Source organism: Diplotaxodon limnothrissa, linkage group LG2, assembly GCF_057381915.1.
Source record: "Diplotaxodon limnothrissa isolate DT_005_m linkage group LG2, D_limnothrissa_male_GT1.1, whole genome shotgun sequence".
Lineage (NCBI taxonomy): Eukaryota > Metazoa > Chordata > Actinopteri > Cichliformes > Cichlidae > Diplotaxodon > Diplotaxodon limnothrissa.
In genome coordinates this window covers 28,453,018-28,574,032 of record NC_140597.1, presented here as the reverse complement: position 1 = coordinate 28,574,032, position 121,015 = coordinate 28,453,018, and the positions used below count along the sequence as shown (strand labels likewise).

The following is a 121,015-nucleotide window of genomic DNA, read 5'->3' as shown; positions in this document are numbered from 1 at the left end:
TAGACATATATAACTTTAAAAATAACAAAAGTGCTATTTTGCAAAGACAGACACCCAGAGACGCAGCAGAAACACTACTGGTGGATGAACCGAAATCAACAACATGGGAAGGTACTCAGCCCCCAACACCCCGTCCCCCCACCCATAACCACACAATATAACCTACAAACAAAAAAAAAGGTGCACGGACCCACACACACACACTCACTCGCTCGCACACTTTCGTTCTCACACGCGCACACACCCGTTCTCGCTCTCTCGCAACTCTTGAGCTTGCAAGTTCCGACAATGTGTCTCTTCCTTTATCTCACGCTCCTGACCGCGCTTGCACGCAAAGGAATGAGAAATCATGTTCACATGCACACAAACACACAAGTGCTCTAAGCAGCATGTGCACGTGCACACCTCGTGGAGATAATATCGGATAGCTTGAACAGATAAATTGGCTGTAAAAGATGCACTTTTCTCTTAACGAAACAATCACAGTAACATAGTGTTTATCTCTGCCTTCTCATCTCTCGGCAAGAGCTGTCCCAGACAAATCATTTCTATATGAGCTTGAAAAAAAAAGAAAAGGAAAAAACACCATTTGGGTGGCTGTTGTGTTGATACGCAACAGAAAAAAAAAAAAAGAATGAGTTGCCCAAAATGGATTTTAAAAATCTCTACATCTGCATATCCTCTAGATTCCCATCCTGGATTCAGTCTCTCATCTTTGAGTCTCAACTGTTTGCAACACACCCCACATGGAATAGTCTCGGGGAATAGAAATAATGACAAAAAAACCCAACAACAACAAGCTTTTTGTAAGGCATTGAAACGTAAAACAAAACAAAGAAGCAATTAAAAACATTTCGTGAATATCGACGTAGAGGCCATTGTTCTAGACGTGTCTCCCGCAGGAGGAAAAGGGATGGGAAATAAAAAGCACTACTCTTTGTTTTTTGTTTTTTTTTGTTATGAATTCAAGAAAAAAAAACTGTTGATATCTCCTCAGTCTGCTTAAAAAGGCTTTTAAAATGATTATTTTAGAAAAAAACACTGCAGAAAGACCCCGCAACCCCCCTTCTCTCCTGGTCGGGAGAAGGGAAGCAGTTTGATTTTGGCAGCTCTGCACAACTTGACATCCACGGAGAGCTCTCAGCAACTCTCCTCGTAGTAAAAGTCGTGTTAAATCTCCTCATGTTTTAATCTGACTGATGCCCTTCCCCTCCTCTCCCACCCCCCCTCATGGCCCTCCCCCTCCCTGTGATATTTATAAAACACAATCCTCTCCTCCATTCGTTCATCCGGACTGCTCCTCCTCTTCCACCCCTGCACCGCCGCCTCTTCCTCCCCTCCCCGTTTTTCGCCGGCTGCCCCATGCCTCCTTAAAGCTATACGCGGGTGGTTGAGTGAGAGTGAGGCAGGCCGGTGGAGTTGAAGCCAGTTGTGAAGGTGTTGTAGGGGTGCAGGTTGGGCATGCCTACCAAGGAATTGGGGATCATGGTGATGGTGTTGGGGGTCATCAGGGGGATGTCGTCCGGAGAGCGCCGGAGTGTGAGCGTGTAGTCGGGCAGCGAGGCCAGGCGCAGTGCCCCCTCATTGCTGTTCCCAGCCTCACACTCATGGTGCGTCTGGTTCATCTGCAATGACATGATCTCCTCCTCCGGCGCGTGGTGGCCAATGTCGTTGGATGTGGTCTGCCGCTGCGGGCTGGGCTGCCCGTGGCCGGAGTCCTGCCGCCGCTTGTCCTTGCGGTAGTAGAGGGCTGCGAAGGCCAGGACGTTGAGGAACAGCAGCGAGGCCCCAACAGCGATAGTGACGCTGAGCTCTGTAGAATAATCCCGAGGGTTCTCTACAACCAGCGGCCCTGTCTCCTCATCATCGCCCCAGGAGTCTTTGTCCTCACTGTTGTAGGCCGGGGACATAGGTGGCCTCTTGGTGTTGAATGGCCAGTTTTTCCCATTGGGCTTTTTGGTGGACAGTGTGTTCTGCGTGGTCTCTGGGGGCGGCACTTTGGTGGTGGTGGAGGTGTAGTGGAACATATCGTGGAGGTTGTACAAATGGGGCACTAGGTGTTTCCAGAAGGCCACTTTGGTGGCACGGTAGTGATCGCGCACACGTGGCTTCAGGCCAATATGCAGGTAAAGCTGATCCTGGGGGTTGTATTTGGACCAGGCCACCTCTTCGAAGCGATTGGCCTTGGTGTGGATGAACTTGGTATCTTGGGGAACTGGTTTGTTGGGATCCCTGGAGACAAGAAAGAGAGACTGTTAAATGTGATTCTAAGAGTACATTAAATTATTCAAGCTCTGACATTCATGTGGGATAGGAAACGTCCAAAAAAACTAAAAATACAAGCATGTGATTCACAGCTCATATTTTGGCGTGAAAGGGGTTCAGCTAGTGGAGAATTCATTGATTTTGCTCAGTGAAATCCACAACAGCAAAAGCACAAACTCGCATCGACCAGCCAAATCCTCCTGGTTATATAGGATTTGCGTGTGCATGCTGTTGTGTATATATATATGCTTTCTTCTTAATGAATGAGTTGAGAACGATTTCATATTATATTTTCCCAAATGTCTTTCTGCTTTTGGACACCTCTTTGAGCATAACCCCCCTCCCCTTCTCTTCTCTCTCCAGATGTTGTTCTTATTTCATTTCTAAGGCAGCCCACCTACAAAAAACAGGGCAAAGCCTTTTAAAGTAAACACATATGAATAAGTCAGCAGGCTTTAGGGCTCGCGTCAGGAGGCATCTTGTTGTTGATAATCCAACGCTGGTGGAGCCGTTTCGCTAATTGCTTAGGGAAGGCGGCACAGTGTGCATTGGCATCCAATGTGCTGATGTAAAGTGGACCATATTAATCAAGATACTAAAGGAACTGCTTAGCCCTGTGTGTCCATATATATGTGTGCATGCATGGATATCAGGATGTTTGCATGCATGAGAGCAAATGGATGTTTATGAGACTGAGCATGACAGACAAAAAGGAAAGAGCTTCTTCTGGATGCAGTACCTCCTGTGATCTACAGAGTTCACTGTTCCACTTTTCGGTTTTCAACATGCTGCCTCAAATGACCAGCCATTTCAATTACAGTGAAGCTATTGATTTATTGAACAAATTAACATATAGCAATCTCCGACAATCACACAACTCTTTGTTGCCGTACAATGTCAGAAGTGGGAGTTCTGCGACCCAGAATATTGCTTCTGGTAGTGATGAAAGAATTGTCCTGTAGCCACGAAAACCCAATAATTGATGTTGGAGCGGTGATGTTAAAACTTGCGCTGTTGCAAGGAGGCAAGGAGCAGTGTGACATTTCTCTAAATATCATGAAATATCCCTTTGTGGATCTGACTGCAATGTCAGTGGCAAGCAAAGTTAAAATTTAGCCGGGGATTTAGGGATATAGTGGCTACAGTGTTGTGTTTTTTTCCTGTTCTTTCTTTTTTTTTTGGCACTGGCTGAAAAACCACCAAACATGGCTAAGAGAATTAACAGCCATGCCAGAAGAATTCAACCTCCATCCTCTCTCCTGTTCGTTTTTCTGCTGTCAATTTTTCTTTTTCAGGTCAGTGCTTCTGGGAGAAGTGAGAGAGAGAGATAGAGAAGGAGAACGAGAAAAAAAGACCGAGAGAGGTAGAGCAAATTGAGACGGCTGGAGCTGAATTCCTTCGACCACGGCTGGTGTCAGCAGAGCGGCCCGTAAATAACCTCTTTTATTAGGCCCGTAATGATCCCCGATGAATATTGACAGGCAGACTATGATGACTTTGTAGCTGAATATCAGTAATTTCAAAGGAGTAGGTGGTGGAGGTAAGGTCATATTGATCTCCCCGTGCGCAACATGCCAGAGAACAGGATGTCAATGGAGCCGCCTCAGACGTAGCTGTCTGCAGCCTGCGTGCTGCATGAATTCTTGCAAGAGTGCACCAGTGTGCACACACCCATGCAAGCACAGGCTCTCGCCCTCTATCTTACACACGTGCATGCGCATCGACAAGAACGATGGATATCGACACTGCTGCATTTAATGGGAATTCTTTATTTCCATAACACCATAAATACTCTCTTTTCTGGAAGGTCAATTTGCTGAATGGTGATGGCACAAATATTGCAACTGTCCTCTGACAGATCTCACAAAACAATCAGCATGTGCATGTGGGGAGTGCAAGGGAGTGGTGGTGCAGAGGAGTTAGAAAAGCTCTTTGGTGGCTGGCTGGCTGGTTCAGTGCAAGTGTAGATGAATAATTTAGGGAACACAAAGAAATCAATGTGGCATCTTTAGTTAATTTGATTTGCCGCATTAGAGAACAACTGGCTGCCTTATCTAATTACACACACATATGCTTGGGTAATTGTTGCAAAGTCAATAGTAAACAGGCTACATTCCTTTGAACAATTTCTACCACTGCTGCTCAACTTTGGGCTCCTGTGTGGCTTTGAAGTGCTGCCCTGAGCTGCAGAGTCACAGGGAGTGATCTGAACTCAAGCTTTACTAGTCAGTGTAGCGAGGGCAACTAGGTTACCCTGTTCGATTTGTATCAGTGGGTGCTGCTGTGCGCCGTTGTCAGATTGACTGTTTCTTGAGTGCTGTGCTGCTGTGCTCTCCATCTGTGGTAAAATAGTGCTGTAATCATTTGTTAAAGTCTCTACAGGTGCCAACCTGTCTGAACTGCATGCTCATCTTATAACAGGTCTACTGTAAAATCCAACACAATAGGCTTTAATATATTCAGCAAGAATGAAGGTGCCAGGTTTTGTTGGGAAGTGTTTTTTTAATCTTTGTTTAGCATGTATGCATGGAAAAAATAGTATGATGCTTCAGCAGATACTGTGCTTAACATGTAAAGATAATAAAGACACTTTGGGGTTTTTTTTTGCCTGTCCTGTTTGGATCTTTAGCCATCAGAATTGTTGTCTCAAGGCCAAGAAAGATGCCAAGCGGATTTACTTTACCAATTGGATCATCATGGCCTTGCCATATTGGTCCATTTGATTGACCTTTATTATAATTATGTATTTATTTTATTTTATTTCGGTTGTTACAGATGGGACAGACATGATTGGGGGATAGGACAGGGAGAAAGAATGAAAGAAAGAGGGAGAGAAAGAAAAATAGAGGGGAGAAGAGATGGTAAGAAAGGGGGAGAGAAAAAAAAAGAAAAAAAAAACAAAACACCTTGATCACGTATGGAGATAAGAAAAAACAGAAGAGAAAACAAACAAAAAAGAGCAACATAATAAATACAACACCATCACAATAAACTAGCTAACAGTAGATAACAGTAGATACTAAATATTACATGTTATTGAGCAGTACGCAAGATCAACAGCGCACAATGTGCTTTGAGGTAGCAGCCAAGAAAGGTGTAGTTTGTGTCTGTGAACACCCGTGTGTACACCTGTGTGCATCAGCACGCTTGTATTCAAAAGGTTTCTCCATGTAACAATCTGCTAGGGAGTGTGGGGAGCCATAGCCCCATCCCCCAGGGCATGAAGCAGGTATGGAGGAGATCCAGGCCCCAGACATCCAGAGGCCCCAGAATACGAGGACCCAAGGAGGACCACCAGGGGGGCAACCGTGCCACCCTCCTGGGAAGAGCTGAGGAGAGCCCCAAACAAGAGGTCACCCAGCAGCCATGGAGCAGAGGCCAGAGGGGGTTGCAGTAACGTGCCAACGGGTTCTGCCGGCAGCCAGCTGTGCCAGAGAGGACCGGGCCTCAGGCCCAGAGGCCAATTAATAAAAATAAATAAAAAAGACACTTTAAAGGAGTTCCAGTGTCTAATTCGGATGCTAATTAGAAGTTACGCCAGTGAATTTTCACTGTCGTTAAAAAAATTAAAACATATATTAAAAAACAATTTTAACCTGTTCAAACACTTCTGGCAAGCTGATATTAAATGGGAGGGTGTGTAGCTATTCATTTGAAGTGTCTGGATAAACTCAGATTAAAGCCAAATCTTGTGATCACCAGCTCTTTTCACTTTTAAACATAACATCAGTCTGGGTACAAAACTCTGCAAAGTGCACTGTTGTCCCGTCTCACCGCATGCGTTCAGCTCTGTGGCGAATGCCTAGTGTGACTTGCATGAAGAGCCCTGGCATAATGTGATGTTTGTGGTCCTGTTGGTGCTGTCAGAGCTCCCCTGCATTAGCTGATAGCCTGCTTCCTGTCAAACCTCCCACCTAATCTGGGGATGGCCACTGAAGCTGTGGCTGGACTCCCAGGCAGAGGAGAGGGATTATTACACCCATAAAAGCAGGCGTTTTAATGGCCTTTCAGATTTCCTCTGATGTGTTCATATGGCCGTGGTAGTATAAACTATCGCCTTCATCTCCTCGTCACAACCTCCCGCCACCACCAATCTCAGTGACCTGCTGACCCCTGCTAACCTTGGCCTGTCAAGCGTATTTAAGTGTTCCCATGTGCTCTTATTTATGATTGATGGAGAATTTGGATTTCATCTCGCGACTGTCAGCCTGCGTGCCTGCATGTGCACATCTGTGTGTGTGTGATTGTACTGGATTTGGGCCACATTATGGTACAATAACCTCTTGGACTGAACAAGTGAAGCACTTAAACACAAGACATGTCACATTTCACAAAGCTGTTCACGCTCTGTGGTGAGGACAATGGGCCTCTCCCGGCTGATATAAAAAGTGTTAAGCAGTTCTGCTATAAGAAGCCGTGCCACCTGGATGACAGACACGACTCTCGGCTCTGCCTACACATGTGGCAGAATGGGACCGGAGCTCATTACTTATTCCGAGCTCTATCTGCAAGCGCTGATGTAAAAGGTAGATAAGGGGGGAGAATGAATATCATTTTCTTTCTTTTTTCATTCCCGGTGTACCTCCTTCCCCTTTTCATCCTGATGTAATTTGAAGCGCTTGAATGATCATAGACCTAGCCATCACCAAATCTGAAAAGACACGTTTACGTGCCCTAAGGCGGAAGACAAGAATCCATTTTCACTGCACTCAAGGTCTCTGAATCCTGAGCTGAGTATAGCTTCTCAATTTATATATATATATATATATATATATATATATATATATATATATATATATATATATATATATATATATATATATATATATATATACCAAGAAGCATGCATTAATTTAACGGCACTGATGCTCATTTTGCTAGGCTGCAGAAAAAAAAGCTTTCTTTGGTATTGTTGTCATTGTTGCGTAACAAATTCATCCCCTGCAGTTGTTTATCTCCTTACCAGGTGACGCAAAGTAAGGAACTAATTGTAATTTTCACTCCATGAGAAGGTTACCAGATCTTTTCCCCCGACACTGTGCTTGAAATTTTGAAGAAATACACTCAGTCTCATTCTGTTTGTAGACTTCGTCTTGGTTCAGTGTATGGGATGGGCTGGAGGGGGGCATCCTCAGCGCTGAACAGGCAAATTATCAGCCTGTGCTCTTTTGCCCTTCATGTGGTTGCACGGTGGGACATGGGGCTGAGTGATGCGAGGTTCATATTTAATGGCAGCCTTCGGTTCAGCAGGCTAAGTGATGCGGGGCGAGGCGCTGTGACTTTGGGGTGTGCAGAAGTGTTGGAGGACACAGCTCTGGGGCCGCTCCCTGTTATAGATGCCATTGATTTGTTTGATTAGATGAGTGGCAGCGAAGAAAAAAAAAAAAAACGCTTCTCCTGGCTCTCACGAAACTTTCCCTACTTTCACTTTGTCCTTTTTTTTTTTGAACAATCGGGAGCTTTAAGCTACGTCTGAAGATCATTTTACATGAATACGTTTAAGAATATTATTCATGTTTTAACCTGACAACCACTTATTCGCAGACGCATACATGCAGATCTACTTCCTCTTCTCCTCCCCTGCGGCCCTCCTCTCATTACATTCACTGCACAGCATGGACACCGATCAATGGCATCCCGGCCCCTTAACAAGCCACACCACTTCCTTACCTTCTCTAATGCAAATCAGGATATTGGCTACAAATCTCCTATCAAGTGAGTGCCTATTTAATGGAGTAGGTAGGTTGCTGTTGGGGGCTGAGCTTTTCGACAATGCCAAGCATTCAGTACTCCCGGTGCAGGTTTAGTCGGTTGGGCCTAACGAAGGAAACTGAAGAGAACCAGGGATAATCCAGACGAAGGACAAAGAGGGAGATCAGAGTTGAATGATGTAACTACTAGATAGCTGGGGTAAAAAAAAGGAAAAAAAGGCTGAAGCTTTGCGTGAATGAGGTCAGACAGGAGAAACAGCTGATGTATGTGTGTTGTTAATCCTACAGAAGAGGAGTGTTCGATTGACAAGTAGGAGGAAAACAAAAGAAAAATCAACCAGCAGTGTTGTAAATCAGAGTGCTGGCTGTAACACTGTACCACAGACACACAGTGTAGTTACTTCTGTCTACATTTGTTTAGTTGGCAGCCTTTGTCACCAAACCAATCAATGGTGCATATTTTAGCTCACACTGTGATCGTAATACATGACTGTATAGAATAATGAGAGAGAGAGTGAGAGAGGAATGGGGGATCTGTGGAGGAGAATTAAAAAAAAAAAAAACAACACGTGACAGCGCTCTGCTCTCTAACTACCTAGCTATACCCAGCACTGCATGTGGCAGAGCTCAGACACAGAACTGGGGAAATGAGCACAAGCCAGCAGGATAAAAACAAGTATAAAGATGGACCAACAAATTTCTAGCACTAATGATATATAATGATTGATCTTTTCCAGGCCTTTCATCATCCTGTCTTTTTCTGAAGACTTCTGCCAAAGTTTCTTTCTTTCTTTCTTTCTTTCTTTTTTGTGTAAAGTTGTGTCGCTGCTGTGCTCGCATCAGTCGCAGTAGACTTGTGCGCGAAAAAAAAAGAAAACCAAAGTTTTGACAATACAGTTCAGATGAAGTTGTTGTGGCAAGCCCAGGCCAATTTTTGCTAGTCAATAGTAAAACAAATGTTGCAGCCAGAAAAAAAACCCTCAGAGCTGAGCAAATCCCTGCGCTTCGGAAACATCTCTGACTCTTGGGAAAGAATGGCCCCGTAGTGTAAACGCACACTCTCGCTCTCACAATCACACCCGCACACATGTGCGCACACACACTAAGAAGATTTGACAGTGTGCACTCTGTATGCTTTTATGCTTCACTGATGCTGATGGAGGAAAAAAAAAAAGGGCATGGGAAGGGATTTGCCCTGTAAAGATGACACAAGAGAGCCAGGGACAGGAAGAGCTTTGGGGGGAATGCTGCTATGATACCCACTGTTGACATGCAGCCCAAGTGTTTCGACATCGTGTCACACATGTTCTTACAGCCGATTTAGAGACAGGGGCAGGAAGTGCAATCTGGGTCAGTTCATTATGAACATCTGGAAGGGGAGCGAGAGCTACTCTGCAGATACAGGCGAGATGGCTGTTGGACGAGCCATGAAGGCGAAGCCAATTCAGTTGGGTCTTAATTAAAAATACGTCCTCCTGAGCCAGATTGCGTTGGGTGGTGTTAGAAGAGAGTGATATCCCCTCACGTTGTCTAAATGAGAGGCACGAACTTCAGAGTCTGTGGGAAATATCTTAAATCCTCAATTCCCCCCCTCCTTTAAGAGTTTATGGTAGATTCCTTTACATAGGCCTGGGTAAAATTACCCTTTAAAGCAGCACGGTGAGTTTTTATTCTGCTGGCATCTAATCCTGGGCTCTTTACCATCTGAGTGCCTAATTGTGGTTTGCCTGTAATCTTTCTATCTGGAGACAGGCCAAGGCGACACACCACAGGACAGATACCCATAACATGGTGAACACAGATCTAGAACCGGTTTATCCTCTCGCTGCTCTGCCCCTAATCTCAATCAATCAGTGACATGGAAATCTACAAAACTGACATGGGGTCAGTTGTAAAGTGCAGTTTGCTTTTTCTACTCTTGGCGCATGCCAGGGTGAAGGCTAGGTTAGGGTTACAGCAGGCTCACTGCCCACGGCGCTGTGTTGAGTCTGACTGGATATAGGCATGGCAGACATGCTGTCATCCTTCATCAGAATTAATTTTGGTGACATCACAAGATCCAAGATCAGAGACATAAGCACCATGCATTGTTAACTCGAGACCTCAAACTTCTGTTTGTCATTTAGATTAAACACATTGTCTCCTCTCATGAGACCAGATCACTTTCTTGAAATGACAAGTTAAAAAAAAAAGAAAAAGAAAAACGAAAATCAATCTGCGCGCATCTACAAATGCAGCTTTGTGTGTGTTGACACAAAATGGCTGCCAGGCAGAGGAGACAGCTGTCCGGGCATCACTGATGGACTTCAGTGCTTTCCGACATCAGTCCATCTGCACTAGTCAGCCATTAGCAGCTCAAGGTCCTATCAGCCAGACGATTGGATGTAAATGCCACCTGATTGGACGGCAGATGATGTAGAGACAGATAAAAAAACAGAACAAGATTTCTGATGGCATCCCATTCAGGATGGGATCAATACCCCTCTAGGAACAGGGATTGTCAAATTAAATTTAAGTTGTTAGAAATGATTACTAGTAGTCATACAAAATGGTCCGGTTTTGTGATGGGTGGTGGGGAAATTGAGCATAGTGGGGAGCAAGAGACACCCAGGGCACGAGTGATTGACTGGGCCCAGGCTTAGGGAATCAATACCGCTGAGGGCAAGAGTTTGATATGCCTCCCTGATAAGTCTTTGTGTCTTTTGGTCCCCGGTATAATAGAGCATAGATAGTATTTCCAGCCAAACACGCACACACGCAGCCACAGTACACACACATATGGACGCAAGTATACAGAAGGGCAGGCAGCCATGCACCCAAACAGGCAGCCAAGCACGAATAGCACAGCACACATTCTGCAGGAACATTTAATCTTCCTCACATTCAATATGTCTCAGGTTTTCAGACTGAGACCCAGGAAGTCGGGGCAAAAAATACCTCAGAAAAAATGTCTCTCTTGAAAAATGCCTTTTCTGCCCTATACAATCTATTGTAGAGCTTCCTTTCTCCTGCAGCTCATTTTTTGCGGCACAGAAGTGCTATTAATAGAACTGAAATAGGATTTTTTTTTAAAAATCTGTAACCTTCTATTAATAACTTAGCAAGTTCATAATTGCATGCGCACTAGTTTAACAAATGTAAAAGTACAGTTGTTAGAAAACACAAACCAGGGGGAATGTGGAGAAGCACTGTGTTTCTGCAGGAGGAAACACAACACAAACACCTGCCTGATCTGAGATCAGAGATTAATATATCCAGTCTACCCACTGTTAAATGAGCTTCTGCATTTGTAGCTATCTGTTCATGTTCCTTATGGTTTCTTACCACTGCACAACTACTACAGATTGTGCTGGTGAGTTTATGCTCTTAAGACGGTCTATGGAGTGGTAGAAATAAGCTACCGGAGGAAGAGCGAGCACAAGAAAACCCACACATAAACTATCAACATGCATCCATGCATGCATCCATCGCTCCATCGGTTCGCCCAGAACATCTTACTGAGCTGGCCTTAAGTTAAGATAACACTCTGTAACCCTCGGGGTAAAACCTCAGTCATCAATTTTAGAGAGTAAAGCTTCAAGTAAAAATGTAAGTTACTGTATACTAGGACTGCAACATATTTTTGATCAATTACTAATATATTTGTACGATTTAAATGTCCTGCTTTATCCAGCAAACAGTCACAGCAATACAAAAGAAAACATATTCACGTCTTGATCCAACAAGTGTTTTGCATTGTTTTCTTACAAAAAAAGGCTTAACAATTAAAATAACTGAAAATAACTTAAATAACAGCTAATTGATTAAATGACTGATCCTTTTATCTTTACAGTGTGCTTTTGCTGAGTAGAAAATGAGCAAACAGGAAATTGACTACTTGAGCACATAGGCATACATCAATATCAAGCTGCTACCATTATGAATACGTTTGTAATTTAAATGGCAATGGTAGCTTCCCTCTGATGGAAAACTAAAAAGTGCTCACCCAGTCTTGGCAAAGTTGGTCCAGTAGGTCATGACCACAGCACTCAGCATGACATCGTTCTTGGAGAAGTTGCAGGGAAAAAGGTCAGTGGGACCAATCATAGGAATTCCAAAAACATAGGGCACCTCATCGCCATGGGCGGCATCAGACCAGGCGGGCTTCATCAAGCTCTGGCAGTGATGGTAAAAGGCGTAGAAGTAGGTGGGCGAGCCATAGCGAGCGTGGAGATCAGCCGTAACCACCGACGGCTCGACCCACTGGTGGTCAGTAAATAAAGCCACCAGCGTTTTTCGTCTGGTCTCAGGATTGTCCCTGTCTGCCCAGTCTGTATACATGAACTTAATGGTTTCCCTAAGTGTGTCCTTGCCTTCCGGGTACCCGTAAAGACTGTCCACAAAATCGGACACAGAAAAATCAAAGTCATTTCCAGATACGCCGTCCTCTGAATCCACCACGTTCTCCACAAACCGGAGCCCTTCACCCTGGTTGACCCCCAGCATAATATCATAGTTGAGAAACTCTCCTTGCTCCATTAGGATCTCAGGGTCGTCGGGAATAACATCACCATCAATTACAGGTCCAAAGGCCACGTGGTACCTTGCAGGCTGTATGTCCTGCTCCACCAGCTCCCTGGAGCTCTTCTTCCTCAGACAGTCCACCATGTCTGATGTGTCCAGCACATTACAGCCCACCTTCTCTGCCAGGAGACGCGTATACTTGACCGGCTGATAGTTCACTGCCCAGCTGGAGAGGGCTGAGCCGCTCTGAATGATGGCTCTGTGGAACAGACCTGCACAAGGACACAAGAAGAGACAAGATGATGTTTACTGTTGTTATTCTGAAGGATAATTCAGTTATGCACTATACTACATGATAGCAGTTAATTTCGTTGCTGCCATGATCAAAAGGGGGCTGTCTGCTACACAGTTGATAAGAATAACAAAGGCCAGACAGAAAAAGTCCTTGTTGCCATGCAGAACAATAATGGAATCACTGCCGTGATAATGAATGTGCAGATGGCCTGGTCTCGCCGACAGCTCGCAGACATGGGAAAGAATCAGCGCTCTGTCTGTCATCCTCTCTTCCCCTATCCATCTCTACGTGCCCTCTCGGAAAATGAATCAAAGCTGCCAAACAAGTCTATACCGTAAAATATATTAACGCCTTCCCTCATGCACATGCACCACAGTTTGATTTAAGAATATATGAACCCTGTTTCCCATCCCCTCCTGGTGATAACGTTCTTTTCAAGGTAGCTTAAACTGGGTGAAGCAATTACACACAGACTTTTTGCGCTCATTATATATGCATAGCACCCCTGCATCAGTTATATGTCAGTTTTTTTCACATAGCAAAATTGAAGTCTTTCACATTTTTTCCATGTGGAAGACCACTAAATTCAACATAGTGGGTGGGTGGATTTCTATAAATAATAATAATAAAAAAAAAACCTGACTCCTGCTCACTGCATTTGCAGAAGTAGCTGCAAATTTTTAAACTGGCACTAGAACACACTGCGGTGGCAAGCAATGAAAGAAGACCAGACTGCACAGAAAAGGTCTCACCTGCTTGTGCGCTGCAGAAATAGACACATGTTGAAACAAGAGTCAACAGATCACGCATTATACGAATCTACATGGAAGTTTGTTTCTTGTGTGTGGGTTTTGAAAAGGGGGTGGAGGTGGTTCAGAAATCAAGGCGAACGCATTTACAGTCTCACGGGGAGCTCTTGCAAATTAAATTACATTTTAGCTGCACTGATGTATGAAGGAAATCTGAAATGACTGTTCATCAAGGAACAAATCCAAAACAACAAACATAATTTCCTTAGAAATAATTGGAAAATTTGAGAAGAGTGAAGTTAAAACGACATGCACCCCCCTCCACACACCTAGTGTCAGTTAGGCCTCCCTCATATCACCGGCAGCGCCCTGTCCTCGACAGCACCACTCATCTGCACTCCAGATATGGTTTTCGAAAATCACAAGTGCTATTTTACTGATCTCAGAGAAAATCAGAGGCAAAGCTCCTACCACTTGACCATGCCGCTTTATTGCTCACGGCGCTATCATTGCCGGAGTCAAGGAATTCCAGTGAACTCATGATATTGAAAGCCACAGCGGAAGAAATACTCCTGAAATGGCATGCATTAAAAAAAATGTCATTAGACATCCCACACTGAAGCCAAAAAGACTAGCAGAGAAACATACAGGCACGCAGACTCGGTTTGTGATTTTTCAGCATCAGTGTGGGTGGCTGTGCTGAAATCTTTGTGTTTATGAGGTAAACAGCAGACTTAAGTGCCAGATATATTACTTTGGTAGTCTTAATCAGAGGCGGCAGGGGGTTTATTTCTTCTTGGCGAAGACGGAGTGTTTATTTACAGAGCTATTTACATTTATTTGTTCTCAAGTAGTAAGTAGAATTAATGTGTCTGGGTGAGTGAACTGTAAAGCGTTTCTGTTGTGAGTCTGTTCACTAGTATATGATGCATTTTAATGTTTATTTCAAGAGCTGATCTATTCTATTTTTCTACTTGTCTGAATATAAGTTTTTGACTTAATCCCCCGTGCCACACTGTCATTTTTGATGTCTTTGTTTTTCTGTCTATGTGGATAAGACCTTCCGCCTTCAGTGGCGCTGGCCTCACAGTGCCCCTTGAACTGAGCTGTGGTTGTGCATCTCCGCAGGACGGTGGCCTGTGCTGTGTCCCACGGAGCGGAAGCAGATGTCGAGGGCTTCGCCCACTTGAAAGCATTAGAGGGGCAGTCGCAAGATGAAAGATGGCCGCTTGGAGGCTGAGAGAGGGTAGGGGGTGGGCTGGGGCTTAATCCTGCCATCCCTCCCTCCTCTTCTTCCTCCTCCTCTCCTCTCCACTCGCCTTCCCCTCCCCTCACTCTTTAGTGGTATTGCCTCTCTTCACATCTCAACTCTGATTGCGCTGTTCAAATAGAGCCAGTCATGGTGCAGGAAGTCTGTCCTGAATCCCAATGCCGCCAGCCATACCACAGCCACTTTTTGAATGTCTTTGATCAGAAGTTGCTGTAGGAAAACGTTTGCCAGTGCACAGGTTCCTGTGATTGCCAAGGCAATTTGACAGACATACGTATATCAAATCCGTTTGCAGTAATTGGAGAGAGCTGCTTGAGTGTACCTTGGCTGGGTCCCATGTCCAGATACACCCCAACCAACCAACAGATGGCCAGCTGCTGAGGAAGCTACAGCCAGGTTGACACTCCTGGATTTATCTCCTGCTTTGGTTGATGAAAAGAAGGACGAATGAATAAGGTTTTACTATTGTTTTGTCAGGAAACATATAAATCCAGCACTCAAGAGCTGTCACTGGGCCGATAAATATGTATTAGAGCTGTGTGTGATGAGCCCCACTGTGGTCGGAAGCTCACTGGGGAAGGTCAAAGAGAGAGGAGAGAAGTGCACAGGCTTTATCACCCACTGAGGGAATCCACTAATTAGCCACACTGGGACGAGGATGTCTGCATATGTGAGAGCACACTTGTGCGTTTGCATGTGTGTGTACGTGCATCCACGCATGTTTTTGCTGACTTTGATTGATAAAGCAAAGAGATGGGCCTGTCGATGGATAGAGCAACCGTTGACAGGCATCATCATGATGGGAATTAACCATTTGTGACACCGTTTTGTCTCTAGTATCTACTCTGACACCTGCGGAGGCAGTGATTCCTTACGCGCCATCCGGGTGAATTAAACAGAAAGTGCACGAACGCACGCGCAGCATTAATATCCACCAAGTTTTATTTTGTAAAAGCAACAGATAGCCTGATTATTATCTGCCTGTGTTTGACATGCGAGGACCCGACACCCAAACTGTGAGCAGATCCATCAAACTATAGCATTGCTGGCAGATTGAGGTCACGCTGAATTATGACTGGAGCTGCAAGGTAATCACTCATTGGGCCCCTGCTAAAATGCTGTTGTGTCGCCCCGCAGCCGCCTCTGTGCTGTGGTTTTCTGACCTCGACCGCGTTGCCCCCCCCCCCCCCCTACACTTCATCCTCGCTAGACTCCCGTTAAACAGGCGTGTAGTTCAGGCCCCGTATTGGTGGAGTGCCTTGTGGAGATAATTCACTGATGATAAGAAAGAAAGAGCTTGACCTTGGGGCCAATGATGACCATCGCATCGGTTGGAGAGCCACACACACTAAAACACACCCACAGGCTCAGACAAGTTTAAACATTGTTTTGACAATAACAATATGGATAACGTGCTGATACTAATGAGCAAATCCTGCATCAGTGGAGAGAGTAGCATGACGTGGTTGTACTTTGGATCACTGTGATGTATTATGCGGCAGCTACGGGCATGTGTGAGAGTTCAGTCTGTGTTAATGGACAAGGATGCTATGCTGGTGCCAGTTAGTGCGATAAATGACTGTACTCTGTAATCTGGAACAGCTGGCAAAATGCACTCAAGCGTCAGTGGTGAGTTTCATCAGTCTGCAGTGCCGTGATGTTTTTAACGGCAAAATCCATCCCACAGAACCGCTCCAAATGCCATCCGCACAAACAACAAGGAAAAGAAAAAAAACAAAGAACACCTTCGTAAGTTTGGACCGGCTAGGTCTCATTTCATAGGTCAGCGATTCATTTTTCCTTCCAATATTCCTACACGACTTTCAAAGCTATTATGGACAAAAATATGCAAGGCAGCAAAATGTTATCAAAACTCTTCTCCAACACATAAAAGCCATCGCAGGGGAGAAATAACGTAGCCATGGGGACATGTATTTCTCGCTCCTTTTTCTCCTCGCTAACAACTTGTTTTTTTTTGCTTGCTTCAATCCATCCCCTGCTCTGGTTTTCCTCCCTCTCTGTTGCATTCACGCAGTCTCCTTTTCTGAGGGACCACGCTGAGTCCTTCCCTGCTGATTATTAGACATAAGCTTGCGTTCAGCGGAGCTTGAATCCTCTGAGCCATCTTACCTCCACCATCTCATCACTGTAAGCAAATCTCCACAGACCCGTGGACTTTGCAGAGCCCCCCCTCTGTTGAAAGCATTTCTCTCCGTCTACAGCCAAACTAGGCTAGCACAGTAGTTGGACACAGTAAGTGTTGTTCTGCCTCTCTTGCTGCATTTCACTCAGTCGGTAGTGTTGTTATCTTCTTCCAGGAATCCACAGTGTTAGTGTCTTTTTTTTTCCTTTTTTTTTTTTTTTTAAATTAACTACGGGAATAAATGAAGTGAACTTAATGCAAATAATCGCATGTGAAATATTTAAAGCCAGGTGGGAGACCATAAAATCTGTCAAATTATCTATCCTTGGCCGGTTGCAGTTAAAGCTGTTGTCTCCATGGCTACAGCTTACAGGCAGCATCCACTTAAACACAAGTGCCTCTGGTCTGATCATGCATTAGTCCATGGGTAATTTCACATCGGTATGGCAGCCCCGAAACAACACCTACATTGTTTTTTCTGTTCCATTAAAATTTCCACCCAACACTAAACTTGTCAACTTCAAAATGACACTGACAGAATCAACATCCGAGCAAAATGACTTTTAGGACAGCAGCGTCTTTGAAAATACTTTCTGCATTCCCTTAGGCTGCAAGGACATTTTTTAAAGGGACAGTTCAGCCCAAACTGAATGTCCATATTTTTTCTCTGGCATGTAGTGCTGCTTTAGATTGTTTGGCGTGACAAAAAAAGCAGGGAACAACTTTGAAAGTTTGGACTGGCTAACTTGCATTTTACAGTATAGGTCAGTGATTCATTTTTTCTTCCAGTGCTCTACTTTGGGTGGCTGAGTCTCAGGAGGTACGGTAGGGCTTTGGGAGGTTGGTGGTTCAATCCCTAGCTGCTCCAGTCTGCATGCCAAAGTATCTCTGAAGATATTGAACTGTTGCTCTAAGTGCAACAGGAGTGAATTTAAAGCACTCAGACTTGGAAAAACGTGTTTGTGAATGAGGCACGTTGAGTGCTAGAGTAGAAAAGTGGCATATACGAAACATTTACATGACTTTAAAAGCTGTTACGGACAAGGTGGATTTATCCATCTAGATTGTTTGGGGTGAGGTGGCCTTAGTCTTAGACCACCAACAAATTCATTTGAAAGCTTCTCTTTCCAGATGTCATGATGAGGTCAGTCAAAAAATTCCACAAGCCTTATGTGAGCATGTATCCATGAATCATTCCTTTCCTATTTCCTACCAAGACACAGCTCCTCACCCATTTACTGTGGAAAGGGAGGCAAGGAACTACCATCAATGAGAGACTTGTGCTCATGACAGTGAGACATGATGTAAACGTTAATGGCTTCACCTCCAGGCTGAGCTGCAGTAGGTGCACACATCCTTTGACTCTTGGATGGAGACCGGTGTAAAGAACATACCTCTTGCATAAACAAAAAATGCACCAAGATTTTTGGAATTTAAAACAAATAATTGTGTCATCATTTATGTAAAGGAATCTTCAAAAAACATGTGTTTGGTGCTGTGTTTTTCCACTAACATAATAAGGCGATAAGGAGTTTGCATGCTCTCCCGGTGTTTGCGTGGGTCCTCTCCGTGTATTCTGGCTTCCTCCCACAATCCAAAGACATGCAGTTAGTAGCGTTAGGTGAATTGGTGATTCTAATTTGCTTATAGGTGTGGATGTGAGAGCGAATGGTTTTCTGTCTCTCTGTGTTAGCCCTGCGACAGACTGGAGATCTGTTTAGGGAGTACTCCACCTCTCACACTATGGTAGCTGGCTACAGCCCCCTTGTGACCTGGGTAAGGGTAAGCAGAAGAGAATGGATGGACAACAAGGCAAGTTCTATCTAGCTACTTTATTTTTAAGAGAAATCTATAGACCCAAAACTGGGCAACTAACACCAAAGACAATCTAGATATGTAAATACTATTACAGATCAGAAAGAAACATGCATTTTTTTTATTATTATTATTATTATTTTTTATCTAGGTGATTTGTTATTTGTAGTACCTGCTTGCTTAAACATTAAAAATGAAAAAAGACATAAAATAGCCCACTTATGATTGATTGCATGCACAATTTATTTAGCGTCAGAGCTACAACTGTTACTAGTACCTACAGTAGCTTCAATTCTTTTTCCCTCTAAACTAGATTTACTCTGGACCTGTTTCATAACAGATGATCCAACAGGATAGCTGCCAAAGAAAATGTATCGTCCTCCCAGAAACTGACAGTTTTTTTCTTTTTTGTTACCGATCATAATACAGACGTACACTGTTTCCTAATTTGTAGCAAACTTTAGCCTGGCTTAAATCCCAGGTGGCCTTGTAGCAACACTTAAGTGAAGAGCAGGCTTTAACACAGGAGGACTGCCCTATGTCCATGTTTCATCATGCCCATAAAGAGACAGTGGCTGAGGGGCCAGCGTTTTCATCTATCAGTGTGAGACATGCTTCATGCCAGCTCTATATAATGTTGTTTGAAGCTGTTGGTCTTCTCCTCCAGCCTCTGTAGAGACTGCCTGCTTGCCTCCAGGCTGTGGCTTAGGCCAGATAAAGAGTTTGATCCATGAGGGTGGATGGATGGAAGAGGGAGGGAATGGGGAAGCAGAACAGAGGAGGGGGAGGGGGGGGGGGGGGCAGAGAGAAGAGGAAGGCTGGGCAAAGATGAAGGTATTAGTGAAGGAGAGGCGAGAAAATGTGAAACAGCGTGAGGCAAAGGGGGAGGAGGCGAAAGGAGGAGAGGAAAGGAGGGTAAAAATGACCCCGCTGACAGGCTGTACCTAGGTTTAAGGATCGATGTGTATCTGAGCCCAGTGAGTGTGATATCTCCTACTAATCACGACACGACATCCACTGGTCAATACCTCACACTCCAGGCCTCATCATCACACACGCTGACCTCCCCCCTGTCTGCACGGACAGCACAACAGGGCCACGACTCCTCCTTGAACTCATCAATCTGGCTGCTAATCACATGGCGTGCACGCCACACCTGAGTCAAACAGTATTTGTGGACTAATTCTCAGAATTTAATTTAGCCGAGGATCGGTGTGGGCGGAGTTTACTACACCAGGACATTCCAGATTAGTGTGCGTTGTCATTCAGAATAAAGCAGATTACTCTGCATACATCTTTGTGATTGTCTGAACTTTTTGTTGCTTCTGCGCTGCACTGCCCGATGTGACAAATTGGATCTGACATTTTCAGCAGGATGACGCTGCCATTTATTCGAGCATCATACGTGATCCAGTTATGACGTCCACTCACAGAGAGAGAAATACAAATATAAAGGTACCCGCAACACTTACTACACTTACTACACTTACTACTGGATGATAATAGCATTTGTAACACTTAAACGAAGGTTAGAAGAGCTTTAAAGCTCTCTACCGTGGTGGCTAGAAGCCAGAAAAGCACGTGGAAACGTGTTTGATGGATGAAAAAAAAAAAATCAAAGGGTGCATGCAGGCTTGTTTTTTTTTCGTTTTGGGATTCACTATGCAAGAAATAGAATATGTATAAAACATGAATGGAGATCTTTCTATGCGACACAGAGAGTTTCAGTTTAGAAAGGAGGCAATCATTCCACAGTTTTTATTATTGACTTTATGCATACTTAAACAATCTGCCCTTTTCATGCACTTGCTCGTTCAGCTGCTTCCTGTTTGGATGCTACCAGTGCATTCCCAGCACTGCTCACCTACAGTATGCATGCACACACATCGAACTGATTTCATTACTTCTTTCCCCTCTCAGACACTCTGCTACACCAAGAGAGACAGAGAGCCGGCGCTGTGATTTTTTTTCTCCATTTGCACTCATGCATGTGTCACTAATGCTGCAGCCTCTGAAAAGCAGAGAAAGCTATCTCTCTGTCCTTCTAATGCTAGCTCGCTTTGTGCAGTTGCTTTTTTTAGGCGATTTTTCGCCACGCTCACTCCTCACTGCTGCAGTGCTAAGATTGGCCTGATAGCTGTGTACACACAACAACGTGCACTGTCAGCGAGCCTTGACAAGGCGTCGATGTGGAAATGTGAAGAATAATGAGTTATTACAGGGTTATCTGTGTGTATCTCCATGTCATGACTGTGTAAGCGGCTCTGCTAATCTCATTAGATGAGACAAGTTGTTAAAGATGTTTTCTGATTTCCTCTCTCTTCTCTCTTACTGCTTCCACAAATAGATTTCAGATCAGTGTGCTGAGAGGAAATGATTAGTGCTTTTAGCTCCCACGGAAACCGGTTTTTCACGAGAGAATTGTGCAAGTGGCTGCTGCGTAGCGCCAGTAAAAAACATCTGACTCCTGTTGTTTCTAAATATATGCACCATATTTTACACCCCATCTGCATTGTATAGCAGCCCCAAAGCTTGGTTCATTTTTATATATGCAGCCAGCAGTGACAGCTGGAAACAAAGAGAGCACTGACTTCAAGGAAGCTAGTACAAATCAGATGTAAAATATGTCTAGCATGGGTGGGTCAAAGATATAAGTCACACACAAATACGACAATTCAGCCATGAAATGTGAAAGGATGGGAAGCTTCTATTCTTGGCGACATCTTGCCAATGACAGCCAGATGGGATGGCAGAAACTCATTTTTGGGCCAAGGAAAGCCACGGAGAGGGCGCAGTTGCATTTGTGACAGACAAATTAACACAAGGGGCGTACAACCCCCCTGGGGGAGGCAGAGAAGTAAAGGAAGAGTGACAGGGAGAGAGAAAGAGAGCCCCGGTCAAAGTCTTATGGAAAAAAAAAAAAATTAGCTGTGAGCTGTAGGGGTATGGGAGGTGAAACTGAGATGGATACGCACAACCCAGCTAAAAGCAGTTGGTGGGTGGAAGCTTACTGTGCCTTTTCACAGACTTCCAAAACAGCAGATTGCTTGCTTGCAAGCCTTTGAGTCTTGTTTCGAATAGACGACGTCCCTGATCTGATTGTAGCTTACAAACAAAGGCAAACAATGTTCATGCGCACAGAGCTGATGGCCAAGCATGCACATGTGCGTCCTCAAAGCATCATTTGTCTCTCCAGGGAAGTCCAATCCTACTCCGGCTTACGTAGAAAATACCTAAAGGCGATGTTTATTATATATACACTATGCAAAACACCCACATAAATACTAATGCACACACACACACACACACACACACACACACACATACACGGGCACATTCAACAATTCAGGAAACTCATTAAAAACTGCACGCGGACCACCTCGTAGGCAGCAACCTTTTTTCTCTGACCAAGAACATCAACAACTCTTTTAATCTAAAACAGCATAAATGAACCAGAACCAGAGGACACACTGGAAAAAAACCTCCCCTGGACGTGTTGTAATTCCTGCTCCACTCTCGAAATTACAGTGCTCTTCCTATTAGAAAGACTCCCTCCATTACAGATGCCTTTAAGGGTCAGTGCTCACACCAGCAGCAGAATCTGAGCTGATTAACTATTGTACCGTGCATGAACGTGCCAGGGCGGGCACGGGTTCCAACAGGGTAAACATATTCTTCTAGCTGTGCCTGTGTCACTCTGTGTTCCTCTCTCGCAACGTCTGACACCACTGTTCCCTGCTCTGCCCGTCGTGCCAGCAGCCCTGCAGCCAGAAGCCACAAAAGCTTTGTTTAATTCAAGGCGGCACTCCATGCAAACAGCGGCCAAATATGGGAGGGATATGCGTCTCCTTCTCCTCAACCTCATTCTTGTGCACACATTAAAGATAGAGAGCGACGCTGAGTCTGGGATGGGACCTGATCTCAGCACCTGAATGTGGAATTACCTGCTCTGAAGAGGGCAGCTGGGTTTGTTCACACACACACATAAACACACACTACCATGTGTGCCCATCAGTAGCCTGCCTACTGTGTGCAGTGAAGAGATAGCAACAGTGTGACAACAGCCTATCCCTGGAGAGCACTATGCCTGCCTTCCCTGCCTCATGCTTCATACTGTAAATTCCCATTGAGTCAATTACCGTGGCAGACTCTTTAGCCACCACGGCCACTTACTGTAAGTGGACGTTGAGACAATTGGGTTATGACATGTTCTGCTGTAAAAATGGTTTGGAAAAGTTCCATCGGCAGCAGGGGCTCCCAGAAAAATCTACTCAAACAAATCAAGTCAACTGGAAATCCGAACAATTAAGAGCTATTTGAGCATCGATCCTCCTCAAAACTAATCTCGATCAATCCATTCAAATGTTTTTATTTTGATTAGAAAAATACACAGAGTTGCTGAGATGTTGACTTTAGTAATAGAGATTAAAAATGTGTTGACCAAATTGTTCATCAATCTGAAATGCCTTGTTTTTTTTCACCCCTTCTCTCTGCCGTCCAAACTGAAAAACATATCGCAGCAAGACAAACAGGCCGACGTATGGATGAACCGAGCCGCCGACATCTATTCTCATTGTGTCACAGACAAAGAACAGAGGACGGGGAAGAAGAGGGAGGTCATGGGAGGATAACAGGAGGATAGGGGTGTGTGTGAGTGTGTGTGGGGGGTGATAAGACTCTTAAAGTTCCTCAGTGTGTGCTACTGTCCCCGGAGAGTATTCAAGGCAAGGCAGAGACTCTCTGCATAGGAAATAGCACTCAGCATGCTAACTGTGACTTTGCATTCATTGTGAGGAAGACACAAGCATCTTAATGTATCGGGTGACTCATGCAACCATTTCATCTCGAATACGCGCTTGCTCCAAAAGCTCGGATAAGAAGGCTTTGAAATGATTGCAGTGTGATTTGTGATTTGGAAAATGTAATTTCTCAGCAGTTTGAGATCGCAACATACCTGAGATTTCCAACTGAAACGGCTTTGCTACTAATGCAGATTTGTCAAACCAGTGCTTGAACTATTTGATTTTTTATTTTACTGAAGCCCTAAAAAACCTTAAATAAGTTTGTTTCTTCATTTGGGCAGTTTTATTTTCTCAGCTAGTTGACAGCTAAGCAGCATCGCTGGCACTTGAAATAATTTACTGTAAGTATTTCCATTTAACCGTATTTTGTGCAGCTCTGCCACCTCTTTGTGAGGTCATATTCGGTTATGATGCTCTGCAACTGTGAGTAAATATAAGCCTGTGTATTAGATTTTGGAGCCTGAGATGAAATCTAATTTCTGCGAGCTGAGTGAGAGAGATTGCTTGCTGATACATATCCAAGGCCACATCTGGTAGACCCTATCAAATATACATGAACTTGTGGAGATCATGATATGGCAGCGCTCCCATTATTTCCCCACGACCGCAGCACATTCGTGCTCATTGTATTCCTTGTTCGATACTGCTGCCGACATTTACTTTGATATTTACAAAGTTTGCAAACACAGCGACACACTCACACACACACCTTCTGTGTCGGTGCTTGCCAAAAAATCCTGGTTACTTTCTGATCTCTTAAGGATACCATTTAAGAACTGAAGATTGTAATGGAGGCAATAAAGCATGGAGATGACTTTCCTGATATTGAAATGTGACAGTTAATTTCAGTCATTGGTGGAGCCAGCTGATAACAGATTGATAGTGTCACAAACTGTAATGGACAAGTAATTAATATCTATTGCGCTGCCTCCATTTGGAACACTAATGTATCATATTGAATTTCAGATGGGGGGGGGGAAACGAATGACAGAAAACATCTCAATGTCTGGCATGGAGTCAACCTCATTTCAATCCGGGACGGTCTAATAACAAGGACTATATACATTCCCCTTTCAGAGCAGCACTCCAACCATTTTCAATTTTGGCAGGGGAGAAAGTAGAGTATTGTTACCTCCAGTCTTCTCTGTCAAACTCTGAAAAGGCCAAATGGGAAGTGGTGGGCAGTTTCTTCACCACCTCAATACCAAATATTGTGGTGGCTGTTTACAGTGGAGTCGGGCTGCAGGGAGTAAAACACAGAGTGACAGGCCGAGGTCTCGGCACAAGGGCAAAAAGCTGTGAGTCTCTTCCCTGGTCACTTCATTCACTCCTCTTTTGTATGTGTGTGTGCGTGTGTGAGAAAGCCCGTACACAGAGGCATCACTCTCTTCACTTATGTTGTATGCATATATAGCATATACATACATCTGCATTCTGGTTAACTTTTGTCATGCCGCTGTGTGCTGTGTGCCCATTCAATAGTTGCCGTTCCACCTCAGCGATCAGCTTCAGATTATCAGTCTTTCACAGTCAAGAGGCAAGAGGAGACGAGAGAAGATAACAAACAAAAAAGAAAAAGAAAATATAATGGTCATGTGAGAGCATGCGCGGTTATCTTTGTCGTGTTTCAGTCCTCTTTCTTGGTGCTAAAATGCTTTTCAGTTTTCATATCCTCGCCTGTATTCTCTTCTCTCTGTTGTGCCTCGTGCTGCCAGTGCCATCAGGCACACAGCTGTAGCCACATGAATCCGCCCGGAGAGGGAAAGTATGTGGTCTTACATGAACACATGGAGTGTGTGTATGTGTGTGTGTCTGTGTGTGTAGCTGTGGTGAGGTGAGCACAGAGATCGGGGGAGGGGGGTGCAGTATTTACACAGGACAACCTTTAATGACAGTCAGTCCCACGGGTTTGGACCTGCCAAAACCAGATTGTGTGTATGAGCTGTGTGCTAAAAATGTCCACCCCACTTTTTGTGCATGTTTGTGCAGTACTGATGCGAGTCTGCAGAGATGAGTTATGAGTGCGCACGGGTGTGTGTGAATGAGACAGAGTGTGCTAGTCTATCAGTTAGGCCGCATACTGGCATGCTTCACTTTCTCAATGTCAAGCAAACACATATTCAACAGCAACTAACGTCACAACACTTGACACATATCGCACCCACAGACATTCTTTTCCAGCGCACATTCAGAGTGGCATCGGTAAGCCTATTGCCATTACTATAGAATATGTCATTGTCAGCTTTCATCACCACCTAAAGAAATGACAAGCGGGTCTGGGGCCTCGTTTATAAATCAGTGCGTAGGCTTGATGCTAAAATTGTGCATGCACACAAAGGAATATGTACGCACACCTGCAGTCAGTGTACCCGTTATAAATCGCAGTCCACCTGGAAATAGGGTGGATGAGCTTCATATCCCATCATCTAAACACCCACATTCAACTATATATGGTCAGTGCAAATGAATGTGCATCGAGTGATGTCGCTCATCAACAGGTTACGTGGTTCTCTAGCAGTGTGAATCCTTGCACATCCATCATGCAGCTTTATGCACGAGTGTCAGCATGGTTATTTCTTCATACCTTCCCCAAATAATCAATATTATCCAGCTAGATATACAACAAGGAAAACAACTTTTTTATTGGGCAAAAAAAGCCTTAATTTTATTTTTTCACTAAAAACTGTTTGATATAACAGATGCCACAGTAGCATCTATGCTATCGCTTGAGGAGCCACCATTGTTGGTTTTGAACAACAACTCTCACACTACCTAACACTTGTGCTGATTGGTCAGAATCGATGAGGTTTAACTAGCTAAAGGCTTACAAACATGGATTCCCTGAGGATTCCCTTGCTAGATAATAAGAATATGGATTATATAGTAATAACATGTTATTCCAACAGGAACAGGAAACACTTTTCTTCATCATTCTCATGCCCGGTTTGAACTTCAGCAGGTCATCTCGACCATATCGACATGCCTAAAAGCATTGAGTTGCTGCCTCGTGATTGGCTGATTAGACGTATTCATGTTAATGAGCAATTAAACAGGTATAGCTAATGCAGAGGTTGGTCAGTGTCCAAATGAACATGTGTATATATATCTGTATGAATACAATACATATATGAAGGTGTGTTCTTTTGACCAGAAATGTATATGTATATAAGTCTCTATATTGTATTACTATATTTATCAAAATATGTTTGATTTTCACAATAATTTATTTAAGGCCCACCAACTATTTGTTTGACACTCCTCAGCAAATTACATGGTCTATCCATGGATCCTTGGATAAAGTGACAACAGCCACTGAGCAAACACCATCTGCTGACTGTTAAAATGTATTAATTGGAGCTAGAGTTTTTTTGTTTTGTTTTTTGGTCGAAACAGCAAGCAGTAGTGTTTCATGTTTACTAAATTAGATTTAAATTACTTCATTTTTAAGTGCCATAAAGGCAGTATGAATAAAACTCCTGATCACAGTGTGTATTTGTAGAATATCGCACATACTGAATGTTTATCACTTTGATAGATGTGCTCGGTTTAAGACTAAAGGGCTACACAGATATATTTGCATTTAGCAAATCTGACAGATGAATGTACTTAAGTGAATTAATGAAAAATGCTGTGTTCTCAAACTTTAAAATACTTAAGATTCATAAGTGCACATACATTGTTTTATTCTCAACTTTTTGCACTTTAATTGTCTCATGTCAGCAATTGTCTTATGTTTGTCCAACATGGTTTTATTACTTGCCAGGGAAAGAATTACTTATTCTGTGTACACTTCCTGAGATTTCAAAGTGACAACAGAGTCTGCACTTGCTGTCATTTACTGTAAATAGCTGGGAGCATATCTGTTCTACCACACACTGATTCCTGTCAGCTTCTCACCATGAAGCTGTGCACTTTGTTTGTCTGCATTTCTGCATGGAAACTGTTACTGACTGGCTTGTGTTAATTCAATGAAGTACTTCCATGGTAACATGTTTTCCTGTTTGAATTTTAATCAAACATGAGCCAGTCTTTTTTAGCCAGGGATGTGTTTTGGCTGTAAGAGTGGGTGCAGTGTTTTTGGCTCTGATCTGTAGCTGAATGCCATCAGATATTCACAGTGCCATCTCTGATGTCACAGCTTTCCATCCTCCTTGCCAGCTTCATCAGTTTTGACACAGAGAAATAGACTTGTGCGTTTGGGTCTCTGACAAATTACAGCAATACAATCTACAGTCCTTGAATAATTTAACACCGTACTACTTTTTTTTGAGGGGGGGGGGGGGGGGGGGGGAATTGGAAAAAACAAAAAACACAGACACACCAAACTGCCCACTTTTCTCTGCAGAAGGTATCATCTGCACGTCCTCTGAGATTTTGAAATCTTGTATCTTTCTTTATCTACAAGTGAGGAGCATTTTCCTGGCATCGTAGATGCTGGTGGCTGTCTCCAGAGAAAGCGCAGGTGCCTGTGCTCCAAACATTTTCCCTGTGGGCTTGGGTCGGAGAGAGAGAGGGGGGCAAAGCAAGTTGGAATAATAGTTGATCTATGCCGGGAAGGATTATTTTGTACATCTCTTTAATAGAGACCAGAGGGAGAGGAGGAGTAGCAAAAGCTGGTAGGACTGTAGTAAAGTGACTCTGTTTCATATAGAGTCTCCCTCTCCTCCTCCTAATGAGCATTCTATTAGCAGCTAGGGGACGGATTTAGGCAGTTAGGCATACGGAGAAGGCTGGCTAACAATGCAAGCGGTTAGCTAAACAGCTGTTCTATCTCTGCTGCCACCTCCCATCTTCGGCTAATGAAGCCCTCACCGATGAACAGGAGTCCCGTGACATGCAGGAGAACAGCCACAGACATTCAGTCAGGGACTCTCAGTCACTCACAATCCTCCTATAAAGTCTATGTCGAGGATAGCTTCACCGATAGGACAACTCGGGCTCCAATTAGATAGTGGCTCTAAGGGGAACCCTAAGAATAGCACATTGGGCGAGCAAGCTCAGACAATTTTATGAGCACTCCGTCCTGCTCTGTATTTGGTAACCAAACACCGACTTTGTGTTTTTCTGGCTGGAAAATGTCCGAAGCTATGAAGCATTTCATATCAGATAATAAACCAATCACAGGGATGATTTTTGTGAAATGTTGCACTGTTACATTTCATTATCCTCTACAGTGTGAGCAGTGTTCACAGTGGTGGGCATCGATCAAGATTAGTGGCACGACATATGGGTTTGTCAACATCCGAACCACTGCAGAGGATGCGCGCTCTCCAAACAGCCTTCACTTAAACAAGGAGAAATGATTCAGGGGTGCTGACTATTTTTCATATTATAAAATATGATGCAGCATTATGTCTGGCTAACAAAAAAAACACTATTTGTTTTACTTAAATGTTCAGTCTGTCAAAGGCTTGATTATGTACTGAAAGCCTGGGTCACCTTCAAAATGATACACAGTTAAGATTTACTTTGCAGGTATTCTTGTTTGCTTTGTTGAGCAGTCACTTTAGCTGTCAAAGCCTGCTGGCATGCTTAAATGAAGTGCTGTTTTGAATGTGCAACTGCATCAAAGCTTGGGCAGGAAGTGTCAGGATTCTAAAAGTCTGCTTAGATTTTGAAGCAATTAGCCAGGTGCGCTTACTGTGGGTGAGAAAATAGGAGTTCAGTGCAATTTCTTTTCTGGTCGTTGTTCACACGGTTACTTCTGCCACTCTGTTGAATATTAAACACCACATCTTTGACTCGTACATCGCTGTTCTTGTTTTTAATTTAATGAACTGGAGGCTCACTGGTTCCTGATCCACCACAACCTCGAGCTTTGAAAAACACTCGAGGAGGCATAATCAAGTTGAGGCAACACCTGTTTTCTTGTTATTGTATAAACAGTTCTTTTTTTTTAAACCCAAAACTATTGGATCAAAACAAATCCATGAACCGGTGCAATGATATGAAATATAAAAACTTTATGTGTGGAAAATTTTGACATCAGTACACATTACTGTGCAAAAGTCTTGAGTCATGGCTCATTTAATTTTTGTGCTTTCAAAGTGGTCTTGAGCTATAGTGCTCCAGGCTTTCTGGATGTCTTTCAGATTTTTCTTTTGGACACTGAATGCTTTTTCACTTGTTACTGATTTTCAGTCCAGCCCTTGTATCCGACTATTTTTAGGTGAATGTTTTTGTGTTTGTTTGTTTTTTTGTTTGCTTGTGAAGCCACTTATGGCAGGAGGTAGTTACAAGAGGAAGTAGACCAGCCACCTTGGAAATCTTAATCTGATCATATCACTTGGTAGTGGCAAGGCCTCGATGTAACAGGTTCATTTCAATCGTTTATTTGATAATTAAGTCAAGTAATCAAAAATAAGACTGGATCTGCAGCAAACAAAAGTTTAATAAAACCCATAGAATTAGAAGTATAAGTGGGTAGTACGATGGTGCGGTGGTTAGCACCTTTGCCTTACAGCACAAAGATTCTGGGTTGCAATCCTTCATCTAGCCAATCGATTTCTATGTGTTTTCTGTGTTTGTGTGTTCTATTTGTGTCTAAAGACATGCAAGTAGTGGGGTTAGGTTAACTGGAGATTCCATATTGCCCATAGGTGCAATTGGTTTTGTCTCTCTTTACTAGCCCTGCAATACACTGACAACCTGTCCAGGGTGTACCTGCCTTTCACCTGATAGTAGCTGGGATTTGTGCAAGCGCAGCCTAAATTGGACAAGTGGAAGAAAATAGATGGATAATAAAGTATTATCTTAACCATTTCAAAAACACAAGAGCTACAATCACAATACTAAAATAGTTAAAATATCAGCCCAGCAAAACAAGCAAATTAATACAGCTACCTTGGGGAGACAATTTACACTAAGGAGTGCCCAGGGGTGCAACTTACTACTGAACAGATGTGCTTCACTGCAAACTGAAATCGTATTCTTTGTATTTGTGCCGCAGTGCTTTTACTCACAGGCACAAGTCTTGGGAGGGGACCTCACCAAAGGCTAACTGTGAAGGCTGACTGAAAGTTAAAACTAAACAAAAACAGATGAACTCTACAGAAACCCAATACCAAATGAGGCAACTCAGTTCAAATACAAAACACTTCTGTGGTTAATATATTGAAATATGCAATCAAGCTAACATACAAAAGACAACAGAGTAGCAGGGGAGATCACTACAAAGGAGAAAATTGGCTGTTATCTGCCTTACTGTAGTCCAAACTAGAGATTTAATGCTGTGATCCTTTTCACCACTGTCAGGCTCTGGGCAGCCAAAAAGCCACCAAAGGAGATAACAAAGCTAGTCCACAAACATTAGGATCAGGAAGACTATAACAGAAAGAGAGTTACTACACATGTTTTGACAGTTAGTTTAACACATTGAATGCATTTTCTAAATACCTACAAGCAGAATGAGACCAAAAAGCAAAGAGAGACTTAACAGTGGTTAAGATGCCACTTGTAATCAAGCTCTGATCAGAGAGCTAGAAGATGAGTCAGGGTTAATGCTGCGTTCAAAAGCAATACTCAGGTGAGGAGTGTTTTTTCACTGGGAATTCCCTTACAACACACTTAACACTGACCTATGAATCAGTCAAGCATAAAAAGACCCCTTTTAACTCAAGGGATGAACCAGTGTTTTGTCTACACACAACAAGAACCCTAAGGCAATTTCTTACCACCTTGTTGCTAAGACACATAATTTGTTCCCATTTCTTTAGCCGAATCTCTAAAAAATGTCAAAGATAACACAGTTTGACAGGTATAAAATTGTACTTTTGAACCAACAAGGTGATTTCCAAAGAGCTAGTATCCAAAAACCTGGCATATCTCAGCATGGTGTGCAGCATGTCCTTAAAAATGTGAGGAAACCAGACAAATAGAGGGTAACAGGAGAAGTTGTAGGTCTGAAAAACCATGTACAACTTCTGAAAGTCAAGGCCTTAAGAAAATAAGAAAAAAAATATTGAAGCGGTGTGTGGGATCATCTTTACAGAGAATGTAACAAACGGCATCATCCAAAGAAGAGCTTTGGAATATCCTTCATGAAGCTTGCAGAGCTAAAGACTACTTAAATACTGTGAAACTTTTCACACAGGTCCTAAAACCCCAATATATCCCCCCAAATATAAAAACAGTTACGCGTTTGATGGTTGCTAAAGTCAGAAGTTTTCAAATTCTACACATGAGCAGTTTAACGTGGCTCAGGAGAGCCTTTTCCTTCTAACCATTGAATTGTAGCTGCAGCGTTCTAACCTGGTTATACTGTCAATGCTGCAAATGTTGTGTATTGATAAATCATGTGCAAAGATTGTGAGATTTCTATGTATCAGTACACAAATTTCCAGGGGTAAACCCAGAGCTGATTCTTATTTTTCCTTCTTTTCACACAGCCAGAGATTTAGTAAAAAGATAGACCCATTGTCCCAGGATGAGACATTTGTATTGACAACCTGTGCATGTTCTGTCTCCCAGAAAGATGAGCTAGAGGAGCCAGGAGCAGTGTAGACACATATAGATACAGGGCAACATGCACATCGATAACTTTACATCACACACCAGTGAATTACATGAGCGCAAAGATACTGCAGTGAACTTCAGCATACTATTTTATTTGAGGCAGTTGTGGCAAAGGGCAAAAAAATAAATCGGGTTCTCCTCCGTTTTGAAGTCCTATATCTGTGGCACGAAGGGAGCAATTTGTAGAGTGCACCGAATTATACTCTTATGATTGCTCAATCATTATGGTATAGGAGGTCAGCTGGTGGGTGGGCTCCACATCTTTGTTAAAAGCATGCAGAAGCCATTACCTTTTGTTAAGATGATACTTTATTTGTAGCATGTGGATGGTATAAAGGTAAAAAGTGAACTTTTCTTCTCAAAGCATTTGTCTCTAAAACCTGTAACAGGTAATCTCTCGGTTCAAATACAAACCAAAGGTGATCACTGTAACCTGAGATAGAAGTTCCTGTTCAGGAGAGAGAAACTGTCTTCAAGTTGTGAAATAGCAAATTGGCAATGTTGTTCTGTAACAGTTGCATTCGATTTGGTGAGTCACTCTCTTTTACCACTGAAAAGGATCTATAGCTTATGTTACCTCTCTAAGCAAAAAATCTATTACAGCCTTGTGGGCCTGAGAGCTAAAGATTTAGTCTTTTTGTCAGTTTGCACAATGTTGGCCCTTTACAGTAGGGGTTTCTGCTTGTCAGCATGATTGCTGAAGTTCGTCTCATTGGGGATTTTATTGTGCTCAGACTATGCAAATTTTTACAGCTAATACATTTGCACTGCCCGGAACTGAACGACTCAAACGCGGAGCTACAGCTTGCGACTGCACGTCACAGCCTCACACACGCACAGTGAAGAGCTAAGGTGTAAATTACAGCACATTATGTCACTGGTAGGAATCCAGATGGTATACACGAATATCATTGTCTGCATCACACTGTGATGGGCTCTCAGCGAGAAAATCCCACGAGCTCGGCCCAACTGCAAAGTAATTGGACTGATGTTTTTTCCTATGCGACATTTCTTATCGCACACTGAAAAAACAAATTTCCCTTCAAACCATCTTGTCTGTAAGCACAAACTGTACCAAGTAGGGTAAATGTAAACAGAACGATGCATATGTTTCTGGATGCCTATAATCATGAAGCAGGCAAGTATTTTTCTCTTTGTATGGATGGAGTAGTTAGAGGAGAATGGAGTGAGAGTAAAATCATACATTTCCTATTTGAAAATAATGTAGGAGTTTGAAAAACATCACCGAAAAGCACTCGGAAACACCTGGTAAGGCTCCCTTTTTCCGCCAGCGGAGGATGTACACACATAAATCACATGGTATGAAAACCTGTGAAATTGACGAGAAACGCGATGGCGCTTTCAAGCATGGCGTGCTTTAAAAGCAGCTCCACAGTATCCATCTGTTATTCATGCAGAGACACTGAGCGCTTTTTCTTTCCCTCAGCCGAGAAAACAGATGCACAGCCACCGAAGGACTGACCCAGCTAGCCGTGGAGGTGAGCTGTCAGCTACAACAAGCAAACACGGAGTGCTCGGGGTCATCGCTAAAGGGGAAAGTTCAGCTAATTACACTGTAGTTGTTCATCTGGCAGACAAACACAGAAACAACCATGTATTTATTAACACGTTTCACCGGCCTTTTTTGCCTGGTGCAGAATGCCTAATGAATGAGTACAAACAATCATGGGTATAACAAAAAAAAAGAAAAGAAAGAAAGAGCAAAAAACTAATTTTAACAAGCAGGAAAGAGGGCAACAAAATAGGAAGACATAAGGAGAGGAAAGAAATAAACTAGATGGACATAATGAAATGTGAAAATGGCGTAAAGGGAAGATAGTGAGCGTCAGAAATTGGGCCGGTTTGTGTTGAACAACAGCGACCAAAGAGAGATAGAGAGAGAAAGCGAGGGAGAAGGTGTGAGAGGAGGAGGGAGGTCAGTGGAGATGTGGAGATGGGCGGAGGAGGAGGGGGAACGATGAGCCCCCAGTGCTCAGCTGTCAGTGCTTCCTCTGCAGGTGGGGCAGGAGGAGTGCCAAGTCCCTCTCTCCCACTCACACAGACACCCATGCATCGCTCTATAATGGATGCTTTACACTGGTGCCAGAGAAAGACTGAGGCAGAGAGAGGGAGACATGGTGAGAAGACGAGAAGAGACACGGGGGAGGGCGCGCAACAGAGAAAGAAAGAAACTGCTTTGAGAACAAGGAAAAGGAGCTCGAGAAAATGCCTCGGAGATGAAGGTGCTAGAGTGGGGATGAGTGCAGCGAGGAAATAGACAGACAGACAGACGGAAAGAAACCTCCATCAAGTCATTAGACCAATAAAGAGAGGAAGCAGACCAGACAGTCTGGGAGCAATATGATGTAGCTATTGGTATGATTGATCCAAAGCCTAAGAGGATCAAAGAACAGTAAGGGCACAGCGAGGAGCTGTGCCACCATTCCCCTCACCACTGCTGTCACTGTCTATTAGGAGCTGTTTGAATGCACCCTTGACAATGATTTATCAAGAATGATTCATAGATTACATCTACCTGAACTAATGACTCGCCAGCGTCTTCACCGGGGACTGCAGGTCATAAACAGATGACATATTCTGTAGTGACCTCGTTCATCAGCTGCGATTAGATCCCAAAAGTAATCTCGGCAATACATCACCAGATGGGTCTCCTTGTATTATCTTGAAGAATGCTGCTCAGACAGCCCGTGTGTGCCACGAGTCTCTCAAGCTGCTGAGGTCTATCGTACCAGTTGTGGGTCCTGGGCTGCAGGTATATGCAATGCTCTGAGGTATTACCTTGGTTGATGGAGGCACGGATTTACTAAAGTACTCAATTATCCACTGCTTCTTACTCTGACCTGCTGCTTGTCTCTTTAACACCTATAACTCCATGCTTTATAGGCTCAAAGAACTGCTGCAAGCTGAGACAGACTAATGTCTGGAGCACTTGAATAAACTGCTTTCTCCATTTTAGGACCATTTGTCAATTCTTCATTCCTCGGCTCTCTCCTGGTGAGGGATAGGTAAAGCTGCCACACTCTGATGGACAGTCCGACTGGATATTATTTTCTAGAGTGTTCACCTCAAACTGGCTATCTGACCTCAAAGGCTTCTTTCCCCTCATAACACCCCTCCCACCTCACATTACTCTAGTGGGGCGCTTTTCCTTTTTTTCCCCTTCTGCTAAGCACAACTTTGATTTCAATTTCCTTCTGCGGAGCTTTGGAAGAAAAAAAAAGCCAATTTGCTGCTTGAATTAGGCTATTTACAATTTCTTTCAGTTTCAAAAAGAGTGTAATACCTTTTATTTGGTGGGTAATCCTCAGTCTTTGTTTAGGAAAAAATTAGGCAATTTTGCTTCACTATACAAAGTCGAAGACACCGTCCTTCAAAGAGTGACTGAAAAATGTCACAAAGACCACTTGTTAAAAGCAGTTTGCTTTTTCCACACAATGAAGGCGACGGTATGTGGCAGACAACAAAGCTGAGTAGTCAGCGTAAATAAATACAAGCATTCTTGCTCCGCAGAGATGGCATCCCCCTGGTTTAATTATCGCTCTTGTCAATCGAGGTGGAAGAATACAGCACCTGACAAGGCGCGTCCCCATTCTCTCATCTCGCATAGGTCTTTTTCACACCCTGAAATGCACAGACACCCTTCAGCAAACAGCCAAATCAAACCTCGAGATAGAGGCATTCTGTTGCCCCAAACACCCAGGTAACTTTACAGTGCCGAGTCGCTGAATGCTTTTGACACCTTAGAAATGGGGTCTATTCAAGTTTGACAATTGTCCCTGAATTTTCTCAAGCTGGATGCATTTGCACAACAATGGCAGCTGCATGGTGTATGAATAACATCCCAGGGATGCGGTTATGCTGCTATCTTTCCTGGCGACTCTGAGGAAAATTCCAGCTCTTGCGAGGTACCTTTATTTGTCGCTTAAACCAGACAGGGAAAGGATGGGTGAACCCACACAAATGAAGTGGGCCAAGAACGTAGATGGATTGCACCTCTAGATCTGTACAGCAAGAGCTCAGTGCAGGGACATTAGCAGGCCTGTAGGCCATTCCGCAAGGAGAACGTCCCATGAGTCTTGTTTCAGAAAGAAAACCCACAAAGGTCATAGCCAGACGTAGACCAACATTACAGTTAAAGAAGTGATTCACTGCAACACTTCATGCAGCCTGTTGGCCTCCTTCTTCACTCTCTAAGACAGGGTAATTTAAAGCAGCATATATATTAGCCTTAAATTACGTGTTGTATCTCAAGATGCACCAGTGAATAAGAGCACAAGTTTTCAAGGCTCAACACACCCTTGCAATTCCAAGCATGCATAGAACAACAGTGTTTGTGTTCTTTACTCTAAGGACAACTACAAGCCTGCGTGTGCATCATAAATGCTTATCAGAGCAGAGGTTGGGTGCACATGCCAACACAAGCACTGAGTTAAAACAGGCAGATTTATTTGAGTTCAAATAGATGGCATCTTTATTTTCTCCCCTGTTTTTGCTTTGGAATCAGTCAGAATCAGTCCCTACATTGACCTTCAAAATTTGAATCTTCTCAAGCTGAGAGAGATTCAAAGTCCAGTGTAAAACAGAATGAAAATCTACAAAGTTATAATTTATGGAATACATAAATTAACAGGATCGCACAAGCCATGACACCAGTGAGCTCTTGGATCACACACACACAGCCTTGCCCGTACACACCCACCAGGCTTGAAACTGTAACACATCACATATGTTAATGTGCAGTGCCAAAAAGGCTACAGAGCAACCCCTGAAAACACGGACTGGAGCGTGTTCGAACATCAGGACCTTGTAGAGCACACAACATCAGTGCTCTCATATATTAACTTCTGTGTCAACAGTGTCACTGTGGACAAACGTCTCCTGGTGTATTCCAACCAGAATCTGAGTTGAAAAGAGGCATCAGAGAAGCCAAGGCAGCGTACAAGAGAAGGATCGAAGACCACTTCAGCAACAACAACTCATGACAGGTATGGCAGGGAGTTCAGCACTTAACCAACTACAAACCTTGCAATACCACGTTGACTGAGGGTAACGCGGCGCTTGAGAAGGAGCTGAACCACTTCTTCGCATGCTTTGAGGTGAAGGGACCAGAGGCGGCAGCAGCAAAAACATCGGACAGCAGCAGCAGCCCAAGCCTCATGGTGCAGGAATATGAGGTGAGGCGCACACTGAGGGCAGTGAACCCCAGGAAGGCCGCCGGACCAGATGGGGTAACCGCAAAGGTCCTAAAAGAGTGTGCAGACCAGCTGGCTGGGGTCTTCACTAAGATCTTCAACACTTCACTGTCCCAGTCCTGCATCCTGCCGTGCCTAAAGTCAGCCACAATTGTCCCACTGCCAAAGCGTACTAACATTAGCAGCCTCAACGACTACCGACCAGTTGCTCTAACACCTGTTATAATGAAGTGCTTCGAGAAACTGGTCCGACGTCACATCGTGTCCTGCCTGCCACCCACACTCGACCCGCTCCAGTTTGCATACAGAGCTAACAGATCAACTGAAGATGCCATTGCTACAATAATAATAATAATAATAATGGATTGCATTTATATAGCGCTTTTCGGGACCCCTCAAAGCGCTTTACAATACCACTATTCATTCACTCTCACATTCATACACTGGTGAAGGCAAGCTACAGTTGTAGCCACAGCTGCCCTGGGGCAGACTGACAGAGGCGAGGCTGCCATATCGCGCCATCGGCCCCTCTGGCCATCACCAGTAGTTGAAGTGTCTTGCCCATGGACATAATGACCGACACTGTCCGAGCCGGGGCTCAAACCGGCAACCTTCCAATTACAAGACGAACACCCAACTCATAGGCCACAATCGCCCCGCTCCCCAAAGCTCCACACCACTAGCTGCTGACCGTCTTCTACCGCTGCTCCATTGAAAGTGTGCTGACACATTGCATCGGTGTGTGGTTCTCCAGCTGCACCACAGCACACAGAAAGGCACTCCAGGGAGTCATCATTATGGCCCAAAAAATCCTTGGACATCCTCTTCCCTCCCTGAAGGACCTGTACAGCACTTGCTGTCTCAAGAGGGCACGCAGCATCCTACGGGACGGTACACACCCAGGACAGCGGGTGTTTAAGCTGCTGCCATCTGGCAGGAGGTTCAGGCTGCTGAGGTCCCGAACAAATAGACTCAAGGACAGCTTTTACAACAGGGCAATAGTCCTAATCAATGCAAATAGCTGACCTGACTGGCTACCTACCTGGACTTTTTTGGGGGGGAGGTAACAACGGTAAAAACAGTAACAATAATAATATTTATATTTATAACAAGATGCAATAACAATTAATGTGCAATAATAACAGTGTGGAATTCAAATACACTTCTTCTTCTTTTTTATTACTAAGTTAATATACTGTGTTGTGTTGTTTGTGTTGCGTTGTGATGTGTCGTATCATGTCGTGTTGTGTTATATGAAGTGCCGACGTACAGCTTTCCAATTTCATTGTACTATTGTACTATGGATGACTGTGCAATGACAATAAAGAGTTATCTTTCTTATCTTATCTTATATGTTAGCCAGAGCTGAACATGAAAAAAAAAAATCATCTTTTGTTAATCATCTCTGAGTTTTTACTGTTTTTTTATGATTTCTTCTTGCTGAAGAATAATAAGTGTTACCTGATTATCACCTCCGCATTATTATGCTGTGACACCAATGAGCCGCCCACTGGAAGGCTAAATTAATACTCTCATAGGCAAAGGGGAGTAAAGTGGCGCAGAAGTTGGAGTGTGGCTGCTTTAAAGAACAAGTACATGTCAGGCTGTGTATTTTTGACCTATTGCAGGTTCCTGCTTGTACTTTTTGAGTGTTTATTTCTGTACCGTGCATGTAGAAACTGCCATTCTTCGACACTAGGTCTGGTATTTCGTGCATGCTAATGAGCTTCCTTCCATCTTGTCTTCGTTCTGGTGTGCTGATATTTTCTTTAAGCTGCAGATTAAGCAATGCTCGCCCATTTTAGAATGAGCAGGGGCCACTGTCGTGGTGTAAGAACGCTAAGCCTAATATTTCTTTAAATTACAATCATTGGCAAGCTAACGCCAGCAGGTTAACACTACAATCAGCTATTTTTGTACAACATCTTACTATAAACAAAGACTGAATGCTTTAGTTAGCCTTCTGTGTAAGTGCATACTTATGTTGTAATATCCATCACTGTATGACTCATGGCTCTAACAAGCCTGCTATTTGTTTTACTTGGTTTTCACTTGTTGATTTTAATCCTTTGGACTCTCTTTTAATCTTTCCTTTCATATTTAGTTTGTTAGGATTTGGGTTAAAGAATCCCCCTTAACAGCATTAATAAATAATTGATAAAGGTTTTGTTTGTGCGATGATTTCAGGGCCACAGTCCCCGATGGTAGTAAATGCCATAAAATACCTTGTGGATCTATCAAATCCCATGAAACGAGAAGGGCTAAATCCATGTTCAAAATCAACCTTTGCTTGAATCTCAGTTATACTCTTGAAGCTTTGTGGCTGTATCTTACCTACCTGGCTAAACATGCTCTGTAAGTGTCTTCCAAAACACATTTTGAAAGAATGACACTAGAAACACTAGACACTCGCAAATTTAAAACAACATCAGTGGCCTGTAATAAAGTTCATATTTAAGATTTTTTTTTTAAAAAAGCAAAAACAATCTGTCGCTCTGATCTTCAGTTTCTCCAGATCCAATCACACATTCTATCACTTAATCAAATCCTCTCCTGTTCTTCCCACTAAATAGATTCAAACCTATGCCCTCTCCTGAAAACAAAGTACCTGCTCCCTTGCCCTCATGGTTCATGGGGTTTAAGTATTTGCGAGGAGGCGTCTTGCATTAAAATGCATTTGTACTCCTTGCACTTCTGTAATAAAACCCAGGCATTTAACATGTGTATTTATGGTTCTCAATAACCCAGAAGTCTTAATAAAAATGAAAGCTGACATTGGCATGAAGGATCCTCCTCACTAGCTGTCTTTAATGTCCAGAACATTCCATTAAAACGGGAGCACTTCCTTAGAAGTGGAGCTTTTATCCTGATTGCTTACTGGAAGAGAGGGAGGAAGGAAAAAAAAGAAAAAAGAAACCAAACGACCTTCAGCGCCTCTACACCTAGCCCTTCCCTCATGTGTGAGCTGTGAATGGACACGCCTGTGCTGACATATGTGCGGGGATGAGATGCACACTGACACTGAGTGTGAATGGCATAGTATATTTCCTTTGGGTTTTGAATTGAGCAACACTTCTTTGAATCTCTAGAGATATATGTACAAATGCACATGTCTGAGTCACTGGGCACTTGGTATTCTGCTCATGCACAGAAAAGCCATCTCAATTTTGAAATCATAACGATTATTAGGAGATAGGGGAAAAAGCCAAATCTGCATGTTTAATTAGCGCCTGTGCGATGCCAGATAGATAATACATGGGACTTGCTAATGTCCTTTCTTTTGAACTTCTTTAGCCATTTTCTTTTTGAAGATGGAGAAAAAAAGAAGATGGGGACAGAGATTTTCCTCAGTGGGAACACAACTGTTGAGCTACATTTAATAAGCTGGTCAAAAACACTCTCCTGCCGAGAGAGACTGCGCTTTTAATGACCATTCTGCTTCCAAAGTCTCAGATGTGCAGCAAGATTGCTTGCCACATACCAGACAAGGCAGCCATCTTATTAATAGCAACACACCACACATGCTGCAGACTAGGGAGCAGAAACCTAGAGAGGGAGACAAGGGAGAGAGACGCACTGGCACATGGTGAAAAAGAGCATGTCCCGTGCATGCTTTTACTGACTGTGTAGGCAAGGAGACAGATGGGTGAAGTAAGGATGAGATTGGATGTAGGACGAGGCAGGGCAGGCACCATGGTCTAAAAAAGCTAGCCCTCGCGAGAAGGCATCCAGACCAGCCTCCACACGGGCCAGGAGGGGAAAACTCCGTGATGGATGTACCCTGTGACTGGAGCCCTCGGCACGCCCACACGAAAACGCCACCAAGGCCAGGCCAGCGGAGCAGGCAATCAAAGAGAGAGGCCAGAGGGCCAGGATGATATAGGAGAATTCAGCTTATTAAATAAGCTTCAGGAGGAGCATGGAGCATCTAAAATAAGTTGTCACTCTGCCACCAACAGGCATGAAAAGAGTCTCGGTTAGATGGAAAGTCTATGCACTGCAGGCGGTGATGACAGACTTTGTACCGTAAGAGTGGGAATACTGTCATTAAATACACCAACACACCAGGGAGCTTCAGTACAGTGTGCCATCATTGATTTCCTCTTTTTTTATTTTTTCACCTGGGCTTCATTATCGTGCATCTGAGCAGAACAGGAAGGGAAATGTTTGTGTATGTAGGGATGCAAATCTTATTCCATAATACCACATGTACCACTACTATGAAAATACTACTTCTCTAGTGGAAAAGGGTTTACATGCAAGCAAGTTGGAGTATAAATTCAGGGGCTGTGATGCACCGTGAGTGGTGTTTCTGACTTAATTTTCATTCAGACTGCAAAGTAGGAAGCTCAGTATAAGAGGCTCTATCAGAGATGCAACAGTCTGCTGACACGGATAGAAAATCATTACACAAGTCCATTACCAGAGGCCACCTGAAACCAGGTGTTCTTGTGTCACAGTTTGTAATTCAGTTGATTATATATTTTTATCCTTAATTTTCAACACTTTGTAGACCCGGACACTTTGATTCCTTTCTTGTTTGTGACGTTGCCTTGGCAACAACAGCATCTTACCAGTTTTCGCTTCGACGCTTAAGACCGAAGGAGGGGCGGGGTGGTGTACAGTGGAGGCTGTGAAAGCAGGTGCAAAAAGACATTTCTTCACTTGTATTTCCTGTCACATCCAGCAGCCCACTCCAGTCCTAAACTTTATATAATTACAACAATCTGTGCTCCCAGAGAGTCTGTGTGAAATCTGATTGCCATTGGTAACATTCACAGCAAGAGTCCTGGCGTGATAGAAGGCTTCCTGTTTCAATTTGCTAGGATCGCTCAAGTTTTACTGGCTTTTTCTTTTTTCTTATCCCATCAGTGGGGCATACATTTCCATTCAGGGGAAAAAACAGAGCCGGTAATATCCAATTTACTGGGAGGAGATGGTTTCTCTGGCAGTATAATAACATGCTACATGGAGCGTAGCATTATGAAGTATGAATAAAAAAAAGGCATTTATGGTAAAAATTCAATTCAAAAGCAGTCATCAGTCATCGGAGGAAATCAAGGCAATTAGTAACACTTTAATGCAAATTGGAGAATGCAAAACATATCACAAATCCTTGGCACTGTAATGGGGTTCCAAGGAAGAGACGATCAAATGACCTCTTTCAAACTCACCCTGGTTGGTCCACTAATCAAAAATCCAAGAAGAGAGATTTCACTCTGTTCTTGAATAGTGTGTGCTTCTGTGTGTGTGTTTGAGCTGGTGTGTGTAGTGATGGGGGTGTATCGCTTAATAGCTTTGTGGCCACAACACTGTCTGGGACCAGGCCTCTATCTACTGCAAGAGTGGTTTCTTTGATGTGGTTTATTTCCATGTAATGTACAGTAACAGCCCAGTGTTACACCTCCAGCCATCTGTGTCCAAAGCAACATGTTTGTGGCTTGTTAACATGTTTGCAATGAGGCTACATGAGCCTGGCTAAATGTAAAAATCTCTCAGTTGGAAAATAACATATAAAAAAATATAACATCGCTTTGCGGACTGCAGCCTGTCGCATTCACACAACTGTGGTCAATTAAGAGTTAATTTATCTGAATTTTAGGAGCTGGACAGCACCTCATACACTCCCCTTCGAGTGCTTTGACTATATGGTAAATGAACTGGTACTTATATATATAGTTTGTCTAATACTCACATTGCAATGGATGGATCTGGGGAAACTCAAAGTTCAGTATCATTCCCAAGGATACTTCAACATGCATACTGGAGTAGCCACAAAACTGTGCAATGACCTTCCAATTAGTAGACGATCTGCTCTACTTGCTGAGCCACAACTACCCATAATGCCTTAAATGACCCTTCCTACACCACCGGCAATTCATTCTCATTTTTGTACCTCACCCTACCTCCCCCAGCCCAGCTTGGGAGCTGCAGCCAGTCCTTATGAAGGCCTTCCCCAAACTGCAACCTCAGATCCATGCATCCATCCATGATGTCAAATCTAATTGAGGATGCGGTCCCTTACAGTAATGACTTTTAAATGTTTGCACAAAAACATGTAATAATTTCACTTTCAGTATTATGCATTTGGGCCTCCAGCAATTACTTACCTGTAATGCTCTATTTGAATTTAGTGATGCATTAGAGGAGGATTAGTATGAGGGATGTTTATTTCATGTCCAAGTCAAGCTTGCATGTTGCATTAAAGACAAGTCCAACATGAGCAGTAAATCATCATGAGGTGACATTAAAGTAGCAGCTAAACATTGTGATTTTGTTTTTTTAAAAAAGAAAACTTGCAAGTGTGCACCATTTAGCACGACGTGGCTACCTTGAAAAGCTCTCCTTAACATACAGTGTCTTGCTTCCAGTGTCACACTACACCCATTTTTTGGTACAGGGAAGAATACTAACAAACCGGCAGAATATGTCAAAGCCCACATGTGGCTTGAAATCCACCGTGAAGTTTCCATTTCTGGACTGAAAATCACATTCATTTGAATGCAAACTTGTTTCATCTTAAAACATTTCTTATGCTGCACAGTGAACTCGATTAGATTACTCGCTGTAACTCACTACCTGCATGCCTAGATAATATCAAGAAGCCTGCACACCAGCAGGCACAAGCTGAACAGCTATATCACACACAGCCCCACCACACCGGCGCCTCTGCCCCACTGTACCTTCAGAGTGATGGGAGAGCGTGAGCAGGCTGACACAAGAAGCTCCGATCCCAGAACCAAACACTGTGATGCGATTGGAATCTCCTCCGAAGAAGCCGATGTTCTCACTGATCCATCTCAAAGCCTGGATTTGGTCCAAGAGCCCATAGTTCCCTTTAGCTGCCTGGTCACCTGTGCTGAGGAAGCCTGCAACACAAAAAGAAGAAATTAAAAAGCCATGCAGTGAAAGCAAGTCAAATGAATCCCAGGCATAAAGTTGTTAGCCACTAAAGGTTTTCCACAATGACGGACACCCCACCCCGGTTTTGTCAGAAGAACCACAACACCAGGTTACTGCGGTTGTGAAATCATGACTTATTGGATGGCTCTTGGTAAAATAGGAGTGTGTGTGACCGCATGCCATCTGCACTTTATTGGAAATCAATGCCATGTCTCCCTGGGTAAACACCCATCATCAACAATATTGAGCAGCCGTGATGAAAACCTTGCAAATCTATGAAAACTCTGCGGACAGAGAAAGAGGAAAAAAAAAAGCTTCAAATGTTGCAAAAATAAGCAGTATGGAACGCACACACTGCACACGTGTTCTGAGTTTTATCCTGTCATTACCATTCTCTCTCCTGCTCCATAGTCCAACGAACTTACAGTCAAAACATTTACATCCAGCACTATTTATGTACATTTTCCTCCATGTCAGTAATCTGCTAGATTTGGACAATGAATTTCTCTTGGCTACATCAGCGCTTGTGTTCACACGCCACCCTTTCCCAGTTGCTCTCCAGGGCCTGAGCTCTGCCGACTGATGGTTAATGGAGAGTCACGGGAGAAGATCAAGGGCAAGCAATCCCCAAAGTCCCCACGGTGGAGTCGGTGTCCGTCAAACCCATGAGCATGCATGTGAGGTGACAGATGGGTGATGTGTGGAAACCAGCACCCCACTCTCTTTAGCAGCAACGCTGCCAAACACTTCACAAGCAATGAATGTTTGGTGGTGAATGTTTGGAAGCCTCCGGTGGTCCTTCGGCATCTCGGCATTGTTCCTAACATCTATTTCGTGGTCTGTCGTCTATCCGTGTAAGGATAAACTGTCAAAGCGAAAGAAGATTACGGTTTTGATATTAGCAACGCATAAAAAAGAATTACATTTTTTTGACTCAGGTCAGCATAACAATGCTCACTTTAGATGAGCACTGATTAGAAAGTAGCTTTCTCTGTGGTCATTAGCTTGTTCATTGTGAGCAGTCTGTGTACAAAAACCCAGCATGTTCTCCACTGCTTATCATTTCTCTTTGTCTGAATCCGGGCACAATCTCCTATCTCAACCCGAACAGCAAACCCGCCTCGCCCCGAGGGCCTGTTGGCAGACACAAAGAGGGTGGGCAGGGGAAAGGCCAGGCCTGATCATCGATTGGAGAGAGGCAGTGGCACAGGAAGCAAAGCAGGAGACAAATGGATCAACAGATGGTCTCCTTCAGATGCATCCCTGAGGATGACAGAGCAGCAGGCCACATGCAGAGTGAGAGTGAAAGAGACAGACGCAGACGGAGAGAGGAGAAATCGGGGCTCCAATTGAAGAGCTTTTCCTTTTCTTTTTCTCTCGCGGCTCCTCCTCGCTTTCCGTCATCACTAAAGGACAACAGCTTTTACAACCTTCTCGAGGGTGCATGGAGGAGAGCGAGAGGGAGAGAGAGGGAGGAGAGACGTGACTCTCCCAGAATAACCCTCATTTGCAAAATGGTTCACACTTCACCAAGTGTATGTCAGTTGGGTTAAGAAATGTCAGGAGACTGGCATGTGAAAACGGACTCTGTACAACTGTTAGGCTAATTGAAAAGATACTGTAAACACTATCCATGTGGCATTGTAATATGCGGCATTGCTAAATAACAAGATGTAAATCATTAGAGCTGAATCCTCAGCTGGCACAGTTTAAAAAAGAAAAACAAAACACAGTTTCATGCTATGGTCTTTTGTGGCTTCTTGTTTAGCCGTGTTGATTCCTCTGCATAAATAAAACTGGTCATTAAAATGTAGAGGTGGAATCCAATATCTTAGACAGCAAGACATGCTGCAGGCACCATTTAAAAATACATCTAATATAGCTCCTGGTTATGTTTTAATTGGAAAGGTGACAGAAAGTATTTTCTTTGGAAAGCAATTAAGATAGCAAAGTAATTGTTTTTATGCATGCCTATTGCTATTTTTACATTGCAGACTTTTTACTATGGATGTGCCATTTTGTACATATTTGGAGTTGATGACCTATAAAACACCTCAGTCTCCTCTATGATTACAAAAAAATTACTAAAAAGTAAGCTTACTTCAATGACACATAACACACTGTATAGCTTCACTTTGGTTCTGGTTTGAGCTCTCCAAATTTCCCCTTAAGCACCAGCGACAGGGTTATAGATTCCAGATATAGCAGATGATCCCTGTCTGATCAGCACTGCGTGGGCTTTGGCTGCACATAAACCATGATGTGCATTGCACTCTCGTTTCACAGCTCACACCTACACAGGACCTTGGGATTCTGGACTGAAGCTCAATGCTCCTGAAGTGTTTGATCAAGCTGGCAATGTGCTTGACTGCACTACTCAACCTGACTTCCATTTGATTTTTAACAAAAAAAAAAACCATTTAAACATTAGGTGCTTTGCAAAGAGCATTTAATTCTAAACTGTAATACAGTATCAAACAATATCCATCTTTGTTAGTTACCCAAATTCAAATCAATATGCAAATGATCTTTTAAATGATGTCAACGATTAACTTTCAACCAAACTGTATATGCAATTACAGTGTCCCAGTCCAGTTAATTTAGCAAACGTGAAATCATCATTAAATACTAAATAGTTCTAGTTGATCTGTGTAAACAAATAAATTATTAATTATTAAACACATCATTTGTACTCATTTAATTTTCCCTGCTACATTTTTATTCTTGCCTGCTGCGAGCTCTGTAACAAACTATAGATTTGCTGTGGGGTATTTTCACTTCACTCAGTAAGTGAGGCAATGCTCAAAACCCAATCCCTATGATAATGTGTGATTTACTTAATGCTTTGTTTTTCTCTTAAAACATTAAAAAAGCCACCTCAAAAACAATACTCATCTCCTACGTCAAGCTCGAGAGCCTCAGCGGGACGTGTTGGCTTGAGCGGAGAAAAGAAATCATCAAAATAAGCGTTATTTAAGTTGCTATTCTTAAATCATATAAAGCAAATCCATAATGTTTTCAATAACATCTGGTGAGAAAAGAAGTTATAAAAGAACCACATCTAATAATAATAATAATAGTAACTTCAAATGGTCTTTGTGGGTGAAACAAAGATTTCTAAATATGGAATCCAACAAGTCTGCGCAGTTCAGCTGGATTATGCATTATATTTGCACGAGAGTATCTTATTCACCACAAACTGTGCAAGTTAATAACAGTGATTGTGTAGCCTTTCTCTGTGTGTTAGAACTGTAATTTATACTGACTGATTACATGATGAGTTTTTGTATCATGTCCCAAACCTATTCTTCCCTGACAGTGATGTGGTTCACTTTTTCTGTACGCGGGCAACTGGCATTTTCTCCTCGTGGCAGCAAAGAGACAGAGACTCAGTCGTGATCTCAGCTGCAACGGCAACGGAGAACGTGGTCCGGTCACAGCTGGGTCAGGTCACACCTGTCTCCTCGCATTGTCCCTGCTGGACGAAACACTGTGTGCGTCTTGTACGGCTACCCCTGCAAGTACCATTGCTTCCCTAGTTACCTTAACGTGACCAGAGAGTCGGATAGCGGCTACGGCATGTCATCGTCCCCTCATGATGACGCGCTCGCTCCACTTTCACACATTTTTGCACACCAGCCACAATGTGCATTAGTTGAGCATTAGAAAAAAAGTGCAAAGCGTGACGTCACATATTGTGTGTGTGTTTTTTTTCATTTGGCTTGATCATGTTTCATCAATATGTGCGTGCCACCGTCTCAGTCTCAGAGTATGTGTTTCCTCCAGAGCCTGGAGCCTGATTTCCTTTTGCCATGCTTCTCAGCATTGATATTGCTTTATTGATTATGATTTAAATGTCTGTTTCCAGTATGGTGGGCTATAACTCACAAGTGTAGCAGCAAGGGGTGATGATAATGATCGCTCTGACCCCAGACATCTCTTTTAGCCCGCTCTCCCAGATAATAGAATGTGCGTAAACTAATGGACGAGGTTGAGAAGAGGTGAGGGGGAGGGCAAAAGCTTGTTGAGCTGAAGATTGAGCTTACATGGGGACAGATGGAGGGAACAGATAGGGAAGGGTAGAGTAAAATGGGAATAACACAGTGACGTAACAGAGGGAAACGGTTTTTTGGCTTTAAAAAAAAAAAAAATTCATGCTTGGTGTTACTTTGCCTTTTCCGTCTTTCTTTTCTATGTCTCATCCTCTCTCTCTTTGAGGGAGCCGGTTAACAAGGCCTTCTGTGTCCAAACTCTCCTTTGGAACCACTCCTCCCTCTCCGGCCTCCCTCTTGCCCTCTCCCTCTATCTCTACCCCCTCCACCCCATCTCTTTTCTGGGGAAATAAAGGCGCACACAGTCACAGCCTTGACAGCCCCCACTAAGAATCCCCCTCCCCCCCAATACAAAAGAGCTTCAACTTCCCCCCAGCCAGGCCTGGGTTGAATGAGAGCCTCTGGGGTGTGGATGAGAAGCAGAGGATGGAAGGGGCCACCCTCCTCACAGCCACATAAAGGGCCTATGTGTCAGGCTCACGATGAGCAAGGGGCATACCCAGCGGTCCATCCTCCGCACAGGGAGCTGTACCCATGACATTTTTACCAGTTTTTTGGGAGTGTGGATTCAAAACACTGACGAGTTTCAAAAAGAGGGAGGAAAAAAAAAGAAATGGTGTGTGAGGCGACTGGGGCATGGGCCTGAATGAAGGTGACTCGGATCAGTGTGCCGCTCCTGTTTACAGCTCGGTGCCCAATAGCGTGGCTGGAGCACAGTCTGATCTGAGAAAAGGAGAGTGAGAGAGCTATAGAAACAGGGCGAGCGAAAGAGTGAAATGCGGAAAAGCACAAGAAAGCCTCTTTATGGCTGAACACAGAAGACTCTGTGATCCACGCCACATCACAGCTTCTGCGGTGGACAGAAATAAAACCTTGTGGGAAAATCACATATTTTCTGATTGTCACTCCAATAAATTACTTATTCCATATTAATGAATATAACATGAGCACAGAATTAAACCAGAAAATGGTTAAAAGAATTTATGCATAAGCCCCCATCCCCTGCATGCCACCCCGATTCTGTCCTGGCCTCATCGCAAATTAATAATTAATTTTAAAAATCACAACGCTTCACATGGCAACAAAGCCGTCTGATGTTCGAGGCCCTAGCCCTTGACACTTTGCAAGCTCAAACCAAATCATAACACAGTCAGTATACTGCAGGTCTTTTCCCAAAACGTCAACACGCAGATGATTATAAGAAACCTAATTGCTTTGGCTTAGCATTAGTCTCAGCTGCACAAAGATTCCCGGACGCAGTAGATGCCGGGTGTCGGCTGGACGCTGCTAGAGGTAGATTATTATGCTGTCATGGTCCTGGGCCGTGTTGGCCCAGTATTCTTAGTTCTCTTGTATTTTTGTATTCAGTTCCCTGTTTAGGTTCTGTTTCCTGAGTTGCCCTGTTATGTGGTTCCCTGTGTGCTTTCCCTTTGTGACTCTCACCCCCTGTGTGCCCCTCTATGTATTCATGAGCCCTTGTCCCCTTTCGTGTTTTATTCCATGTTTTCCCCAGCCTGTTATGTCTGTGTTCTCCCCGTGCTCTCTCCTCCTGTCTGAACCTCTGTACTTCCTGTTTTACTTTGACAGTCTCTCGTCAGTATGCGTCATGTTGTGTTCACTCCTGCCCTGTCTCGTTATGATTATCTGTGTCAGCTGTGTTCCCCGTGTGCTCCCACTTCCCTCGTTAACCCTCTGTGTATTTATGTCTGCGTCTCCCTCAGTTCTGTGTCGTAGTCTCCCTCATGCTGCGTGGATTTCCCTGTGTCTCTCTCCAAGTATTAGTTTATTGTGCCCAGTTTAAGTTTTGTATTTTCCTGTCATCTTGTCAGCAATAAAGCTGCCTTTTGAGTTCATCCCTTGAGTCCGTGAGTTTTGCGATTGGGTCCTCATCCTGCCTGCCACACAGCCGACCATGACATATGCATACTGTGCTACTACATACAGACTGAGCCACTCACATGGAAAATGTGGTCTGTGTGCAACAAAGCAATAAGAAAAAAACAAAACAAAACAAAAACCTACAACAAAATGTCAAGAGGGAAAATCCATGCCGCACAGACACCAGAGCTCATCTGACACATATCTGAGCCCCTAAAACCCAGATCTCTTACAGACAGACGAGGGCCTGTTATGGCAGGCGGGGGATGAAAAACAGATACTGTAAGTCAAAGTCGGTGGTGCACGTGGCAGCTGCTGGTCGTCCTGCATGTGATTTCGGGGGCTGCTTAATCTGATTGTGCGATGTGTCCCAGTGGTCAGACGACACTGTTCAAGGGCTCTAGTGAACAGCAGCTCTGGCAGCAACTACAAATGAGCAGTTTGCATATGTATGACCCCTGGCATCCGAGCACCACTCCATCAATCATACATCGACTATTGGGGCTGTCAGTTTCGTTGCTTCTCTCCCGATCTCCCCTTCGCCATCCTTCCCTTTCGCTGGCTCAGTTTCCTGTCCACCCCTCCTCTCAGTGTCTTTCTCCATTCTGCCTCCCCCAACCCATCACCTTTTCTCTTTGCCGTGTCTCTTATTGTCGTTCTTTTCACATAATAGCACGGACAGAGGCTTCTCAAAGACAGCAAAAGGCTTTTACACAAAGGGGAGCTTTGCATCTCACAGCTGGTGCGGAGGCGTGCTTGCATGCTTCCACAAGGGGAGAGGGAGAGAGTAGTGTTTGAGAGCCACAACTGTGAGGTTAAGCAGCACTTTGGTTCTACTTGGAGGAGCACGCGTCGTCTGGATATATTTCACATTTGCACAATCATTTTCTTTTACTAATGTCTAATGTTTTTTTTTAAATGCACTCTTAGTATAATCATAATCCTTTGTTCAAAACAAGACATCGTCAGGGTGCTCTGCCTCACTTTTTTGGCCTGTGGCTGAACAAGTTCAAAGGCATGGTGTGAAAAATGACATCAAGCCTGGGTGATGTAATTTGAGGGCGTGGTGAGAAAGTTTAGCGCAAGCCAGCTCGGGGAGGACGGCGCAGTGTGGAGTGATGCAGTGATGCAGTGATACCACAGAAGAGATCAGAGCCCAGCTTATCAAAGCACATCAGTGGAGCAGGGTAGGAGAAAAAGGTCATCATTTAGAGCATCTTCAAAGCCTAACTCCACTTCTCCTCAGGTTGGAGTAGCTCTGATAGCTGGCCATAACGAGCTTAGTTTTGGTTGACCCTACCCCTGAAAAAGTTGAGAAACAAGCCCCAGCGGCCAATTTTACAGCTTCCATTTGCGACACTGTAAATCCTGCCTTCAAGTATTTGTTCATTTATTGAAACCTGCCAACTTGAGTTGTAAATCTATCGCAGCAAATTTGAACGAACATCTGTTTTCCAGAGGTTTAGCACTGTGGTGTGTGTGCTGAATGAGTGATTTTTTTGTGTTTGTCTTCAGATGGGTACAATATGGTTGGCAACACAATGCAGCGCTCTTGCCAGTGGGGCTGTGTTCTAATTTGAAACTGCCTCAAAGCTCACAAGAAGCAATAATTTTACAGAAATGTGCTGTTTGTGCTCATTGTGTGCAGTAAGAAAATTTGCATGTTACACCTGTTTGACTGTACAAATCAGAATTGTAAAGCAGAAGAATGCTGATAATATATGTTTTCTTGTTCTCAAAAAATGTCCTGAAAAGAGAAAAAGTATATATAACAATGTATTATCCTTCTCAAGCACTACCTGTGGAGCCAAAGCCTAATAAAGCTCGTCCCTACTTACCAGAACCTCTATTGTTGGTCAGAACCACGTGATTGGATGATATGTTCCTCCATTACAATAAACTTGTAGTTTATTCAGAGACTGATGGAATTCATTGTGCTACCATGAATACTCTATAGCCTAACAAAACCAAGAATGAAAATTGTCCTCAACAAATACACTCTAGTATTTGCTTAAATCTTCCGAGTCTAGCTATTTTATGAACAAAATTTGGATTTAAAAAAAAAAGAAAAGAAAAAGCAGACTGGAGACCAAAATTCTTACGTCGCTCTAGAATATATTTGTTTTTTTTGTGTTTGTTATGAATTGAATACAATTTTTTCCCTTACAGATGAAAATGGTTCATAATTTCCCTAAATTAATATAATATAATCTACATAAATCATATAACATGCAATCTACATAAATCTACATATGTTCTCCATAAATTTAATTACAGACTATCTTTGAATATTTGCCCTGCCTTCCTTGTGCTTTAGCGACAGCATGCACTCGAGCTGGCAGAGCCTCAACAAATTCGTGTAAAACCTGACAACCCACATTGCCCCAGCATGATTTGAAAATCTTCCAAAGTGCTTTTTTTTTATGATGTCACTACATGTCTGACTTTTTGATTCCAGCAAAAAGCCATTTTACAGTTACCACTGTGCTGGTAGGTCTTAGCCCATCCAAGTGTTTGGCTTAGTTTGCCTTTCCAAGGCTGGTTGACAGACTGGTACTCATCCTCAGAGAAAACTACATAGACTTCTTTACACAACTAATTGGAGATTGATGTGCTTTTATTTCCTTTAACTCTGCTTACGTTGATGTTCTAGCTTCATGTATGGTCACTTTTAGTCTCTCTTTTGTACCTTGGATACACCTGATCCAGCTTCTGTGCTGTTTCTTTCGCCCTTCATAACCTTTGGACAAGGTATGACTCTGACTTCTGACACTTCCACTTGGTTCTGATGCCATGTTCCATGCTACAATGGCTACAAAATCATTTACTGAGACAAGCCTCTAATGAGCAGATTAAATCACACTGAAATGTGTTTGTGTGTTTTTCTCTTTCACAAAGGACGTAACATGGTCAGTGTCACAAAAGTGATTAAGTATAATTGGTGATCTAGAAATGTGCAGAATCAGAGATCATGTGTGCCATATAACTTTTTACTGTGGTTAAATGATTCTAAATATGTTCTATTATTAAAATAAATGGTAACAGATTTTCCATGTTCAAGTAAATTCAACTTTATTTATATAGAGCCAAAAAACAACAACAGTTGTCTTAAGGCGCTTCTCTTCTATATATTGTATCAATAAATTCTGGTATAAAACTACCTTTAGTAGTAAAAATCAGGCTTGGGAAAAGAATCACAGATGGTCAAAAAGTATTGAGGGATGTAGTAAGGTATTATTGGCAATAGCAGAAATATAGAATATCACTGGCTTTATCCTTTAAGCTTGTCAAAGACAGCAGTGATAAAGTGAAATGGAATCATGGCATATAGTATAAAGCCAATCTGAGATGACAAATCATTTCCTACTGTATTACATATGACAGCTTTTTTTTAAAAAATAATGCTTTCACAGTCACCACAGGAGAATGACCCAAGTGCAGGACGCACATAGGCAGAATAAGGTCCAAAAATCCATTCATCCATCTTACAATTCAGGGTCATTGGGGGGGGGGGGGGGTGAAGCCTACCCCATCTGTCATAGTGTGAGAGACGGAGTACACCCTGGACAGGTCGCCAATCTATTGCAGGGCTAACACAGAGAGACAGACAATCATTCACGCTCACAGCCATGGCCAATTTGGAATCACCAATTAATCTAACCCCATGCATGTTTCTTCTGTGGAAGGATGCCGGAGTACCGAGAAAGAAGTCGGGGAGAACATGCACACTCCACACAGAAAAGCCCCAGACTGGTATTGAATGCAGGATCTTCTTGCTGTGAGGTGATGCTTCTAACCACCACACGATCAGGAAGGCAAGCAGCATGACAAACAATCCAGTAGGAGCAGGCAAAAGGGCGACATCCAAAAACAGACACACAGCTCATATGTGGGAAATCCAAGAAAACTACAAAGCACATAAATAGGTGGCTTAATAACTGAGTTGATTAAAGACAATCAGTCAACTTAAATGTACAAAGCAAGAGGTAAATTCAGTGTCACTAGTTACTAGTTTAACTACTCATTAATGCAAATATCTAATCAATATATTTATGCATTTAGAGATGGTCTGCTGAAACTGAGCATCAAAATTGGGAAGAAAGATGATTTAAGTGACTTTGAATTTGATTGCTGGTGGTTGTTGGTGAAAGACAGGCTGTTGTGAATATTTCAGAAGCTGCTGATGTAAGCAACCATCTCTACAATTGTCTAGAAAGAAAAAAGACGCCTGAGTGATAGTTCTTTGGGGACAAATGCTTTGTTGATGCTGGAGATCAGATGAGAATGTACAGAAAACTTTGAGCTGATAGGAAGGCAACAGTAACTGAAAAAATGTATGCAGAAAATGCCTCTGATTGTTTGCCAACAGCCGAAGAACAAGCCAGATACCTGCCAGCTAAGAACTGGGAACTGTGGCTACAATTAACACAGGCTCACCAAAACTGGACAACAGAAGACTGGAAAAACATTGCCTGGACGGCTGAATTTTAATGTCAGGTGCCACATTATGATTGTAGGATCAGGTTTTGGGATGACATGGAGCATGAAAACATGGATCCATCCTGCATTTTATGGTTCTGGCAGTGGTGGATATTTTCTTGGCCTCTTACTAAGTGACCATCATTTACATACCACAACCTACCTGTGCATTGCCGCGTTGCAATCCCTATCCCTTTACGACAACAGTGCACCCATCTTCTGGTGGGTGCTTCTAGCAGGGTAATGTGCCATGTCACAAAGCTCAAATCATCTCAAACTGGAGAAAACGGTCTTATCACACACACAAAAAACAAAAAAAACAAAAAAACCAAACTAATATATATACATATATACATCCAAACCAACCAACTCAAACCCACTGAAAACTACAAGGACATTTTTTTGTTTGAGACAACTGGGAAGGTTATGTGTGCATATCTGGGTTGTCTCTGGGCTCCAGCCATGTGTGTATTACAGAGTAAATGGGAGCGCCATGGCAGTGAGTGCAGGTGAGTGCAGAGAAGGGCTTCCAACAGTGTGTGTGTGTGTGTGTCAGTATTTGTTTGCTTGTGGATGTGCATGTGTGGAGCTGTGGTGGGGTGTTGTGTGAGTACGGTGGTGGGGTTATGCAGCGCAGTGAGGGAGGTATGGATATTAATCACGGTGAGAAGCATGGTTCTGTGGTGCTGCACCGAGATGGATGGGGTGTGAGTGCAGTGATGTCACCCTGACAAATGGACTGGCCATGTTGGCGGAGACTTGCACATCGCCTCTCATTTCAATTAGTTCCTCACACAACAACCTTCCTAACCCACAATCTGCAGGTTACACATGCACAAACACATACACTTTAGCCAAAAACACACCCCCTCGAGCGCCTCAACCCACAGCCCTCTAACAAGATGCACTGATCTGTAAGAATACAGTGGAGCTCCTTTAATTAATCTAACTCAATTATGACAGCGCTTTTGCTTTCAATCCCAACAGCCAGTCACTCATTACCATTCATATTATCAGCCAAAAGCACTGACTAGGTCTATGGCCAGCACACTAGCCAGTGGAAACTGGCAGAGAGTCTGGGTGTGTTTATGAACTAAAGACTGGGCACTGCCCGTGTGTTTTCCCACAATATCAATTTGATGAAGTGCCGAAATGATGGCAATGTGAGCAGCGGCTCTGGCCAATGGTAATAGCATGCACTTACTCTCTGATGTAGAAAAAGGTACAAGATCTGTACCAGCCAGTGCAGTGAGCAGCACTGCTGACAAACTGAGTTCAGGTATAAAGGTATAACCTTCCCACTAGCTGCTTATTGGCTTGTTCTTAAAAGCTTGACACCACTAAGTAATGGACTAAGGCTGATTTTAAAGTGTCTGTCACTTTAAAGGGAAGTTTTGGGCCCTGTTTTCAAAGGTCTGATGCTGCTAGCCCCAGAAGCAGCAAGCCTTGTAATTAGCTCCTGCCCATCTTGCGTGAACTTTGACACTGGAGGAATTCACAATGCCGCGGACATTCCTGGAAGTGCCAAGTACCTCTCAATCATCATTCTCCTTCTTACTTTCTTCTTCTTCATCTGATCTCCATCTCTTTCTACTGTGAGCCTCCTTTTCATGCCGGGAGAATGGTGAGAAAGGATCACTTTGGTATAAGCTGGGGCATGATGGGCCATGTGAAGGTGAAGTAGGCTACGCAGTGCACAGTGGAGCGTTAAGTTGGGGATTTGATCACAGACTCCTGGGGCTTCAGCTCAAGTTCCAGCTTAACATCAATATCTCTTTATCTGCTCACGAAGCAGCAGGAGGTTAATACCAACCCTATATCTAAGAGTGAGGGCGGTGGCTTCATTGTGCCACATTTTTAATTAGGCACTGTCAACATGAGCATTTAGTGTATTAAAGCCAATCCCCCCCTCAAGGTTCCCCAAAAATGGATGCTGCAGAGAGATAGCAAAGCACCTTTAATAAACAAATATGGGTCAGTGCTGCAGCTTTTTTCTGAACTGTAACCAAGGGCACTGTTTTTTTTATTAGACCAGCAGAAGAAGAATATCCAGCACTAGACTGTCACCTACTGAATGTGTGATAATGTGGTTTTGATAACAAAATGTTCACCAGCACTGAGCAAATGAGATATATCCATATTAGCAGTTCTGTATCATAGAATCTGAAACCACTGGTTTTGTGCATATGCAGAATTTATAACTTTCCACCTTGTGAGGGTGCTAGTCTTGCTTGGCTTCATGTACTGCTTTGTTGATGAAATATGCCTGTTCTTTCACCCCGAGAACAGCGAGAAATGAAAAATAGATGAAAAGCTTTTGAAATACTGTGTGTGATTACCATAATTCTACTACAGGAGGGAGTGTGGTCGTTACGTGCCTGTTGTATGTACCACAGAGGGCACGCACTGTACAAAACACACTTGTATCCATGTCCCACAAAGGACGACAATATTTACTCTATTTTCTTCGTTTCAATTGATATGGAAGTCCTGTCTCCACTAAGGGTCTCCGTGTTCGAACAGCTGAAGTGATTCCTTTTTCATTTCACTTCGCAGTTCTTGCTTTTAATCTAGCAGCACTAAAGAACTAGGTTCCATCAACAACAAAAAGGTTAGATCTCGCTTTCGCTTTCATCTCGGCCTCCTGCGATCCCCAGGGACGTCTCTCTGTGCTCGTCTGCGCTGCTTGGCGATGGGAGATTGTGCCAGTGCTCTGTTTGTTTGGCTTTCTTCCCCCTCCTCATCGTGCTGAAATCTGCCTGACAGTTTGGCAGCATGGCTCAGGCCCCACAGGAGCTACCGTCAGATAAAATCTCACTGTGGCTTTGTTCCATACACCCTATAGGCTGGCCAGATGCACTGTACACCTGAGAGCCCGAAGGCCAAAGCGCAGCGCAAAAGCGGTGTGGAAGAGGGGGAAGGATGGAGACTAGAGCAGCTTCCAGTCTTGTTAATTTCGCTGTCTGTGCCTTCGCTGCGTTTTGTTAACCGTCTGCTTTTTATCTTCATTGGCAGAATCGGCTTTGATGGAGAATTAGATTAGGGTTTTTAACCTTACAGTTATGTGATTAAACTACAAATATATCACAGATCGTTCATCGACGGCGCTAAATCAGCATCTTGTGTTCCAAGGAGATGTGATTGGATAAGAGCCCACTATCCTCACCATCGTTTAACATAACAGCTCCTGAGCCTCAAACTCTTGACATCTACAGTTGAGCCTGATCCATTTTTTTTTCTCTGAAGGGCAGCAGCACCAGACCCAGCTCCTGTCTCTGAGCCTCAGATGACTATTCTCACTGTATCCCTAATGAGGCTTGAGTGAAAGAGCCGACTGGTCCTCTCACAGCCGAGTGCTAGGGCGGTTGCCACTGTCAGGTCCTGTTAGCTCAGCCTCCTCTGGTTCACGTTTCAAAGAGCAAAAACACACTCATCCAGAAGGAGCTCCTTTACCCACCCTGCCAATAAATTAATAAAAGGAGGAGCAGCTCCTGCAGGTAATTTGATTAAATACGACATCCCTGCTCTAAAGAGGATGCTGACGAAGCAAAAATCAGATGGGACGTTGTCGGAAGAAATTGTCACTGTGCTCGAACACGACCTCCTCCGTGGCGGCTCTGCTCTTCTCGTCCCCTCTATCAGCTAAACTTACTCCGTATTCCAAGACGTCTGCAAGTGATATTAGATGAAAAATGCTATATACTCCAGATGACCAAGCTCGTCAGTCACCTAATTTGATGAAATCCCTGCCAGATCGCTTCTCTTAATTGAGTTTCTTTTGTTATTTGATAGCAGACGTTTATGAGTTCATATGTTTGAGTGGTGGCTGCATGCTGCCTAAGCCTATGGGCTTATCTAGGGCACATGCTCATACTTCTCAAAACAGACATATGTAAACAACAGCTCAGACATTTGCTGTGCACCAGGGGCATAAATGAGTCTAACCACTTTCTGACAATGTGCTGATGAAATTGTATTAACATAAAAAAACACTTTATATAACTAAATGCCACAATCTTGTATTTTACCACGTATTTGTAATATTATTATTAAGTAAATGGAATAAATGCCACTGTGCATTTAATTCAATATACACTGCATATATCCCTTCTCCCTGGTGAACACTTTAGTTATGCCTTTCTGTGTTTATGTCACCCCCACTGTCTCCTCACGCTTGAGAGCGCTTAGTGGAGCTGGCGAGGATGTATCGAGCTACGACGTATGAATGGAATGACAAGCCATCTCAGGAGGGAAACCACTCATTATACAGATTGCATTGTGGTGTTTCTGGGTCATCAAGACCAATGACACCTCTCCTCAGTCTGGCCTTAGCCTGAGTGGGCATTGCTGCATGTCGTGGAGCTCCCACTCTCTATCTTTGAGTTAATACACTTTGTTGTTTTGTAAAAAGCAGTTAAAAACGTATCTGTTTAAACTTGCTTTTGGTTGCTTTTGTTTTGTTTTAGTTTTTAATGTCTGTTTTCTGCCTTTGTAAAGCACTTTGTGATTTTATCTTGAAAGGTGCTATATAAATAAAATTTTACTTTAATTTACTTGTTAACTTTGCGTTCTCGAGGGGCAGTTTGCCAAGAGGTTACAAGGGTGGATTATAGGCTCAAAAACAATGCCATTAATGCAAGGGAAAACAGACACCTGGAAGAAAGGATTCTGAATCTTATTAGCAAGACATCTTGTTTCAGTCAATGCCCCTGTAGCCCTCTGGCTCTTTGACAGCTAGCAGCTGCACAGAAATGAAGCCAATTCTGTTGATCTAATCATCCTGTTTCTACAAGCCCACATTTACTTTGGTCGACAAACTGGCTATTCCATTGATAATGCACTGTAATATTTGGTAATGCTCTGTGTTGTACTATGAAGACATATGCTGATGGCAACACTCTCCTCTTGTCTCTGACAGGAGAGCTACTCCCACGTTGGGAAACAGGTGATTAACGGCTTCTCCTATCTCTTTCCTTGGAAAACTGGAACACGCTTTGTGTTGTTGCTCACTGCTGGTAACATCCCTACCTGTGGATGGAAATTCTGCGGCCTTGCTACCTGTAGCAGCATGTGCTGTAGCGGTAAGTCTGTAGCATACTGAGCCTTATCTCCCCCAGCCTGAGCCACTGTCCTTGGGACTGGCACGGGGAACATCCTTGAGTGGCAGGCTCCTGTTCTAATTAAACCAGCAGAAGCATTAGTCCCGCTTGTGAGCAGTTTTCATAATTACCCATGCAATTCAATCATTATTTAACTTAACAAGGTAGTTCAGTGGCCAAACATACTGTGGATTGCTGGTTTAATTGGGGAAAATGCCATTAAGATATCGGATACCTGAGGTTTTGGCACTAGTCACCTGTAAAACTCCTGCATGATGAGGGATCAAGAATAATGACAGAATATCCGGTCTTATTAAATCTGAAAATGTCTGCTGGTGATGTAGGCAAATACAGAAAAGCACTCTTATTGCAATGTCTATTAACTTCAAATGAAATGTAAGTATGACCTTTCTAAGTGCCTTAATTCAAGTAAATTGGCTCCAGAGGAGGCTAATTTAGCCTTCTAAAACATGGGGGGAAATGGGCATTAGAGCACTAGTGCCACCAGCAAATGGCATTGGACCTTGACTTGTTTGCACAGAAAAATGTGTTAGCTTTATATCTTAAAAACACAGGGCCTTCCTTTTTCCTTTAAAGCCTTAAGGGCTCCCCCACCCTTCCCTCAAAACTATTTATTCTCAACCAATTGCTAGTATTACCATTATAATTTAGGAAACAGTGGTATTGTTAGTAAATGTAAATGGGAATTTATGCGAAGCTGCAAATGCAGGCTGCAAAAGCATGCAGTCAGCGTTTTATAATCCTGCATGAAAACGGGAGCAACCTCAGGAGGTGCGTATATTGCCTCCTATGCCTGAACCAGGATACACCAAATCTAAACAGGGCTGAACTCATAACCCGGCCTGCTAGATACCGGGGATAATTGATACATAATTCAAGTCTAAAATGATGGGGGTGGATGATCATGTTAGACTGGTATGATGCAACCCATCAAATTTATTGAGCCAGGAGAGAAACTGTTTGATGCAGCCCTTAAGATAATTCATACCGTCCAATTTTCTCATTCATACATAACGCCTTGAATGACTGATCGCAGGAGCAACTCAATGCCTCTTCCTTTTCATATTTAATAATGAAAAAATGTACAGGTAAACATGCTCCTGTTTGTTGCTGTCAGCTGAGTCTCGTAAACCCATTTCTGTTTATCTTGACATTTCAAGTCAAAGAATTACACAGATCCCGCGTGAGTCAGGAACATCCGTGACATGCAACCCAAAATCTGAATGCAACTTACATGGTCTGACACTTTTTACAGTAAAACTAATATGATCTGTGTCATTGGGTTTCTGACTCTCAGAAATCCATATGAATTTTAATGCCTGTCAAGCATTGTTAACTTGTTTACTGCTGTATTAAGCACCGGATTTGCTGTCTGAGAGAGAGAGAGAGGTATAGCCTGTGGCAATTTACCTCCAATGAAAGTATTAAGCTCACAGTAGTGTTACCCTGAATTAAATTACATACGTGCTCTTGTATAGTGAAGTTCGTAGAGCCTATATTTTGATTTCATCAAATATTTATCAAATAATGAGCCCTATTTTCCAGGATATATTACCTGCATTGGTTCAGTGCATTGAATACTGAGCATATGTGAGATGATGGCCATGTGTGCCTCAGGCTTAGATTACTTGTAGCTAGGTTACTGCTCATGCATTTGTATTGTCAGTGCCGTGTTTGCAGCACAGCTTGCTGTTGATTTAAGGACTACTGAGTTTGGGAGAGCAAGATTAGAGTATACAGTATAAAGTAAAAGCCTGAAAATCTATGGCATTGTTGCAAGTGCAAACCCGTTGAAACGTGGCAGCGTGCGTGGTGTTTTGAGCACAGAGATTTCGCATCAGAAATCAGACAAAAGCCCGAGTAAAGCCACTTACTCTCCCTCTGCTGCTGTTGAAACAAAATAGTATTACTAGACTTGTAACTGTGTTCCAGTGACCCAGAAACACATATTTCTAATTGTTCTAGCTGGCCTCTAGGGCTTCTTTTACAAAGCTATAACCTCTTCACAATCAGACCACAGCGCATGGCCCATCAAGACCCAAAGGAGAGCCTGAGTGAGTATGATCCCCTCAGGCATGGGAGCTCTCCCCTGAGCAGACAACTCGAAATGCCACCTCGATGTCTGTCGGCAAGTCATGTTTTATGTGCCTGAACAGACACAAGTGCTTGCACACGTGCAAACATCAAACACACATTTGCACTCTCGCACACTAAAGTCAAACACCCACAGACAGCTCTATTTGTTCTTCCAATCCCCTTGAAAGTGCACTATAGACCAAACTAAGACAAAATGGACTGCGTATGCTTTTTCAACCTTTCTCCCTCCCGAACAATCTAATAACATCAGATCGCAGCGATGCAGCAAGATTTGCCCTGGTCCAAGGTCACTCTGCTGGGTCCACAGCTGAGGAGGTGTGCTCAGAGGAGGGGAGGGGAGTGGCGCACATGCGGCCAGTTAGATGAGATCTGATTCCAGATCCACGAGCCCCTTTCGATTACACTATAATACTTTATAATTGAGAGCGATAAGGAGCGGTGCCATTTAAAATGTTGCAAGTGTGCTGTTGATAATCAGTGACCCAGGAGAACAGGCAGTCTTCTTTTCTTCACAGCACAGCGAGAAGCCGGTGGGGCTTGTGATGAGATCCTTGCTGATGCCGGCAAAATAAAAGCCACCTAAACAGTCGAGAGATGGAGAATTACGTACTTATCAAGCCCAATCTTATCAGCAGGCAAGCATGTTTTGAAATCATAGCTGCAACTTTGTTGTGATGCTATTTGGGACTTTGAAATAATAATCCCCATAGTTTGGAAAATATTATCCACTAAAGTCCTCTCTATCTGTTTTCTGGAAGACATGTCAGGAGCTAATTGTTCAGAATTGAGTTATTGAGCTGTATGCCCTTCTTCAGCCCCTGAAGGACTAGCACCAATACAAACAGCTCCCAAACACTATTGGAATTCCACTGGAGTGCCCCTGACTTACCCTAGCCATAATATTGTTCTAATAATTGGAGCTCACAGGCCATCAAATATCATGCCAGTTTGTTCAATTGATTCAGACAGGCTAAAGGAGGGAGGAAAAAATAGGCATTTGCAATTTTTTCATTTGTAATCCAAATGGCATTCCTCTGCTCTGTTTTTAATGATGGAAAATTTTCTGAGGCGAAAGCATTTTGCAATTTGTCCTCTGGCTAACTTTTATGTAATGCAGTATGCAGGGTCTGTTCAGGCTTTGACCGGACTGCAAACCAGTACACATGCAAAGAGTATGCAGAACTGAGCTGTACCGTTTGACTTCAAGTACATGGGTTGATATTTCACCTGCCTCACAAATGGAAATGCCTTGGTGATAGCTGCACCGAAATGCTGTAATTGAGTGTATAATGTAATCAGGTAATTTGATAGGATTCATTGTGAAAGTGTTCGGTTCAAATGGAATAGGAGAAGTGAGGTGTCAACTGCCTGTTTGCCACATTCTGCAGCCGACGCGGCAGCGCTGAAAACGATGAGAGCGATATCACAGGCCATCAGTGAAGGCAGTGGATTACTTTTTGTGGGAGACTGCTGACTTGGCACGCGGCAGAATGAGGTTGAGTGAAGGCAAGTGGCAGAGCTGGATGATAATGAAAATAGTTGATAAAGATGTAATGGATGTGGGATCTGAGTAAAAACATTCCTGAATAGCATCACAAGAAAGGTGTATGATGTGGATTGACTCGGTGTGATTACACACAGACAATCTGCACTTTAAAAATACATCCCCACCGACTCCCTTTGCAGACTGTGCTCTTATCACCTGCGAACAGGATGGTGCCAGAAATGTGTCCAATCAAAAAGTTGCCGTTCAGAAGTGTTTGAACATGTTTTAAAGCATTACAAGTGCAAACTGAGTTTAATTAGAATTGCAGCTGATTAAAACTGCTGTGGATGAAGATGAGCCTCCAAAGAATATCAACAGTGCCTCAGCCACAGCATGTGCTCGTCTGGCTGAGCTCTAAAGTTCAAAGTGGGGGGGGGAAATGAAAAAGATGCTGAAAAGAAACAGTATAAAGAGGTTAGACGATCCAATAATATATAAAAAATGTGTAAGTGATTTGCACTTTTCTGTTCTTTTCAAAGCATTGAAAGTACATTGGTACAATCTCAGCTGAAGCAAATACATTTGTGTTTGTGTGTGTGCAGTGATAAACAGACTTATGTGTATTAGTAACATAAATTAACAAGAGTATGCTTGGAAGATGGCTTTAACGGAGCAGAAACGTAACTTGTTTACTGTTTGTGCTTTTTGTACTCAGCAGAAACTAAGTGTTCTAACTGCCAAGTGCAAATGTGCTAACTAGCTCTGCATCCCTCCTTTATGCTCCTTGATATACAATATACCAAAAGGGAAGCAAGAATAATAAAGACTTCAAATGACAGGCACGCTGCAGGGTTAATGATAAAGGTCAACTTGCCAGCATGCAGCCAGCGAGTGTAAAGGACAAGTGGCATGGGGTCACAACTCACACGGGCTCCTGGCCAATATATGGTAGGACCCACAATTCTCCACATCCACATGAGAGCTGCTTCTCTGCAGCAACCGTTCCCAGAGCGGCTGCCATGTGCTGCACACTTCACTGATGCTTTTATTAGCCTGCTACGTTAGGTTAGCGATGACAGAAACTAATACAGTTTCATATGGGAAAACACAGCAAGGCCCATTTCTGTGTAAACAAAACAGAAACAGATGAGATCTTAGAATATGGAGGGTGGGGTCTCTACAGTATGGTGAGGTTGTGGATTTTCAGTATTGCACTCACATTGTGGAAGGAAAGCAAGATATAGAAGTGCAGTGGCTGTGCTATTGAAAAAACCTCATGGAAAGAGACAGAGACAGCTCTCCAGAAGCCCTGCATTGATTTGACAGGCAGCTCCACAGAGAGAATGTCAGCCAACACCTGAAGCCATGCAACTTCAACAAGACATTCAGGATTTATCAACACATTTCACCGCTATTATTCATGAGAAAACTGGCATTCGGCAGCACCTGACACTCACATCAGTCCTGCATGATATTTACAAGAATCCCTTGAACTTCTTTCGCCTGTGAGGAACAAAGCTGCCTTCTGTTCCACAAAATAATCTCAATTAGGCCCTGCTGTTGATTGCGCAGTCTTTGAAAGTCAGTAAAGGTTGGACACTATAAAAAGAAAAGGCAAGTCTAATAGCACTAATGTATTTATTTTTAGTTCTGTACAATGTTCAATTGAATTATCCTCCTGCAAGTCACCAGTTTTAATAGATTTACTCTCTTTTCCCTTTTCTTTTCTTTTTAAAAAAAGTTGAATATCTGAGTTTTTATCATTACATCACACTGGCTGTGTTTGCTGTGATTACCCTGTAAGGGCTTTTGCTGGAAACCCAAACTCTTGAAAAAACATATTTAATCCTCTGATAAACATAACAAATCAAATTAAACAATAAAGACATACTGACATAATAATAATAATAAAACAAATAATATTAATAATAATTATTATAATTATAATAATGAAGAATTCTTGTCACCACAGTGATGTATAAACTGTTTGTTTTTTCTTTACAAACTGTGACCTATAGATATATTCTTATTCTATATATGTTCTATATATTCTGTATAACGATATGTTCTTAGTCCATCTCTTTATTGGAAGTACTGCTAAATTGCCAACAATTGTTGTATTATTAGCTGTTAGGGAAAATATTATAAAACACTTCTTCAGTAAAGACTTCAGAGAAGAGAAACACAGACAGTTTTACTTGTTGCTTAGCAAGGGCAGCTCTGAGCTCTCGCACGAGAGTGAGGGCTCAGGGACTCGCGCTCAGAGACTGCCCCGGTCTTTATTTTATAGTTCCAATGTGTGTGTGTGTGTGTGTGTGTGTGTGTGTGTGTGTGTGTGTGTGTGTGTGTGTGTGTGTGTGTGTGTTGCTGATCAAAGGGTCATAAAGCACAAAAGGTACATCCTTGGTCAGGAGAAGGGTGACCCCCCCCTCACCCTGGATAACACAGTGAGGAAGTCCTGCAGTTCATCTAAATGTAAAGAAGCACTTAAACTAAAACAGACATAGCTACGTTAATCCTACCGTAAAACAATAAAACAAGGTACGAGCTCTTTCCCATGCTCCCAGGATGTGGGGGTGAACCAAGCCTGCTGAAAATCACACATCCTGTCACTACACAATTGATTATATGCCTCTAAGCATACATGGTTAAACATTTCCTAATACAAATAACTACATGCAGTATTCTACCATATGCAAACTTATATCACTAAAAGATTATACTGACTACTAAATACAATTTTCCATTGACATTAGCAAAACCTGATAATAAAGCCAATTAATTGCCAAGATATAAAATTATGCTGTTTTGACAACAAAGTTTAGGCTTTAAAAGGAATTTAATTTCACAGTAATTTGGGTAAAAACTCCTTTCAAACAGACCAGCAGAGGCTACTGTGCATACTCAACCTGCTTTGTCCAGGGGCCACTATTTAAAAATGAATAAGGCCATGGGCCATTTAATAAACAATAATAAGTAAAGATAAAATTGATTCACATTAAAATGCTCATAATTCATCCTCCTTTGAAACAATTTATTTTCAAATTACCTGACTTAACCACACTATCCTGGTATGAGGATTGATGCCAAGGCTATATGACAGAGATATCATACATCTTACTGCACTCAATACCTGCTTCATTTGAAAATGCTTCAGTTATATTTGAAAGCGTTTATACAACATTAAGCATAGCTGGAACCTCTTCAATCAACTTTATCCAGTAAATTAATGACATAGTTGGCAGGCCAGCACTCTGTGGCAGCCTACTTTGAGGATCACTGCTGTAGTGTATATGAACAGGAAAACAGGGAGGAGGAGAGTGTGCGCGCGGATGGGGGGTGGGGGGGATATACATAAAGTCCCATAATTTCATCTAATTAATCACTCTGAAACTGTAAACTGTGTAACTCAGGTCCTTTCCGAACTGTTAAAAACTCTATTGCAATGATAATCTGATATCTGATAATACCAAATGATTGTACCATAAAATGTGTTTTCACTGTTACAAAGTTACCTGGTGCTATTTGACATTCAATATGAAGGTACATAAAGCCAATTGAATTCTGGTAGATGTGAGAGAAGTCAAGTTTAGTCCCTAGCACGATTCTACAATATGTCAGCAATCAATAAGACACAATAAAAATATCTACAATAAAAAAATGGCTGGTTTAAAACCAACCCCTTATTCCTTTATATTTTGCTAGGAAAATTTATTATAACTTATATGTAAGTTGTATGTTGTTATATTGTGCAAATATATGGAAAAACTGAATTCGGACAAATTTAATGAGCTTGAACGTCAAGAATTGGTATGACTACTATTTTCAATACAGCTCGAAAACTCTTAGGCAGCTTTCTTGTAATTTCTTTAAGTAGTCTTTAGTTCTCCAGGCTTCTTGAGGGACATTTAGAGCTTTTCTTCTCTTGGCTGCCTTTTGTTCTGTTATCTGTCAAGATGATCCCACACTGCTTCAATAATGTTGAGGTCTGCGGAGGCCAATCCAGGACTAATATGTTCTATTGTGTGTTCTTCTGTCCAGATATGCCTTTACACCACTGCCTATCAGATGCTTTTGAGATGGTTCTGCATTGTGGAACTAAATCTGATGATACTAATTCTATCAATGTTGACAGAACTCCAAAACCCGGCTGGCTGAAATGCTGCTCCAAACCATGACAGAGCTTCCACCATGTTTTACAGATGGCTGTGGAGACTCACTGTTGTACCCAAACTAATTTTTAGTCTAGCTCTTGTGTAATTTGGCATACCTCAGCCTTTTCTCTACGTTTCCCATAGCATCTTGACAGCCATCCTTCTACTGACATCATTCTGATGGGGCCAAATGCACCTCTCAGGTCGTGTGTTAGGTATATTAGGTATATTTAGGTTTTTTACTATTTCTTAAGAACACAACTTTCAGATACTGTTCATCTGCTGTAGATATATTTTTTTCTGGGCTGCCACTTCTTTTTTTGTCCACCACTTGTCCAGTTTCTTCAATTTCTTTCACACACACACTGTAGTATGCTGCGATATGCCAATTTTTTGTTTAGTTGCTCTTTGGGAACCACCTTGTTGGTCCAAAATAGATATTTTATGCTTGTCAGAGTGTGTTAGCAAAAAAAATATTTTTTCAGGAACAAAAATTTGACTGAAGATGGATGATAAAGCAGCTAATGTCCAAAGAAAAAGACCTCCAGAAAGCCTCAAGAATTATTGCTCAACACTGTTATTGTTATTGTGTGTATGGTCACACCCTACTTAAAATTGATTTCTCACCTAAAGATCAAATATGCAGAGTTTCCCCTTTAGGTAATCATTTTTGCTACTGTTATGATAATGACAATATTTTTTTAGCACTATAGCTTTGGTTAGGATATTTCTTGACTTCAGCAGCTAGGCCCTACTCATCCATTATTCTGCATACATGAAAGACAGTGACAGCAAGTGAGGAGAAGGGAGCTGTCACAGGATCAGAGAAGAGTTGCAAAAGGGGTTTGGATGTACAAGCAAAGTCTGAATCATAAAAAAAACAGGGGTACTGAGGCTGTCAATAGGACAGTGGCATGAAGTGCTATGTGATGATGCAATCACAAGCCCTGACTGACAGGCTTTACATGGAAATGAATGAAGAGTGCTGATTTGACGTGACATCTTTGTGTTTTGCCCTTTACAGTAAAATAATGTCCCGACAGCTATGACGGAGTTCAAGACTCCACCTGAGGATGGCTACTGTAACAAATGAGCTTAAGTGTAAATGAGAAAGACCCTGTGTGTGTCCACAGCTGAAGGGTGTAAAAGTACAAAATGTCACTTTCCTTGAGATCAGAATCAATCCTATTTGACGATTTATAATGGGACCTATACATATTTACTCAAGATATCGCTGCTGTGCCACATGTGTACATGCACACAGGTCTTTGCCTTTAGATACAGCGCTGCAGGTAATTAATGAACTTAGGAAACAACAAACTAAACTTCAGAACCCACAAAGTTGATTGTGTTCATGTGGACGTCGCGTTTTCAGTGGAAGAAATGTTTTGTCACTCATCCAAGTGACTTTTTCAGTCTCGGCTGACTGCAGGTTACCCCAGCCTTTTAAACAGTAATAATAACTCAAACTAGCACCACTGCCGAACAATGGGCTGTGAGGTCAGTTTTCTTGATCATTAATATGCAAATTGTCATGACCATTGATCAGCAACCACTGATCAATGACTATTGATCACTGATCATTGGCCATAAATACCATTCACAGAGAGTGTTGGGGAAGGGCCGCAATTGCAGCAGGTCTTGTTAAAGTTTAGTCAGAATCACATTACATTTATTTTATGGTTGAGTCTATGCCTGTTACAATATTTTACACCCATTTCAATGTAACAGATAACATAGTAATAGAGTTGTAAAGCCATGTAAATGGTGCAAAACTCAAAACATATGCATAAGAACCTCCTTCGAGGAATTTAAAGTATGTCTTCTCTTATTGACTAGTGTTGGTGCTGAAATGTGGAATGCCTGGAAATGCCTTTTGTTCTGTGAAGACAGAAAGAGTATTTGACCTACATTTTTTTCACAGGGTCAGCAAGGCTTCTCGTATTTGGCATGAGATTATATGGTCAGTGTGAAAGTGTAATAGTGCAATATGCCAAAGTGTAAGAGCTGGTAAATCTGCTGCACCTAACCTTAAACCCCAAACATGAACCTGTTTCCAGCCTACTCTACTCGTTTTGCTTGCTGCATACAGAATAAATAACTATTGTCGATATTTAGTTTCTTAACTGAAATACAGCTCATAACTTGAGTCATTAGCAACCTGACTGCTAGACAAAAAATTATAATGACCTTGGCTATCCGAAGAGTCATTCCTATCTGACATGCTTAGCTAACATACATTTTTTACATGAGAAAGACTGTGGCCACGTTTGCATGAGCAAAATATCATTTTAGGAGCTGTGCATTAACAAAAAAAGGAAATGGAAAAGGGAAGGGGATGTAAGACTACATTTTAGCCAACGGTTGACACATGAACAACCAGCTCTGGAAACCAGCTCATGCACTGATCAACTCTCTCCTCCTCCATGTCTGGCACTACATATGTTATTTCAGTGTTATGTGAACCTTTAGTTAGTCCTCTCCTTTTTTCTCCACTGTTAGTCTTCAGAATGTAGTGTAGTGTGAGGGTATAGCAGAAATATGAAATATAGCTTTATTCTGTAGATAATGGGAATAACTAGGCTCAAAAAGAATCACAGGCCACTTTGTTAGGTACAGCTGTTCAACTGTTCGTTAGAGCAAATATTTACTCAACCAGTCGCGTTGCAGCAACTCAATAAATGTAAGTATGTAGACATTGCTCAAGACAAACTGCAGGGGTTCAAATTGAACATCAAAATGGGGGCAATTTAAGTGACTTTTACTGTGCTTTTGTTGTTGACCAGGCAGGCTGGTATGAGCATTTCAGAAACGACTTCTCTACTTGAATTACAAGTAGAGAGTTACGTACAACCATCTGTAGGTTTTACAGAGAATGGTCTGAAAAAGAGAAAATATCCAGTGTGTAGCAATTCTTATTTGAGGATCTTTGAAACACCACAGCCTGCCTAAGTAATATTGCAGTCCATCCGTTTATGAACACAGCGTACCCATCCTCTGATGGCTGCTTTCAGCATGATAACACACCATGTCACAAAGTTCAGTTCATGTCAAACTGGTTTCTTGAACTCTCTCTGTACTTAAATGGCCTCTGCAGTCACCAGACCTCAATCCAGTAGAGCACCTTTGGGATGTGGTGGAACAGGACATTGACATGATGGATGTGCAGTCAACAAATCTGCAGTAACTGTGTGATGCTATCAAGTCAACACAGATCAAAATCTCTAAGGAATATTTCCAGCACCTTGTTGAATCAATGCCGTAAAGAATTTAGACAGTTCTCAAAGCAACATGGGATCCAACCAAAAAAAGTAAGGTGTAATTAATAAATTGTCTATAATAATTGTGTATATGGCTGAATATATGAGAGGATGTGGCTCCATAATCACTACTAAATTCTATAATCTAACCTGAAAAAGCAAAAGTGCCTTTTCATTTTTCAGAGACTTGATTTAACTTCTTTTTTGCATACTGGGAAAGAATTCTGCCGCTGAAGTTCATTGAGCCCAACTACACATCAAAGCTTTGCAAAGCTAAGACCAAAGACGACCTCAGAGAGCTGACTATCGTGGACGTTCCTGTACAGTCACACAGGACATTTATGGTGGCCCTTGAAGACTTTCAAAGCCCAGCATTTCTGGCATCTCTTTGAAACACTGTGAAGTCACGCTGGGATATCAGGTGTTACCTGGGTTGTTGCAAACTTATGAAGCCTTTTCCATTTTTGAGTACTGATGTCATTAAAAAAAATATAAAGAACAAGTCAAACGGCGTACTTCTTGTACATGTTTTCATTGATGATAATTATGTAATGAATTTAAAGCAAATACGTAATTGAAGTCTGCACTAGTCTTTTTATTCTAAGTAATATTTTGCAGGTACTGAGTGTAGGAGTGCACATGGAGGTCTGTGTTTTGAATGATTTTAGTTGCATAGCCTACATGAGGACTTCTAATGCTACTGTATTGATCTGCATACTGTAAGTAAGTCTTCTCCACTAGATATCATCCCTTTCACATTCACAATTAGCTCATATTTCAAAACATCCTAAACATACATTGGTCATTCAGGCCATACATAGAAGCACAATGCTGTTTTTCTACCTATTAAAAAAAAACAAGAGAGAAAGAGAAAACAAAATAGAGAAGACAGAAAGCAAAAGATATTTATTATGTGTAATATGTAATTGTTACAGACACAGAAATAGTGTATAGTGTATATCCTCACTCCCTACATAAAAACATGGCACAAATTACATAAGCAATGGGCCTTCATACAGGTAAGGCATAGAGAAATCATTGTAGGCTGGATTACAATAAGAAAGCACTTCCAGAGTATCTCCACCTTTACGGGGTTTGAAAAGAATGGATGGGCAAAGGTTATATAGGAAAATCCCTCATGGATCAAATTTATAACAACCAGGTTTCCTAAATAGTGAGGGAGTAGAAACTGGACTGAAGTGGACTGTTGCCAGCACTGCTTTGACTACAGAATTTAAGAATATACTGCACCTCTGTTTCACATGGCAGGAGAAAACGACTGTATTCTCTTCAGTTTGCAGAAATACCCTCCCACACATTTGATAAACCCTCTCTGGGTTACCACACATTCAAAACCTGATAAGACCCTATAAAATCAGGCCTCATAGGAGGAATGAACTTAACTGATGTAATAAACCCTGTCATGGATATATTGTCACCTATTTACTTATTATAATCCTTCCCTGGATTTTTTAAGTGTGTGGGTTACACTGGATACCTGGCTCTAAATTAACAGCAGCTTTATCAGTTGTAATCTCTCTCAAAGGTCCAAGCAGCCATGATTTTTCCCAAAGAGATGTAATTCTCACCTCCGTCAGATTCTAATCATAGAAAACTCCAACTTGAGGGGTGTGATTAAAAGCATTGTTGCTAGACCTTGCTCACATGCTGTCCCTCTCAACCTTCCTCCCCCTGATTGGTGGTTCCACCCACTGTACCAGTGGCACAGTGTTAATTTGCTACCCTCCCAACAGCTATACTGCCCACTTTAATCCATTATTCCAAAATGTCCACCTACCTTTGCTTAGCAATCTCTTTCACTACAGCATCAAATACCACACTTTGCTTAACACACCCACAAGGTCATCACTAATTCAGCCGTATTCTCCCTGTTCTTCACCACCTACTTTAACCTTGTCAGTTCAACATCTTGCTCCTCACTCTTTTCAAACTCCTGCCTCTGTTAGGCCCTCTGCAGCAGCCCTTTGTGATGAAAGCTGTGGGGAGTATTTCCCACATGAGCTAGGACTGCTGACCTTGGTGGTTAGACTTGGCCGCTGCTATGATTAATGTGTCTACAAGACAAGAAGCAAGTACTTCTACCTGCCCGACCAATATATATCTTTTTACACACATCATTTCTGTCAATGGGCAAACCAGATGATGGACAGATGTTAACCCGTTTCGATTCCTGTAATCCTCATTGCACAATACTGCTAAAGAGGGAGGAAACAAATGAAAGAGAAGGGAGGTTTAGCTTCACACATACTTTATTTCTTCTCTGAATGATCAAACATGCTGCACTGGGCTCATCTGGAAGGTGTACATGCCGGCTTGTGTTCGATAAGGCAGTTACCTGTGCGTATTTTGCCCTGAGGAAGAAGAAGTGCCTGTGTGTTTTAGGTTGTGATGTTAAAAATCCCTCAAGGACAAATGCACTAAGAAGAAAAGCTGTGCTGCCATTAGGAGCCCCCATACTCCCTCCTAGAGTAGAGCATAAAGGAAAACAAAGCATTCAAGCAATGAATCACCACAGATAGATCTTTCAGGAAGCATAAACAAGGAGCCCAATACAAGTTGGGAATAGACTAAAGTTATAAAAGTCTGAGAAATACAAATATTCACCTTCAGGTATTGAATATATGGTGGCGGTGTCATCTTGTGATGGAATGAGATTTGTTCAAAGAATTCATACCACGATATATGCTGTTTTCATTTAATTGATTTTTAGACCCTGTGTCAATATCTCAGCGGAGAAACACAGCAGTAATTTGCAGATCCCATACAGAATGCATTGTTTTTACTGTGCTATTTTCTGCCACTGAATTCACCCCAGCTGTGGAAATGCAAAGTGGTTTGCATTATTTAGAAGTACACGCTAATCCACATACTGGTTATTAGCTTCTAGACATTTTTTTTTACACATGCTTTGAAACTTCTGTTTTTTTGAGTTTATGGGGTTTAGTTTGACAGAATGAGCACGGTAACACATCAGTTAAAACTATATGGTTCATGATATGATGATATAAGGTGATATGGTATTCAGTGAGACAAACTTTAATTTATATCCTTGAGAAACCAAGGTCATTTTGCAGCTGTTGAGCAATATATCAGTCTACATGCCAGCAGTTCCCACAAAGTCAAAGGCTTGTAAATGGACTGGTTCTTATAAAGGACCTTTCTACTGTACCTGAGGACAAAGCACTTTATACACTTCTGTCATTCACACCAATTCATACAAGCATGTTTTTTCTATGTTTAAGTGCTTTCTGTGTAACATTCACACTCCAGTAGACGCACTGGAGAGCAACTTGGTTAGTATCTTGCCCAAGGGTATTTGACATGTAGACTAGAGCAGCCAGGGATGGAATCACCAATCTTCTGATTTGTTGACAGCCACCCCAAGCACTACAGGATGGTGTGGATATATTTTGGGATTCACAGGTATGGCGATTAAAAGGTCATGTGGTTCTGAAAGAAAAGCTGAAAGGTTAGGGATTCACACGGAATTCTGAAATGCATATTTTTTGTGATTTAATGACCTTTTGCCACAAAAATAAAACAAAAACAAAACAAAAAAGAATGAAAGAAAAAGCAGGGACAGCCCCTGCTATTGTGTGTGCAATGTATTATAAATTGCCTCTTTATTTGAGTCTCACACTCACATGCACTAAATGTAAAGATCATTTTAAAACAAAAAAATTGGCAGTGATAGATCCAGATACCTGGAAATTGGAGCCCTGGCCCTGATTCTGTGTTGGGCCAGATTGTGCTGAAGTGGAAATGGAAATGTCATCTCTTGTTGCTCTACCATGTCACGTCAGAATGGGTGAGATAGCAGCTCGGTAAATATTAGTCTTCTGTCTTTGAGAAACCACTCAAATCTCTGCCTGCAGAAACTCTAATTTTTGAATGCTGCTAGACAGAATGGGGATAATGTTTACCCGTGTTCAGGATGCAAATAAAAGCTTCAAGAAGAACATGCTCCATCACTAATAGAAAAGGTCAAACCTCCAGCAATAAAGCATCTCAACCACAAAGACTGACACAAGGTTGACATTTTCTCCCAGTGAACTGTTGTTCCATCTGTGCACTTCATATTGCCATCTTTGGGTGAAGTGCTCCATTTTTACATGAGATGCTACAGAGGACCCCTTGACCAGATGAAAGCAATTGTTGGGTTAGCTCTTTGATGTCTTTGTAATGCATATTTACTGTTTTGGCGAGAGTGCTGCAATCATCTAAACATGTTTTCATCTCTGGAAAGTGCTACAGCAAAGGTTGTTTTGCATAGTGAAACGCATTACTGTACCATAGAAATTGATTTCTTAATGTCACAGTTTTCCGAAATGTCATGCTTATGAAACATAATGAGCTTTGTTCCTGCTTCGATTTGTGCTGGGATGAAGAAAAAGGACAAACTCTCATTAACAATACATCAGGAATCTGATTTCAAGTTAGAAAGAGAACATTTGTTTGCACAGTATTTGTTAATCTAGTGTAGTACATCTTTATACAAATCTACTATAATGACTCAGACCTGTTGGTTCAACTTAAATAAAAGGCTCTGGAAAGCAGGCTAATCATGCACAAGCTCTTTAATGAGCGTTGTTCCTGTTTCGATTTGTGCTGGGATGAAGGTCTCTCTGGCATCATGGCAGAGAGACCTGCCATGATGCCAGGTCTCTCTTGAAAATGAGATTTTTAATCTCAATGAGATTTTTTACCTGGATAAATAAAAGACTAATAATAATAAATGCCCTTTAACACGAGAGTGCTGATTTGAAAATGACAAAAATCGAAGGTTCTGAAGCAAAGTTCAAAGTGAGTCATATCCCATAAAACTCTGGCAAACACTTGCTGACCAAAGGTGAAAAGAAGAAGGAGAAAGAAACTATTTCTGTGGTCAGATTTATCGGATAGCAGCTGTATGTGAAAGAAAAGAAGTCTTACAATGTGAAACATGGAAACTGTCATGTTTTGTGCCTCCATGTAAAACTGATGTCTTGTCAGAAATGCTAGACACGAACGCCGTACTGTGTAGAAGAACCTTTGATGTGTGTTGTTGATACTACCACCTCTTTCATCTCTGAATAGGATGACCTACCAAAGTTAGAAATCTAGTTAATGAGTAGTTAACTATTGGTACTTAAATAAAGTACATAACAAGAAAAATGCAAGAGGTGAAAATGATAATGCATATTGGAACACCTTGAACAACTTGAAACATATTGGATATCAATGGAGAAAAAAAAATCCTGCTGGATATCGATACTGAGAAAGGATGGATGATGTGTTAGAAACAAAACGATGCCACATCATTTTACACTTGTCCTGCTGATGAGTCAAGGCCATGTCCAGCTCTTTTAAAATAAATGGCTATCTCCTGGAATCTCCTCCATGCTTTTGAGACTGTACTGGGAGACACAGCAAACCTTCTAGCAAAGACACGTATTGATGTGCCGTCCTAGAGGAGTTCGACTACCTATACAACCTGTGTAGGCTTCAGGATTTGCCTCATGCTACCAGTAGTGGCACTGACCCCTGCCAAATGCAAAACAGTCAGAAAAAAATGAGGAGGGGAGAAAGTCAGTGGACTCCACCTGTAAAAGCATTGCTGTTCTCGGGATTGTGTCATAGTTTTTGTTAATTCCATTAACACCAAAGCAGCTAAAACTGATTAACAACCCCTTCTGCTACTTAACTCACCAGATCAATATCACAGAAGTTGAATTGACTTGATGATATACTCTGATTAAAAAGTGTTCCTTTAATTTTTTGAGTGCACGTGTACGACAAAAAAGAGTAAGTCGCATGTTTGCAAAACTAGCACTCAAAGAGTTTTTTGCTAAAAAATAAAAAACAAAGTGCCACCTTATTCACACTTCAATGCAGAAATAACACGACAAAATAATTCTAATACTATCAATCGGAAAGGGTAGGAATGTCAGGTTTGGTTTTTTATTCATTATGCAGCACTCGACCTGCTTTTCAGAACCTGAAAAATACCACATTAGCCAGGTAACTTTCTATACTAGCATGTAACAATGTGAATATTTGTTAATAAGCAGCCATAATTAACGCTTTTGCTTTTAAAAGGTTAGGAGTAAAGGCCAATCATCTCCACAAGCCCTGCACCAGTGGGTGTTAGTGGCTGCTTGATGAATGTGCTTACAGCCTTTGGGATCATTACAAAATAAAGGAATGGGGGTTGTCCAACTGGGTGCAGTCGATAGCAACAATAAAATAAAACAATACAAAGTAACGCTGAACAATTATTCTGTTCTTCTTGCAACGTTTTTTTTTGTAGTTTTTGTATTTGGCAAAAAAAATGACTAAATGTAATCTGACAACTTCACCAGGAGGTCGCCATTCCCCCAAAATGCTTTTGATAAATGACTGTTGTCAACCTTAACATCTTCTAGACAAAAAAGCCATCTTTTGCTTTTGCTAATAAGTTGATTTTAAGGAAATCAAATATGTTTAGATTTGTATTTTTACAAACTTATTACACCTTAACAGGACAACAGGAAGGTGGTGAGCTAACAGTGAAGCTGATATCAGTAATGTAGACAGAGAGAAAATAGATTTAATTTCCATTTCAATGGCTACTACAAAATAAAGGCTGTATTGTAAATAGTTCCCAGGAAGCCACGATAGGAAGCCAGACTTCCAATGCAAACATTTTCAAAGCAGCCCTGTAAAAAAATCCCAAATGAAATAAATTCATTTGTGTTCTACCTACTGCACACGCACTTTTCCTGCTGAAGAGCAAAACGGTCTGCTGTGTATTAAAAAAAGACATTTTGACTGGTTGAAGCTGTTTCATGTTTGTCTGGTTTTACATTCCTGCAAAAAATACCTCACAAAGGCAAAAGTGTGAGGAAATTCATTTGCAGGTTTTGGCTTTTCGTCTCTGCCATCAGTGTGTGAAAACAAAATTAGCCTTGATTGGTTTGCCTCCCTCAACAGTGGACTAAATCTTTTTTATCAGGGAAGCCTGCAGCATTTGGAAATGACACACCCTGCATGCAATATGTACCAATTAAAGCCCAATTCTGTGCTTCAACCTAGGATGTATATTTCAAATGAAATCAATTACGTTTTTTTCCTTCTCACAACCAAAAAGCAATTTATTAAAAAAAAAAAGTTAATAACATCACACATTTAAAAGAGCTGCGGTATCTTCCAAACTCATCACACACAAAGAAGTATCTCGGTCCTGCTGTGAAAATGCCGTTTTACATAAATGCACCATTATTTCTATGGGCTTATTATTATTTCAGTCCTGCTCAGCATGATCACCTTTTAGTTTTAATCAATATTTTTCAAGTTTGAAGCTACAGAGGAAACAACTTCTGGAAAAACATTGAGAAACAATAGGCTCCCGTCGTGGCCCTTTCTTGCAAAAGCCAGACGTTTGTAGCAGTGTGTCTAGTAAGAGCGGCTTAAGAGTTAATTTCCTGGCAGTGATTTGTAGGAGAGCAGCATCAACAAGCTGCTGCATACTGGAGCATGAAAACCATTACTTCAATCCCTCACTCCCTGACATTAATAGGATGAATAAATGTTTTTGTTCTCTGCTTAATTTGGATGGATTCATCCAAATGGCTATGAAAACAAGTAAATATCCATCTCAGCTCTCCTCCCGATAACAAAAGACAAAGAGAACTCACTCTGCCTTCTCTTTTTCTTCCACCTACTGTTGGAGAATTCCTCTCCTCTGTGCTGAGCTCATATATCAGATGCTAACCAAAATGACTGAGACTAGGAACATGTACTGAGGGAGCCCCGTGTTATGGGAAGGGTTTGTTTTAAGTCAATAAACCACACAGGAGGTTGTCATGTTGAGTTTTACTCCGTAGTAACTCAGAAAGATTTTTTTTTCCAGGGGGCGGGGTCCCAGACGAGGGATGTAACAAATGAGACGCAGCTACACGGATTATATAATCGACGTGAACTAGTAGGTTTAAAAAATAATGATAAGGGTTCTGTTTAATCATAAAGAGCTAAAATAAAATTGTTGAAGCAAATACAGATTATTTTGCTTACACTTAATCACTTTACACGTCCGCACACTGAGTGGAAAGTCATCCAAGAAGCACAGAAGCAGCATTGGTCTAATATGCAATCTTAGCCTCTGCAAGATGCAAATGTAGTCTTTATGCTTATGTCTTTAATATAGCTGTCTATCTGTCTGTATGTTTTACTTTCACTTCACAACATTTTATTAGGGAGTTGCAGTTACTAATTATACGTTGCGCTTGTTAAAACCCCACGACAATGTCAGCAGCTCGGCATTGTATAAACGTTTTAAACAGAGCTCTTTTCCAATACAATAAAACTATAAAATGCATCTTATCCTGCAATTATTAATTTTCTTAGCTGTGTTGAGTTGGTGGCGCAGGTGTGGATGTCAAACGGCGAGAGCCATCCACATCTACAGCCAATTTAGAATCACCATTTAACCTAACAAGCCTGTTTTTGGACTTTGAGATTAAGCCTGGTGCATGAAAACTCCATGCAGAAAGGCTCCAGCCAACCAAGGACCTCTTTTTTCTGAGCACACAGTGCTAACCACAGCAAAGCCTGTTGCTGCAATGTATCTTATATGCAAATGGATATTATACAGTATAATAATAAATGTATAAATGATGTAACACTTGGAGAAGCATTTGTGGCTGCAAAGTACTTTCAGCGAGTATAAAAAAGGGCAACTGCTTTTATAGCACAGACAAGAAGTGCTCAGATGACATCGTGTAGTATTACTACTGAATCAACATCCAGCGGAGTACAGTGTTTGGGTCAGAAGGCCATGAGCACACTGGGTGCTTCACAACTCTCAGTGGAGCTCAGCAGTTATTCTGTAATGAAAAACGACTACACAAACTCGTGCAATGGACTATATTTTGCTCTGCAATATCGTTCACACACAGACACAAATATCCTCTGCTCCCCAAATCCCTGGCTGAATTACCAACAGTCACTATCTTTAGTTTAGGAGAGGGACATAACAGAGAAACACAGAGTCACTTACCAAACACAGAATAACCCTGGCAATTCAGCAAATCAATGCTAAATCACCACACTGCCGCCTCAGTGCTGAGAGCGCTTTCACATACTCTCATGCTGTAGGCTGAGGTTATTGTGATTGGATCTAAAACTATACTTTTGAAGGCCTAAATAACTTCACTAGAGGTGACAGTCCAAAGCAGAGATGATTGTGAAGTAAAATGACTGTGATGGCAGAGATATGGAAGATAGAAATCAAAGGTCGCATATAAACCCCATCAGAGGTGAAAGGCGTCTGCAAGTACGCGCCGTACTTGACCGTTCTCCTTTTCAGAGCATACGGCCGAGAGGATGAATCTCACCTTGGGTTTTGGCAAGAGAGGCGGCCTTTGTTAATTTTTAATGCATTTGGAAACTAGTAATTAAGCCCCCCCACACCAAACCCACCACCACCACCCCCAACAGACTGGGAAATTGACATGCTCTGGAGAGCCAGTGAGTAATTATATTTGTAAAGAGCAGTGATACAAGATACTCCCCTCTGACTGGGACTCATTACACATCATTAGAGAGGAGCAGCAACTAGGCACGTGCACGTGCGCCACCCCCTCTCCGAAAACCAACCTACACATACATGTGGGCATTTTGAGGCACACGCGCGCACGTCTCTCTCTTTGTCACACACAAATACAGATCAATGAGAAGAAATCCAAACACTGGTCCTCTTTAGTAAACAAACAAAGCTCCTTGAGCCTCTGACCCAAGCGAACCCTAACAGGACAGCACAGACGGTGTAAAACTCCACGCTCGTTATCTCATCCGGCGATAATCGCACTGCGTGGGTCAATGTGTAATTAAAGATTAAATCTGAAATTATTTCTCGTTCATCTTAACAGCAAAAGGTTGAATCGTAAAAGTTTAAAAATGGGGCCTCAGAAGTATTGTGGTCCACCCTTTGAAGCAATAATTACCATTACAGCAGCGTAGGGCTAATAGCTACAGGGGGATGAGAGAACAGCACTGGAAGCTCAGAAGATTCCTCTTTAATTGGACCGGGCTTGGTGGCAATTCAGCACATCATGGTATCTAAAATGAATCTGTACATCTCTCCTCCATCATGTTCATCTCTTCCTTCTTCCAGTACTTCACCTGAGTCTCAGTTTCTTTTTCTCTCTCTCTTTTTTTTCTGTTTCACTTCAGCAGCTATTTGCATATCATAAAACCACATTTAATCCACTGTGGTCGCTCTTGTGGAAAACACCAAATGCATTAATCTAAATTTCATACACACTGAGCATCTCTCAATAATTTTTCTCCATTTGAGTAAAAACGGTCTAAAGAAAATGAAATTAAAGAAAAAAAAACATAACAAAAGTATTAATTATCTCGGGTCTTGTTCACAAGTGGGGGCAGAGCAGAGGGGGAAACTGTCAGACAGGTTGAGTGGAAGACAGAACCCACTGTGGAGATGAAAATGACACCAGGCAATCCGAGTCACTCCTATGGTCACAAGCTATACAGTCGGTAATGATTAAAACAACAAGATCACATTTACAGCCAGGTGTCTATGCTCAGTCTTAGACGCTCAGTGATTCAAAGCAGAATAGAGCCAATGCTCCTCTGAGCTCCCGGTTGAGGTGTTTCGGGCATGCCCTCCTGGGTGGAGACCCCTGAGGGAGGGAGACACATGACATGCCAGAAAGATTATGTCTGTTGGCTGGCTTGGTAATGCCTCACGTATACAAGCGGAGGAACAGGATGTGGTATCTGGACATCTCTGCTTAGACGCCTGCCCCTGTCACCCGGACCCGGATAAGCAGCAGAAAATGGATGGATCGATGAACGGATAAATAAAACATTCATCACTGACATTTAACATTGCTTGGTGCTGTTCAGTTTATTGAAATCTTGCTATTAAAATGTTTTTCCGCGTCTAAATGAAATCCTCTGAGCAGACGCATTAGTGGTGTCTGTTGTTGCCTAATAGTTTAAGTGTATTTTTTTTCCTCTCTAAAACGATTTAAATATTCAGATTGTTGTGTGTATTTCAAAGGTGTTTACTGCATTATTAATGTACTATTCAGGCTGCCTAGGGATGGAGGGAGAGCTGTATTAGTGTCAGAAATTGTACTTTGAGTTGCCTTGTCTGTTTTCACTTTAAAAATCATCTCGTCTAATTCGCTCATCCCTTTAAGCAGCCTAATTAAAACAGCTTTCTTTTTTTATTTAATTTTAACAAAGCAAATATTTACCGTTTTAATGATTTATTTATTCTTCATTTATAGGTGTTGCGGTGGTTTAGTCGTCTCACAACGAGGAGACACAGGCCCAGCTGGAGCCTTTCTGTGTGGAGTTTGCACGTTTTCTATCAGAGTACTCTGGCTTCCTCCCACAGCTCAGAGACCTCCAATCCACGGCTGTAGGCGTAGGATGGTTTCCTGTCTCTACGTATTGGCCTTGCAATGCACTGGCCACCTGTACCCTGCCTTTTCGCCCTATCACAGCTCGAACAGACTCCCCCCACCCACCCATGTCAGATGACCATATATTATCTAGCTGTTAAAGCCTGCAGTTCACTGTATTCAAAACAAGCAGTTAATCCCCTCCATTTAATACAGTTTAGGGTAGATTAGGGCTGACACTGTTAACGACACTCATTTTCTATATAAAAATGCAAACAAATAGAAATAAAATCATGTAATTATGAATTCTCACACTCTGAGTATTACAATTTGTACTTTATGGCCGAATATATGCAGACAGCATAGTGTTAATTGGTCTGTCATGGTGCGATTTCTCTCTGGCCCTGGTTTTATTTGGTTTATATGAGTGTGTCGGTAATAACAGTTTAAAGCCGTACCGTAGGGAGATTATCAGGCCATGCTACAGTGATGGACATTATCGCTCAACTACATGCATCGCTTCTTCTCCGCTCATTGCTCAGAATGGCTGTTGGGGAGCTTTGTGAACTGCATTTTGGAGTGTGTGCGTTTGTGCAAGCTGCCAAACAACATCAGTATATGTGTGTGGGGGTTGCTGTTGCTTTGTCCCAATGCCTGCACTCATAGTGTGTGCATGCGTGTGTGTTTTAATGTGGCCGGTAGTATGCGTGTGAATGTGCTCATGGGTGTTCACGAGTATTTGTATGTGGTGTATAAGGGTGTGTGTGCACGCATGTAGAATGACATTTACTGAAATGTGGCAGTGAGAGAAGAAACATCTGACTCATAATTGAAGTGCCATGAAAGAAATATGAACAAGAATCTGTATTGGGCTTACGTGCTCAGGTTTAACCAGGGGCAGGAGCATGAGGCAGCATGCTAAGCCAGTCCTCTGACTATCTTACCACCCCGAAGGCTGATTACAATGCTCAAAATGATACTTGGGGAAAAAAATGACAGAGGAAAACACACAGTATTCAAGGTGAGCAATCCTGATGATAAAATCGATAGGCCGTGGCTCTGTGATCTCCATCAAAAAGAGAGTCTAAGATGAATGCAGTTTCTGTGATTCAGCATCCGAATGTCCTGGAGGATAAAGCAGTCACCCTCCTGCTCTTAATGTGTTGGATTCTTTGAGCACCAAGGTGAGGCAGACAGTTTTTTTTAATATATAAAACCGGTGACATCCTATATTTTTACTGTTGAAAACAAGTGTCATGAAGGCTACTACGAGCAATCATGAATTGATCCTGCTAACAATTTATTTGCCTGACAACCCAAATCATGATGTACTGTAGCTCAGTCGTTTTCATCCCACATGTCTGTTGCCCTTTTGAAAAATAAATCACATGTGACAGCTCATCACAGGTTGTAGAGCTGGGAGGAGTTTATTTTTCAACGACTGTTAACTGTTATAGGCATTCCCAAGCTACAACCTCATGAGCTGCTGATGGAGATGTTTTTTCTTTCCACAGTTTAAATTATGCAGTCTGAATGAAAGTATCACTATTAGAGACTTGATCAGATTCTCTGACCATTACACAGGTGGCTATGGAATTTTTAAAATTTTAATATACTAACTGATAGCATGTCTTGATGTGACTTTTTAAATGTTAACAGTGTGTTCAAGAGATCCGTGCTTCAGTTTGGAGAATGAAAGACAATGTTTCTTAGCACTAATCAAAGGTATCTATGGCTGTAACCATATATGTACATATGCACTCATACAGTTTAATGTACGTTCACACCAAAAGTGAAGCAAAGTTTCATTTCACCTCACCTTACCACATTAATTCAGTGTCAACCTGTGAATATTCAGCCCTAGCAGTCATGGGTATAAGGACTAGTGCAACCAATAAACAAGTTACAGTAACATATTCTCACAACTTACCATGAACTAGGGACGATGATTTATTTGCTAGTTGTTTAAACAAGAGAAAAAAGTCAACACTAGTTGAATTGTACAGCTCCAGCTGCCCTCAAACAGACTCAGTAGTATCTCCCTTCATTTCCAGTTGTCCATCACTTTAGGAGAGAATCACAGTGGATTGGAGAGACCAGTGTGATGCAAATTGTTTACCAAAGTAGAAATACATTAATCTACATGATTAGCCTCTATCTGGACCACCCAGCAATTTATATATCAAATATGTATGAAGGATGACTTTTTACATTGTGCAATTGGGGTTGTTACTCAAAAAAGTAATTTATTACACATTACTTATTACTTTTCATAAAAGTAATACTGCACTCAACTTTGTTACTTTGTGTTATTGTTACTGTACTTTGGTGTTACTCCATAAACTAACCTGAAAGGCATTGTCACATAATTAAAAGTCTATCCTGCAAATGTCTATCCTAATGAGGACACAGATGATCTCACTTTTAGTTTTTACATATGAACACAACACTTACAAAGTAAAAAAAAAAAAGGCTTTTAAGGCACTGTGATGCTACTGTAGAAACACATACAGGTGGAAATGGAGGTGAAAAAGCTGCAAGCCTCACTGCTCATCACTGGCTTTGGCATTGGTTCAAATTCAGGGTCTGGCCGATGAGCTCAGGTGTTGCTAAAGCTACACTCAGTTTAAATGTGAATTTTAGATAGAAAGCACTTAGATGAAGAAAAAAGTCACACACATATTCAATGTATGAATGTTTGTGTGACTGAGTGAATGAGAGGTTGTACAAAGTCCTTAGAGTGGTTGAGTAGAGTAGAAAAGTGCTGTACAAAACCCAGTCTATTCACCATTTACTATGGGCTCTTTGCTAGCTTTGTGTTAGCATGCTGTCTGTGCAGATGCTTGCCGAGAGCCACAGTTGTGTTAGCAGTGTAGCAGTTGGCTCCGTCCCGGACACAGTTTGCATTTCACAACAGCACTTTTGTCCTTTTGTGTAATAAAAATAAAAGTAATGTCTATATTTCCATTTTTCAAAGGCTGTAGATCGCTAAACCGTTTTCTTCCTCCCAGTATACGAGATGAAATCAGCTGACTGTAGCGCAAACATGCAGACAAAGAAAAAGATATTTATTTGTTTGTTTTTTCCTTCTATTCACAGTGTACAGATAAATATAGAGTATTTCTGAAAGTAATACCTAATTGTAACTGTAATGTAATTACTTATTTTAGTACAGTAATGTTACATTATTGCCTTACTGAAAAATATTTGGAATGTGTTACACCCAACACTAACCAAGCCTGCTAGCATTGGCTAGCATCCCAACCATCTGAAAACAGTCTCTTCTGGAGCCAAAAAGCTAATAAAGCAGAATAATGCCTATATCCACATCTTATATAAATAAATCCATAATTGCACATTGTTATTCTCTAACTATAAATACATTCACCAAGCCATTTCCTCCTGAGTTGCATGCATTTATTATGATAATTCATTGGACAGTTTTTGTTTTTTTGTGAGTTAATCCTGCACACGCTACAGCAGCTCCGAAAGCTAATACACAAAATGCTCAGCTAAATGCAATCACGTGCTCTGCTACAGGCCAGCTCAGTGTGTAATGGCAACGGTTGCTAATGTTGTATAATGTTAGTGATCTTTAGATTTTGCTGTTTTACTGTGCTTTTGGTGTTTATCTGCATTGCTCAATCACTTCATTCCAGCACCCCATTTTTGCCCCTTTTACTGGTGGTGACTAAGTTTCTCGGGCTTGTTTTAAATTGTGCCTGAAAATAAAATGTTTTTAAATATTCAGAGTACGTTGGAAGCAACTGGGTTTGGGCTGATAGGGCAGTGAAGTCTGAAAGCACTGAGGAAGTATGGGTTTTTGTCTTTTCATGGGATTTAATGACAATAGGAAACACAGAATAAAGCAGCTATATCCTTTATGCTAACAGCTGCCAACAAGTTCGATAAAATCGGAAGCAATATTCTAAAGAAATTCAGCAACATGGAAATTTCATTTTATATTCAAATTGTTTGTAGTCAGGCCACATCCACTCTAAATGTAAAAAAAAAAAAAAATAAGTGAGGAGGGAAATCAACTGTGTCAGAGAGATGGATGGAAAAGGTACAAAGCTCGGGTAGTGCACTAACAAACTCCATTTTGTGTTGCTGCAGCTGTTTCCATGGAGCTCTCTGTCTCTCCTTTTTGCTCTCTCACTCTTTCTTTCTCAGCTTCTCCCTTCCCTCTCTCACTCTCTCTCTCTCTCTCTCTCTCTCACACACACACAGGCTTACACATACACACACATGCACAAGTGTCTGAAAGGGGATTCAGCTGCATGAGTCAATGCAACCAACCGCAACTCAGAGAGAACCTCTCTTTCTCTCCAGCACACTCTTCCGCACTCCTCTATCCTTCCAGCATCACGCCCATCTTATCATTTTTTCTACTTCATTTCAATAATTTCTTAATTTATTCTAAACCCGTCACAACAACAAACCCACATTATGCAGCACACTCAATTACTGTGATTTTGATACATGAGCACTACATCAACAAGCCAGTCCATGTATTTACAGTCCTGCTTTTCTCTCTCTCTCTCTCTCTCTCTTTCAGCCTTATTTAGAGTGTATGTGGCAATCAGCAGAGCTCATTACTTCTAAGCTAGGTGGCCTGCAAAGCTGCCCCAGAAAATGTCCTTGAAGAATAAGGTGAAGGAAATAAAAAAAAAACAGAGAGAGGAAAGGATGCTTACCGAGGACTCCAACGCGGTAGTTGAGAGTGATAACGATGACATTTCCGTAGCTGGCCAGCACGCTCCCATCGATCATGTTGCCTGTCCCCTCCATGTAGGACCCTCCATGGATGTAGACCATCACGGGCTTGGCCCCAGTGTCTCGTATGTCTGCAAGAGCGGCCATCATTAACATATTCACAAAGCCGTCCATCCTCTCTGATCAAGGGTCAGCGCAGATTCAGATAAAGAAGTTATAGCACATAGTGGTCACAAACAGACAAGCTGACGATCACCTCCCAGATACCAGCTGTATTCATTCAGTCTTCTGGCCTAATAATGGAACTGGAAGCATTATTCTTTTCATATCAGCTGTACGAGAAACAAATGACTGTCCACGCTTTTTTTTTGCTGTCCAGCTCTATTATAGCAATCAGCTATCTCATCTAAAAACGTGGTGAGTCATTTACTTCATATAAACCAAACTATTAGGCTTGTATTTGTTTTTGCATTGCCTCCCAGGAGGCAGACCCACTTCCTAATATAGACATGCAGGAAGCCATTAGGGAGAATAAAGAGAGAGGTACTCTGACACATCTCCTAAGCAGAGAGAAGCCTAATCTGGCCTGACAGTGATAGGGAAAACACACTGGCTAATTACACAATGCTACCTCGCGCCTCCTTTTTACACAGGCCTATCATGCCGCTGCAATTTATTTGCACAGTCCTGCTTGGGATTGCAGGCAGTTAAAATTTCTGCTTCACTTTTGGCAAAATGCTGTTTATTTTATTCCTGGAGCAGTTTTTGATACCCAGCTGGAGCGACACTCCAGCCAGATAAAGCACATCCAGAGGTAGAGGGATGAAAAAAGCCTCTGTCTGAGGAATAGACTGAATTACTGACTGGCTAGCTAGAGCTGGGAGACAAGACAAGAAACTCTCATTTTCACTCGTGCTCCCCCCTGCATTCGGTGCAGCTTCTTGCCTTCCCCCTCCCTTGCTTTGTATCACTTTCACTCACAGACTCTCCCCTGTCTCTCTCCCTGTTTTTTCTCCCGCCTTCTCCCCGTCTCTGTCCAACTCCCTGCCTTTCTTTTTGTCCCCCCCACAAGCCCTGAGAATGGTGAGAATGAGAAGGAGCAGGAGTGCAAAAAGTGTGGATGACATCGGAACAGAGAGGGAGAAAGAAAAACACAGAGACTATAAGGAAGGAAGGAAAAAAGAAAGGAAAGGAATACAGATAGAAATGGAAAGGATATTAAGAAGAGAGCAGGAGAAATAAAAAAAGGAAAGAAAGCAATGGGCTCGGATTTAAAAGGATGGTATTGTATTCTGGTTGCTATGGTGACTGAGAGCCAAAATTCAAAATCCTCAAGAACAGCTAATCGCAGACCACATCCTGAACAGGCTAATCTGCATCGATCTGCAGGCGCTCCTCATCGTTATGCACCCCAACACATTAGCATGCTCAACACAGAAGACAACTACTTAGATGCATTTTGTCCAGACACCCTTTTTTTGTAAACCTCTATAAGAGAACTTAGCCTGTTTCTTTTTTTTTTTTTTTTACATTATTCCCTTGGTTATTCATGGCCCTGTTACATTTTAAAGCAAAGCAATAAGTTGTACTATATATGATGTGGCCTTATTTATGGATTCCTTTATCTTGCTGGTATCTGAGAAGGCTGCACAGTGAAATATGATTTATAGCTGACACTTCTCTGTACACACACTTATCTTAGACAAGAGGAGGAGGGGATGCATGGGGTGAGAAGGCATGAAAAGTACAGTCAGAGAAGGGAGGAGGAGGAGGAGGAGGGGTTCAGAGAGGCAAAACGATATCCTACACAAGCTATTCAAAACAAATGGGCCACAGATACAAAGAGAATGGCAGAAAGGAAGAAGGAACAGGGGGCAGAAATAAGAAAAAAAAGAGATTAGTCATGTCAATGTTATCAGTCACCTCTTTTGTTGATTCACATCGTGTCTCCATGACAACAGTTAAATCCCTTTGGGAGAGCGATACAAAACATTCGAGCTCCATTTGTTCTAATCTATTCATTGAGTTGATCTGATGTGGGAGGTGTCACATAGATGTGATATACAGCTCTCACTCATCTGTTGTCAGAGGAAGATATGTACGCAACAGATCCCAATCGGATTCTGGTTTACAGTGAGAAATGATAATCCTTTACGGATACATCTGGGCCGATGACTAAGTCTTCTTAACCAATCAGATCGGAGTTTACTTGGTCACGGTTAATTGCCTAATCTAGTGAAGCAGGTGACTAAGTGGCTACCTCAAAATAAAAAGCTGCTTCCTGATTCACTGCTTCTCCGGGGGCAAACACATCATTACATCAACACACATATTCTTAGAATCAAAATTTAGCACAGCGCTGTGGCGGAAAAGAAACAGAGATTTATTCATTAATGCACAGGCTGGTATATTTGCAATATGAACTCCATGCACAACAAGCTCAGAATATTACAGAAAGACAAAAACAAACTTGTGTTTTGGAGATGGGCAAAAAAACGTGATTGATGGCAATGTAGATGAAAGCTGATGTGCAATGAAGAATGAACTCAGCGGGGGGAGAAAAAAACTTAATGTATGTACACTTTTGTCACATTTATTTTAATACGATGTGGTGTCATGCAGCAGCTACTACACAGTGACACTCATACACTCCCAGCACGTATTACACAAACAGCAAATAAATGTCTCACTGTGGGGAAAAAAATTGCCTAATGAATGAATAAATCAAATGTTTTCCGTTTAAAGCATGAGCTTTAAAAAGCAACTGAGGGGCACAACCTTTCATAGGTTGCCTCACAGTGGCTCTGGTCTGATTGGAGTGTCAGTGGGAGGCATAACTCAGGCCTGAGCTGAGCCCCTTAGTATTGCTGCTGCAAGAGAAACCCACCAGGAGGGTTTGGAGCACTCCTTCCTTTTTTCTGCAATCTTATTTTCTCTCACTACCTGTACCTCCACCTTTTTGTCCTTTTGCTTCTCACTCCAATGAAAGCAGTCAGTCATATATCTGACGTTAAGCGCCCCGGAACTGGCCTTGACACTCCGGACTAGGACAGGACAAAGGCAAGTGGAGATAAGTGTCGGTGGCATTCACTGTGTCAACACTTGGTGAAACATGGTGGCTGTCAGCGGCTATAAGTGAGGGCTGAGGTTTGGGGGAACAGGTGACAATGTCCTGATGTGGCAGGACATGACACGCAGCCTACTGTAGTGCTCTTGTCAGGTCAAGCTTCACGGTCCACCCGTGATAGGCCCATTACTGGCATGTTTGCATTTAAGAACAGGATATCGCGGATACATTTCGGGAGGATCTTTAAAACAGGGAAAGCAACTACAAGAAACTATACAGTGGATTGTTTCATTGCCAGTGTCACTGGTGGTATTCTGAAAGTCACTGAATGTTTCCTAATATTCACTTTACACCGAAGCTAATGAACTAGTGCGGGTGGCTAGGCAATGGGAAAGATAAGAGGCTCAAAAGAGTGAACACACAGAGACAAATTACAAATTTTCTATTTTGTGCTAAGAAAAGACAGCTAAATGAGGAACATTTATAAAATTTGAAAAATTTAATAAATGTTGAGCCAGTAGGGCTTTTATAATCTGCTATAAGACAGGGATGGGAAGGGCTGAAGTCGAGCTGTCACGGTGTCATATTTTTCCCTTCATGACTATTGTGGTTGAGAAAAAAAAGAAAAAGAAAACACATGGCAACCTAAATATCATCACAGCACCACATCAATAATGTCATCAGTCAACTTCATCAATAACTTTGTTTATTGTCTGTTGTCTTTTTTTGCAGAATAATGAAACTGACAATATACAGTCAGGTCCTTTACTGATACTTTTTTCCCTTTTTTGACCCTGTGCACCACCGCTGTGGTTTTAAAGCAAACAGTCAAGATTGTGACTGAAGTGCAGACTATCAGCTTTAATTTAAGGGATTTAACAAATGTATTGCATTAACTGTTTAGGAATTACAGCAGTTTTTATACAGAGTCGCCTGTTTTCAAAGGCTCAAAATTAATTGGATGAACTAATATAATTTTAAATATGAGGATTGTTTTTAATATTTGGATCAAGAGCCTTTGTAGTCAGTGACTCCCAAGTGCTGCGTTCCCTCTTTTAAGATGCTCTGCCAGGCCTTTACTGCAGCCTCCTTCGGCTGCTGCTTGTTTGTCGGTTCTTCTGCATTCAGTTTTGTATTCAATGACTTAAAAGCTGCTCAGTACTGGGTCGAGATCCAGTTACTGACTTAGCCACTGAAGAATTTCACATTTCGTTGTCTTGAGAAACTCTTGGGTTTTGCAGTGTGCTTTGGGTCATTATGTATTTGCACTGTGAAGGGCTGTCTGATCATTTCTGCAGCATTTCTCAGGCTGAATCTGAGCAGAGAGGGCAGAACTGTATACTTCATCCTGCTACTTCCATCAGCAGTCACATCATCATAAACACTAGTGACCCGGTTCCAGTGGCAGCCAAACATGTCATTGCCATAATATTGTCTTTGAAGATGATGTGCTTTGCTTTAGATCATGAGCTGTTTCTCTTCTTCTCTGCACTTTCTCAAGTTAACCTTATCTTTTTTCCTTTTTTTTTTTAGATATTTTCTGGCAAAGTCTAATCTGGTCCTCTTATTCTGTATTTTATTCTGGAAGGCATCTCTTGGTTGTATACAATGATACACCTACCTCCTAGAGAGGATTCCTGACTTGGCTAGATGTGGTGTAATTTCTTAACGTAGAAATATTTCTACAATCTTACAATCCCACTTGACCTTTTTGCCTGAAAGATCACAGTTAATGCGAACAATTAATTGAATATTTTTGTTAAACCCCTTGAATTAAAGATGAAAGTCTGCCCTTCAATCGCATTGTGGATTGAACAATTGCCAACTTTGAATCATTGTCCAAATATTTATGGACCTAACAGTGAGTGAACAGTAGTGAGACAGTCTGTAACCAAATTATTCCAATTATTAAAATATTTATGATATTGTCATATATGTATTAAAACACCTCTGCGCTAGACTACGTGATTGCTCTCCATACCTGATATGTCTAAGTAACTAAAATTAAATTAAATTAAAAAACTGAAAATAGGATAGAGTAAAAGGGAGAAGCTTGTGAGTGTGTGCGCCTCTATTAGGAACATTGACTACAGTAAACTTAATGGGAGGAATGACCTTTGTGTGAAGATGACATCTTGCTTCCTGGCTGCTGTGCATGTGTGTTAAATATGATGTTGGAAACAGGGTAGATAGAGTGTGTAAATACATGAGGATAGAGAAATGAAACACAGGGATAGCCAGTGGTTGAGTTAAATGAAAAGAAAGACAGTGTGAAAAACCTACAAAGGCTATTAGCCAAATCCCCCTACAGCTGGCCAGGATCTAGTTTAGAGGAGGAAAGCAGTAGAGGTGCTGTCATCCCTAAGACTCACAGACAGCTGTTTGCTGCCAGAATGAAAGAGACGTAACCCTTTAGTCTTTCAATAAAGCCTGCTGTCCTTGACATGAGTTTAAGAGCTGGTAACTGTACAAACACACTGCAAGCTCGATGACAGCCCACGAACAAACACACTGCAGCGCACAAACCCTTCAGACCTGCTCTGGCATTGTATGAGGAAAGAGTCAAAGTGCCTCTGTGAACTAATTCAAAGCCTTTCTCCACTCCATTCCTGACAATTTTTTCAAAAGAAGTCTGTTTTTACATGTTTTGCCTTCCCAATTATTTTGTGCCACTCAAGAGGAAAGGACAAAGAAAAAAATAAAGATGACAGTACCAGTCTGGCTCTCCTACCCTTTGAAATGGCTCAAATGATGCCCGTGTGGATCAGCCATTAGCAGCAATGCTTATCTTGGAAAGAAGCTGAGCAGTAGCATTCCAAAGATCTCTGCATAAATGGGCTTCAAGGGGCATGATTCCTCTTCTCTGCCACATCAGAGAGAATAGGATAGTGGCAGAATAGAGAAAATGGTGTGTGAATTGCCCCCACTGTCGATTTGCCACTCTCCAGGCTGCCTGAGCTGAGCTGAGGGCTTTGCTGGATAGGGATCCAGTCAGGCCTGTGCGATGGAATTAATGGTAATACCCAGGCAGGTGGAGCTCAGCTCTGCTCTCTGGCACAGCCCGAGCTGGTGGGGGTAAGTCTGCGTGTATCTGCATGTGCTCGCTGTCTTCATAAGTGTTTGCTTCTAGAGCTGGGCAGCAAGCAAGTTTGTGTGTGCACTGATTTAATGGATGCGAGCGTACATGTCTGAGTGTGTGCGAGCACACTCTCGGTGGAGGTATTCCTTCTGATTAGAGCTAAGTCTCAAAGCGCCAAAAGACAGAAACACACAGTTCTATTTTTCATCATTGGGATAGGGCTGAGGCGGCAGTGGCGCAAGACAGTCCATAGGTGGAGAGCAGACTGCTGCTTCTCACAGGCTATCACTAGGCGCTCTACCTCAGCACCATTGCTATGTTCCACCTGGAAGATTTAGCCCCTACATGGACTCGCTTACTCTATTTACATGCCCACCTTTATCTAACAACAGCAGGTACGTGATTGAAAGCTTGCACTCCCCTTTACAGTGCAATAACACCGTCTGTAAAATTGAGTCTTGATTGTGGGCTGGTGTAAATCACAGCAACTTGGCCTCCATGCTTGTTTTGCAGGCGGGAGTGTTGTGCAGAATTTGAATGCACTTTGGGGGTGCCAGTGGGTTGAATGTTACTCAGACAGATGGACACACAAAGGGACAGACAGCAAGACACAGGAAGGGATAAACAGGCAGATATGTTAAAAACATGGAGCCTTAGAAAGAAATACATCAATATAATAGTAGTGCAGTATAATATATTCCAGACTACATATTTCATTGCTCTTATCTCTTCGTCTCATTTGAATACTTTTACTGGCTGTTAGCCACCCTCTTTATTGTAAATTTATATATTACGATTCCATACGTTATATTTCTTTGGCAATAAAAGAAATTCTTTATTGTTCCAATATTTATTTTGATTTGACTTTGAGAACATGTCTGGAGGGGCTATAACAGGGAGGAGGGCAGTTCAGATATATTGTAGGGAGGAAGCAAATTAGGCCAGGATAGACAGACAGCCAACTGAGACCACATGGTAATGCTGGGAGGAACAGACTGAGAGATGGAGGGGGTTAGACAGGGAAAGCAGGCAAGACAGTAGCTCTCGCAACTGAATGAGAATGTGTGGATAAGATGTGCACCAGCTCAGCTCGGGTGAGAGTGCGAGTCATGCTCGTGTTGTGATTCTACTTGCCCTTTAACTTGAGTGCAAATGTTTAAATTTCACTGGTGATCCCTTGACTGTAGGCACAGTTTTTGGTAATAATAGCAGTGCTACCTGTGAGAGCAAATGTGCGTTGGACTTACAAGGACTTTGTGGTTTGTGCACTTTACTCCTTCAGGGAGTAAAGTCTTTTCCTCCTGAGGCATCAGCTCTCTGCGGGGGGAATTACAGAGGAACAAAGAGGAGTCCCTGAACAGCGGTGTTCATATGTTGGGCCATGACAGTTCCACACATTCAGCGGAACAATAAAAATCTTCTGGATCATGTTTAGGGATTGATGGCCAACTCTGTCACACAGGCATTAGTTACAGTAGTGTTTCAGAGGCTCTGCTGGGACTGTTTTGTACTTCTACGGTGATGCTCTGTAAATAGCATTAGTTGCGCTCAGTAAAGAATAGACTTGTCACATTTTCAGTGAGGCTAGTCTAGCACAACAGCTTGGAGACCAAGCCACTGTGTACGCATGCATAGACTTGCCAGACAAAGGGATCGGCACTTGTCAGCAATTTTAAACGGACTCAGGGCTGCATACATGTGGGTTTGCTTGAAGGAAGAAGAACCTTCCACACGCACGCACATACGCACTCAGTCGAGCTGAAGACTGAAGGCAATTTGGCTTCGGTTGCAACAGCTCGCCCTGGGCTTGAATGAGGAAACACCTGTGTGTCAGAGTGGTGCTATGGCAACTCTTCCTGTTCTGTGATCAAGGCCAGCATGAGGCTCCTTTTTGAGAGAACAGCCCACTGAGCAAGGAGTGAGAAGAGACCCTATATCTGGAAAGAACCCAAAGCAGGATCAATCCAGTGCTCATTTTTTCAGTATCTAAGAGAAATGAGTGATAAGACATGGCGCTTTGGTGTGACGTTCAGTCCTTAACATGTGCTAAAGTCCCAAAAAGCTTCCCTCCAGATTCAGTTGAATCATTTTCACCAAATATACACATCATGCGCAAAGATCCAATCTGTCCAGAACAAACAAATGGAGCATAAAACAAGGGGTTTACCTTGATACCCGACATCATGCTCGCATCACCTGCCCTACCATGGCAAAGGAGAACAAGGGCGGGGCGATATCAAGGGTTTGATTTAGATTCAGACACTTAAGCCGTTTCTGTTGCAGCACAAGAATCGTCTCTCATTCTAATCTCAGCAGAGATCCACCCTGAGCCAGGAATATCCCAAGATAAATATGGAAAGCGAACAATGCGATTGCTGAGCAGCAACTTCCCATTTTTTACACCTCTCGCCTCTAATCCTCTCCAGCAGCACTCCTGAACTGCCGCTCCTCATCTAAATCTGCCGGCACTCCGGGTGAACAGTCTGATATTACACTGCTGCTTCACTTTCCCTCTGTCATTATCGCCACCAATTCAGCTACTGGCCACACCTTAAAAGGGGGCTCTAACTACCGACTCTCCCCTTGTAATAACAGTTGCTCCAGTCCCTGTGTGAGATATTAAAATTATTCAACCCGAGCCTGGTTATCTAGACAGTTACTAGATCCCATCTGCCTCTAAAGCTAAACACTCCTTTCACTGACTGAATTCAGATGCTTAGGAACAAGAGCCTTCGCGTACACTCACATTCACACACATGCACTCTTTTTCACTACATTGCTCTACAGATTGAAATGTGACAGGGGTGCTTGATGATTGCATTTGGAATTGGAACAAAAAAAAGAAAACAAAACAAAAAATCCATAAATGATCAGAAAACAGTGTCATTTTTGTAAGAAAATCATGCACCATCTTTGATCACCATGGAAAATACCTTCATCTTCATCACCGTCGTTATCCGATAAATCCTCGCCCTGTTTTTTTGCATGGGTCCCTGTTATTGAAGCAGGGAGAGACATAGAGAGGCACAGGGAAATTCAAAATAGCATGTTTGGAAAAATAGAGATGGGAAGAGAGGCATTTCAAAAAGTACACACGAATTACAACAGTGCTGATTTAAATACATTCCCACACAATTTTCATTTTGCACAGAGAGCATATACAATTGCAGGACTACAAACATAAAAAAAAAACAACCTTACAATGAGGAAAAAAACAAACATTTCTATCTTACAGAATTATATATGAACACAACTTCACTGCTACTATAACGTGTATCTGTAGCAGAGTCATACACCACTGACATTTTCAGAAAATCCATTTAAAATTTATCAGGAAAAACAACCCAAGCCTATTTATGTGAGTTACTTTTTTCTAGTCTGTTGGAGAAGCGAACAGATACACCAACTCATTCAGTTTTTGTTTTCTTTTTATGTTGATTTTTGGAGGATTTTGTGCATTTAAACACTGTAGGAGACTCTAGGAAGTCTCCTTGGTATTAATTTGTAACTTGATAACAGAAAAATGATACTTGAGCACAGGAAAATCAGGAAGCTTTTTGAAAGGAAACGTTTTAAACTACAAATGCAATTTCTCCAGAGCTGCTGAGATCTGAATAAATCCTAACAATGCATGCAATTGGTCTGTCTGTCTCTTTGCCCAAAAGAGTCGCTAATATCTTGTCCTTGTGCAGTGTTTTGCAGTAGTACATAAATGTACTCCCCTGGGTCTGCAAGCTATATCTTCACCTACCATTTCCCATAAGCATTTGACATCCTTGTCATTTTTGTGGCTCACCAGCAGCACAGTCTAAGGATATCAGCAGTGATTAGTCAACAGGGCAATCCATCAAAACCATCCATTTAGTAGTCAATCATCCTCTCACAAGCTTTTAAACATATTGGGAATATAAATAAAATAGAAAAATGTTTTCTAATCTTTTCTATTTCTTTTATAAACCTTGCAGATCTTTGGTGATGCCCTGATCCGTTATCTTGATGCCTGTTCAGGTCCGCTCCTCTTCTGTACTCACTACAGCAACTCCTAATGCTTTTATTGACCTTGGGCATTTCCTCCAGTGAAAGACCAGAATGAATACAAATTGATAACAAAATATAATAGGCTGATTGACATTGAATTAACAGAACCATTCATTATTCGAAGAAGATGACTTATTTGAATAATGCTTTTGCTGGAGTGATAAGCTTGAGCCTTGCGTGAAACAAATGCCACATCTTCTAACATCAATTTGCAGGCAATGAACATGATTTCACGGGGAATTTTTGGTCTCTGCCCATGTAATCCTTTTTTTTATTCTCATGACCTTGGAGGAAATTGAGGTGGGGACCATGAAATGTGCTGTAGATTCCCGATCAGTAGGGAAGATCCCAGTAAGCACAGAGGTTGCAAACAGTAATGGCACAGCAGACAAAAGTGGATGCACTCAGACCACGAGACTCAGCGAATGTTAAAGCGTGAACCTCTCAATCCTCTATTTGCTGTAACGGAGAGTTTACAGTATTAGGAAACTTTTTCTAACGTTCATGCCGAAAACGCAGTCAGTCTGGTGGACTCGGACTTGAACGCTATAACTCACAGAAGTCAGAAGCAATGTGGACCTCATCGATACTGGTTAAACAGGCTCTATTTGAATAAATGCGTTGTCCTCTTTGAATACCTCATGCATTGTTAATTGATAGATGCAATACAGTGTTATGCATAATGTAAAAGGCTGAGCGTGATGGTATTTACTGAGCAAATTTATGCTCTGAACTGGAGCCATGGTTGGTACAGCGACTTTGTTTAATCTGCCCATCATTTTTCAATTATAGGGTGAATGAATAATGCAGACTGTATATCATGCTATATTACTTTTAGATAAACAAAGATAATGATATGAATATACCAACTTTAAGCTTAAATGCCAACATTTGTGTCATCTCGTTGACAGCAGAAGGTAAGTGGACTGTTGGTGAACAACACCGATTTGTTATTGATGAGATTTTGATTAATAATAATGCCAATATCCAATCTACTAGTATGTTCTTCATCATTTTCCTTACTGAGCATCAACTTGCTTAGTAGAAACAGAGCAGCATGGGGGCCGCTGCCATGCGTTTGAAGTCATTGTTTTGCAATGCACAACAGTCAGAAAAAAAACATATCAGTATTAATAAAGGGAATTTCTAAACTTGGAGGCACGGTATTCCAATGCATTGGTTCTCAAATCCCATCTACCCTGTATCTACAGCCAAATAATAACAGAAATGTGGGACTCGTATAACAAAATAATTAATCTGGTGTTCCAGTCAGCTACTTGGTGAATATGTTGCTGAATATGTTGTAACTTCTGCGCCAGGATATATTTTTGGAGCCCTCTGTGTCAGCAGCCCAGTTATGCCAGCACAGTGATCTTACTGAAGCAAATGTGTTGCTTCAAGTAGCGCTAATGTCAACTTCCCTTTGTAGAAATCAGCTACCATTAAGTTATCAAATGTCACATTTATCATGTTGGCTTTCTAGAAACCTACAAGAAGATTAACAGCCTGAACAGAATATAGAGCTTTGGTGGAGACCGGCAGGTCAGGCAGCTACAAATCAGCATGACCTGTTGGGCATGCATCATGTTGTTTTATTCTCTTTTTGCCTTTTTAAATGCATTTTCACAACCTGTAGTGACATTAGCTGGCTACTCGTACAAAGAAATAAGATACATAATGACACCATCTTGACAAAGAAGGAACAACAAGCCAACTCCAACTATGTTTTATGGATTCTTGGGACACATAGACAATACTAGCTAACGCTAACTGTTTCCAGTTCTTTTTTCATATACTGTTCTGGCTACTGTTTATTTAAATAGTAGTTTTGCAAGAATTCAGACAACACAAGCTACAGTAATGATGCCAGTAAGCAGGCTGGCATTGCTGGGGCCTTTAGGCAGTGGGTGCTATTACTGGCATGGCTCACTGTTGTAGAACTGGTGACTGTAATAGCTGCACAGGATTTTTCAACTGTCAACCCGGTTGGCAGCAGCCATATACACGGTTGAAGACCTTGGAAAACAATGACAGAATTTGGTCTGGCTTGGTTCTGGTTGAAGGCAGGTGGCAGTGGCTGGTGCAACTGTGGAGATGCAGTCACATGAGGGGGACATAACAGTGAGAGTGACAACGGCTTTGTCGAACAGGGAAAAGGAAGCCACATGGAGAACACTCGCTGTCTCAAAATGCTAAAGAATAAGGCGCAAAGAGGGACCTGCATGATAGGAGATCTGGACAAAGTCTCAAATGAGTATTTGCAGGAGAAGATTACTGAGTGAACATAAACTTCATCAATTATGTAAAAGTCATATGAGACCTATATATAATAAACCAAAGGGAATATTTGGTAGACATTTTAGAGTTTGCAGTTTATTTCCTAAACATGATTAAATAAGACATTGCTAATTGATTCAAAGCTGTTATTAATGTATGTCCCTGGGTACAAACTGGAAGCACAGGAAAACTAGGAAAGGAGAGGGAGCAATAATCTCCACTGGAAACTCAATAAATATTCAACAATTGTAATAGTGTCTGATTCTTGCTATTAATTTTTAATAGCTATTACTTTTTTGTCTTAAGTGGTCTTTTGGATTATGATTTTATAAAATCCTCCTGCTTTTGACAGTGTTGTTAATGATTACACAAATCAATCAACCTTAAATCTGAAATCTTTCTCTTTTTGGTGATTATAACAACGATCGGTCAACACTTCAAATGTCAATTACAACATTTGACCCCTATCAAATTATTAAAGATGACATGCAAATCACAAAATCTGTCAGGGCACAAATTAATTCTTATGAAGTGTTGTCTACAACATCAAATTAACTGAAGTTAACTGTTAACCTAAAGCTATACACAATATATTAATTGTTGTAAAATGGGACAATTTTAGGCAGGAACTTGTTAAGGGTGATGTTCTTATTGTATTTTTTTAATCAGATTTTTTGGCAGATTTTCTTTAAGTTCTATATAAATAAACTGATTACTAAAAATGAATAGCAATCAATCAAATAAAAAATGTTTAACCTGGTCCAGCGAAGTTCAATGAATTCATGAACATAGCTCTATTAATAAAGTCTACAGTGTAAGAGACCCGTGTTATACAAGATTTAAGGCACATGCTGCTTATACTGTAACTCATTGTCAGTATCATAGCCCTAACCCAGCAATAAAAGGAAATAAATACTACACAGCTACAGCCAACAATGAGTAAACATAAAACTGGGGGTCAGTTGGTTGGTAACTATAAGTGCTTTTCTAATCAATTCATTTATTTTAAAACCAGTGCACTACCTTTACAAAAGTAAAAAAAACAAACAAACTATTATGGATTTTGTCAACCATTCCATTATCATCAGGACCTTTTTTTTAAATAAGGCAGAGTGATGCTAATTTATAAATCAGGAGCAGCTCATCAGACATACAATTATAGTCAATTAGTATCGTACCTGTATTTTCTAATCTTCAGTAAAAGTTGTAGCTCACCACGAAGAAAGTAGAGTCAAACCATTATCTACAGCCATTAGATTCCACCTGAATTATTCCACAGAGACTGCTAATTGCTTTTTTTATAGAACAACTTAAGTCATCATTTGATAAAAGTGAAGAACTCTGTGCAGTTTTCTCTGGATCTTAAAAAGGCGTTTCACACATTAAATCGTGGTATTGTTAATCATAACCCTCCCAGTTTTTATTTATCTGATATAAACTTATTTTTGGTATCTTTAAATCTTATCTTTAGAACAGTAGACGATGATTATGTCACCTTTATATATACAGTATGACCCACTTACCAAAAACTTGTCTTGAAACAAGTTTTTAAATGTATGGCGGTGATCCGCTCATAAATCCGGTCATTTAACAGCAGCATGGTTCGGAAACTGGTGTTTTATACTCAGCATGAAAAACAATTCTTCCGGGGCTTGGGCCTCAATAAAAATAAATGGGTTTAAACTAAAGATTAATAGGCACTGTATTGAACAGATTTGAGACATAAAATATCTCAACCTTGCATTATTCAAACGTTAGATTTTAGACGCATCCAGAAATTGCAAGAATACTTGCAAACGAACAAAAACATTTAGACTCATCAGAGGCTGCTTGCTTTTTCTCTTTGAAATTAGTCTGAAGATCATCGCCGCCGACTTCTCAAGAAATGAAATAAGTTTCGCTTCCATCATTTTATTACATTTGCTAATATCAGCCCCATAAATAATGAGTTCTGGGCTAAGTAGTGTGTGGAGCATCTGGCTGTAATTGTAAGGTGCCCCGTAAATCCTCTTTTGTACAAATAGGTTTTGTTGTAGCTTCTAAAGATGGAAATTCTCATTTCATATTGCATCATGCTTTGTGTTTTGTATTGTCCCTTCAATCTGCTCAGGCCTTGCGTTTTTTTTAACGTGCATATATATATATACTTATTTATTGTTGAGTCTGTGCAGTGGGTTCTGTATTTGCTGTAGGGTTTATGTAACCTAAAGGCCTCTCTAGGGACACTTGGTTTGGGCTACTTGTCTTTAAACAAATACAGATTTAATTACAAAATAAATAATAAATAAAAAGCTTCAGGCCTTGCTATGAATTATAAATGATAGAAACACAGTGATTATAGAACGCCTTTGCTATCGACATGCTGAAACAATTAGGTTACTGAGTAATAATCCTCAAGACGGGCACAGGTGTCGACAAGTGAGCTCCGTCATTTTGAATTGTTGTCTGTGAGCCCGTGTGTGTGTCAATCGCTGGATCTTTACCAGGGACTGCAAATACGTGACATCTGCAGTGACTCAGCCGGCGATCCTATACTTGACCTTGAATGTTTGAAGCAATGCCACAGTGAAAAGTGTGCGCCATTAAAATAAAACTACAATGAAGTGCCGAGTTTCCTTTTTGAATAGCTGGCCTTCAGGTGTCTAAACCTGCATTGCTTCAAAACAGGCAGGCATGTAGAATAACAGCTATTATTCATGTTCCTTGACAGGTAAAATAGAAACCTGTCGCATTTATCAAATCGGGTTCAAACGAAATCGCACTCGATTGGGCTTACTCGTTACACGGAGGAAATCAAAATGAAACATTTCATAAAGACAGCCTAGTTTGCTATATAGTTTTACATGAATAAACCCAAGCATGCGTACGTATGTACACATACACCCACGCACTTGCACGCAGACATTAAGATACAGAGTGCTCTCACACTCTGGAGGCTTCTTGACTGAATCCACAATTCACTCAATACATCGTGGAAGGGCTGAATGTTAACTGCCTTTCCTTTGCTGGAAAAAGGTTCGCTGACAATAGATGGGCCTTGGAGTTAAATATCAGAAAGGTCAGAATGTGGAAAGGGACTTAGTGAAATGTGAAATGTTGCAGCCTTGACAATTTAGAGCAGTTATATTCAGTCTGTAATCCTCAGGTGGCCGTTTTCCCTTGTTCTTCTCTCTTTTTCTCTTTCTGTTGTTTTTTTCTTTCCCTCTCTGTCTGTCTGTCTGTCTGTCTTCATCTCCCTCAATCTGTCTTCCTACATAGAGGTGAAGGCACAGCTTGGGAGGGACACATAAGAGAGAATGATGGAGAATGCAGCTAAAAGGTTAAGGAGGCTGTAATCCTGCTGTAAAGGACAGCCAAAACTCACACTGTGATTCAGCTGCTCCAAAAAAATTTGACAAAAATAAATAAATAAATAAATAAAAAACTCCCAAAACAAATAAAGGCCAGCAAGCTGTCTTTCTGCCCGACGACAGCTACATAATAGAAAGGGACAAGTTTCACAGAGGCCGCGGGTTTCTGAGTATAAATGCAACCTAACACAATGGGGAATCAATATGGAAATTAATAAACACACCCGTAAGCAAAATCAATAACGGCACTGGTATCGCTGGATATATTCATATCACTATATGTCCCTACACACGAGTACGTGTGCACTGCAATTCCAGCCCTGCGAAGGCAGTAAAGATGAAGACCGCAAGCTAACAAGCAAGTGTAAATGTGAACAATGGATCATTTTAAATGTTTAAAAATCATAAATTCCCCTTAATATTTATCTTACACCTCAAGGAGACAAATAGCAACGCATTGTGGTGCTTGCTTACAAGTAAAGTCCGCAAGGCACCATTAATCTCTTTATCCCTCCCAAACACACAGACAGGTGCGCAATTACAAATGCATGATATGTGTGAAAGTATTGCTCAATTTTTTAAGATACCAAATTTGGAAGACTGAATTCTTTACGTGTAACATTATATGTCACAGTGTGGCCAGGGACATGCGTGTGAATAATTTATCACACTTAAGAGGAAATCCGAGGGGCTGTGGAAGCTCGGTCTATCTTAACAAGAGATAGGAGATGCAACAAATTGTTTTTTCCTCTTTAAATGGGCTTTAAGACTCCACAGGCTGTGTCCACCATTTCTTTTTAATTTGGGATAAACAAAGAACAGAACAGAGATATTGAGCCTTGGATTGACTGGGGAAGCTGGACAGCACAGCAGCAGGAGGCCACTGAATAGGAACTTCCTGCTTAGGTCATGCTTTGCATCTCAAGTCAGCGCGATTGCATCTGCTGGCCGGCAACAGCCTTCCCTCACTGGGGTCATCAAACATCCCAGATAGATAATTGTAAAAGATCATAGGAGCAATTTTCTCTAAAACAAAAACATGGGCCATCTGCTCTGTTTTCGAATCACACAAGCCAATATTTGTTCTTGTTTTCTTGGAAAGTTTTCGCCCTGTCTGCTTGGCGTGCAGATCTTCTCGGCAGCACTCAGGGAGCAGCCCCTCCTTCCTCGAGGCAAGCACAGTCGGCCAACCAACAGGATTACCATGGTGTGTTACTGTTTGCTGCGGCCCTGCTGCAGTCTAACCAGGACTGGGGCTCTTATACAGTTTTCACATCTTTCTAGCATCTGGAGGTCATCTGGTAAGATGGAAAAAAAACTGTACCATGTTTCTTCTGGGGTAGTTAATCTACAGGTTTGGCAACCGATCGGACTGTTCAGTACTGGCGCTGAGCTGAGTAACACATGGCAGCCTGCTGCCTGTGAGGGCTACATAGGAATGATAGTTGAGTGGTCCAAATCAAGCCAAAAAGTACAACAGATTTTGCTGCACTTATCTCAAATGGACTCATGATGAGGGATGAATTTAGGAGTCGGAAAGGTTGATCTCAGAGTGTCTCTCAGAATCAGCGTTATACAGAGACGTGAGCATGAAGGACTCTGAGGACGAGTTTTACAGGCAGGCTGCAAGCAATGAAAGCGACACGCTGTAAAACCTGGTACGAAATAATGTGAGCATTATACAAACAAGAAGCGCACGGCGCAGCAGGAGCGTATTATAACCAGAACTCCACCTCGTTGAAAGCATGTGAATTTACAGGTCTTTTTTTTTTCATGTTTGTCGATCAATTTCTCAATGCAAAGCTCTTTTACAGATAAACATTGACCTCGTCGGGTTTGTCCTCACAAAATTGACCCATCTGCAGCCAATCTAGCACTCTGGGGCTGAATACTGCTTAGCTGTGTCCCCGCACATCATTACCCCCCTCTTCACTCCATTCACTCTGACTCAGAGCAGGAAAATGACTGAGTGATATAACCAAGGCTCCAGTGTCTCCAGCAGCGTCGCTGCTCCATGCTCTCGGTACGTGCTGTAAGGCCACATCAGAGAGAGCGAGTGAGCAGTGGGCTACGGTGCTGATGTTGCACATTAGATCACCTACACATGACCTCAAACGCTACCTGCTCGGACATCTTGGATGTGCGGTGCTGTGGTAGAGGGCAGAGACCATCTCTGTCTTTCTCGCTTGCTCTTCTAGAGCAACACTGTGGTCAGTGCAAACATCAGAGTGTTTATGAACAAAGAGAAACGCTCTGGTGAATTAGCCCCGTCAAAATTAGCTGCAAAACCTGCGCTCTCTCTAACAATCAACCATGCTGGTATTGAAAAAATAAACAGCTAGTGCAATCTGTATTGAGCTTTATGTTATTTTTTTATTTAAGGAGTCTTTCTTTGATCTTTGTTCAGGGCACTGCTAGAGAGGTTTAAAGGCTTTCCCTCTGTTTAATGGAGGAAAATGAGCCGCAGCTTTGATATCAGTGCATCAGATGTTTTACTTGCACAATGCTCTGCAGGACGCTAATGGCGCAGAATCCATATGATAGGCTTTCTCTATTGTTTGCTGGAAATGAATCCCTTATAACTGAATTGTATAACCTCTTATTTAACCATTATTTTTTTTCACTGTGGTTTTACTATGCAAAACACTCTCTGAGTCATCGTATGGGAAGACTTTACCTCATGCACGCAGGAATCTTATTATGATCACATCCGATTAGGGATTTGTACTTTTCTTACTTGATCAGCATCACCACTACAGCAAAGGTGCTTCATGCCTTTTACTCAGCTCCTGTCACAACTGCATACTGTTGCTTGGCAACAATCACACAACCATTTCATCCAGAATCACCATTTTTCTTTCTGAAAATCAGTTACGGTTACAGATTGGAAAATTGGTAGTGGAGACGTTATTGGTACTGAATATGAACAGTGTGTATGACTCTACTGCATTATACCGGTCTGTACTGCAAAAACATAAAACCCTGTGTGTGTATATCTGTGTACATGCACAGAGATACACTTGGTTATAGTGTATTTACTTATAATTTTACAGAGAGGATTTAACCAAAAGTAGGAACTAAAAAACAACAATTAAAAATATATATTATCATTCACATGACTCATGAACTGTTTCCTCTTCGAATTCCAATTTAAAAAAAAAACGTCCTTGTTGGAAGTATTTATTTATTTATTTATTTTATTATGACCGAAACCAAAGTGTGCCTGGTAAGAATGAATTATGCTCCATTTTCTTGGGTGAGTCAGCAAAAGCTATGATTAGTGGAAGCAGTTTAAAAAAAAGGTGAATCTCATATAAAGTGTTTCCATGGAGACTGAAAATGATGAACTTTGTGTTTATAACAACAGAGGAACTATACAACAGTCAGCTCTCTGCACAATAATATGTCAGAACAACCAACATATAAAACTTATGATAAACCATTTTCTCATTACCAAACACGGGGAAGATAATTGAAAAATTCCAACTGGAAGGGGAATATTAAATAGATATTTCTGTGTATATTCCACAACTGGGACTAATTCAGAAGCAGAACTGCCTGAAGGGCTAGTCTGTCTCGAACAAAATTGGTTTACCAAAGCTGAATGTACGAGGCACAGAGTGAGGCCAAGAGCTGTCTCCTGTCTCCGTGGAAATCAGCAGCAGAGGTCTCCCAGCTGAAACGGAATCTTTACTGTGCAGCGAGATATGCTCAGGATCACAACTTTAAGGCTACCTGGAAGGGCCCCCGGTGCCTTAAGGGAAAGCTGGGAAAATTAACACTCTTTTGTCAAGAGTGGTTGTGCTTTAGCCGCTGCTAATAAAATTGTGATGTGCTTTTCCGTGGCTGCGCGTGAGGCCATTTGCTACACGGATAGATCAAAGCTGTCGTGCCAGTAAAACACCCCACCGCCCCTTATTTGAACAATGGGAATAATCAATTTGAGATAGAGGTGGCGTTACACTTTTTTTGTAGAAAATTAAATCAACCGCTGATGCTGGGGTGCTTTCAGGTGTCGTGCTTGACGAATACTTTCAATAAGCCGCTTAAGTGCTGTCTGAAACGGGACTCAAGTTCCTTGTAGTAGCAAATTAACATTTCAGGGATAGTTTAAAATAATAATAATATTCATTTAAAAAGGCATTTATGCTTCTGATTTAATCAACAGTTGTATTTACCTTTAAACAAATGCACTTTAGACATGAACAATCCACACAGTGTTGTGAAAAAAAAAAAACACAGGTTATCAGTAGACATCACAATCTATCGCTGAACAAAAATTCTGCCGCTTATTTGAAGACCTGCAGTTTTACTCCTTGACTTTAGCTCGCACATTTAAACAACACAACAACCTAAACACACACACACTTACTCACACAGGCATGCAGCACAGCACAGCCACTCACTCATCTTTCACACTCATGTCAAGGTTGATCTGAGTCACAAGTCCCATGTTCATCCCAATTAGCACTTTGATTTGGGAGTTGATAGGTGGTGATTTGGAAGGATGCACCCATCACTCTCCTCTCTCTTTCACTCTTTCAATTCCTCCCTTTCGTTCCATGTTTTTCTTTTTTCTTTCTTTTTCTTTTCTTTTTTTTTTTTTTTTACATACCTCCTTTTCTACACATTTTCTTGTTGGGTTTCCTGGCACATTCCTTGGATATTCTTTTGACTGTAAAATGAATGGAAAAACTACAAAATAACAGAGAGCTCTGGAAAAGATCGCATGTGACATGCAACAACTCAGACTGAGTTAGAACCCGTCTTCTCCCTCTTTCCCTCCTCCTCCCACCCTCCCGGTCTTCATCAACAACAAGAACAACAGAGGACCTTTTGAAAAAGTAACTGGGGTGTTGCTGCAGAAATATTCCAAAATGGTGGAATGAATTTGCTGCACCCTGGGACACAAGAAGCCCATATTCACATGCACTTCTATTTAAGACCCATTACGACCACACGGAAGGCAGAGAGGCTAGGTTTTGGAAGATATTGGAGCTCACATCCGAATCTGTTAAGTGATATTTGACGTTGTATGTGCGACGCTCAGAGCACTTAACATTTCAAGCCCATTTTCCTGTGTGGCTCTCCTTCAAGTGATAAAGAATAGGGTCTGTTTAAAAGAGATATATAGAAATCAAACACTTCTTCACAAATTCCCAATCTGTGTTTGCCTTTTTGCACAAAGTCTCCTTTTGCATTTCTCTTTGTGGAAAGACAAACTGGAAGTAGAAAGGAGAGTAAAGGGTCTTACATAGGTCAGGCTGATGCCACAGGCCTCTCATGTACCAGACAGAATATTTCACCAACCCTACAGAAGATCATTCACTTATGAGGCAGGCTACTAATTGCTAATATCCCCAGAACAATCAAGACGGTGAGGGTAGGAAGGTGCACCGAGTATTTCCAATCTGTTTCATGTCTGATTAGATTTCGTTTTTCTTTATTTATTTTTCTCAATAAGTCATATTTAAGAAGTCATTTAGTCATCAAAAGAGGAACCTCTAACAGTGGCATGGAAGGGGAGAGTTGATGAAAAGACTAAATGAGAGATCTAGTCAAGATGGGATGTCGTATGATGGACACGGACACAGCATGCGCTAAACAACGGTTCATGCTTCGCGCAAAAAACAAAGGTGGCACAAAATCTTAGAGAAGAAGACAGAAGGAAGTGGGAAGCAGAGACAGGAAAGAAGAGGAGAGGTTTGGTTTCTTCCTGTGTACTCGACACACTCACCATCCTCTGTTGGAACATAGATGTTTAGGTAAAGACAATCCTCATGTTGATCTTGTATGTATGTGGTAACTATATCCAGGTTGAAAGTGAACCATATCGGCATCATTATCTCTGGCACGGCATTGTGTATATTTTGAGGGCAGACAGGAGCAAAATGGGTGGCGTTCTTGATTCCTGACCAGGAAGATGGAGGCTCCGGGGGCATGAAGCGTTTTTCTCCCACGGGGGAGGCAGCGTAAGGAACCCCCAGATACTGGTCGACCGGCCCGAGAATCTCGCTAGGCAGGGGGACCCTCACCCCTCTGAGTTTCCCATACTGTGTGTTCACAGTGGGGTGGTAGTTCTGACCACTCACAGCCGCAAAGCACCAACAAAAACTTAACACCCACAAGGACACGCTGAAATTGGTGCAATTATAGGCACCGTGCCAGTTCTGCGAGGGGAAACGATTTCTCCCGGGAGAAAACCACATGGTCCTTGTGAGCGAGTACAAGTGCAAGTGACCAACATACAAGCCAGGGCACCGCCCTCAGCAAATGCACAGGCTTCCCACTCAGCCCAGTAGTGCAGGCACCTGAGGGACAGTCATCAGCTGGGATACTGGAGCCCACCAGCTTACAGATGAGACAGTCAAAAGTTGCGCAGTTCCTGTCTGTGGCGAGGTCCTTATTCACTGTCCTTCCTCTGCTCGTCGGATCTTCTAACCAGTGCTACAAAAAAAGGACAGAAAAATTAATGACAGTTACTTGAAAATCCACCTGTTTGCTCCCATTTTCAATCAGTCATTTTTATCCACTTTTTGAGTCCTTTTTTATTTTTTAGTCATGACATAAAAAAAGCTCACATAAACATGACAGAGCTCTTAGTGCAATCATCAATCCATATAATCAAGAACCTGTCTTTGACTTGGATATTGCAATTAAGTGTTGGGTAACTTGTCAAGATGTACCAAATAATGCTAACAGGACAATTGAAGTGTGAAAGCCATCAGCTGTCATTAGGTAATTATTCTCTACTTTACAGTCTGACGTTTATATTAACGGTTAATATTTAGACAAAAGGCAGTGGTAAAACTAGCAGTGGGAGTCACACACGCATAATAACACGCTAAAAATTTCATGTCATTTTTAATGTTGGCAGCCTTTTCACTGCGTAGCCCTTTGGAGTAGTTATGCACAAGGTATAAATTAAATGTCATTCTCATTGTTTGCTTATTCAAGAGATCACTTTTTGGGATGAACACAAAAGGGGGGAGGGGAGGATGTTCGCTACAGGCAGCAGGTCCCTCCAGTGACAGCGCTGCAAATGCTAATCAACAGTACCAGGGTGAACCAGTAACAACACCTTCCCACGCTGCTTGATCAATTTTCAATTTCTGTGGCTTAGGGTCCCTCTCAACCTTGTGTGCCTACTGCAGAGTTTGCTCTAATAACAATGGAGAAGAAAAGCCAGCATTTAGAGGAGGATATTGCATTCCAAAATGACTGTGTAAATGATTTATAATGTATCAGCAGCCGTTGGAGGGCACCTAACCGCTGAGAGAAACCAATCCTGACGTTTCTGGAGGTGCTGTTATCGCTAGGCAGCTATTACCATCCGCCGCAGCTGTGGATCAGCAGACAGTCTGCCGGTGAAATCTATATGCTTAGTTGTATATGCAAAACCTCACTTCAGATCAAAAACATAATGCATACGTGCATGCACATATTTAGTAAATACTCAAAATCAGGCCACTTTCAATAACACTTGGATAAATGGAACATGTGTGCTGGACAATTCTGCTCAGAGATTGTGGCACACAGAGTCCCTGTTAAATGATAATACACGAAAAAAACCCATCCATATCCAGTGTGGGGACTAAAAGGTATTCATTGCTGAGGGGGGGGGGGGGGGGGATGGTGGAAAAGGCTTTAAAAAAAGCCAATCTGGCAAAGTCGGGTCACTGCTCAGTAGGATCCCTGTACCAGAAGCAGAAAACCTATCTCACTTCACTCATGTATATATATGTATATGTGTGTGTGTGTTTGTGTTTTATATAAAACATTTTGTTTATTATGTAAATTTTACACAAGACATGGACCTGCAATAAACCAATTCCACAGCATTCAAAGGCCGAGCTAATGTGAAACACTTGAACATAATCAGATACTGTTAAAACACAGCACTATAAGAACTAACCTGCAAAAGCATGATAAATAAAAACTACAAATTTCCCCATTAACTAACAGCAAAGCACCAGCAGCTACAGCGATCAAATTTGAACTGCTATTTTGCAGTTATTGTTTTCTATATCAACAGCTTATAACTGTAAAAGAATAGAAAAATCACAGTACAATACAAGTCTAACATTATAGTTTTGATAGCTTGCTTGCAACCATACAGAAAAGTTTATTACTGTAAAATCTAATAACATGTACTTGAACTAAGACAAGAAATCACCTTCGCTACACTCCCTCCGCTCTTTACACCGCACCGTTATGGGAATGCTGCCATATTCAAGACGAGAACTAACCAACTGCTAAGTGTTTTGGTCATTGTGGCTTATTTTCTTGACCAAGAAACCATGCTCTGCATCTCCAGTAATTAAAGCTTAAACACAACTAAACTCAAAATAACAGCACTTAAATAAATTATTTAAGCTTAACGTTTGCTCTTGTGTTCGCCGAAGAAAAAATAGTGCATTATACCGTAAATATGCACAGCAGCTTGCTGATGATATTTTTTCCTGTTTTTAAAAGTGATTTGTTGTCTATTTAACACAACAGCCTTGTGCAAAATCCTACTATATAGATATATATTTTAGAGATACACTAAAATAAATTTGCTGTATGTCTAACAATCACTCCACCTTATTCATATTCAGCCTATTAATACCAATAAAATGTCGACATCCTTTAAAAAAAACAAAAGCACCACAAACTATACTCTTAAATTACCACAAGGTCAAATAAATACCAATGAAACTACTTCTAAAACAGATTTTTCCTAGTATTCTAATCTTCATAACGGCAGGATACATTGCATTAAAGCTAAGTATTTAAGTACTATTAAATTCTAATGACAGAAAGCTAATGACCAGGCCTATATGTCAGGTTGTTTTTCAAAAACAGTTTCTGCTTCAATTGCACATGATTTGTGTTTGATTTCAAGTTATGCCACAAAAAAGCTCCACATATTGATTCCCTGAAAAAACAGAAATGCTTGACAAAGGAGGCTTCATAAAGGCCATCCATTCACACATTTGCAGACACAGATAGTCAATTTTCCATTGCAATTTTAAATGAAGTATTTTCTGTTTGGATTTTCTCACACCGTCTGAGAATAGGAGTGATGGGACTAATTCTAGTCAAGATAAAATACATCAGGTCAAACTTTTTAATCAGGACATAGCAAGGACATAGGACACTGTGATGGAGTGTGTGTGTTTAGAGGACACACAGCACAGAGGACTTCATCAGTCTCTTCTCCAACAGCATCTCAGAGGTCCTCCGCTTTGATCTCTCTACCTGCTGAAGCACTGCCAAGGGAGAAACAGAGAGAGAGAGCGATTGCATGAGTTCTCCCTCATCATCCCAGAAATATTGATCGTCTCATCACTGTGGCCTTGCAGCCCGTAATAAATACAGCTGGAGTGATGGAGGCGGAAGGAGGGGGGGAGGATGGGTAGGTAGGTGCTGTGCTGACTCTAAGTCAGGTTATTAGCCCTTAATGCAAGACGGCACTCCACCAAGTACATGCCATTAAACACCCTCCTCCCCAATTCTCCAGTGACTGATTAATGGGACATGCGAAATTTCTGGCAGTCCAAATCATATTTAGCATTATTCAAAATGGCCACACTGGTGCATCATGTGAGTACAGATCTCATGTATAGAAGAGAAAAAAAAAACACATTTTATTTCTCTTTATATTGGTCTGAGTCCAGAGCCGTGCACACTTACTGTAGAAGACCCTTTGTTCTCCTACAGCAGAGAGATTTCTGCATCGCAATAAAAGTCTGAGCCAAATGTACTCCTACGCTCCGACATCCCTTAGAGAGAGGCTGAATGGACTCTGATAAAAAAGGAACCAATAAGAGTTCTGAGTAGATGGGGCATCTGACTCGCCACACTCTGTTATTATAGTAACTAGTCTGCAACAAAAGCATTAACAAAAGCTGCATTAGTCTTCTGGAACATCTAACTTCAAATGAAGTGAGCCATCCCGACCTCAGAGGGTGTAATCAGTGATTACAAATGCAGCGCTGTTACATGGAAACCGAGGGACAATGTAATGCGATGCAAAAAAATGATTAGGGCAGCCCACTGAAGGTCAGTGTTTTAAAGCATCAATCGAAGATAGCCAATTCAACTCAGATTCTCTGAGTTGCACATTTGATTACCCGTGTGACATAACATGCTCATGGTCAACCAGAGGGAGGAGCAAAAATCTAAGACAGAGTGCTACTATTTTCCATCCATCCATCCATTCATCCATCCATCCATCCTCTGCCACTTATCAAATTCAGGGTTGCACGGGGGCTGGAGCCTATGCCATTTGGAAAACTTTCAAAAACTCAGGCAGAGCTTGTCTATCAACGAACAGCAATGTTGTGTGCTACCTGGATAATTATGTAAATCATTGTAATACCTTGGCATTGTCACGAAAGGATGGGCAAAATAAGTAAATAAATAATGAGCGGACATTTAAATCATTATACTGAATGAGCTAATCCTATTTTATAGACAAAACTCTTGTTCTTTTAAGGAACAGTCAATATAATGGAAAGCAGACCAAAGTATCCAGGTGGTAACTTTAGCTTGAACTTGTTAAAATTGTCTTCACCTTTGATTTGTGCTACCAAAAGATGCTAAGGCCACTTTTTCAGACAAGCTCTTTTTATGACAGGATTACTCTCTGGTCTCTTTGTTTTCAATACTGTGGAAAATACATATCTCTCTAAATGGTCTGCTTACACATGTTTGTTTCAAATATGCAAGGGATCTTTACACACCAAAATCAGTGATGAATGTATGCACTGTGCATGTGTTAGCTCACAGACACACTCTTTACATAAGCTCCTGGGCTCGACAAAAATAGCATGCCATATTAAATCAATGAGATTGGCATGTTTCAGAAACAACATTCACAAAATGTCAAAACCAAACTGCGGCATCATAAGGCTCCTGCTGGGAACCAGTGTAGTGAGCAATAAGGGGCCACTCTTCCCTTCTCTTCCTTTTTTCGTCAGACACAGAGTTGTGCAGTCATTATTACTTAGGAGATTTGGCACTAAATCAAGGACAAAAATGCGGCACATACTGACTGCTAATCACCGCGGTGATGCTGACATATTTTTAAAGAAGCAAATGGGAGACGACAATGGTGCGGCTGTGGCCACCTGCTAAGCTGTGCGTCTCCACCCCTTCTCCTAAGTGCTGGATAAAGGTGTCCATGACTATCATTACCAGCCGAGCAGCCAAAGTAACGCAGGAAGATCGGCTTGGCAAGCCAAATAAAGACAGATTCCAGGTGAGCATGTGTTGAGATGAATTCTGCGGCTGCACAGCAAATAAATAATGGCCATTCTGTTAACTGCTGACGGTGCTTGAAACAACTGTTTGCTCTTCGAGACTTAAATGATAGGGACAGATTTGATCTAGAAGTTTTAAAGCTGCGAGTCGAGGCAGAGAGCCCATTCTTACATCTATATTCCCTCTCTCTCTTTCACTTGAATGTGTGTGTGTGTGTGTGTGTATGCCTCTGAGTGTCAGATACAGTTTAGTAAGTAATATGATGTGGGAAACAATATGTGGGGGTACAGGAATATTAATCAGAGCTAACCATCTCAATTAGATGGGAAAGGACGGAGGAGTTTACATTTAAAAAAAAATGATATATACGTAACTTTCCCAAACAGTTCATCATCCCAACTCCTATTGATCCCCTACAGAGTCCCACAAGACACTCCTACTGAAAAATCTTAAAGTAGCTAATCACTCAAGAAGCCCACAGGGATTCGTTGAGAAACCGCAGGGGCAAGTATTGGGTCCGTCTCTAATCTAGCTGTATGTAAACACATTAAGACTTTACACATGGCATACTCATTATCCAAGCTCCCACAGATGCCGATTGCAGGGAGAGATCTGTTCTCTTGACAAAGTCTTTTGTGTGCAGTTTCCATCACCCTGCCAACACAGTTTCATAGCATTGCTTACCAAAGAGCAGAAGATGAAGGTGGCCTCAGTTAAGTCTTTGACCGTAACAATAATAATTAAAATCCTGTGATTTTGTTTATATAATGCTTTTCACTCTTCACTGCATAACTGTGTAATTACGTATTAAGGTTGATCTTATAAGTTGAAGATGCCTTTGTTGCAGGCAAAGTCACACACCATAACATATTCTCATTAGCAATATGCAACATACACTTAAATGCTTATCATTATTCTAAAAACACATATTATACTCGTCACTATCCCTTTTACTAGCAAGGCACATCTCACTCATTCAGATCTCCTTTTGCCTTCAGAACAACCTTAATTCATTATAACATAGATTTAACCTAAGTTCTGGAAACATTTCTCAGAATTTTTAGACCCTATTGATATGAACGAGTCACAGACTTGCTGCAGATTTGCTGGGTGCACATTCATGATACCAGTCTCCCATTCCACCACCTCGCAAAGGTTTTAAGATCTGATAACAGCTGAGTACAACGAATTCATTGTCATCTTCAGGAAGCCAGTCTGCGGTTGTTTGGGGGTTTGTGACATGGAGCTTTATGCTTCCAAAAGCAGTCATTAGAAGATGTGATCACAGGGGACATGAAGGGATGGACATCATTAGCAAAAATACTCAGGTATGCTGTGGTGTTTAAATGATATTCACTTGGTATTAATTGGTCAAAAGTGTTACCAAGAAAATATCCCAATACCGTTATACCACCACCACCATACCATCATATCACAGCCTAAGCTGTTGATACAAGGATGGATGCCAAATTCTCACACTACCATCCAAATGTTGCAGCAGAAATCGTGACTTATTGGGGGATGCTTTCCAGTTTTCTTTTGCCCAACTTTTATGAGGCCTGTGGCAATGGTAGCCTCGGTTTCCTGTTCTTAGCTTACTGGTGTAGTACCTAATGTGCTCTTCTGCTGCTGTAGTCCAACTGCTTTGAGACCAAGCTTCCTAGCTTGATGCACTCTGGCCATTCTCCTCTGACCTCTGGCATCAAGAAGACATTTTCGCTCTGAAAACAGGATATTCTTTTCTTTCTTTTTTTTACTAATCTCTGTAAATCCTAGAGATAGTTGTGTGGGAAAATCCCAGTAGATCTGCTGATCACACAACATAACATATTCTCATTAGCAGCTGCTGATCTACTGCTGGCACGAACAGTCACATTCAAAGTAACTTTAATCACCTTTCTTCCTGACTCTGATGCTCAGTTTGAACTTTAGGATTTTGTCTTGATCATATCTATACGCCTAAATGCACTGAGTTGCCTCTGATTGGCTGATTTTGTTTCACTGAGCACCTGAAAAGGGGAACATCGCAAAATGCCTGTTGAGTGTTTATAATTTTGGTGTAGAAAACAATGTAATCACTCATTTAGGTGGTTGGTGGGTAGTCATTTAGCTACTTGACTAAGTAAATCAGTGCATTAGAAATGCAACCATGGGATGTCCAATTTACTACAACGAACATTTTTCTGAATGTTTTGTTTTCTGTAGTTGGTCAAATCATCTTACATCTGTGAAGTGGAAAACTCATGTGATTGGGCTTGCTTTAACGCATGAGGAACCACTCGAGCATACCAAGGAGAATTCAGCAGATATTTCAAACAGCTTCCTTCATCTCCTCCACTGTGAGGACAGCACGTATAACATGGCAGCACAAACATCAATTTCTGGCTTACAGTGGAAAAGAGGATGGATTTTTAGCCTTCTGGGATTCTTTCCTAATAAAATTCAGGCAAGAGCAAGGAACCTGAACAGTACCGGCATGGCACTACGTATATAAAGCAAGTGTAAGTTTATGACCATTGCTTCAAATGTGAACTGCTGTGTATTACTTTTGCTGCACTCTTTTGGCTAAATGCTGCTTGTCCTGGAGTTCCCTGGCAGTTAGTGCCTGAGAAGAAAACGCTTAAATTTGCACTGATTGATTATAGTTATAGAGATTAATGGGGATATTGGTGGGGATAAATGGCTTATTTCCAATTTAAACTCTGTATTGAATACTTAAAGTATGTCATTTTAAGTAATGCATCTAACAATATGCAGTACTCTGCACATTTATCAGACTGGCCTAAGTGGATGGGAGTGGGGAAACATTTTTCTTAAAGCAGCTATTAACACTTAACAAACATATAGACTTGAACTGAGGGTTTGCTTTGAGTTAATTGAGGTCTGGCTGGTAATTACAACAGAGAGTTGATCTCTCGCAATCAAGGTTCCTAGTTCATTGGCACCACATTATAGAATCTTAGATGGATCAGCTCCTATGGCCAGTATTGACTCTTCTACTCTGGGTTAAAGCAACCATTCCTTCGTTGCCCTACAAAAAACCATTTGCAGTGCCAGTATCAAATAATAATACGCATTAAAATGAACTCAGACTGAGGAGTGCTTTAAAAAAAAAAACAAAAGACTGGCTAAAGAAGAAGAACAGTTTTAATAACAAAGTAACAAACTGCATAAAATACACATTTGACATAGGAATCATTAGTAGATATCTCCCAGTAGGAGCAGACAAAAGAAATTCTTCCAAATGCCCCAAACACCCACCATCTTCCAATAAAAAATAATAACAAGCAAAAAACAAAAGAACACAGGAACATTGCAAACCATATAATGCCACAGTGCTTTGAAGAGCTGATCCCCCCCCCCAAAAAAAATAAAAAAAAATTTCAGAAAAGCAGTGGAGTCCTGTGCTGAGTGCATGTAATTCACCACTTTCATCCACTGCATTTTGAATTATGTTTTCTCAAGACGGAGATTAAAAATTCAGATCATCTTGTCCAAAAGAATGTGAAATTCATTAATTTTTTTTGCAAAAAAAGACGAAGATGAAGAAGGCCTCTGGGGCACCACTGTGGCTTTGTGCATCTGCATGAACATATACTGTAAGTATGCTGGGAAAATGAATCTCTCCGTGGCCTAATGAGCTAAATAAGAGCAGTAATTTAAGGTAAGTAGGCCGCGGCTCTGACTGAGAATCCAAAGATCAGCTTTATCATTCGGTGCGAACGACTTACAGAATTATACATATAGGAAGCAGAGACATGACCCAGATGCTACTTGTTAAATTAATGAGCTAATAATGCCTTAAGTACCTTAACATTTGCAGCGGTAATTTGGAAACAGCAATATTCCACATTCAGGTAAAATATGATGTCCGACTCAAGACTTACTTCGAGAACATAAATTACGGCAATTTAAATGTTTTGATCTGAAAGCATCAGAGTCTCTACAAGCGTGCTGTTGCTGGAACGGGACTCCACTGCAGCATATAGAGCAGCTTAGAAATAGCTTCACCTTCTCCCTGGAGACATGTACTTAAATGTTAGCTGTTCTTCTTAAGCGGCCCTAAATCATACGCCTGAGAGTCCTTAATTGTGATTGATGAACAATTAAACCAAGGTGAATTTTGAGAAAATAACATGTTAATGAAAGCGGCAACACACGACACATTATTGTGATGTTTCCTTTCAAACACTGCGACTACTTGGCTTCCTTGCAGAGTATTTCGCAGATGCCAAAAGCACAGTGGTAGAATGATGTTATTGACATGCAAATGTCTGGTAGTTGCAGAGAAGTGAGAGGCGCCAGAGTGTATTGTTGTGTGACAAGCAGAATTTCTGAATACAAAGCTGGAAGCAGAGATGTACACAAGTGTGTTTGATATGGCAAAACCCAAAGCACATATACCCACACTACTAAAAAAATAATGGATCTGAGAACATGGTGGTGGAGGGGGGGTCCTATTTACAGAGGGACCGCAGGGTTACTTTAGCCTAATGACAGAAGATTAAATGAGGTCTGCACATGATGCCAGGAGTTTTATGGGAGCATAATTAAGTTTTGAAACAACCCGACAGTGATGTGCTTTTAACTAAAGGTCAACAGTAAACAGCAAGGTGAGCCACACTTGATTACTATGTATATCACAACATCAAAAAAGATGCTGCTGCTCTAATGAGGGGATGACCTTCATCTTCAGCATAAACAAAGACCAAACTGACTAATACTGCTCTACATGGCCTCTATCAGGAGGCGTTTAAGAAATTAATAGTACTTTAATATTAAGAAGAACTATTTAACATAAAATCTTTGACATTTCAGAAGCTGGTATTCCCTTCAATGCTTTCCAATCTAAAAAAGATCAAAAGAAGGTGTGATGTACTTAGCGTCGAGACAGCCTGAATACAGATGAAAGACGAAAACCCACAAAACATCAGAAACAAAAATTCCTGATGGCATTATCTTAAATCCAGTAATAATCTGCTTTTTTACATGTAAATATGGTTTGGGCATTTACATCGTCATTCCTCGCATTATAGGTTTAATTATAGCTAAAGCCGGGTGAGTTTAGAGGAGATGTGGACAGACAGCTGCCATAGCTAAAGCATCCCCTTTATCCAGCACCGTCACAGCCGCTGGCTGCTTCTCCCATTGACGCCCACAGGCCAATGCTGGACTTTAAGGTACAGTAAGTGTTCTAATTTCTCTTCCATAAAACTCAACATCAAAATCATTTTATATCAAATTTTAATTCATAAAACTTAAAAGTCAACAGAAACCTCCAGCATCCAAAAATGTATGGTAAACATTTAAAAGGCGCTCTGGATTATTATTGTTTTCCCACCAGTGTCTCTCCCAGTTGTCTTTTAGAAAAGCAGCTGTATTTCTCTGTTCATTGCATGCTCACCCTGATATTCTTGATATTATTAGTCTGTCTGGAGACTCCACGTGATGATGAGCTCAGAGGGACATTTTAAATGACAGTGCCTTTTCTTGAAGGGATAGCATAAACAACGGAGGCAACCATCTTTGTCTTGTTGCTAACACTGATCTTAATTCACTGGAAAAAAATATCTCTGGAGCAAAGCTGGTAAATGAGACTGTTACTGTTACTATTATTTAGAAACAGGGAGGTTAGGGTTGGCTGGAGGAGTTGGGGGTGGGTGCGGATGAAGGAGACATCAATATCACACGTGGAGGAGGGAACACTGTCCCCTGACAGCAGTCCTTTCAGCTAGCCCTGGCAGATATGTTTACTCTCTATTCACTATTTCTAATCCTGTCTGAAAGCCTAGCTTGAATGTCAGGCTCCTTCCTAAATTGGCTCGTGTTCTTAGTGATTGATTAAAAGTACTGTAACCCAGCTTTATCAGACTACCCTGAACTCTGCATTTCTGCCAACTCTATTAGGTAATGCATCCTTTGTTATTTTACTTGTTGGTCTCACCGCCTGCCCGTCTTTGGGAAATGCTCAGATCCATTCACTGTGATGCAGAATACCCAGTCGTACCTGGCTCTATGGTTGTACAGCAGCCTTCAGATCAAACAGGAGAACTGCCTTAAGCTCAAAATAGTTTCTGACAAATGTGGCATCCTAATTCAATATACCATTATTCAGTGAAATTGGCCTAAATTTATCAGGAGTTTCCAAAACCAGCATGCTGAGGGATATACCTAAAAAGCATTTCATAATCTTTCCATTCCTTTTTTTCTAACTTTTGACTGATGCCATGGTGATAGCGGAAACACGTCTCTGTCCCCTGACACTGAGCTAAACAACACGGCTATAATTCATGCTTTCTAATGCTGTAATATCCCCATGCCATTGCACACAGAGGAGAGGAGAGGTTGCCCTGATGTTACTGCTGACGCCTAAGTCCTAGACATTGTACTTAGAGTGTCTCCTGCAGGACATTATTCAAACACACACACAGGCGCTACAAAGTCCATAAGACAAGAGTAGGCTGAACACATACGTCCTCAGATGCGGCAGCTCGCTGAGGGTACTCAAGGTTGTATTATAAGATAGGAAGTGAAACCAGTGATATTTTGACCTCACCATATGTACTCTAAGATAAAATCTTTGAATTCAACAGAACGGGAAGCTACAGCATAGACACTATGCATATGGCATGAATTAAAATCCCATTTGTGCACTTTAAGCAGAGTAGAAGACCACATTAATGACTGCACGCTTAGAAGTAGGCCATGTCCAAACACTGCAGGCAAATTTGGCCTCGGGTTGTCTGCACTTCCTCAAAAACTGCACCAAACACACACTGGATGCTGAATCTCCCTTCCTATTCTGTGCCTACTCTGCACCAACGAAGCCCAGAGCAATGACAGCACATACTGTAGATACTGTATGGGAACCCATGCATAACTTTGATCACACATCTACACTGATTTCCAAATTCTTCTAAAATAAACTCGCCTTGATCTGCCTCTCTTTTACCCTTTTTCTTATTATTATTTTTCGCCTGTTTTTCTAAACATCCTTTCCTGTTCCGTGTTTCATTAGCAACCTAAGGGGGGGTAAAAACTAACATCCACTAACATCTGGATGTTAGCTAGCTCGAATGAAAAGTCATATCAGATCAGATCCCGCTACATCAAAT

The 121,015-nt window shown here is 41.8% G+C and overlaps 1 protein-coding gene across 13 annotated transcripts; it reads right to left on the bottom strand.

The window, feature by feature from the left end:
- Positions 1-1,376: 1,376 nt before the first annotated feature.
- nlgn3a (neuroligin 3a) lies at positions 1,377-108,859 on the bottom strand. Of its 13 annotated transcripts, XM_085369981.1 has the most exons (9): positions 108,388-108,859; positions 107,266-107,325; positions 95,919-95,978; positions 86,821-86,970; positions 43,959-44,149; positions 23,914-23,938; positions 11,962-12,751; positions 1,892-2,232; positions 1,377-1,852 (listed from the first exon to the last, which is right to left on the bottom strand). In XM_085369981.1, the coding sequence occupies exons 1-9, from the start codon at positions 108,857-108,859 to the stop codon at positions 1,377-1,379; spliced, it is 2,565 nt and encodes an 854-aa protein (XP_085226107.1). The 13 variants fall into 13 exon arrangements, with proteins under 13 accessions (XP_085226107.1, XP_085226108.1, XP_085226085.1 ...); XM_085369982.1 differs by lacking the exons at positions 23,914-23,938; positions 95,919-95,978; positions 107,266-107,325 and adding exons at positions 90,079-90,095; positions 90,832-90,839; positions 91,413-91,425 and having other exon boundaries at positions 1,377-2,232; positions 43,964-44,149; positions 108,375-108,859; XM_085369959.1 differs by having other exon boundaries at positions 1,377-2,232.
- Positions 108,860-121,015: the final 12,156 nt, after the last annotated feature.

Bases quoted from the DNA above. Each gene is read 5' to 3' on its own strand.
- nlgn3a (XM_085369959.1), bottom strand. From the start codon at position 108,859: ATGTGGTTTTCTCCCGGGAGAAATCGTTTCCCCTCGCAGAACTGGCAC. The intron at 86,971-95,918 runs GTATTTTCCATG...CCGCTCTTGCAG, and splicing joins CGACGGTGATGAAGATGAAG to ACATACGAGACACTGGGGCC. The intron at 12,752-23,913 runs GTTAAATGGAAA...GTCCTTGTGCAG, and splicing joins GCAGAGCTGCACAAAATACG to GTCTGTTCCACAGAGCCATC.